At 42.6% G+C, this 144,179-nt stretch overlaps 2 protein-coding genes and 1 pseudogene across 8 annotated transcripts; 2 read left to right on the top strand and 1 right to left on the bottom strand.

Annotated features, from left to right (window-relative positions):
- Positions 1-43,074: 43,074 nt before the first annotated feature.
- Positions 43,075-48,902, bottom strand: DBI (diazepam binding inhibitor, acyl-CoA binding protein). 2 transcript variants are annotated; one of them, XM_035008185.1, is made up of 5 exons: positions 48,730-48,853; positions 47,859-48,164; positions 47,540-47,657; positions 45,005-45,067; positions 43,075-43,370 (listed from the first exon to the last, which is right to left on the bottom strand). In XM_035008185.1, the coding sequence occupies exons 2-5, from the start codon at positions 47,925-47,927 to the stop codon at positions 43,297-43,299; spliced, it is 324 nt and encodes a 107-aa protein (XP_034864076.1). In that variant the 5' UTR covers positions 47,928-48,164; positions 48,730-48,853; the 3' UTR covers positions 43,075-43,296. The 2 variants fall into 2 exon arrangements, with proteins under 2 accessions (XP_034864076.1, XP_034864077.1); XM_035008186.1 differs by lacking the exon at positions 47,859-48,164 and having other exon boundaries at positions 48,730-48,902.
- Positions 48,903-48,912: 10 nt separating this feature from the next.
- Positions 48,913-106,808, top strand: CUNH2orf76 (chromosome unknown C2orf76 homolog). Of its 6 annotated transcripts, none has more exons than XM_035008178.1 (6): positions 48,913-48,995; positions 75,581-75,725; positions 89,816-89,866; positions 93,698-93,735; positions 97,953-98,034; positions 106,592-106,808. In XM_035008178.1, exons 1-6 carry the CDS (start codon positions 48,957-48,959, stop codon positions 106,666-106,668), a joined length of 432 nt encoding a protein of 143 aa, XP_034864069.1. In that variant the 5' UTR covers positions 48,913-48,956; the 3' UTR covers positions 106,669-106,808. The 6 variants fall into 6 exon arrangements, with proteins under 6 accessions (XP_034864069.1, XP_034864070.1, XP_034864071.1 ...); XM_035008180.1 differs by lacking the exon at positions 48,913-48,995 and adding an exon at positions 49,010-49,183; XM_035008183.1 differs by lacking the exon at positions 48,913-48,995 and adding an exon at positions 67,979-68,086.
- On the top strand, positions 63,575-63,699 carry LOC118012809 (annotated as a pseudogene).
- Positions 106,809-144,179: the final 37,371 nt, after the last annotated feature.

Raw genomic sequence — 144,179 nt, 5'->3', positions numbered from 1 at the left:
CCAACATGGGGCTCAATCCCAGGACCTAGAGATCAGGACCTGAGCTGAAGACAGACGCTTAACCATCTGAGCCACCCAGGCGCCCACAACAGGAAACCACCCTTAAAAAGGATTTTACATCACCCTGGAAGAAGCCCTCCACCCTTTCCATGTGACAGAAACCTGATTGGATGACAGGCACAGGGAGGGTTAATCAGACTAAAACAGCCTGCCAACAAGCCCCTAAAAACCCCTAGACTTAGAAACTTGAGTGGCAACCCTCTCGGGTCCCCTCCCTCCTCGGGAGCTTTGCACTATCACTTTGCTATCGCTCGATAAATCTTGTTTTGCTGCCCACCACCACTCTGTCTGGTCTACCTCTTCATTCTTTGAAGTGGCGTGACCAAGAACCACAGGCAGCCACGGAGAAAAAAATCCTGTAACATTTTGACCTTAGAGTTTTGCTTGTGTGTCTGCTTACCACTGCTTACAGAGCAATGTGGGTTCAGAAGGGCAGAGTGGGTGTTGGTTCTTCATTTCGGTAAATGTTGTCAGAGACCACGTGTGTGTACGTATGTACGGTGTGGATCCATCTAGCTACATCTGTTTGCACATCTCTCTTGAGAGACAAGAGTCCTTGCTTATCCATTCCCTTGGCAGAGTCCCATGTCTCAAACACAAGTGAGAACTGGGAAATCAGCCCTCCAAAAGTTCCCCAACAGTCAAACAGAGTCCCTGCTGAATTCATTACTGAATTCACTTCTTACACTGCTTGGTGTCCCTAGGTCCTCAGGTCAATGGGAAAAGTTGCTTAAGAGGACAGGGAGCCCACAAGGGACCTAAAGGCACCACTGCCTGGGCGCTGGGTGGCTCAGTTGGTTAAGCGACTGCCTTCGGCTCAGGTCATGATCCTGGTGTTCTGAGATCGAGGCCCACATTGGGCTTCCCTTGCTCTGCGGGGAGCCTGCTTCTCTCTCTCCCTCTGCCTGCCACTCCCCCTGCTTGTGCTCTCTCTCTGTCAAATAAAGAAATAAAATCTTAAAAAAAAAAAAAAAAAAAGCACTCGTGCCTGACGGGGCCAGCTGCAAATATTTGGAAGACTGATTTATGTGCAGTCAGATAAATAAGGTATTAATGTGTGGTTTGTGTTAGAGACCCAATAATATAGTAATATTTGCTGAGCGCTTTTGTCCCAGGTACTATGCCAAGCATGCTAGAATATGTTGTTTGATTTATTCCTCCTCTCACCCTTTTAAGGCAGGTACTATTATTATATCCATTTGGAGAGAGGAAACAAGCACAGAGAGGTAAAGCAACAGACCCAGGCACACACAGACGGTAATGGCATTTTGGGGGGTTAAATCCAGGCCTCTCTGCAAGGTCAGCACTCTGAACCTCAGCATGATGCTCACAACCCGGACTCACTGCTCACATCCTGGGTGCTCTAAAAAGAGCGCTTATTTAAAGAGTCTCCTAAGCCTACCATGGTATTTTCTAGCGCTTTTCCAGAATGCCTGGCTGCCAAGATGGCGAGCAGAGAACAAGGAAATGTCTCTCTCTGGGCAAAATGTCATTGGAAAGTGGACCAGGCAGGAGGCTTGTGGGTCTGTGGCTTTCGGTCTGCCCGCCCCACAGCCCCCTGGGCAGGGGGGTGCTGGGTTGGGCTGTTCTGCCACTCACCCCAGGTCACCACTGTAGGGGTTCAGAACAAGTCGCCCCAAGATGTACCACTTTGCTTACAAATTATTTCGAGCTGGGGCACCTGGGTGGCTCAGTGGGTTAAGCATCTGCCTTCGGCTCAGGTCATGATCTCAGGGTCATGGGATAGAGCCCTGCATCGGGCTCTCTGCTCAGCAGGGAGCCTGCTTCTCCTCTCACCCTCCCTCTGTGCTCCCTCTCTCTCTCAAAGAAATAAATAAAAATCTTAAAAAAAAAAAAATTATTTTGAGCTGAAAATGATCAAGGCACAAAAGACTTAGGAAGAAATTTGGCCCTCCCCTTCACTGCCTAAAAGTACATAGGTAGAGGACCTGTACCAGGAAGGGGGCTATCACCATAGAGAACCACAGGATGGTGTGAACTGGGGATGGTGGACCGGGAGGAATTCAGCAGTCTGTTTGTTACAGTTCCTCTCTATGTCTCCTTGTTCCTGAGGGGCCCCAGCAAACATTTGTTTACCAAGCCTTTACTCTTTTTCATCTTCCTATGAATTGTCTTCCTTTTCTTTGAAGCCCAGACCCCTACCCACTTCTCCTTAGTTCAGGACGACGTGTATTCCACGTTCTGCCTGACTGTCTTTGGAATCTTGTGTTTATGTGGACTCCCCACATGTCCATAATTATATCTGATTTTCTCTTGTTAATCTGTCAGTTTAATTCTTGGACCACTAGAACCTTGAAGCGTAGATGAAAACGTTTCCTCCCTAATACCACCAACAGAATCGTCCCAGCCAGGCATAGATTGGGCTTCTCAAGTCTTGTCTCTGGGCAGAGGACCCCACAAATCCCAGAAAATCACAACATCCCCCTCTGCTGGCCTCTGCCTGAGATTACAGCCAAAGGATCAATGTTTCATTCCCCCACCAAAGCCTGGCACCCAACTGCCTCCCATACACACACCACCCCCTCCTGGTTACAGTCCTCTGGGGGGAGACTGGCTCTCTCCCACTGTCCATGTCTCTGCATTCTGATAGAGCTACAATCACAGAATCCCGTGCCTCTTGCCAATGGCAGTGGGCCTGTCGCCCGAGGTAGTGACAGCGAGGTGCCTGATGGGTGGGCACATAACCCAAACAGGACAGTCCTGGGGCCTTATAAGACCCCTTCTCCTGGGGGTCTCCCTGGGAGGAGCTGAGACCCTGGGCTCCCTGTGGCCTTGACCCCCCTCCCACATAAGGAAGCCTGCCCACCGCTCTAAGGCCAATGCCCAGAGAAACCCACTGGGGATGGACTAGGAGCCTCATAGGAGTTCCTAGACCCAGACAGGGCTGGATCCTTAATGGAATGCAGGCTTTGCCGTGGGAACTAAAACCAGTGGAGGTAAAGGCCCTGCAGGAGGAAGTTGGGGTTTCCTTGGAGGGTTTCCCATCTTCACACTTCCCTGGGATATGGCTGAACCGACTGGCCACACGTTCCTGGGAGTACCCTCGGTCAGTGAGCACATTACTTGGTAGCATTCACTGATTTTGTGGTTTTCAAACATTTCTTATGTGTGTCCTTTCGCGCACCCCTCAGTGAAGATGCCAAGTTCTCTCATGCTCTCCTGAGCTGGGGAAGATGCTTTCCTTGCTTCCAGTGGTTCTGGTCCTGTGTGTTTAAATTGGGAGGGCCTCAAAGGAAGCCTCAGTTTACGCAGTGATGGGGCTGAGGGCACCTCTCCCCTCCTCATGTCCACCCAGCTGCTGGCTGCGGTGCCACGGGAACCCATGGAGGCAGGGTGTCCCACAAAGGGCAAAGATTTGGCTTTCCTCGCCCTCAGAGCTGGCGTCCCAGCTGCAGCAAGGCCAAGCGAGAGTGCAGATTTTAATTAAGGCCTGCATCATGTCTGCATTCCAGGGATGGTGGCAAAACTCTTCTACAGGAAAAGATTTCTTCCTTTTCTTTCTTTCTTTCTTTCTTTCTTTCTTTCTTTCTTCTTTCTCTTTCTCTTTCTCTCTCTTCCTTCCTTCCTTCCTTCCTCCCTTTCTTTCTTTCTTTCTCCTTAAAAATAAATTATCTTTTGTCCATCGACAGATGAATGGATAAAGAAGATCTGGTATATATATACACAATGGACTATTATGCAGCCATCAAAAGGAATGAGCTCTTGCCATTTGCAACGACGTGGATGGAACTGGAGGGTGTTATGCTGAGCGAAATAAGTCAATCAGAGAAAGACATGTATCATATGACCTCACTGATATGAGGAATTCTTAATCTCAGGAAACAAACTGAGGGTTGCTGGAGTGGGGGGGGTGGGGTGGGAGGGATGGGGTTGCTGGGTGATAGACACTGGGGAGGGTATGTGCTATGGTGAGCGCTGTGAATTGTGTAAGACTGATGAATCACAGACTTGTACCTCTGAAACAAATAATACATTGTATGTTAAAAAAAAGAAGAAGAAGAAGAAGAAGATAGCAGGAGGGGAAGAATGAAGGGGGGAAATTGGAGGGGGAGATGAACCATGAGAGACGATGGACTCTGAAAAACAAACTGAGGGTTCTAGAGGGGAGGGGGGTGGGGGGATGGGTTAGCCTGGTGATGGGTATTAAAGAGGGCACGTTCTGCATGGAGCACTGGGTGTTATGCACAAACAATGAATCATGGAACACCACATCAAAAACTAATAATGTAATGTATGGTGATTAACATAACATAATAAAAAATTATCTTTTACTGCAGAGGTTGAGCCAATAATAAGCCGCTGAATTTCTGCAGAGCCATCTATTTTTAACCTTCTTGTTTTTCTGTCCTACTATTCTCTGAAAGGTTTGGAACAAGGATTGTTGGGGCAAGACACATCAGGGCAGGACCAAAATGGGACCTCCCGTTGGTGGGCCCAACAGCAATTTCTACAGTGGAAAGTAGAAATATGGTGTGTGGTTTTTTTTTTTTCCTTTCTCTTTTTCTTCTTTCTTTCTTTCTTTCTTTCTTTCTTTCTTTCTTTCTTTCTTTCTTTCTTTCTTTCTTTCTTTCTTTCTTTCTTTCTTCTTTCTTTCTTCTTTCTTTCTTTCTTTCTTTTTCTTCTTCTTCTTCTTCAATAATCAGAAAACTAATTTTTTCTCACACATCAAAAACCTGGTGTTGGGGTATCCAAGCTTGATATAGCAGCTCCGTGTTGCCACTGGGGGCCCAAACTCCATCTTCCTGCTTGGTCATCTTTATCAAGTGTGTTTTGGTCTCAAGCTTGTCTCTTTGTGGGCCCATAGTAACTGCTCCACCTTCAATATGGTGTTTCCATTCTAGGCAGAAAGAAGGGTCCAAGCTAAGAGCAAAAGGCACGTGCCAGCCCCCTCTCAAAGGATTTTCCCAGATGCCTCATCTAACAACCTTGGCTTTTCCTTAGCCAGAACTGGCCGTTTCTAGCTGTGAATGAGACTGGAATTTGTAGTTTTTCACTGTCACACCGCTTTCCCATACAAAATTGGTGTTCTATGGTAAGAAGGAAAGGGGGCATGGCTATCAGGTGGGTAAGAGGCAGTGTCTGCCACGGGATCACACTTGGTCCGTGCTGCAATGTTCTGAGATATGCATGGCTCCTGGAGTCTCCACTTAATGGCTCCTCTCAGTATTAGCCTTTATTTCCATACTCTGTCAGGTCCCAAATACAGATAGATTTTACACAGGCGGCTGGATGGCATTACTGATCTGAGTAACTTACGCAAGGGAGACACGGGTACAAGCTGTTCCTCTGGATCTCACACCCATTAGGATGCCTGCTATAAAAAATGCAGAAAGTTGGGGCGCCTGGGTGGCTCAGTTGGTTAAGCGACTGCCTTCGGCTCAGGTCATGATCCTGGAGTCCCGGGATCGAGTCCCATATCGGGCTCCCTGCTCAGCAGGGGGTCTGTTTCTCCCTCTGCCCTCTTCCCTCTCGTGCTCTCTGTCTCTCATTCTCTCTTTCTCAAATAAATAAATAAAATCTTTAAAAAAAAAAGGGGGCGCCTGGGTGGTTCAGTTGGTTAAGCGACTGCCTTCGGCTCAGGTCATGATCCTGGAGTCCCAGGATCGAGTCCCACGTCGGGCTCCCTGCTCAGCAGGGAGTGTCTGCCTCTCTCTCTGACCCTCCCCCCTCTCATGCTCTCTATGTCATTCTCTCTCTCATATAAATAAATAAAATCTTTAAAAAAAAAAATGCAGAAAGTAACAAGTGTTGGTGAGTATGTGGAGAAATTGCAATCCTTGTGCGTCGTTACCGGGAATGTAAAATGGTGCAGCCATTATAGAAATCAGTGTGGTGGCTCTTCAAACACTTAAAAATAGAATTACCATATGATCCAGTGATCCCACTTCTGAGTATGCACCCCAAACAATTGAAAGCAGGGTCTCAAAGAGATGTCTGCACACCCATGTTCACAGGAGCATTGTTCACAATCATGAAAAGATGGAAGCAGCCCAAGTGTCCATCAGTAGACGAATGGCTAAACACAATGTGGTGTAAACATACAATGGAATATTATTCAGCCTTTAAAAGGAAGGACATTCTGACACACACTGCAACATGGATGAAACTCGAGGACATTGGGTGCCTGGGTGGCTCAGTTGGTTGGGCGACTGCCTTCGGCTCAGGTCATGATCCCGGAGTCCTGGGATTGAGTCCCGTGTCGGGCTCCCGGCTCAGCGGGGAGCCTGCTTCTCCCTCTGACCCTCTCCCCTCTCATGCTGTTTCTCTCTCTCTCTCTCCCTCGAATAAACAAATAAATAAATAAAAAAACCTCGAGGACATTATGCTACATGAAATAAGTTCGTCATAGAAAGACAAATACTGCGTGATTCCATTTATATGAGGTATCTAAAATAGTAAAATTCCTAGAATCAAAGAGTGGAATTATGGGGCGCCTGGGTGGCTCAGATGGTTAAGCGTCTGCCTTCGGCTCAGGTCATGGTCCCAGGGTCCCAGGATCGAGCCCCGCATTGGGCTCCCTGCTCCTTGGGAGCCTGCTTCTCCCTCTGCCTCTCTCTCTCTGTGTCTCTCATGAATAAATAAATAAAATCTTAAAAAAAAAAAAAAAGAAAGAGTGGAATTATGGTTGCTAGGGGCTGGGGGGGAAGACGAAATGGTGAGTCAGAGTTTAATGGGTATAGTTTTGCAAGATGAAAAAGTTCCAGAGATGCATGGTGATAATGGTTGCACAGTGCTGGGAAAATACTTACACTGAACTGTATACTTAAACATGGCTAAGATGGTAAATTTCATGTCACGTATATCTTACTACAATTGATCTGATTTGAGGAAATCTCGGTAGTGTTCAGGTGTGCCTCAGACTCTGGTTACTCCTGAACGTTTGTCCCTGGCAATCCAGCCACCACGGGATTGCCCAAACGGGGTGGAACTCCAGGGGAGAAAGATCAGTTCCTTTGCTTACTATGCTCAGACACCTTGTCAGTGCTCTGATTTGGGACAGAAACTAATCACCCACTGTTCCCGGGTAAGGGCTTTCCCGTCAAAACATTGTACCGGGAGTACCCGGGTGGCTCAGTCAGTTAGGCATCTGCCTTCGGCTCAGGTCATGATCCCAGAGTCCTGGGATTGAGCCCCGCATCGGGTTCCCTGCTCCGTGGGGAGCCTGCTTGTCCCTCCTCCCCGCTCCTGCTCTCTCTATCTCTGTCTCTTTCAAAGAAATAAATAAAATCTTAAAAATAAATAAATAAATAAAACACATTGTATCGAATGTTTGTCAAAGCCAGGGTTCTGTTCTGTCAAAGGAACATTTTGGGACCAGTTACTTGGCAGTGTGCTCCATGAGCCCTTCTGGGGTGAATGAATCTGCTTTAGGATTTTTGGAAGAGTCTGTCTGTCTTTCCAGGTGTATTCCACCCCCAGCCACCCACACCATGGCATCTGTACACTGTCCACCAGCGTGCTGTGAAGGCGCACACAAGGGCTGTGTCTTTCCACAATGTCAGCTTTATCCAGTCATAAAGCAAGGTTAGCGTAATTGTAAAGCAGATCCAGGATTCCAAAGTCAATGACATTTCACTACCCATTTAACTTGGCTTCCTACAGGTCACACAAAGCAAGCACAAGACAAAGTCACATGACAAACAAGACACGATAAGGGGTAAGAAGTTAACGATCCAAACGTGCAGTGAGTCCATGAGTGCAGTGCGGGGGAGGTGAGACTTGGATCAGGTGCAGTCTGGCTCAGCTCTCATTGCGGGGTGGAGGAGCTCTGTTCTGCTCAGAGGTCAATGGGGCACAGCCTCCGGGACAGCTGCCTTTCAAATGCATCATAGGGCACAGGTCAGCGTCTGGAGAGTCCGACGGGTGGCTGCCAAAATGCTCCCTTTTTAAAGGAATTCAATCAGTCTTGGGCCTTTGCAGACTTCCCCTGGTTGTGGTGATTACTAGCTCTCGGTTCTTCCAGGCTTTCAAAGCTTTCCTAGTTATCAGTTGAAGGTGCTGCCAACCTGTGCTGATTTTGCTGATAACTGGTCTTAACTACAACGCCCTTGGCTGCTTACATCACTGCTTGACATGACTCACTCTTTGACGTGAGTGATTCCATCTTGCTCTCTACAACCATCTTCAAGGATTCTTCTCTGAGGCTCTGGTGGCTGCAGCACCTGGTTTGAAATAGCTTCCTGAACATTCCTTCAAACCCCAGAAATATGTTAAAAGAACCTCCAACCTAGGAGAAAACTGCAAGAGTTTTGGGAGGTTTTAAGGAGCTGGCAAGATTTGAGTAACTCAAGAATGTCCAATCTTGATCTCTTTTGCAAATCAGAGCCCTCTGAGAATCTCAAGAAATCTGTTGTGACAGATTTAAATATGACATAAAATGTGATTTATATTATGATTTATGATAAGAAATATATATTTGATCTTTGGTCCCATTCTGGCACAGAGCTCCTAACGCTCTTGGAATTTCCTAAGTGATGAGAGTGATAAACGTGTCCTTTGTTAGATTAATAAGTGAATTTTGGATGCACCTAAGGATGGGGGCTGGTTGTCAGGAGAACCAACTGTGTGATTGGAGGGTTGGAACGTTCAGTCCCACCCCCCAGCCCCCGCCTCGGGGTTGAACCAGTTGCCAATGGCCAATGATTTAATCAATCATGCCTATGGAATGAAGCCTCCGTAAAAACCTGAAAGGACCGATCAGAGAGCTACTGTGTTGGTGCACAGAGGGAGGTGCTGGGAGAGGGACGCCACTGGAGAGAGCATGCAGCCCCCTGCCTTTTCCCCAAGTTGCCCTACACATCTCCAAAATCTGGCTGTTTCTGACTTAACATCCTTTCATGATACAGCGGTAATCAAGTAAGTAACTTGTGTCTCTAAGTTCTGTGAGCAGCTCTATCAAATTAATTTAACCCAAGGTGGAGGTTGTGGGAACATCTGATTTATAGCCAGTGGTCAGAAGCCCAGGTGATAATCTGGCTGTGACTGGTATCTGAAGTGGGGGGTGGTGGGGGGCAGTCTTGTGGGACCGAGCCCTTAAGCTGTGGAATCCGATGCTGTCTCTGGGTGGTGTTAGAATTGAATTGAATTGTAGGACTCCCAGTTGGTGTCAGAGAATTACTTTGGATGTGAACCTCCCCCGTCTTTCCACACATTGGAATTGGATGCAGAACCCAAAATACCTGTGTACCCTCTAGTCAGATTAAGACTCAAGTGCACTGGTCGTCCATTTTAACGTGTTCTTCTAGGGGTGTCCTGGGTCCAGTTAAGCCCAGGTTAAGGGCTCGGGCTCCAGCTTCTAAACAAGTGTTGCATGGACAGAAAGTGTCTCCTCTCTATCAGGGAGGTGAAGTTAAGAAAGGCAAGCAGAGGGTCGTCCCTGGGGAAAGGGCGAGCTAGAAATTAGGGAGAGTGGGGAAGGGGATCCTGCAGTGATCGGCTGGGCTGCTGGCCCTCGAAGACCTTAATCTTCAAAGCTAGGGACACTCTACCCTCTTCCTAGGACGAGCCTTGTCTCACCCGTGAGGATCAGGAGCCAGAGCCTGCCATGTTCCTGTGGCCACGTGTCACGGGAACTTGTCCGAGGCCGGCCACCCACCCTTGCTGCTCCTGGAGTGGTGGTGACCTCGCTCTCTTAGTCAAGGGTCACTACGGACCCCTCCCTCTCCAGCCTGCATTCTGCCTTTGAGGGACTGGAATATTGCAGTTGAAAGGTGGCCAGTGATACAAAGAAAACCACAGGTCCAAATGGTGTCACTTAGGCCAAATCACCACATCCAGCTAATACCTAAACTAAAGGCAGCTTTAACCTCTCCCAAAAATGTAAACCTTAAGTTGTGAATCAGGAATTTTCTGATAAACGCCCCAGGAGGTATCTGTCACTTGGGCCTCCCCATCCCCTGAAGGAAGCTGAGGTAATCCGCGTAAAACCCCCTTGTCCTTCCTCCCTAAGATGCGGAGTGCCTGGCATTTTTGCTAACATCAATTTTTATTTTTTTTTTTAAAGATTTTATTTATTTATTTGTCAGAGAGAGCGCGAGTACAAGTGGGGAGTGGCAGGCAGAGGGAGAAGCAGAAGCAGGCTTCCCGCGGAACAGGGAGCCCGATGCGGGGCTCGATCCCAGGACCCTGGGATCATGACCTGAGCCGAAGGCAGATGCTTAACCGACTGAGCCACCCAGACGTCCCACTAACACCCAATTTTAAGCTTGCCTAATTCCTACACTATAAATGCTTTCGGATCATAAGGTTTGTGGCCCATTCAAATCCAGGATTGGTCTGGAGAAGAGGGGGGGGACCATCTCGGGTCCACAAGTGGGATAAAGCAGAAGGCACCGGGGAAGCTGAAAGAGGGGTTAATAAGTGATGAGGAACAGAAGGCAAGCTGAGGACAAAGCAGAAGCTGATACCTCACAACCGTCCCCGCCCCCATGGGATCTGTGTGACATTCCTCAGGCACCCCTGGCTGCCTTAAAGCTAAGGAAAGGAAAAACAAATAGTTAAACTTACGGTGATCACAATCCTGCAAGACGTGAGTCTCCCTCAGTTTACAAATACTTAAGCGATCTATAAGAACAAAACATTTCTTTTTTTAAAAATTTTTTTAATTATGTTATGTTAATCACCATACATTACATCATTAGTTTTTGATGTAGTGTTCCATGATTCCATTGTTTGTGCATAACACCCAGTGCTCCATGCAGAACGTGCCCTTTTTTTTAAAAAAGAATTTATTTATTTATTTATTTGACAGAGAGAGACAGCGAGAGAGGGAACACAAGCAGGGGGAGTGGGAGAGGGAGAAGCAGGCTTCCCGCGGAGCAGGGAGCCCGACGCGGGGCTCGATCCCAGGACCCTGGGATCATGACCTGAGCCGAAGGCAGACGCTTAATGACTGAGCCACCCAGGTGCCCCTAGCACGTGCCCTCTTTAATACCCATCACCAGGCTAACTCATCCCCCACCCCCCCAGAACCCTCAGTTTGTTTTTCAGAGTCCATCGTCTCTCATGGTTCGTCTCCCCCTCCGATTTCCGCCCCTTCATTCTTCCCCTCCTACTATCTTCTTTTTTTTTTTAACAAAGCATTTCTATCAATAACCTAGCTTCCAGAAGGAAATATAGATACAGTTAAATGCCCTTATAACCTGCAGCCCATCGACAAATACTTGAAGCGGGCAGAGTATAATGTTCCTCCAGGAAGTTCCCAACTATCTTCATGTTAATGCCTTGCTAGAAGAAAAAACAACCTTAACTTGACAATGGTAAGGCCTCCGGTCTCCTGTGAATCTTCTTTAACATATGAAAATCCTTTTGAGGCCTCCCTTTTCCTTACCTCCCCCACCGTAGTATATAATCCCCGACCCCCCACAACCCCGGGCAGCAGCTCTTTCTACCCACGGGTCCTGTCCCTGTGCTTTAATAAAACCACCATTTTGCACCAAAGACGTCTCACGAATGCTTTCTTGGTCGTCGGTTCCGGACTCCACCCCACTGAACCTCACCTATATTCCAAAACCCCATCATGAGGATCACAGAGGGTGAAAACCCTCCGACGAACCCCAGGAGAACAGGGCCACGTGCGAGTCCCATGTTTGGTGGAGGCCCACTGGGATTCCTCGCCTGGGCACCCGCGAACAAGCACGGAGTAAGGAATGGCTCTTAACTTGGCCGCTGTCCGCGTCAGCCACAGGCCTCCGCAGGCAGAGCTTCCTGCCCCTCAGGTACGCTGACAGCCTGAGGTCCTGGGGCCTCCACACAGTGAGCGCTCATAGGCGTCACCTTGCGCTTCACTGGGGCCGCCTGTTTCTGTCAGATTCTGCCGGGCCCGAGCTGGCCCAAGCAGTCACAACGCACCCCATGCTCCGGAAGGCCCAGCTTGGTTCAATGCTGTGCCGTCACCACCTCGAAATTCGTAGGAGTGTCTGAACAAGGGGCTCTGCTTTTCCATTTTGCTCTGGGCCCACAGCCTGGGCAGCCGGTCCTGCTCGGATAGGAGGTGCAGATACAAGGGCAGAGCAGGACCAGAGCCAGGACGTGAGAGGGGGGCATCCAAATCTTTCCTACCCCTTCGTTTCGCAGAGGAGAAAATAGAGGCTCCCGGGGAAAGAGACGCGAGGGGGTTTGGTTAGTCGAAAGAGCAAGGTTCTCCATTTCCACACTAGACTCCTCATGGGCAGAAAGAGGCACTGAGGTTGTGAGGAGCAATTGATTATATACCATGGGGCTTGGGGCACTAAGGAAAAAGGGAGGTTTTCAAAAGAACTTTTCATATGCTAGAGAGGACGGTTCATATGCTAAAGAGGACGGAGGCCTTGCCATTGTCAAGTTAAGGTTGTTTTTCCCTCTAGCAAGGCATTAACATGAAGATAGTTGGGAGCTTCCTGGAAGAATGTCACACCTGTTCCAGTCAGGAGTGGGGGGTGGGGAGGTTGTTGGCTGTCTGCTTATGCTTTCTCTTCAGTTCGCCTTCTCCCTCATCCCAGCGACTCTGTGAGGCCTGGAAGGGGCTGATCACACCCTCTAAGCCATTTTATAAGTTAGTTCACCTTGCTCCTTCCTCCTCCTGGGGACAAGCTGCTGCGTGTAGAGCCTGGATGGCTGCTGGACCCAGAGCATTCAGTGGGACTCTTGGACTCTCAGGGTCTGGGCTGGGTGGCCTCCACCAGGGGCTAGCCCTGTGTCTGCACCGTAAGGCCCCCAACACCTCATGTCCAGCAATTGGGACAACTGCACAGAGCGGGCATCATGGAGCAGGGCCCTGGAGGTTCCTCACTGGGCTGGCCTTTACCCTTTGTCACTGGATGTTGAGGACCCTTTCAGGAGGGAGGCTTAAGGGGCAGGGGCCAGGGGATCACTAAGGGAATGGAGGAAGCTTCCATTTACCAGCTTGTACTAAAAGCAGCTGATCCATCTGGGCTCAGTGGGCCGGTACACAGAGGCAATCAGCAAATGCCTGAGGAGTTGAATGAATGAATGAATGAATGGAGAACTGAATAATGCCTGGAAGGAGGAAAAACACATTCCAAATGCCTTCAGGCTGTGCTTCAGTTTGGGGGTTTGGCTCTGTATTTCAAATGCTGAGCAGAAATTCCCTTGAGGCCCTGGCGCGCCTGGGTGGCTCAGTCGTTAAGCATCTGCCTTCAGCTCAGGTCATGATCCCAGGGTCCTGGGATCGAGCCCCACGTCGGGCTCCCTGCTCCGCGGGAAGCCTGCTTCTCCCTCTCCCACTCTCCCTGCTTGTGTTCCCTCTCTCACTGCGTCTCTCTCTGTCAAATAAATAAAGTCTTTAAAAAAAGGAAAAAAAAAAAAAAAAGAAATTCCCTTGAGGCCCTGGATGGAATGGTGTGTAGCTGGAGGGGTTAGGAACCAGCAACCTTTGCCCAGCACTGTGGGTGTTCTCCAGACTCCGGCAAAGTCGGCCACCTGTAGTGCTTAGGAAAGCACCAGCTTATCGCTCCTGCCCCCTTTAACCCTGGCCACCGGGAAGTTCCAGCTCCAAGCTGGTTTCTTCCTTCCTACTAGGTGGTTGCTGCGGGTCAGTCAAAGAGACAGCAGAATATAGAGCAGCAATTCCCAAACTAGTAGAAAATCTGGCTCCATGAGGTAAAGACATAGGTGGATATATGAAGGGGCCACGAGTCTACGAAGCCCACACAGAAAAAATGGGCCATCGAACTAACGTTCATCATTATTTTCTCAGTTTTCCATTAATATTAACTTTTTCTTTTGTTTTTAATTGGTTGCCACGAAAAATAAGCGTATGGGAAAAGCCCTTAACATTGAGAACATTCTACGCATCAGCTTGGGAGAGCCATGTTATGTGGTGGAAAGACGATGGGCCCCTCAGCGGTAGGCTCAGGGTGACCAACAGTCCAGGTTTGTTTGCTCAGGGCTGAGGAGAGTTTGGGCTTTTTTTAGGACAGGGGACTGTCAGTGCTCATACCAGAACAGTTCTGAGCCAAATGGATGAACGGCTTGCCTTGTACACGCTGCTTTTGTCCTCCAAGCCAGGTGTGCCGAATCACTGGGTGTTCAGTGGACGCAGGCAGGTAGGGGATGATGCGCAGCAAGTGCTCCCTGTTAGCGACTGGTGGGCAGCACGTGGGTTTGGCCTTCTGTTGGGTGTAGTCAAGGAATGACTGGGTTACTTACGGAATTCTAGAATTCTGCCTCCTCAAGAAGTCAGGGTGTCAGGAGACGCAGAAGCTCCCTGGCTTCCCCGAGAGCGGCAGGAATTCAGGGAAGACTCAGCTCCTGATGGTGGGAGAGGCCTGGTTCCACAGATGGGGGATTCAAGCCTGAGGGCCGGGCTGCAGATAGGGTCATTGATTCTTTACACGCCTGTGCCCTTAGACTTATATTTTACATGGTAATTTTTGAAAATTCTACACAAAGGCAGAGATAAAACCCCATGTATCCATCACCCCCCTTCAGCAACTATTAACTCATGGCCACTCTTATTTTATCTATATGTTATTACCTACTCACCTTCCCCAGTGATTTTTAAGCACATATGCCATATTTCATATATAAATACTTCTGGGTATTGTTAAATGTAAACATAAGAGTTCTTATATAAAAAAAAGCATAACTCACTATCATTATCACACTCCCCCTAGAATAGTAATTCCTTAGTATCATCCAATGTCCATCAGTATTCACATTTCCTAATTACCTCATCATTTTTTAAAAAGATTTTATTTATTTATTTATTTATTTATTTATTTATTTATTTATTTGACAGAGAGAGAGAGAGCACGCGCGGGGGGAGGGGTAGAGGGAGAGGGAGAAGCAGGATTCCTGCTGAGTAAGGAGCCCGATGCAGGGCTCGATCCCAGGGCCCTGGGATCATGACCTGAGCTGAAGGCTTAACCACTGAGCCACCCAGGTGCCCTTCATCACTTTTTTTTTTAAGAGTTATTTTGTTCACATCAGGATCCAAACATGGTCCATGCATTGCACTTGGTTGATTTGTCTCATAGGAACCCTCCCTCCCTCCCTCCTTATTTTCCCCTACCAGACATTTTTCGGAGAGAGCTGGTTTTTCGCCCAGTAGCATTGGTACGCCTGGATTTTGCCGGTTGCCTCCCTCTGGAGTTGTGTAACGTGTTCCTCTGTCTCCTGCACTTCTTGTGAGCTTATAGTTCCATCTGGAGTCTTGATGAGATCAAGGGGAGATTGCTGGCAAGCAGAACCAGAGGTGGAGCCGTGGTTCCATTTGCATTGTCCTCTGGTGACTGAGAACTCTGGAAACCAGGGACAAGTCGGATTTATCCGTGTGTGGCAGGATCTCCGTACACCTCTGTGTCCAAAGACCAGGTGCCTCAGCAGCTTCCTCTTAGGGGAAAGGCTCTGGGACCAGATACCTGGGTCACAGCTACTCTGCCCCTCACTGTGCACCTGGTACAACTTACTGAACTTTCTGGATCCCAGTTTCTGAACCTGACAGGTGGGGATAATAGTATCTCCTCCATGTGAAAGCTCAGAGTAGCCTTCCCGGGACATAGCAGCTAAATGTTCCCAAAGTTGGTGATCCTTCTTGCGATCAGCTATTCCATCTGCCTGATCATCCAGGTGCACCCCTCAGACGGTGCAGGTGGGAGAGCCAGTGGCCTAGGTTGGGAGGGGTCCCGGGAAGGTGACATCACCCAGACACAGCTTCCCTGGCTCTCTGATGCTTGCGCGAGGGAGGAGTGAGTCACCTCTTGAAGTTAAACATTGCTTTGTTCCTCATTTCTCCTTTTGAAAAGCAAATGTTCCTGGGCAGCATTAAATCCTGTCATTTCTGGAGAAGGGTTGAGAGGAGGGGGAACAGTCCAGAAAATGGAAACGTCGCAGGGAGTGTCTATCAAGGGAGTTCCCCTCCCATCCTTGGGGCTCACAGGCTAGAGGCTCTGGGCGGACTGAGCTCAGACGTGAATGGGGCTGTCCCAGGCTGTCCCAGGACGTCTTGGAGAATGGCCACTGGGGGGAAACAGGCCTTCCACAGTCACTCTCAAGGGCCTGTGTGTGTAGCGTTATGAAAATCTCCAGGGTGGAATGGGACACGAGTATTTAGAAATGACATCGAATTATAACATGTTTCAAAGAGGGAAAAAGCCCTACCGAATTGCAGCGCAGCCTACCAAAGTAAAGAAGTATCCGTGAAGCTCGGGTAAGCTGGTAAGGATGAGAAACACTTCTTGGGGGTGGGGTGGGGGAGACTGGGGGTGGGGGGCCGGGGCGCCACCCGGAACACAGGTTTCAAGGAGGCTGGAAAAATGCGTGCCCGGCTTGGCGAGTGGAGGCGTCGGCGCGCCCTCTAGAGGCCAGGAGCCCAAAGTACAGCGCGAGTCACTGTCAAAGCGCCCGCGGCACCCCCCCCCCCCCCCCCCCCGGCCGGCTCCCCTTGGCCCGCGTCCTCCAGGAGCCACGCAGTCTACGCTGGGCAGGTCCAACAGGGAGGCGAGACTTAACACACAAGAAAGGCGCCGGGGGACGAGGCCTTGGCCCAGGCAAATGTTCAACTTGCCTTAGCTTGCTGTGCCCCCAGCGCACTGAGGGTGGGAACTGAGGCGGTAACTTGCAGGTTAAAGGTACTGGGTCTCCCCTAGTTTACAAGACTTTTGCAAATAGTTTTCAGATTTAAGACTCCCCATCAGGCCTCCTCTCTGAAGGCATCTGCACTCCCACCTTTCCTAAGAGGTCAGAGGTCAGAGGCAGAGGGTGGGCTCTGGCCCCAGGCGGTGTGTGGGGCACCCCTGAGTCCCTTAGTGATGCATGGGTGGCCCCGGGAACTCAGGACCTGCTGATGCCTTCTGCCCCAAGCCCAGCGCTCCTGGGCCCCTATGCTCACTTGCCCTCACGTCCTGCTTACTGGCATTGCCCTCCTTGAGGCCTGGTGGCCTGGATTACGAGTCCTGCCTGTGTCCCTCTTCCTAAGATTCCCTTTGCGCCTTGCTGAGGGAATCAGCACCTGGGTTATCCTCCTGGGACCATGGGCACGTCCAGCCCTCAACACGGGCACACCGGTGTTTTCCTTGGCAGAGGCCTTCAGGGCTTCCCAAGATCTCCCCACCGGGTGCCTGTAAGCGGGAGGAGCCACCTGTCTGATGTGTCACCACCCCCAGACACTGCAGTATTTCGCTCTTAGGGGACTTGATCTCCCTCCTCCATATTCAGCCACAGGAGGGAAAGAGGAAGAGAAGATTCTCAGGACTCACCTCCTGCCCTCCCTCTCTCTCTACCAGCTGTCTTCTGCCTTCCCCCCAGACCTACGTAGAGGCTCCCCCTTGTCCAAGGAAGTGAAAAAAACCCTTACTTAGGTCAGATTTTGCATCCTCTTTATACTGCAGCTTATTTTAATGGTCGACTCTCTGTCCTCCAAGCTTTGCTTTTGATAGGTAAGGGGAAGCTTTTGGAAATCGGAAAACCTTTTCTATCCATAAAGTCAAGTTTTAAGATTGCTATCTTTCTAGGGTAAAAAAGAAATTAATTTGAAAGGTGAGCAATGACACATTCAAAAGACACTTTCTAGGTCTCTAACTTCAAAAGTGAAGATTATGATTTTGCTTAATTTTTAAGGAGCCAGGTTTGGTACTTTAATATAATTCTGCCCTAAAGGGAATCAGGACTCCATTAGAAGGTAACGAATTCCATGTCCAGGGCAGAGAAAAGCAAGAATGGGCTTAAACTATCTTGCTGTTGCCCTCTAACAATGAAAGATTGCTGAGATGTGGGGTGGGCCTGGGGGCAGGTCATGTTAATAGAACAAAGGGTCTGGTTGGCCAGACTGCAACAGTTGGCAACCACTTACCACAGTTTGAGTGTCAAAGTTGAATAACAATTGTAGTTGTAAAGAGCAAGTCTGGTCTAAAAAGACCTGAGACCATAATGGTAGTTCAAAATGCTTATATAAAGTATACAAAGACAGTATTTTATTTTATTTTATTTTATTTATTTATTTATTTTTTATTTTTTTTTATTCATGAGAGACAGAGCGAGAGAGAAATGCAGAGGGAGAAGCAGGCTCCCAAGGAGCAGGGAGCCCGATGCGGGACTCGATCCCAGGACCCTGAGATCATGACCTGAGCCGAAGGCAGACGCTTAACCATCTGAGCCACCCAGGCGCCCCACAAAGACAGTATTTTAAATGCATTTCAATATTAAGAAGAGTGTTATGGGGGTGCCTGGATGGCTCAGTCGGTTGGGCTTCTGCCTTCGGCTCAGGTCATGATCTCAGGGTCCTGGGATGGAGCCCTGCGTGTGTGTGTGGGGGGGTTCCTGCTCAGTGGGGAGCCTGGCTTCTCCCTCTCCTGCTCCCCATGCTTGTGCTCTCTCTCTGTGTCAAATAAAATAAATAAAATCTTAAAAAAAAAGTGTTATGTGTGGCTTTCTTATTTCTTCAGGTTCTGTCTGTTTATAAAACTATGTCCAACATGTTCTTTCTATTTATTTATTTATTTATTTATTTATTTATATTTTTAAAGATTTTATTTATTTATTTGACAGAGAGAGACACAGCGAGAGAGGGAACACAAGCAGGGGGAGTGGGAGAGGGAGAAGCGGGCTTCCCGCGGGGCAGGGAGCCCGATGCGGGGCTCGATCCCAGGACCCTGGGATCATGACCTGAGCTGAAGGCAGACGCTTAACGACTGAGCCACCCAGGCGCCCCTGTCCAACATGTTCTTTATGTTTGTAAGTGGGAATGGTTGAATATGGGATGTGCAAGCAGGCCAGAGGTGACCAGGAAGAGTATCGTTGATAGTCACACAAAATCACAAAGTAGAAAGAAAGTGTGTTGCAAGGTGAAGGATGAGGTAAGTCTCCAAAAGGAGAGAATTAACTGCCTAGATGTTATTCCTTGAGTTCTGGGAGATGAAACCTCTAGTTGTTCTACTTAATTAAAATGAGACCTCAGAAAGCAAGAGTGTTTCCCCCCTCCCTCCTTCCCCTTCTCCTTTCCCTCCTTCTCTGGTTCTTCCCCTTTCTATCCCCTCCCACTCATTTTTCAAGGTCTTTTGCTGTATTCCTAGAAGGTATCAAAATCAGCACCACCATAATTGTACACACATAAAAGAACAAGTGTAAGAGTGATGGTTGTAAGATGAATCCCATGGTGCTGATATTTTAAAACACATTTCAACATAAATGTAGTAGTTTTTTTTTTTTTTTAAGATTTTATTTATTTATTTGAGAGAGAGAGAATGAGAGACAGAGAGCACGAGAGGGAAGAGGGTCAGAGGGAGAAGCAGACCCCCCGCTGAGCAGGGAGCCCGATGTGGGACTCGATCCCAGGACTCCAGGATCATGACCTGAGCCGAAGGCAGTCGCTTAACCAACTGAGCCACCCGGGCGCCCCTGTAAATGTAGTAGTTTTATAGTCATTGGATTTGTGGATATTTTATATCAGTCTAGATCTTTTTTTTTTTTTTTAAGATTTTCTTTTTGAGTAATCTCTACACCCAACATGGGGCTGGAAGTTACAACCCCAAGATCAAGAGTTGCATACTCTACCAGCTGAGCCAGCCAGGTGCCCCTCGATCTACTTTACTTTTTTTTTTTTTTTAAAGACCTTATTTATTTATTTGAGAGAGAGAGTGCATGCCATCGAGTGAGCTGGGGGAGGGGTAAGGGGGAGGGAGAGGAATAAGCAGACAATGCACTGAGCACAGAGCCTGGTGCAGGCCAATCCCATGACCCCAAGATTATGATCTGAGCTGAAACTAAGAGTCAGATGTTCAACTGACTGGGCTACCCAGACACCCCATCCCTAGATCTTTTTCTTAAAGGGCCAGATAGTAAATATTTTTGGCTTTGTGGGATTCATGGTCTGTGTTGTAACTACTCAACTCGGCTGTCATAGAGCAAAAGAAGCCATAGACAACTTCCAAATGAAGGGCATGGCTGTTGCCCATGAGAACCATGTTGTGTGCATATAAAACTTTATTTATAAAAGGAGACAGTGGGCCGTAGTTTGTTGACTCCTGGACTAGAGTATTTTTTATTTATTTTTATTTTTCATTTAAAAAAAAGATTTATTTATTTTAGAGAGAGAGGGACAGGGGAGAGGGAGAGGGAGAGAAATCCTCAAGCAGACTCCCTGCTGAGTGCGGAGCCTGACATGGGACTCCATTCCAGGACCCTGAGATCATGTCCTGAGCTGAAATCAGGAGTCGGACCTTAACCAACTGAGCCACCCAGGCGCCCCTGGACTAGAGTATTTAAAGCTTCAAATAATGTTTGTGATAAGACTATCATTTTAGTGTATTGAATTGAGTTTGTAATCACTGTTCAAATGTTTATGAAAAATTATTCTCCAGGGACGCCTGGGTGGCTCAGTTGGTTAAGCAGCTGCCTTCGGCTCAATTCATGATCCTGGGTCCTGGGATCAAGTCCCATATCTCAGGCATCAGGCTCCCAGCTCAGCAGGGAGCCTGCTTCTCCCTCTGCCTGTTCTATCTGCTCTGTCTGCCACTCACCCTGCTTGGGCTTTCTCTGACAAATAAATAAAATCTTAAAAAAAATATTCTCCAAACGTGGTTTATTAAAATTGTGTTGTTTAATAAAAGCATGAATTCTGGGGCGCCTGGGTGGCTCAGTTAAGCGGCTGCCTTCGGCTCAGGTCATGATCTCAGGGTCCTGGGATCGAGCCCTGCATTAGGCTCCCTGCTCAGTGGAGAGTCTGCTTCTCCCTCTCCCTCTACCTGCCTCTCTGCCTACTTGTGCTCTCTCTCTATCTCTCTGTCAAATAAATAAATAAAATCTTAAAAAAAAAACAACAACACATGAATTCCTATACGAGTGATGGGAAGTGTTCCTCTCTACTCAAAGTCTTTCTGGTACTATAATTTTCCACCCATGTAAATGATGGAATCTAAGTTCCCACATCTTCCCGTTAGTAAAAGAATTCCCATTAAGGTGGGGTGGCAGAGACTGGCCGGCTACTAAGCAAACCCACTTCCTCTTCTCCCTGAGCACACGGCCAGACTCCATTTCCCCACCCCCACAGTTAGGCTACTGTGTGACTGAATTCCAGGGAATGGAATGTCAGTGCAAGTGAGGCACGTCAGTTCCAGAGCTGGCCCGCAAAAGCCTCCATCTTTTTTCCAGTCCACACACTGACTATGGACAACTCTAAAGCTGGGGAAGGGAGGGCAGAGCCAGGACGTGGAGGGCCCCATCCACTGAGTGGGAAATCTGCTTTGGGCTTCCCATGAGTGAGCAATAAAATTCTTTTGTATTGAGCCACCGAGATTTTTGGCTTAGCTGTCACAGCCAATAATGTTGTCTTAATTATGGTAATGGTGGATAGCAGTGGAGATTTATTTATTTTGGAATATCTTTAAAGGGGGAGGGTGGAGGGAGGCAAGAAAAAGGTGGAATTTTTACATTTATCCGTCTATTCGTTCAACAAGTATTTATTGAGGATTTACGTGGCTAAGTTCTGAGGATAAATAGACAGAGAAGACACAGCTCCTGTCTTCGAGGATTTGGCTCAGGTCATGACCCCAGGGTCCTGGGATTGAGCCCCGCATCGGGCTCCTGGCTCATCGAGGAGCCTGCTTCTCCCTCTCCCTCTGCCTCTCTCCCTGCTCATGCTTTCTCTCTCTCTCTCTGTATCTCTGTGTCTCAAATGAATAAATAAAATCTTTAGAACAAACAAACAAACAAACAAACAGAGTGTCCTGTGATAGAAATATATCCAAGTGAGCGGGTGGGATAGAGTAGGGAGTTCCCATTTCGGGGGGAAGGAGGAAACAGCTTTCAAAGGCAAACAGGGCTGCCATAGCTTGTGGCCAGCCGCCTCTATAGTTGGGCAGGGGGAGGTTAGGGAGGGCAGGAGTACCAGGAGGTAGGCTAGGGAAGCAGACATCCCTCAGGTCCCACCAGGCAGGTGGCAAGAGGCAGATGGTGGGGTCCAGGACTGAGCTCTGCATAAAACCTCATGATTCAGCAGAAATCTACTCTCACAGTGCTACCATATGAAGAGGGCGCCCGGTGAGCTGAGCGATGGGCTTGAGTAAGCTTGTTGGGACTCTTACAGGTTGGCACCGTCATAGTTCTTTCCTTGGCCTCCAGAGGGCGCGCCAGTGCTTCCCACAAAGGTTCACTCTTGAAGACAGTAGTCTCCACTTAGACCAGGTTTTCCTGCAGTCAACCGCCCAGCGGAAGCCGATGATCCTCTTTGGGACATATAATCAGAAGGTCAGTAGTAGCCTGATGCTACGTCACTATGGCTGCGTCATTCCCCTCAATTCATCTCATCACGTGGGCGTTTTATCATCTCGAAACATCACAAGAAGGGTGAGTACAGGACGATAAGATATCTTAAGAGAGAGACCACATTCACATAACTTTTATTACAGTATATGGTTCTAACTGTTCTATTTTATTATTAGTTATTGCTGTTAATCTCTTATTGTGCCTAACTGATAAATTACACTTTGTCATGGGTATGAATGTATGTGTAGGAAAAAGCATAGTGTACCTGGGTTTGGTAGTATCTGTGTTTTTCAGACATCCACTGGGCGTCTTGGGATGTATCCCCCATGGATAAGGAGGGACTACTGTATACACAGAATGTGTACTGTGTGTCAGGTACAGCTCCGATCCCACAGTCTAGTAGGCAATGGGGGCGACTGACGCGCACATATCCTTTACATGTCATGCCTGTCATGAGTCCACCAAGAGACATACACGTAGGATATCATAAGAACCCAGAGAAGCGGTTGGCTATGTGTCCATAGTAAGTAAGGACTCCTTGTCCTCACCTTCTCGAATTTGTACACCAAGTCCTTGTTTCCTCCACACAAGAAAACTTGCCTGATTTATTGAGCAGATGCTGGACGCCAAGCACTACCTACATCTAAACACATCCGATTTCCTTGAGTTCTAGTAACAACCCCCTTTCCGGATGAGTAAATGGAATCATGGAGAGGTTAACTAGCAAGTGGCGGAGCCAGGATTGGAATCCAAACCTGCTGGCATTGAAATAAATCTCATGCTTTTAGGCCTTCTGTTCTAGGGCTACCCGGAAGCTACACATTTTGCTCATCAGCCCCCCAGGCCTTCTTTCCTCCAGATCGGGGCCCATTCCACCCCAGAAATCAACGACACCATCTCTCTGCATGTCCTTCTGAGAACTGTAGTTGGCTCTCTCTAGACTGTCTCCACCCCTACCCTGCTTCCTATGCGACAGTGGGTAGATTTGGCCGGCCTTTGCTTGGGACGCTGGGCGGTCAGGTCTCCTGACAGCCCAGCCTTCTCCTACCGCAGGTATATCACGGCCACGGTCACCTGCATAGCTTCAGGCTTGGCTTTGCTCCCGCCTCCAATGCCGTCTTCTGCTTCTCACACAGATTCTACTCAATGTAATGTCTGCCTCAAATTCTGCCTTCTCCAGGGTGATAACTTGCTGGCCCACAAGGACCTCTGCCTATTATCTTCATTTCTGAAACAAATTAAATCAATTTATCAGATGTTTTCCCAAGACATATCTCTCCTATGATAATTTATTTTCGAATAGTTATCATGTATGTGATAGCCTTTCCTACTATAGGAAGACCTGAAGTGTATCCAAATTTTAATAGGCTGGAAGTATAAGATGTAGGGCACCTGGGTGGCTCAGTCGTCAAGCATCTGCCTTTGGCTCAGGTCATGGTCCCAGGGTCCTGGGATTGAGCCCCGAATTGGGCTCCCTGCTTGGTGGGAAGCCTGCTTCTCCCTCTCTCACTCCCCCTGCTCGTGTTCCCTCTCTTGCTGTCTCTCTCTCTGTCAAAAAATAAATAAAATCTTAAAAAAAGAAGTATAAGATGTAATTAAAGTACAACTTTATATTTGCCTCTAATGCATGTTTTTGTTACTTTAAAAATATTAACTTTATTGAGATATATTTTAATACTATAAAATGCACCCATTTTAAGTGCATATTTTGATGAATTTTGACAAATTTACATAACCATGTTAGACCACCATGATCAAGATAGAGGACATTTATATCATCCAAAAGAATTTCTTTTTTTTTTTTTTTTAAAGATTTTATTTATTTGACAGAGAGACACAGCGAGAGAGGGAACACAAGCAGGGGGAGCGGCAGACAGAGGGAGGGGAGAAGCAGGCTTCCCGCTGAGCAGGGAGCCCAATGCGGGTCTCGATCCCAGGACCCTGGGATCATGACCTGAGCCGAAGGCAGATGCTTGACGACTGAGCCACCCAGGTGCCCCCATCCAAAAGAATTTCTATGTGTCCCTTCTCAATCAATGGTTCCCAGCTTCCATCTTGGCCAAAGGCAATCACTGATCTGGTTTCTGAACCTACAGATTAGATTTATCTTTTCTAGAGTTTCATATAAAAGTGAAATATAAAGTATGTACTCTTGTGTCTGACTTCTTTCACTCAGCATAATGTACTGGATATTCATCTGTGGACCAGTATTTCCATATTATTGTTGAATAGTAGTTTCAGTGTATTAATACACCACAATTTGCTTTTCCATGCTCCCATTATGGACAGTGGAGTTCTTTCTTGGTCACTGAGAATAGAACTGCCATGAACATTTGGGTTTTGTGTGGACATATGTTTTCATTCGTTCTTTAATCAATACCAAAGAGAAGAATTGCTCAGTCATCTGGTAAGGTTTTGTTTAACTTTATAAGAAACTCCTAAATTATTACGTGGCCACACCATTTTACAGTCCCATTAGCAATGGATGAGAATTCCAGTTGCTCCATATCTTCAACGCTTAGTACTGTTAATCTTTTATAATCTGAGCCATTTTAGTGGATATGTAATGTTATCTAATTGTGGCTTTAACTAACTCTGATGACCAATGATGTTAAGCATCTTTTCTTGTGCTTATTGACCTTTTGCATACTTTCTTTTGTGAAGTGACTATTCAAATCTTTTGCCAATTTTTAGAAATTGGGTTGTTTGTCTTTTTAGTGTAAGAACTTCTTTTTAGTAAGAACTTTTTATATATTAGAGATACAGTTTCTTTGTCAGGTAAATGTATTTTCAATATCTTTTTCCAAGTTTAGGCTTCCCCTTTTATTTTCTTAACTATGTTTTTTTAAAGGGTAAAGGTTTAATACTGATGAAGTGCAGTTTATCAATTTTTCTCTTTTATGGTTTGTGCTTTTTGTGTCCTACCTAATCTCTGCTTACCTCAGTTTTCAAATATTGTCTTTTTTGTTTTCTTCTAGTAGTTTTGTAGTTCTATCTTTTATATTTGATATGGTCTATGATCCATTTTGAGTTAACTTTTTGTACCTGGTATGAAATAAGGGATGGATTTATTAATTTTTTCCCCTAAGGATATAGAGCTGTTTCAGCTTCATTTGTTAAAACTCTATCTGTGGGGTGCCTGCGTGGCTCAGTCATTAAGCATCTGCCTTCAGCGCAGGTCATGATCCCGGGGGTCTGGGATCGAGCCCTGCATCAGGCTCCCTGCTCCGCAGGAAACCTGCTTCTCCCTCTCCCACTCCCCCTGCTTGTGTTCCTTCTCTCGCTTTGTCTCTCTCTGTCAAATAAATAAATAATTCTTAAAAAAAAATAAAACTCTATGCTTTTCCCCACTGAATTATTTTGGAACCATTGTCAAAGATCAATTGACTAATAAAACTACCGTAATCCAGAGAGTGTGGTATTAGGGAAAGAATAGGCAAGGAGAACAATGGAATAGAATAGAGACCAGAAATAAACCCATATGAAAATGGTCCATTTTTTATCTTTTGATCTTTGACAAAGGAACATCCATTTATGATAAAAGTCTCAACAAAGTGGGTACAGAGGGAATATACCTCAACATAATAAAGCCCACAGCTAACATCATAATTAACAGTGGAAAGCTAAAGGCTTTTCTTATAAGATTAAGAACAAGACAAGGAGGGCACCTGGGTGGCTCAGTTGGTTAAGCGACTGCCTTCGGCTCAGGTCATGATCCTGGAGTCCCTGGATCGAGTCCCACATTGGGCTCCCTGCTCGGCAGGGAGTCTGCTTCTCCCTCTGACCCTCCCGACCCTCCCCCCTCTCATGTGCTCTCTCTGTCTCAAATAAATAAATAAAATCTTTAAAAAAAAAAAAGAACAAGACAAGGATACCCATTCTTACCACCTTTATTATAATGTTGGAATAGTATTGGAAGTCCTTGCCTGAGCAATGAGGCAAGAAAAAGAAATAGAAGGCATCAATATTGGAAAGGAACAACTAAAACTGTCATAATTTGCAGTCAATATGATATTATATGTAGAAAACCTGAAAGACCCCACCAAAATACTGTTAGAACTAATAAACAAATTCTTTAAAGTTGCAGGATACAAAATCAATATACAAAAATCAGTTGCATTTCTATATACTAATAATAAACTATCAGAAAAAGAACTGAGAATACAATCTGATTTACAATTGCATCAAAAATAATAAAATATCTAGGAATAAATTTAATCAAGGAGGTGAAAAGCCTGTACACTAACTAAAATGCATTAATGAAAGAAATTAAATATGACACAAATAAACAGAAGATATTCTGTGCTTGTGAATTGGAAGAATTATAACTGTTAAAATGTCTGTATTACCCAAGAAATCTACAGATTCAATACAATCCCTATCAAAATTATTTTTTTTAAGGTTTTATTTTTAAGTAATCTCTACACCTAATGTGGGGCTTGAACTTAGAACTCTGAGATCAAGAGTTGTATGAGCCAGCTAGGAGCCTTCCTATCAAAATTCTAATGGCATTTTTCACAGAAATGGAATAAATGATCCTAAAATTTTTATGGAACCACAAAGGACCCCAATTAGCCAAAGCAATCTTGGGCAAGAAGAACAAAAGACTTTGATGGATTCCTGTCTCATATTTAGGTCTTTCATCCATTTTGAGTCTATTTTTGCGTATGGTGTAAGAAAATGGTCCGGTATCATTTTTCTGCATGTGGCTGTCCAATTTTCCCAACACCATTTGTTGGAGATTATCTTTTTTCCATTGGATATTCTTTCCTGCTTTGTTGAAGATTAGTTTACCATAGAGTTGAGGGCCCATTTCTGGGTTCTCTATTCTGTTCCATTAATCGATGTGTCTGTTTTTGTGCCAGTACCATGCTGTCTTGATGATGACAGCTTTGTAATAGAGCTTGAAGTCTGGAATTGTGAGGCCACCATTTTGGTTTTCTTTTTCAACATTCCTTTGGCTATTCAGGGTCTTTTCTGGTTCCATACAAATTTTAGGATTATTTGTTCCAGCTCTGTGAAAGAAGTTGATGGTATTTTGATAAGGATTACATTGAATGTGTAGATTGCTCTAGGTAGCATAGACATTTTAATGATATTTGTTCTTCCAATCCATGAGCAAGGAACATTTTTCCATTTCATTGTGTCTTCCTCAAGTTCTTTCTCTTTTTAAAATTTTTTAAAATTTTTTATTTTTTTAAAGATTTTTATTTATTTATTTGACAGAGAGAGAGATAGTGAGAGCAGGAACACAAGCAGGGGGAGTGGGAGAGGGAGAAGCAGGCTTCCCGCCGAGCAGGGAGCCCGATGCGGGGCTCAATCCCAGGACCCTGGGATCATGACCTGAGTTGAAGGCAGTCGCTTAACAACTGAGCCACCCAGGCGCCCCTTCCTCAGTTTCTTTCTTGAGTGTTCTATAGTTTTCTGAGTACAGATCCCTTGCCTCTTTGGTTAGGTTTATACCTAGATATCTTATGGTTTTGGGTGCAGTTGTAAATGGAATTGACTCCTTAATTACTCTTTCTTCTGTCTCATTGTTAGTGTATAAAAACGCAACTGATTTGTGTGCATTGATTTTATATCCTGCCACTTTGCTAAATTCCTGTATGAGTTCTAGCAGTTTTGGTGTGGAGTCTTTTGGGTTTTCCACATAGAGCATCATGTGATCTGCAAAGAGTGAGAGTTTGACTTCTTCTTTGCAAATTTGGATGCCTTTTATTTCTTTTTGTTGTTTGATTGCTGAAGCTAGGACTTCTAATTTTATGTTGAACAACAGTGGTGATAGCGGACATCCCTGCCATGTTCCTGACCTTAGGGGAAAAGCTCTCAGATTTTCCCCACTGAGAATGATAGTTGCTGTGGCCTTTTCATATATAGCTTTTATGATATTGAGGTATATTCCCTCTATCCCTACACTGTGAAGAGTTTTAATTGAGAAAGGATGCTGTACTTTGTCAAGTGCTTTTTCTGCATCTATTGAGAGGATTATATGGTTCCTGTCCTGTCTTTTATTTATTTAATGTATCACATGGATTGATTTGCAGATGTTGAACCACACTTGCAGCCCAGGAATAAATCCCTCTTGGTCATGGTGAATAGTCCTTTTAATGTACTGTTGTATCCTATTGGCTAGTATTTTGGTGAGAATTTTTTTTTTTTAAGATTTTATTTATTTATTTGAGAGAGAGAGAATGAGAGACAGAGAGCATGAGAGGGAGGAGGGTCAGAGGGAGAAGCAGACTCCCTGCCAAACAGGGAGCCCGATGTGGGACTTGATCCTGGGACTCCAGGATCATGACCTGAGCCGAAGGCAGTTGCTTAACCAACTGAGCCACCCAGGCGCCCTTTGGTGAGAATTTTTGCATCCATGTTCATCAGGGATATTGGTCTGTAATTCTCCTTTTTGGTGAGGTCTTTGTCTGGTTTTGGGATCAAGGTAATGCTGGCCTCATAGAATGAGTTTGGAGGTTTTACTTCCATTTCTATTTTTTGAAAGAGCCTCAGAAGAATAGGTATTAATTCTTCTTTAAATGTTTGGTAGAATTCCCCTGGGAAGCCATCCAGCCCTGGCCTCTTGTTTGTTGGGAGATTTTTGATTACTGCGTCAATTTCCTTGCTGGTTATGGGTCTGTTTAGGTTTTCTATTTCTTCTTGTTTCAGTTTTAGTAGTTTATATGTCTCTAGGAATGCATTCATTTCTTCCAGATTGCCTAATTTATTGGCCTATAGTTGCCCATAATGTGTTCTTATAATTGTTTGTATTTCTTCAGTGTTGCTTGTGATCTCTTCTCTTTCATTCATGCTTTTATCTATTTGGGTCCTTTCTCTTTTCTTTTTGATAAGTCTGGCCAGGGGCTTATCAATCTTATTAATTATTTCAAAGAACCAGCTCCTAGTTTCCCTTGATCTATTCTACTGTTCTTTTGGTTTCTATTTCATTGATTCCTGCTCTAATCTTTATTATTTCTGTTCTCCTGCTGGGTTTAGGCTTTATTTGCTGTTCTTTCTCCAGCTCCTTTTGGTGTAAGGTTAGGTCATGTATTTGAGACATTTATTGTTTCTTGAAAAAGGCCTGTATTACTATATACTTCCCTCTTAGGACCGACTTTGCTGCATCCCAAAGGCTTTGAACAGTTGTGTTTTCATTTTCAGTTGTTTCAATAAAGTTTTTAAATTCTTCTTTAATTTCATGGTTGACCCATTCATTCTTTAGTAGGATACTCTTTAGCCTCCATGTATTTGAGTTCTTTCCAAATTTCCTCTTGTGATTGAGTTCCAGTTTGAAAGCACTGTGGTCTGAAAATATGTAGGGAATGATCCCGATCCTTTGGTACCAGTTGAGACCTAATTTGTAACCCAGTATGTGATCTCTTCTGGAGAATGTTCCTTGTGCAGTCGAGAAAAACGTGTATTCTGTTGCTTTAGGATGGAATGCTCTGAATATATCTGTGAAGTCCATCTGGTCCAGTGTGTCGTTCAAAGCCCTTGTTTCCTTGTTGATCTTCTGCTTAGATGATCTGTCCATTGCAGTGAGTGGGGTGTTAAAGTTCCCTACTATTATTCTATTATTATCAATGTATTTCTTTAATTTTCTTATTAATTGGTTTATATAATTGGCGGCTTCCCTGTTAGAGGCATAAATAGTTACAATTGTTAGATCTTCTTGTTGGATAGACCCCTTAATTATAATATAGTGTCCTTCCTTATCTCTTAGTATACTCGTTCATTTAAAATCTCATTTGTCTGATATAAGGATTGCCACCCCAGCTTTCATTTGATGTCCATTAGCATAATAAATGGTTTTCCACCCCCTCACTTTCAATCCGGAGGTATCTTTGGATCTAAAATGAGTCTCGGGCACCTGGGTGGCTCAGATGGTTAAGCGTCTGCCTTCGGCTCAGGTCATGATCCCAGAGTCCTGGGATCAAATCCCACATCGGACTCCCTGCTCCTTGGGAGCCTGCTTCTCCCTCTGCTTCTCTCTCTCTCTCTCTGTCTCTCATGAATAAATAAATAAAATCTTTAAAAAAATAAAATAAAATAAAATGAGTCTCTTGCAGACAGCATATCAATGGGTCTTACTTTTTAATCTAATCTGATAGCCTGTGTCTTTTGATTGGGGCATTTAGCCCATTTACATTCAGAGTAACTATTGAAAGATAAGAATTTAGTGCCATTGTATTACCTGTAAAGTCTCTGTTTCTGTAGATTGTCTTTGTTCCTTTCTGGTCTATGTTACTTTTGGGCTCTCTCTTCACTTAAAGGATCCTTACAGGGCTGGTTTAGTGATCATAAATTCTTTTAGTTTCTGTTTGTCCTGGAAGCTTTTTATCTTTCCTTCTATTTTGAATGACATCCTTGCTGGAAAAAGTATTCTTGGCTGCATATTTTTCTCGTTTAGCACCCTGAATATATCATGCCAGTCCTTTCTGGCCTGCCCAGGTCTCTGTGGATAGATCTTTTGCTAGTCTAATGTTTCTGCCTTTGTAGGTTATGAACCTCTTGTCCCGAGCTGCTTTCAGGATTATCTCTTTGTCTCTGAGATTTGCAAGTTTCACTATCATATGTTGGGATGTTGACCTATATTTATTGATTTTGAGGGGGGTTTTCTGTGCCTCCTGGACTTGGATGCCTGTTTCATTCCCCAGATTAGGGACGTTCTCTGCAATAATTTGCTCCAATATACCTTCTGCTGCCCTCTCTCTTTCCTCTTCTTCTGGGATCCCAATTATTCTAATATTGTTTTGCTTTATGGTGTCACTCAGCTCTTGAATTCTCACCTCATGATCCAGTAGTTGTTTATCTCTCTTTTTCTTGGTTTCTTTATTGTCCATCATATTGTCTTCTGTAACACTTATTCTTTCTTCTGTTTCATTTATCCTAGCAGTTAGAGCCTCCATTTTTTTAGAGCCTCCATTTTTTATTACATCTCATTAATAGCCTTTTTGATTTCAACTTGATTAGATTTTAGTTATTTCATTTCTCCAGAAAGGGATTCTCTAGTATCTTCTATGCTTTTTTCAAGGCCAGATAGTATCTTTATAATCATTATTCTGAACTCTAGTTCTGACATCTTACTTATGTCCATACTGATTAGGTCCTTGCCAGTCAGTACTGCCTCTTGTTCTCTTTTTGAGGTGAGTTTGTCTGTCTTGTCATTCTGTCCAGAGAGGAAGAGATGAATGAGAGAACAAAATAATAAAATGGCAACAACACCCCAGATAAATATACACTAAACAAATTAGAAGAGACCCAAAACCGAAAAAATAATTTAAAAAAAGAGAATATAGGGGTGCCTGGGTGGCTCAGTTGGTTAAGCGTCTGCCTTTGGCTCAGATCATGATCCCAGGGACCTGGGATCGAGCCCCACGTCAGGCACCCTGCTCAGCGGGGAGTCTGCTTAACCCTCTAAACTTCCCATCTGTTTGTGATCTCTCTCTTTCACTCTCTCAAATAAATAAATAAAATCTTTAAAAAAGAGAGAATATAATCAGACAGATAAACAGAATAGAACAATACACTGGATCCTGTGTCTAGTTTGGTCTGTTTGTTACAAAATTAGATCTCAAAATTGTAAAGAAAGAAAAACTTATATATGTACAAAAATAAAATTAAATACAATGAAGGGATAGAATGTAACTGTAAAAATGAAAATTAAAAGACAAAAAAGAAGAGAAAGAAAAGAAGGAATATAAACAGATAGGTGTACAGAACAGAGCAATACACTATATCCTGAGTGTATTTTTGTTGGTTTGTTAGAAGAAACAACATCTCAAAATTATAAAGAAAGAAAAACATATATATACAAAAATAAAATTAAATACATTGAAAGGATAGAATGTAACTGTAAAGGTGAAAATTAAAAAAGACTTTAACAAAACAAAATACAAAAAAGAGAAAAAGAAGAAGAAGAAAGAAAAAAACTGAGAGAATATGATTAGACAGGTGAAAAGAACAGAGCCATACACTAAATTCTGGATGTATTTTGGTCTGTTAGAAGAAACTGTATCCCAGAATTGTAAAGAAAGAAAAACATATATATATATATAAGCAAATACAAGGAAAGGATAGAATGCAATTATAAAAATAAAAATTAAAAAATATTTTTAAAAAGAGTTGATAAATAACAACTGGGTGAAAAAGGAAAGAGAAAAAAAAATTAAAATTGAAAGAATAAAGAATCATGGGGAAAACCCCATGAATTCTATATCTTATATTCCCCTAGTGCTGGAGTTTTGCAATTCTTGTTGATTGGTAAACTTGGTCTTGGCTGGATGTTCTTGCTGATCTTCTGGGGGAGGGGCCTGTTGCATTGATTCCCATGTGTCTTTGCCTGAGGCGGAATTGCACCACCCTCGCTGGGAGGGACTAAGTAATCTGCTCCAGTTTGCTCTCTGTAGCTTTTGTTCCCTGAAGCCTTTACGTGCAGCTTTAGAGGATGAGAATGAAAATGGCAGCCTCCCAATCTCTGGTCCCAGAGCCAAGAGCTCAGGGTCCCACTCCTCAGCACGCCCTCCGGGAAAAGCAGTCAATCACTCCTGTCTCCTTCAGCTGTCTGTGCACCCGGTCTGTGACATAGCGTTTCTATCTCAGGCATGTGACCCTGTTTTGAGTCTGCAAACCCTGTGGACACCTGCAGCGGGCTCCCCCACCACTCCTCCTGGGGGAGGAAGGAGGGTCTTGCCAGTTCTGCAGCTTGCTGGGCCCCTGCTTGGGGAGCAGTCGCCTGACCATGTCAAGGTTCAGGGTTTATGGCAACACTGAGCTGAGAGCCCACTCCTAGGCTCACTGGTTACAGCCGGCTTCCCCGCTCCGATACCTGGGAGCTCTGTCTCACTCAGGCACCCCCAGTCTTTCTGTGACCCCAACGGTCCTGAGACCACACTGTCTCACCTAGGATTCCAATCCGCTTCGCCATCTGAACACCTTTCAGGTGGGGACATCCCTCACCAGAGCCAACTTCTTAAAGTTCTGATTTTGTTCTCCGCTGCTCTATCACTTGCCGGAGCTGGCTGATGGAGGCTCCCTCCCCCCGCAGTTTATCTTCCCATATATCACCTTGGATTCCCTTCTCCACACCTTCTACCTTGCAGAAAGTGGTCGCTTTTCTATTTGTAGAGTTGCAGCTATTCTTTTCTTGGTCTCTGGTTGAGTTCACAGGTGTTCAGAATGATTTGATAGCTATCTAGCTGAATTCCTGGGACCAGATGAAACTAAGGTTTCCTACTCCTCTGCCATCTTGGAATCTCTCTGCCTGATTCATTAGTATTGTATACCTCTTTACTTGAGTTTTCTTTAATTTCACTCACAATGCTTTGATGTTTTCATTGCACAGGTCTTGCAGATATTTTGTTAAATTCATCCCTAATTATTTCATGTTTTTGGATGCTACTGTAAAGTTTTTTAAATTTTGATTTTCAGTTGTTGATTGCTAGTCCATAGAAATAGAACTGATTTTTTAATATTGACCTTGTATCCTATGATATTGTTTCTTTTCTTTTCAATCTAGATGCCTTTTTCTTTGCCACATGTCCTTGCTAGAAGCTCCAGGATGCTGCTGAATAGAAGTGGTAAGAGTGGACATCTTACCACCATAAGGAGAAGTTTCCTTATAGTGTTAGTTTGTTTAGAGTTTGTATCATGGATGGGGAACGACACTTGTTAAATGCTTTTTCTGCATCTACTGAGGTGATCACATTTTGTTTTTTCAGTCTTTCAATATGGTGAATTGCAGTGATTTGTTTCTGAATGTTAGGCCAACTTTGTATTCCTGTAATAAATCTCGCTTTATCCTTTTTACATATTGCTGGATTTGATTTGCTAATATTTTATTAAAGATTTTTGCATCTATGTAACGTTTGTGTCTTTTTTCCCCACTCACTGTAATATTTGTGAGATTCATCTGTACTATTGCATGAGGTTGTAGTTTGTCCATTTATTATCGTATATTATTCCATTGCATGAATATTCCATATTACTTCTTCTGTTCTCCTGTTGATGGACATGTGGGTTATTTTCAGTTTTGGGCTGTTATGAATAGTGCTGTTACGAACATTTTTGTGCAGGTCTTCGTGATGTGTTTCAGTTGGGTGTATACCCAGGAATTGAGTTGCTGGGCCCTATGGTATACATATGTTTAGCTTTACTATCAGACAGTTATCTAAGATATTTGAGCTGAAATATTTGTGCTGATGGAACATCAGCAGCATATGAGAGTTCTGATTGCTGTACATTTTGCCAATACTTGACATTTCTTTTTCTTTTTCATTTTTGCTATTCTGGTGGCTGTGTACTTGTATCATATTGTGGTCTTAAATTTCTCTGATGACTAGCAAGGTTGAGCACCTTTTTGTGTATTTATTGGTCATTTGCATAGCCTCTTTTGAGAAGTTCAAGTCCTTTGCTCTTTTTTCCCATTGGATTATCTGTCTTTTTATTACTGATTTGTGGGAGTTCTTTATATATTCTGGATACGAGTATTTTGTAGGATAGACGTATTGCAAACATTTTTTTCCCACTCTGGGTTACCTTTGGCTTCTCTTAATGGTGTTTTCCACTGTCTTTTTTCTTAAATATTTATTTATTTGAGAGAGAGAGAGTAGGGGCAGGGGCAGAGGGAGAGGGAGAGAGAATCTCAAGCAGATTCTATGCTGAGCGCAGAGCCCAATGCAGTGCTTGATCTCATGACCTTGAGATCACAACCTGAGCCAAAACCAAGAGTCAGACGCTTAACCAACTGCACCACCCAGGTGTCCCTCCACTGTCATTTTAAATTATATTTAATGGAAAACCTTTTTCCATGTTTGTCCCACATGAACGCTGGGCTCCCAGTAGGCCCTATAGTTTGCTAGTTTTTTCCTACATCACAAAGTGTTCTTAGATAAGGTGAAAGAAACCTCCCACAAAGAATACAAATGTGTGAATCCACCTATATGAAGCTGTAGAAAGGCAAAACTAATCTAGGGTAAAAAAAAAAAATGAGAGCAGCATTTGCCTCCAGGAGCATGGTGACAGATATTGACCCGGAAGGGGCATGAAGGAACTTTCTGGATTATAGCAGTGTTCTATATTTTGACAGGGATCTGAGTTGTACAAGTATGTGCATTTGTTAAAACATATCTGGTGGTATGTTTAAGATGCTTGCATTTTATCGTGGTATGTTTAAGATGCTTGCATTTTATCGTGGTTGAATTTGACCCCAAAGAAATAAAACTGTAAACAAATGTTGAACTCAAGTTAATAATATACCCATTTAAGTATTTAGGGGGAAGCATATTAATATCTGCGGCTTACTTTGAAATGCATCAAAAAGAGTTCAGTTTGCAGGATTAAGGGGTGGATGGGCTGCTGTATGAGAAAGTGACTGGCGTAAAATGCTGTGGTAAAAATCTAGGTAGTGGCTACATGGGTATTCACTGTAAAAGTCTTTCAACTTTTCTTTCTTATTTCTTTTTCTTTTTCTTTCTTTCTCTCTCTCTCTCTCTTTCTTTCTTTTCTTTCTTTCTAGTGGGCAGCAAAACAAAGTTTATTGAGCGATAGTACAAAGCTCCTGAAGAGGGAGGGGACCCACGAGGGTTGCCCTCAACTTTTCTGTATGTTGGAAAAGTTTCCCAATAAAATGGAGAGAAATAAATAAGATGAAAGCCCTCAAAATCCTTTAAAGTTGGGTGAGGCTGAAAGGAGGCTAGCTTTTCTTTTCTTTCTTTCTTTTCTTTTTTTTTAAATTTTATTTATTTGTTTGACAGAGAGAGACAGCGAGAGAGGAAACACAAGCAGGGGGAGTGGGAGAGGAAGACACAGGCTTCCCGCTGAGCAGGGAGCCCGATGCGGGGCTCGATCCCAGGACCCTGGGATCATGACCTGAGCGGAAGGCAGACGCTTAACGACTGAGCCACCCAGGTGCTCTGAGGCTAACTTTTCTTGCTCCCTGTCACCAGCTCCTGCAGACCCTCCCTCCATCTGTGTATCGCGCTGTTCTGTCCCGTGGCTATCAGTGCTGGAAAGTGGCTTCCTCCCTTGGAGCGTCCAACACATTTCCCTCTTTCCACGCAGGAGCTCAGGCTCCTTTGTGAGCATTTGGGTCTTGATCATGTGCGCGATTCAGGACGGTGGCTTTGTCACTGCAGTGACACCAAAAAAGGCTTTGCATTTGGTGCCCCCTGCATGGCACCTGGCCTGTGAGGCAGGGTGGGGACGCCTCAGTCCCACTTGGCTTCCTGGGCACCTCAGGGCCTCCCTGGTTAACCCATTAACACACACAACCTTGGCTCATGGGAAACATCTGGCCTTCTGCTCCCTGGCCATTGAATTGAACTTTGGGGAGCAGCGCTGGACCTGAGAAAGAACCTCAAACTGCAAGACACCATGTTTCACCCTCCAAAGTATAAAGACAAAACAATTTTTTTTTAAAGATTTTATTTATTTATTTGAGAGAGAGAGAATGAGAGAGAGCAAGCACATGAGAGGGGATAGGGTCAGAGGGCAAAGCAGACTCCCTGCCGAGCAGGGAGCCCGATGCGGGACTCGATCCAGGGACTCCAGGATCATGACCTGAGCCGAAGGCAGTCGCTTAACCAACTGAGCCACCCAGGCGCCCAAGACAAAACAATTTTTAACGTGATACTACTCAATGCTGGCTCAAGGATGTGATGATGGCAGGGCACATGGGTAAATGACCAGTAAAAGCTTTTTTATGGAAATATTTTACATATGCATAGAAATTCTATATTTTGAATCCGTAAGTTATATCCAAGGATTTATCTCTAAGTGAAAAGTCAAAATGTTTTCAAAGATCTAAATATGAAGATATTTTATAAGTTATCATAATAATAGCAAAAACTGGATATTACTTATCAGGATACTAATTCAATGGCAGTTCAACAATGTGATACAAATATTACCCAGACATTTTTCACGATATACTTTTAGCGGGGAGAAATGAGGTTATAGAACTTTCTACACAATGTGATCCTCATGATATGCTAAAGGACTACGAGAGATTATTTGTTCTCCTTTTTATAGTTTCTGGTATTTTCCAAGTTAGCTATAATACATGCACATTGTTTTTCGAATTAGAAAAGAATTTTCAATGTGGCAGTCTGGAGCTGAGATATGAAGGAGAGGTCTACTGGGGATTCACAGTATGATGCATTTAAAGAGACTGTACCCTAAAAGGTTTGTTTAAAAACTCCTAAAATCAATTTGTCAAATCTTTTGCTTTAATATGAAGATAGTGCAGGACCCCGTTTAAGATCAAACTGATGGAAATGTTAAGTCAGTGGATAGAGGGAAAAAAAGACTATCGCTGAAGAGTGGAACTTTGTCTGCATTGGGCTGGAGCAAATGCATTACAAAATTCCCAAGAGTATAACTGCAAGCAAGGGGTGTGAACTGTCCATCGTGGTAAAGGCTGCTGTTCTTGCTATCTTGCATCATTGACGGCATTGGCTGCCAGTTCCCACCATCCACAGGGGAAGTGAAGGGTCAGTGGAAGGGAAGGAACAGGGAGAAGGGAAATTTCACTTAGGAGGTCCCTAGAGTTAGCACTGTGATGTGAATTTTGCAAGCATTATCAGTCATCTTATCCTGAGAGTAGCCCCGTGAGATGTGCATTAAAACGTTGTCACCAGGAAGTGACGGAAACCTGCATCAGATTAGCTCAAGCTGTCCCCCCAAAAGGGGATGTAATGGTTCAGTTATCTAAAAAGGACAGCTTGAAGGAGGCCTCATGTGATAAGGTCATGAATCTCTGACAGGTTATACCCCAGTCCCCCCCTCAAATGGCTGCAACAGTGTCTTCCATCCCTTTCCAACGATGGGACTTTGACACTCCTCCTATTAAGCAATGGGGCCTGTGTTCTCTGTCCTTGAATTTGGGTGCGTTTATGATGATGGCGGAGGTGCCGCTATGTGGCTTGGGAGGCGAGGTGATACGGATTCTGCCTGGGTCTCTTGGGACACCCGCTCTGGGAACTCGTGCTATTAGGAAGCCTCCCCCACATGGCGAGCCCTGTGTAGGGGTCCTGGCTGACAGCCAGGTTCAGCCACCAGGCACCAGCATGAGTGACGAGACTCTGAGGGGACTCCATCCCCATGATCATCTAGTGGCAACCATGTGAGCTACTCTGAAAAACAGCCTCCAGCGAAAGCCCAGTCGACGCCGGAACCGTGAGAATGGTAATGAAATTATTGTTGTTGTCTTAAGCCACTAAGTTTGGGGGTGACTTGTTATACAGCAACAGATAACTTTTTTCTTCCAGTGTCCAAATAAAATCTATGGTAAGAGCTAATCGGCTGAGTCCTGACCATGCTGGATCATCACTGTGGCCCAAGGAATGGAGTTCTGTGACCTAGGTTGCCATCTGTATACTCGCCCTCTCCCCTTTTAATGACATCCGAGTTCTATTTGGGTTGACAAGGTGCACAGTCTGTCTTATAGCTAAGCATGTGGTTAAATTCTGGCCAATGAGACATAAACAGAGGTGTATGTGGTTCTTCAGGGACAGATCCTGGATTTGTTTCCTATCATCTTACCTAGTCTCCTGTTGCTGTAACAAATTATTACAGATTTAGTAGCTTAAAACAACACAGATTTATTGCCTTCCAGTTCTGGAGGTCAGAAGTCTGACCCAGATCTCACTAGGCTACAGTCAGGGTGCCAGGAGGGCTGCATTCCTTCTGGAGGCTGTAGGGGAGTCTCTCTTTCCTTGTCTTTTTCAGTTTCTGGAGGCCCTGGCTTATGACTTCTTCAAAGCCAGCAATATCACATCACTCTGACATTGACTGTTCTCCTTGCTTCTTCCACATTTAAGGACCCTTGTGATTACAGTGGGCCCAGCTAGAGAATGCAGGATCACCTCTCTATTTTAAGGTCAGCTAAATAACAACCTTACTTCCATCTGCAACCTTAATTGCCCCTTGCTGTGTAACCTAACATATTCACAGGTTCTGGGGCTCAGAACATGGACATCCTTGGGACATCATTTTTCTGCCTACTGGAGATCCTCAGATGGGAGGGGATATCGTTTTGTCCTTTCCTTCTCCTTCCCCCATCTTTGTTTTTTAAAGGCTTGTTTATTTATTTGAGAGAGAGAGAGCATGGGGGGGCGAGGGGCAGAGGGAGGGAGAGAATCTGAAACAGACTCCACGCTGAGCATGGAGCCCAACTCGGGGCTCGATCTCATGGCCCTGAAATCATGACCTGAGCTGAAATCAAGAGTTGGAAGCTCAACCAACTGAGCCACCCAGGTGCCCCATTCCCACTGTCTTGAATGGACTCAGATATGTCCACTTCTGGAATGAGGTTCTGTGGTTGGCAGCCTACCAGAACCACCTCTCAACAGTTGCTCAAATGGGCGAGGGAGGGGATGCTGGATGGACAAAAACGTCAAATGTCCTCTGTGAACATGTGCTACAAAAATGCTGCATAACCAACAAGCCCCAAGACTGAGGACCTTACAACAACATTTCTCATCAGTGTGTAGTAGCTCACAGGTCTTCAGTTGATGGTGGCTCTGCCAGGCTTCCCTGAGACCAACTGGACTTAACTTTAGGCTGTGGGTTAGGTTCAGGTGTGTTCTACCTGTCTCTCACATCTACCTGGGGCCGCTGCTCCTCAGGAATATTCTTCTCATGGCAGATAGCGAAGTATATGAGGGCAAATCAAGCCAAGTAAGCGCATCGACAGCTCTTCCTTGCATCATGTCTGATCAAATTTCACTGGCCAAAGCAAGTCATATGACCATACCCAGTGTCAAGGGCATGGCCCCTGAAGCCACTGGTGCCGTGTTCCCAGAACACCACAGCTTGTGGGGCGCCTGGGGAGTCAGGCGGTTAGGCGTCTGCCTTCGGCTCAGGTCATGATCCCATGGTCCTCGGATCGAGCCCCGCATCGGGCTCCTTGCTTGGCAGGGAACCTGCTTCTCCCTCTGCCTGCCGCTCCCCGTGCTTGTGCTCTCTCTCTCTCTGGCAAATAAATAAAATCTTAAAAAAAAAGAACACCACAGCTTGTTACTTTTGGAGAAACCAGTTCCACTACTTTATAGTGCGTGTGTGTGTTGGGGCGGGGGGGGGGGGGGGGGCGCAGGTGTGTTTCCAAACCTGGCAGTCTCAGAATCACCTGAGATGCTTAAAAAAAAAAAAGAAAAAGAAAAAAGTATGGGCCATTGGGGGTCCCCGCTCCAGCCTGGGAGATGTGACCTGCTTCCCTGAGCTGCCCCTCAGAAAGACCTGCACAGTAGGCGGGGGAGTTCACAGCACCTCCTCCTAGCCCAGCGGGGCAAGGGTCACCCTTGTCATCGGACAGGGGCCCTGCAAAACTGAGTGGCAGCCGGTGGTCACGAGAGAGAATGTGACAGAAGGGGACAAGCAGGCCCTTCCTGGGCAGAGAGCCCTGGGTTTGGATCCATTCACGTCACCTGAGTCTTAACCCCTTCATCTGAATAATGGGTCCAGTCATTCCCATCACAGAGCATTGAGGTGTAGTACCGACTTCAAAGCACCGTGGGATTAAATTCACCAACCGAAGTAATGAACCTGAGCGGGAGGCTCACCCTGCAGGTTCTCAGCAAACGACAGCCGGTAACTGGAGGCCACGCCACTTGTGGGCAGGTGGGCCTTTCCGCTCCCGTGGTGGTTCTCTGCCATCTGCGTCCGGGGGAGAAGAACCATGGCGTAGTCCTAACACAGTCCTAGCCCACGTAACTACAGATGGCCAGGCTGCCCCCTCTTTGTCAGGGCTTCCCTAGGCCGAGGCCCGTTCCCTGATGCTGGCCGGCAGCCGGGCGGCAATACGGTGCCTGAGCACACATCTGCCTTGCTCCGGCTTCCTTTCACGAGCTCGAGTACCGGGCAGGTTCTTCTGCCCACAGCCCTGCCAGTGTCGCCACAGGGGCTGACCATCTGCTTCTGGGCTAGGTCCTTGACTCTGACAGCCATTGCAAGGGATGTTGCCAGGGACAAGAGGTGGTAGAAAATCGGCGGGAGAAAAATTCCTGATGAAGGGTCACACACTGGGCACCCCCGCTAGGCAGGAGTTCCTCACACAATTACATTTCACACTGACCACCAGCCTCCAGGTTAAGTGAGGTAGGCCTGACCCCAGCGCCAGGTCTGTCTGGACAAGAACCATGCCCTGGACTCATTGAAGGTGGTTTTTCCTTTGGCTTACCCCTGAAGCAGCCAAAAACTGATCCAAGGAGAGAATGCAGGTATGGGTATAGTTGAGTCGCTCTGCCCCCACCTCGGGCTCAGGGATGCCTGGGAGTTCCGTGGCCTTGGCAGGCTGGGTGCCGTGGAGCTGGGTGGGGAGAGAGCAGAACAGAGAGAACAGAGGGCCTCCTGACTCATAGGCCCTCAGTCACATTAGCGCCCAGGGAAGGCTAACTCCCGTATAAATGACATGGCTGCTCAAGAAGTCACTTGACTCAGGGCGCACGTCCAGGTTTTGAACGTTGGCCCCACTGGGAGCACTCCCCCGCCCCCCATCTATACCTGAGCTTCTGGGGCTCGTTTTCCATGTGCAGGCTGGGCTAGCACGGGACAATCACCATTCTCAGAACCCACAGATGCCGTCAGGTCCACAATCTGAATGCCTCTGACCACATCTACTTTCCAGCAGCTGCCTAGCCCCTTTGTTGACAAATTCTGTGCTTTTCAGCTTCATTATCAAGACTTCTATCTGGTGCCACTTCTCACTGAAGGTATGCTGTATGCCAGGCCCTTCCTGCTGTTCCGGTTTCTCCCGTTCCAGCACAGGGCACACCTGTGAGGCTACCTGTGTGGTGCAGGCATCTGAGCCAGGGAGATGAGCGTGTGAATGCTGGCTCTTATTTGCCAGCTGAGTGGCCTTGGGCAAGTCACCGCAAATCTGATTCCTCCCTGTACTGCGGGCTGAACGAGGTCTAAGACCAGGGCAGAGGCTTCGGAGGGAACGGACTGAGGCTGTGTGTTGGGGGAGGGCGGGGGGCGCGGGTGTGTTTCCAAACCTGGCAGAGTCTCAGAATCACCTGAGATGCTTAAAAACGTATGGCTTAAAAAAAAAAAGAAAAACAAAAAAGTATGGCTGTCTGGCCTCAAGGAGCTTCTCCCTTGACCCCTTTCAGCCTTAGCATCCTCACCTGCACAATGGGAAAACCACTACCTTCCTCGCAAGACTGTGGGAGTGAGTCGGGTAGAGCATCTGGCAAGGAGGGCCTGTCGGCTGTCTTTTGCTTTCTTACTTTTCGACAACCTATAACCCCCAGGGTCAAGCTCCAGCCTTTCTTCTCTGTAACCTTAACCCTTGGCCTCCTGGGTCCTGATCTCCCTTCTTCCTGCTGAACACCCACTTCCCCACTCAGTTTTGCCTGCCCAGCTGCCCACGGGCCTGGAACTCTGGGAATACCCCGTGGCAGATGCACAGTTCATTCCTGACTGGGGCTTCTAGCCTTGCTCCTTTGCTCTGGAACCATGGACGGGAGGGACTTCAGACAAACCTCAAATACTTGTCAACCCTGCTTTACTTGGAGCTTGAGGCCAGCAATGTCTCCAGCAGAGGGTTGACAGTCCCTGAGGCCTGAGGTCTCAGCCAGCCCACCCGGTCAGTGTGGCTGGAAGGGGGAGGAAGAAGGAGGTAGGAAAGGCTATTTCTGTAACCCTTTCCCTCCCAACCAGAGGTGTGTCACCTGCCTCGCATCCCACCAGAGTAGAGGAGGGTGAGCTCAAACACTTCCAGATGAAATCTTTAGAAAAAGGGTGTGAGGAGGAGCGATCGGAATGGAGTAAACTATTTCAAGAACCCAGATTACTGAAGACTTAAAGTAACAAATGTGCTTTTAATAGATCTACGGATAAAAACTACTCAGTGCAGGTCAGTAACCATGGCAGGCCCTACTCTGTTGGAACCATGCCCTGTGCGGTCTTCAGGACCTAGGCTAACAGGCTATTTGCATTATTTCATGTCATCCACAGTATTAGAAAAGAAAGGCATTAGATCGGTTTAGATGAAATGCAGTGTTGGCAGCCAAATCCAGTCTGTTATATTCCATATTTTTTCTTTAGTTCTTCTACTTTGTTGATGTAAGCTTTCATGGCGTCTTCCTTGGAAGTCCCTGGAAGGAATCAACAGGATTATTTGTCAGAGAGGCAGCACGGTAGAAAAGCAGCAGACTTAAAAGCCCTATACAGTCCCAGTTTCATGTTCGGAGGCTCAGTTTCTCCCCTGTGAAGTGGGGTGTCTCTTACCTGCACCTCACAGACGTCCAGGATTCAACTTGAAATACTTAAGGAGCTGGGCCTGCAGCTGATGCTCCCGAAAGCACTGAACCCCTAATGTGCGTGCACCTGTCCTGAGGCCCGTCATTGGCCTGCTGGCCACATGAGTCTCCCACTGTTGTGAGTGAGTGGTCAACCTGAGCCTCAAGGGCAAGGCTGGATCTCCAGACAGGTCGGAAAGCCTAACATGGGGAGTCGCAGTGACTTTCCTGGCCCTGTTGACTCTGACTCTCATGGTTGGCTCTGACCTATCTGTTGGGCTCTTCTCTGCTGGAGAAAGCTGGCAGTGAGAAAGCAAAGCCAGGCACCCTCTTCTCCCCAGAGAGGAGCTGTGGGAAAAGTTTCGAGAACTGTGAGCAAAGGCAGCTAGCTCGTGGAGGTGAATGAGGCACATCTCTGCCCTCGTGCTGCAGTCCAAAGGACACGGACAGTGAGCTCCGGTTTCCTGGACTCTGCGGTGAGGGAGAGACGCTGGGAATCGGAGCGCCTTCTGAAACACTGCAGAGCGCCTGGACACCGGTATGCGAATGGCCAGTGACGATGGGCAGTCAGACGCGCATTCCTGTTCCAGTTTCTTGCAAATCCTAGGAGTGTATTGATTGTATCCTGGCCCTTTTTGAATCCGAGGGCTTTTCATTTGCAGGAAGACAGAGGGCTTATTCAGAAGCTAGCGAGCGAGAACACAAAAGCTGGTAGGCAGCTTCAGTGCCAACTGGCAGGTCTTGCTGCCGCAGGCGACACGTGATGAAGTCGGAGCTGGGGTACTTCTTGGCTACTGCTGTTTAGCGTGTAGTAGCTCCGTTCATGGGGAGTACTCACTCCCTTCCTTTATGTGCCTTTCTGGCTGGAAGGGAGCTGGGGAGGGCTGCTTGGGCTAGGGGATCACTGCCCGGCCTTGCAAGGAAGAGGAAGGTGCAGGCAGGAAACCACTCCTCCTTTTTTTTTAAGATTTTATTTCTTTATTTGACAGAGAGAGACACAGTGAGACAGGGAACACAAGCAGGGGGAGCGGCAGAGGGAGAAGGAGAAGCGGAGCAGGGAGCCCAATGCAGGACTTGATCCCAGGACCCTGGGATCATGACCTGAGCCAAAGGCAGACGCTTAATGACTGAGCCACCCAGGCGACCCGCAACCACTCCTTCTTGTGAATACATATAAAGCCCAGGCCAACTATTTCACACACCGCCCCCCCCACCCCCCGCCCGCCACAGTCTGTTTTTCAGTAACCGGGTCCCCAGCCCCTCCTCTCCCGACAATACCACTGCTCAGAGACAGTGCTCTTGGAGAAGGCATACATGGTATTAGGAGAAAAAGTAGGTGGTCCAGTTTTTTTCCATTTTGGCCAGGCCAGGCTGGTTTCTGGCATGTGTTCCATCCACTCTGTTTACTCTCCTTACCCCTTACACTCCATAATGAAGAGTATTTCATTACTGGGCTTCACAGACTAGGGAAACTGATTACGAACAATTACCTTTCAGATGATTCCAGGCATCCCACTTGGCCTTGCCTTTGAGATCCAACAGCCCAGGCCGTTCTGAAACAAGGAAAGAAAAAGACATTAGACCTGCTTCAAGTTCTAATGGAGAACATCATCGACTCTCTTGTCCTGAAAGCCATCTTTCATTTCATTGGTTGCTTCCAAGCTCTGTTAGGGAGTTAAATGGGTCCAGCACAGTGGGTTCTGCCTTCAGAAACCCAGATGTACAGAAATCCAAACTTAAGATTTAGAGAAAATAGGAAGAAAACTGTTCTCATTACTAGGCAGACTTTGTCTTAGAAGTTAAATTTTAACTCCAAAATTTCTCCTTTTAAAAACCATACTTAAAAAAATTTTTTTAAACAAGTACTACATCCATTCATATGGCTTAAAATTGAAATGCTGTCACGGAGAATACTATAAAGTTTCCCTCCCACCCCTGCTCTCAGTCACCCAATTTCTCTCTTTCACGTTATTATTGCTATCAGTTTTCTGGGCTCCTCTTTCTGTGAATAGTCTGTTCATATCCTTGCCCCATTTTTCTACCAAGTTGTTAGTCTAATTCTTGTTAATCTGTGGGCGTTTTGTCTCCAAAGGCAAAGCATTCTTAAAGTTACGCCATGATTTTACACCAGACCTGTCATCAGCTGCACTTGGGAAACACACTGGCTACTTCCCTGCTGACCTATTTTACTGCCACCCTGAGAACAAAGGCAAGAGGAGCAATCCCAGTGCCCATGGCCCAGACCACTGTGCCTGAGAAACCGCAAGTCTCCTCAGATGCTTTCAGAGAAGCATTTCCAGGGATGCTGGAGAGGGCGCCTACAGAATCATCATCCAGGAAGAGTGAGCACACTCCAAAAGCCCTTTTTGTGATGATGGACATGTACATTTACACTAACTCAGGGCCACTGGCCACTTGTGGCACTTGATATGTGGCTTGTGCCACTGAGGACTGAGCTCTGGATTTTAACTATTTTCAACTTAAAACTGAATGGGGCTAGTAGTGACAATCTATTGGACAATGGAGCCCTAGAATGAGCTGATGCCTCCCCAATGAGGAAGCGACAGATTTCCAAGCCAGTCTACATACTCATGTAAAAGCAGGGCAGAGGCCAGGGTCTGGGAAAATCCTGTTTGGCAGAAAAGCATCTCAGCTCCTCTGGCCAGCCCCGCTTCATCTCTCCTTTCCCTTCCTGAGAGGATATAAAGTTTATAAACCCAGCGCAGAACTCACCTTTGCCCCAAGATCTTCTCAGCAAAGCCCTTCCTGGGAACTTTGATTTGGCACTGCTCTGGGCACCATTTGCTGCTTCCCAATGGCTGGCAGCCACCCACCTGCTCCACCGCCCACCCCAAGCGCGGTGGGATTGGCCATGCTTTCCCTCCTGAACAGAGGAGGGGGTGACCTTCTTCTATGCTGCCGTGGCCACTGCACTCCGAGTCCCTGCAGAGACTGCATTGTGCTGTTGCCTCAGTACACACCTGAGTTGCAGGGACTTAGGGGCAGAATGAAAACTGTCCAAAGCAGGAAAGACTATTCAGAATATGGTACCTCCTCAAAATCTGTACTAAGATTTTCTTCTTTTTTTTTTTTTTAAAGATTTTATTTATTGACAGAGAGAGACACAGCAAGAGAGGGAACACAAGTAGGGGGAGTGGGAGAGGGAGAAGCAGACTCCCCACCGAGCAGGGAGCCCGATGCGGGACTCGATCCCAGGACGCTGGGATCATGACCTGAGCCGAAGGCAGACGCTTAACGATTGCGCCACCCAGGCGCCCCAAGATTTTTTTCAATAGGGAAGAAACGGTCAGCAGGAACCACTGTCAGCAAAAATGCTTCTGACCGGCCTCAGGAAGCCGGCTTCTCTGCTCCGGCTATCAGGCTTGGCCTGGCTGCCGAGTGCTCTGACTTTGATTCTGCCTGTCTGCGGTGGAAGTAGTAGGATTCAACAAAGCTGCTACTGAGCTCAGAGCTTGGACTAAGTCTCTTCCAGGCTGGGGTCTCTGCTTCCTCCCAAGTAGATGGAAAATGCTGGTGATAACCAGTAAAGTCCTTCCAAAAACTAGGATTTGAATTCTGCTACCCAAGCCACCAAGAACAGTACAGGGTCCATGAGCCTCATTCAGGAGCATGATCTTGGCACGGGGGCGGGGCGAGAACGCCATGAGCCATTACCATGTTCCACCTGAAGAGTAGGGCTTTGGGTGGTTTTGAGTGTGCAGTTCCCATAGATTAAGAGTTCCAGCACCCGTCAAGGCTGCTGAGTCTGCCTTGATGAGTAGGGGGCCTTCCCAAGCTCATCTCAGCATACCTGTGTTTATTTTTTTAATTAAAGATTTTATTTATTTATTTGACAGCTAGAGAAAGCTAGAGAACACAAGCGAGGGTAATGTCAGAGGCAGAGGGAGAAGCAGGCTCACCGATGAGCAGGGAGCCTGACACGGGACTTGATCCCAGGACCCTGGGATCATGACCTGAGCTCAAGGCAGATGCTTAACCAACTGAGCCACCCAGGCACCCCATACCTGTGTTTATGTCACCCACAGTTGCTTGTTTGTAGTGGCTGTAGATGAACAACATCTCATCATCTGCTGGTTTGGTCTTGAGGTGCTTAACATCCTCAGCAGCTTTGTCAAACTCAGCCTAAACATGAGGGAGAGAAAAGGCCTAAATAGAGCTCAGTAATGGGGAGAGACAGGGTGGAAAGGCAGCACTCCTGCGATGCCTGTGAGGAAAAGCAGTGTGTGTTCCCCAACAGGGCAGCCAGAAAGATTCAGCAAAACAAGGAGGGGAAGCACAGGGGTTCACTCGTTCGATGGATAACTATGTACTGGATGCTCTTACCATACCAGGTACCAGGTGCTGGAAACACAATGGTGAAGGAAGCAGGCTAGGAGTGCCTGCAGGAGGCATATACTTCACTGAAAAAGCGTGGTCAACTGCCTGACCACCCCTGGGTCAGGCCGGGGTCTCAGTAAAGCCCTGACTTGCGGATAGGGCTAGCACAGCGTGTTTCAAACAATTGAGAAGGAGTGTTTCAAACAATTGAGAAGGAGACGGGGTTTGAGTACGGAGGTGTCAGCGACCGGAGCCCGTTGGACTCCCGCCCCCTGGGGCTGGGCGTCCAGCGCTGACCTCTATTTCAGTGTTCTGATTGGAGAGAGGTGAGATGAGTCAGAGGTCAGCCCACACAGCTCAGTCTCCGAAAGGCGACTACATTCGAAGGAGGAAAAAGGCTTCTGGGCCACCTCTCCCCAAGCCCTCCCCTTCCCGCACGTTGGACACTAACCTCCAATGTCCCCTGACCTCTAAGTTGTCAGCCGCGGCTTCCTTGCTTCCCCATTCTGCATGGCGTCCCTACTCCTGCCCTGACCTTCCGGATGGGGAACTCGGTCTCTTTGCTCCTTCAATCCACGGAACCCTCTACCTGCCATCTTTCTACCTAGGACCCTCGCCTCAGACCCCTGTTCCTGCTTCATCGCGAAGTCCACCCCATGGGCAACTTTCTAGCGGTTGCGGGTGGGTAGCAGTGTCCAAACCCTGCAAGTTCCGCTCACGAGGCTCCCTGCAAAGAGTCAGAGCTGGGCACGGGTCCAGGAGGCACAGCGGGGCGTGGAAGGGAAAGACCCTGAGGAGTTCTTCCTGGGAGATACACCCCTCCCCCTAGCCTGCAGCCTCGCCGCACCTTCGTTGCCAGGCTAGGCACGCTTTATACCTGAGACATGCTGGCGGGGTTGCGAAGATCCGGAGAACTCGCGGAGACGACGAAGAGCAGGAAACACACGACTCGACTGGCAGCGCCTTTAGATGTGCAGCCGCAGACGACTCCAACCCCGCCAGGCAGGCAAGAGGCAGCCAATCAGAAGCCAGCTCTACGCTGGGGGCGTGTCCAGCCGCCGCAGCGCCGCCAAACCCCGCCCGAACCCACGTGGGTTTGCTCGCATGCGCGCAGTGAGGAGCCGAAGGGGACGCCGGGAACAGGTGGGGCCCGCGGAGGTCGGGCGTGCTTGCTGGAGGGGGCTTGCAGGGCCGAGTCGGGGTCAGGGTTCGGCTGCTGTGGGGAGTGGACCGCGGGGGCGGAGGAGAGGGGGCGGTGGCCGAAGAGCAGAGACTTCTTCATTCAGTCTTGTGTCTGGAGTGAGGAGCCCGGAAGATGCGCCTCTGTACAAGTAATCTCTCAGGCCTGGGGAGGACGAGTGGGCTCCGCCCCTCACGGGGGACTAGGGCAGTTTGTTAGGGGCTGAGGGAGTTGGAAGTTTACAGTTTTACATGGAAGGTAGGGTAGGGGAAGGTAACATTTGAGAAAGCCTTTTAAGGAGAGGAAGGAGCATTCCAGGCAGAAAATAAGTGTAAAGGTGTGAGCAAAGAGTGGAGGGAAAGAGTAGAAAGAGATGAGGCTGGGGAGTTAAAGAGGTGTCAGACTGGCTAGGTGATGCAGAGCTTGGCCTTTATAAGAGCTATAGGAATTTGGACTTTTATTTTGAGATGGGAAGCCAGAGGATTTTAAGCGGAGGAGGATGAGACTGAGGGGAGGCACATCTTCGCGAAGTTGTTGTAGAGGCTGATCCTCTCCATGGGAACAGAAAAGAGCAGCGCAGGTGGCTGACAGAATTTGAAGTTGATGAGAATTTTCTGGTGGTTACAAAGCTGGGTGAAGGGAGGGAATTGATGGAAAATTCACTGGAGATCACTTACAAAGATCATTCCTCTCCAATTCCTAATTTGTGTCAAGAGGACTAGACTAGAAATCCTCACACACACACCCCAGCCCCCCCATTTACAGCCACAGGTGTTTAGAAAGAAAGGCCAGGTGAAAGCTTTCAGATGTAACTTCTAACTAGTGGTAGGCCAGCCTTTATAAAATGTTTGGGAAGAAGTGGAGATGCAGTAGCAGGGAACAAATCTAGAGGCTTAAGTCTATGAATAATTTTGGTAGAGAAAGCAAAGCCAAACAAATTAACAAAAAGATTGTAGTTAAATTTGGGGAGATTACATTTGAATCTTAAGAAATAGAGGGTCCCTGGGCGCCTGGGTGGCTCAGATGGTTGAGCGTCTGCCTTCGGCTCAGGTCATGATCTCAGGGTCCTGGGATCGAGTCCCGCATCGGGCTCCCTGCTCCTTGGTAGCCTGCTTCTCTCTCTCTCTCTGTCTCTCATGAATAAATAAATAAAATCTTAAAAAAAAAAAAAAAGAAATAGAGGGTCCCCCCTACCAAAGTGACAGTTCAGAGCTCTCCCCCCCCCCCCCCCCCGCCCCGGCACACGTGAAGCCTGGATTCATTTTTGTTCCATCATTTAGTGCTTACAGATTCCTTGATGGAAATTCAGATTATTGTCTGTGTGGGTCAGATTTATAGTCAAATGTATCTTAAAGTCATTAGGTTTTAACACTAGGTTATTGTGTTTAGCACAATAGCACAATTAGGTAACTCTGACAATGTAACTTTGTATTCCTCAAAGATTGGTTGATGTGATTGAGTTTTGTCTGGACACTGTGGAAAGCAAGGCTAGTATTTTAACTTGGCAATCACCAGTTTAAGTGAGGTTGATTTGTTGCTTTCTTATTTGGAATATATTCCACTTTCCTAAAAAACAAACAAAGAAACCCAATTTTCCACATGGTAGTTCTGTGCCCAAGTGAGTCCACAAAAGTTGCCTAATGCAAGTGAAGTATATAACTAGTAAGGATTGTGGGACTCAGGGAGCAGGGTGCTAAGGGGTTTTCCTTGCTACAGGGCCCACCCTAGGCCAAGTTTTGAAATAGCTGAAGGCATGCTCTTTGGCCTGTGTCCTTCTTCCTTCCCTCATTCCTCAGGGACCCATTTTGTGTGATTTCCACCTACTGAAATGTTGCCTTAAGTCCTCCATTTACTGTTTCTATTCAGGCAATTGGAATGGCATTTGTATTTTAAAATGAAGAGCTAACAAGCCAGCATCTGAGATTTAATTTTTTGAAGTAAATTTTAGAGTAAATTTGGGGATCAATAAATTGTATGAATTTTTAATTCCAGATTTCGATAGCATTGGAAAGGAAATAGTTCTTCATATCCCCAGAAAATGCAGGTTCCTCAGCTATGTTTATATCCTTGCTAACAACTAGCACACTTCGTAATAATTTTATTTACAATCACTTTTACTTATTCTTCTGTCTGATTTCTCTCCCCTACATAAGCCGGGGAAAATAGGGATCACCTTGTATTGGTCAGTGCTCTATCTCCAAGTGCCAGGAACTTCTTAGGCACTGAGCAAATGGCAGGTGATGAACAGAGTCCTTTGCTCTCTATGAAATGTATTCATTTTGATTAGCCATGAACTTGGAAACTAAGTTTTTGGAACTGAATGTGCAACTATAGGCTATGGTAAAGTAGATGAATTCTGGTGCAAGGACCATGTAATCTCTTTGTATCACTCCTAGCTGGAAAACAGGACACAAAACAAATATTAAGGGAAGATGGGGAACCTGATGAGCCACCTAATCAGTCTAATTGACCCTCCCCATTTAGTAGAGAGGCTCTTGTCATTGCTGCAACCTGCCCTCACATGCTTGGGGGTGCCAATTTTGACTATTCACAGGCTACACTTGCTGGGTCTCAGTGTAAAGCCAGACAGGCAAGATACATTAACAGGTGAAAGCGGTTCTTGCTCAGTGGGTGTGAATAGTAGTTTTCTTTTTTCCCTATTTATTTATTTATTTTTTGATGTAGTGTTCCATGATTCATTATTTGCGTATAACACCCAGTGCTCCATTCAATACGTGCCCTCTTTAATACCCATCACCAGGCTAACCATCCCCCCACCTCCCCCCAGAACCCTCAGTTTGTTTCTCAGAGTCCATAGTCTCTCATGGTTCATCTCCCCCTCTGATTTCTCCCCCCTTCATTTTTCCTTTCCTACTATCTTTTTTTTTTTTTTAACATACAATGTATTTTTTGTTTCAGAGGTACAGGTCTGTGATTCAACTGTCTTACACAATTCACAGCGCTCACCATAGCACATACCCTCCCCAATGTCTATCACCCAGCCTCCTCATCCCTCCCACCCCCAACCACTCCAGCAACCCCCAGTTTGTTTCCTGAGATTAAGAATTCCTCATATCAGTGAGATCATATGATACATGTCTTTCTCTGATTGACTTATTTCACTTAGCATAATACCCTCCAGTTCCATCCACGTCTTTGCAAATGGCAATATTTTGGGGTTTTTTTGATGGCTGCATAATATTCCATTGTGTGTGTATATATATATACACACCACATCTTCTTTATCCATTCATCTGTTGATGGACATCTTGGCTCTTTCCATAGTTTGGCTATTGTGGACATTGCTGCTATAAACATTGGAGTGCATGTACCCCTTCGGATCACTACATTTGTATTTTGGGGGTAAATACCCAGTAATGCAATTGCTGGGTCGTATGGTAGCTCTATTTTCAACTTCTTGAGGAACCTCCATACTGTTTTCCAGAGTTTTTTAATATTAGGTTTCTTTTTTTTTTTAAATATTTTATTTATTTATTTGACAGAGACACAGCAAGAGAGGGAACACAAGTAGGGGGAGTGGGAGAGGGAGAAGCAGGCCTCCCCATGGAGCAGGGAGCCCGATCCCAGGACCCTGGGATCATGAGCCGAGCCGAGCCGAAGGCAGACGCCTAATGACTGAGCCACCCAGGCGTCCTAATACTAGGTTTCTTGATTAAACTAAACGTCTAATTTCTAAAAGCAACCTAATCATTAAAAAAAATGGACTACAGTTGCAGTAAAGCTTTACTAGAAGGCAGGGGCTAGAGTACTCACAAATGATGAATTATATCCCTTTGGTATTTATTTTCACTTCTTGGAATGTGATTCTTGAGGCATGGCTCAAGCAAAGGTGAGAGATTAGTGTGTTTTAAAGGGAAGGAAGCTCTTGGCAAATGCTTCTGGGATAGTAGGTGGGCAGAGTTGGGGGTGTTTGTGAAGGTGGAGGGGGGTAAGAGCTGAGATGAGATAAGAATGTAGTCCCCCCCCCCCCCCCCGCCCTTCTTTTCGATTCCTCTGTCTCTTTAACTTTTCTGATGGCATAACTCCTCTTCTAGAGGCTGGGCAGCTGCAAGTCTTAACCAACCCCTCCCGCCTGCCATCCTCTTGTTCCTTTGGGTATTTATATTCAGAGGAATTGCAGCAAGCTGGATGTGAGAGAAGTGTGTGTGTGACCTGTATGTGTACGATTTGCTCCTTTCCTGAGTCCTGTTTCCAGCTAACATGGCGGGGTGGTGGTTTGGGCTGAGGTGAGACTTGGATACCAGGGCTTGGGAGCAGGGGGTTGTGGGGAAGTGTCCTACACTGGCTGGGAGTAAGGAAGGAGAGAAGACTTTCTTTTTTTTTTTTATTTTTTTTATTTTTTTAAGATTTTATGTATTTGACACAGAGCACAAGCAGAAGGAGCAGCAGGCAGAGGGACAGGGAGAAGCAGGCTTCCTGCTGAGCAAGGAGGCCAATGCTGGGCTCGATCCCAGGACCCTGAGGTCATGACCTGAGCCGAAGATAGATGTTTCCCCGACTGGGCCACCCAGGCGCCCCGAGAGAGGACTTTCTGAAGACTTAACTTAAACATAAGTAAAGATAAACACTGCTGAGACAAAACTCCTGTATCCTGTTTGGAAATACTTACGATTATGGACAGGAGTAATGAAGCACCTTAGGAAGATAGCTTGAGTTCAGTACCGTAGTTCTTATTCAACCTCATTGGAAGTATAAACTCTTCTAAATCTGCTTTCATTTTGCCTGTTTCCCTAGCTCCTAGTTGCACATGACAGACCCTTGGTAAATGCTTTAGAACTAGGTTGTTAGGTGAATTTTCTAGTGAGCTTTTTTATTGCCCATCAACAAGAAAATTAGAAATATTAAAATCTGATGATAGGTGTTTTGGCTGATAATACCTTTAGAGACGATGCCATTTTAAAAAACTTTATTTTTGAGATGATGCACTAAAACAAACAAACAAAAACCCTAATTTTTATTTTGAGGCAATTGTAGGTTCACATGGAGTTGTTAAGTAACACGCAGATCCCTTACACCCTTTACACATTTCTCCCAGTGGTAACATCGTGCAAAACTATAATACATACCACAATCAGTACATTAACAATGAAATATTTAAGATACAGAACATTTCCATTATCAAGAAGCCCTTGTGTTATCCTTTGATAAGGAAATCTATGTGATTTAAAAAGTTAGAGCTTTTGCAACTTTATTACTGGTTACATAAATTTGGCCATTATAATGTGCAAGCAATTGGAAAAAATGTCAAGTAAATGCTTGTTTTTATAGCAGTCCTCATTAAAAATATTCATATGATAATGTCTGTAAACAGCATCACTTTGATTAAGTAGATGTAGTGTTGTGATAAATTGTTTAATGGGGGAAAAGCTTTCCATTATTGAGTCTGATGTTAGCTGTGGGTTTGTTATATATGGTCTTTATTATGTCTACCCTCTTCACTGAGAGTTTTTGCTATAAATAGATGTTGAATTTTGTTAAATGCTTTTTCTACATCCATCAAGATGACCATGATTTTATCCTTCAATTTGTTAATTTGGTGTATCACATCGATTGATTTGTGGATGTTAAACTATACTGGCATGCCTGGAATAAATCCCACTTGATTGTGGTGTACGGTCTTTTAATGTATTGTTGAATTGGGTTTGTTAATATTTTGTTTGGGATTTTTGCATGTGTATTCATCAGGGATGTTGGCCTGTAATTTTCTTTTTTGGTGGTATCTGTCTGGTTTTGGTATCAGGGTGATGCTGGCTTTGTAAAATGATTTTGGAAATATTCCATCCTTTTCAGTTTTTTAGAATAATTTGAGAAGGATGGGTACTAACTCTTCTTTAAATGTTTGGTAGAATTCATCTCTGAAGCCATCTGTCTCTGGACTTCTGTTTTTTGGGAGTTTTAAAATTACTGGTTCAGTTTCATTACTTGTAATCAGTCTATTCATATTTTATATTGCTTCGTGATTCAGTCTTGGAAGGTTGTGTGTTTCTAGGAATTTATCCATTTCTTCTAGGTTTTCCAGTTCGTTGGCATATAATTGTTCAAAGTACTCTCTTTGATCCTTTGTATTTCTTTGGTGTCATTTGTAAGTTCTCTTTCATTTCTGAGTTTATTTGGATCCTCTCTGTTTTTTTTTTGTTGAGTTGGTCTAGCTAAAAGTTTGATCTTGTTTATCTTTTCAAAGAGTCAGATTTTTTTTTTTTTTAAGAATTTATTTATTTATTTGACAGAGAGAGACACAGCCTGAGAGGGAACACAAGCAGGGGGAGTGGGAGAGGGAGAAGCAGGCTTCCCGCGGAGCATGGAGCCCGATGTGGGACTCAATCCCAGGACCCTGGGATCATGACCTGAGCCGAAGGTGGACACTTAACGACTGAGCCACCCAGGCGCCCAAAGAGCCAGATTTTTAGTTTTGTTGATCTTTTCTATTTTTTTTTGTTGCTATTTATTTATTTCTGCTCTGATCCTTATTATGTCCTACTAAATTTGGGCTTTGTTCTTTTTCTCGTTCCTTTAGGTTGAAAGACCGTTTATTTGGGATTTTTCTTGTTTCTTGAGATAGGCCTGCATTGCTATGAAGTTCCCTTTTAGAACTGCCTTTGCTGCATCTCATAGATTTTGGAAGGTTATGTTTCCATTTGCATGTGTTTCAGGTATTTTTTAAAATTTCTTTTTGATTTCTTTGTTTGACCCATTGGTTATTTAGTCTCCATGTGTTTGTGTTTTTTCCAGTTTTCTTTTTGTGATTGATTTCTAGTTTCATACTGTCGTGGTCAGAAAAGATTCTTGATATGATTTTAGTCTTCTTGAATTTATGGAGACTTGTTTTTTGGGCCAACATGTGATCGATCCTAGAGAATGTTTCCTATGCACTTGAAGAGAATGTATATTCTGCCTTTGGATGAAATGTTCTATATGTATCTATTTAGTCCATCTGGCCTAATGTGTTGTTTAAGGCCAGTGTTTCCTTATTGGTTTTTTTCCTCTGGATGATATATTCATTAATGTAAGTGGGGTATTAAAGTCTCCTACTATTCGGTATTATTGTCGATTTCTCCCTTTATGTCTGTTAATATTTGCTTTATATATTTAGCGGCTCCTATATTGATTGGGTGCATAAATACTTATGAGTGTTATATCCTCCTGTTGGATTGACCCCTTCATCATTATGTGTAATATTCCTCTTTGTCTTTTGTTACAGTCTTTGTTTTAAATTCTTTTGTCTGATGTGTATTGCTACTCCAGCTTTCTTTTCATTTCCGTTTGCATGGAATATCTTTTTCTGTTCCTTCACTTTCATTCTGTATGTCTTTATTTTTTTTTTTAAAGATTTTATTTTATTTATTCAACAGAGAGAACGCGAGAGAAGGAACACAAGCAGGGGGAGTGGGAGAGGGAGGAGCAGGCTTCCCGCGGAGCAGGGAGCCCGATGTGGGGCTCCATCCCAGGACCCTGGGATCATGACCTGAGCCTAAGGCAGAGGCTTAACGACTGAGCCACCCAGGCGCCCCTCATTGTGATTTTAATTTGCATTTCCTAATGGCTAATGATGTTGAACATCTTTTCATGTGCTTATTTGCCATCTGTATATCTCTTCTGTGAAATGTCTCTTTGTGTCTTTGTACATATTTTAATTGTATTTTTTCAATGTTGAGTTTTGAGAGTTCTTTATGTATTTTGGGTACTAGACCTTTGTTGGCGAATATTTTCTCACTGTTTTTAGCTTGTCTTTTCATCCTTTCACAGAGTCTTTCATAGAGCATAAGTTTTTAATTTTGACTGAAATCCAGCTTACCCATTTTTTCCTTTTATGGATTGGATTTGGCATCTAATAACTCTTTACCTAGTTCTATATCCTGAAGATTTTCTCCTATTTTTTAAAAAGTTTTATAGTTTTGCATTTAGTAAATGCAAATAATACAAATAACGTAATTTTTGTATATGGTATAAGATTTGGGTTGAGGTTCCTTATTTTTTTCAAGGTTTTAAGTTCCAATAACACACAGTGTGATATTAGTTTCAGATGTAGAATTTAGTGATTCATCACTTACATACAACACCCAGTGCTCATCACAGCAAGTGCACCCCTTAACTCATCCCCACCCCCCACTTGAGGTTCTTTTCTTTTTTTTTTTTCCTCCTGATGTCTAATTGCTTCAGCACCTTGTTGAAAAAATATCTTTCCTCCATTGAACTGCTTTTTACCTTTATCAGTAATCTGTTGGGCATATTTATGTGGTCTTTTTTTGGGTTTTCTCTCTGTTCTGTTGATATATGCATCTATTCCTCCATTAATACCGCACAGACCTGATTACTATAGCTATGTAATAAATCTTGAAATTGGGTAAACAGATTCCTCCAACTTTATTCCTCTTTTTCAAAATTGTTCTAGCTATTCTAGTTCCTTCATTTTTCCATATAAATTTTGTAATGTCTATGTCTACAAAAAAATCTTTTTGTGATTTTGATAGGAATTGCATTAAATTTGTATATCAGTGTGGGGAGAATTGATTTATTTACTCTCAGGTCTTCTAATATATGAACTCCATATGTTTTAACTTTTATTTTGATCTTCTTTAATGTATTTGATCATCAGTTTGTACTTTTTAGCATATAAGTCCTGTACGTGTTTTGTTAGATTTATGCTTGTTTTTGAGTGATTGCAAATGATATAGTATTTTTAATTGTGTGCACGTGTTCATTGCTAGTATATAGAAATACAATTGGTTTTTATATGTTTGTCTTGCATCTGTTACTTTGCTGAACTCACTTATTCTAAAAGCTTTTTTTCTTGTAGATTCCTTTGGATTTTCTCTATAGATAATCATGTCATCTGCAAATAGGTACAGTTTTATTTCTGATTTATGTGTCTTTTATTTCCTTTTTTGGAAATAAATTCCTTTCCTATTTTCCTTTTCCTTTGTCTTATTGCACTGGCTAGAACTTCCAGGATTGTGTGGAATAAGAGTGATGAGAGAGGAAAAGAAGTGATGAGAGTAGATATCTTTGTCTTGTTTCTCATCTTAAGGGAAAGGCATTTAGTCTTTCACCATTAAATATTTTGATAGCTGTGGATTTTTTTTGTAGATGTGCTTTATCAAGTTGAGATAGTCCCCCTCTATTCCTATTTTTCTGGGAGTTCTTATTGTAACTGGATGTAGAAATTTGTCATATGCTTTTTTTTTTTTTACCTTGATTGATGTGATTATGTGATTTTTCTTCTTTGGCCTTCTAATGTGGCAGATTACATTGATTACTTTTCAATTATTGAACTAGCTTTGCTTCCTTGGAAGAAACCCCACTTGGTCATGACTTATAATTCTTTGTATATATTGCTGAATTGTTTGCTAATATTTTAAGGGTATTTATATCTGTATTCATAAGGCATATAGGTCTGTAGTCTAGAAGGGTTCTGTCACCCATAACAAGTCTGGCTGGTGAGTGATCCTGACCCGAATGCCCTGCACTGCAAGGTGGTGGTACTGATCACTGTAGCTAAAACAGGAGACAGATTTCATACCACCTTTTCTTTTCTTTTTTTTTTTTTTTAAAGATTTTATTTATTTATTTGAGAGAGAGAGAGCACATGAGAGGGGGGAGGGTCAGAGGCAGAAGCAGGCTCCCATGCCGAGCAGGGAGCCCGATGCGGGACTCGATCCAGGGACTCCAGGATCATGACCTGAGCCGAAGGTAGTCGCTTAACCAACTGAGCCACCCAGGCGCCCTCATACCACCTTTTCTAATTGGAGGTCTCATTGTAGGGAAAACTACCCATAGGGTACACTTGAAGTAAGGAGCCAGTTAATCTTTCTAGAAGCTCCCCCTGAGTAATTAAGATTAGTTTTGGAGTGATTGCCACTGTTGGTCTGCTTGTTGGTATCCAAGAGCTTGCTCATGATGTTTTTAAAAACATCTGCAAGACTAAGATGCAAATAACAGTGTTTTAGGGAGGGAGGCAAGTTAATACTGACTTCCACAGGGAAAAAAAAAAACAACAACACAGGCCTGGGGGTGCACATGGTGTCCTTGGAAAGAAATTGCTTTACAGTGTATGACTGGGACCCATGTGGCTCAGAGGGCACAAGGCATCAAGGCCTCCAGTATAACCTTTGGCCAGCTGGTAGGCATTAGGGTTCTCACTTGAGTACACATCATTGCATTTGGAACTTATTTTTGGAGGGACTGCCTGAGGGCAGTCAGTCTGGTCTGTCTTGTTTGTCTGTGCCACTAGCTGAGTGACATTTGTTTGTCCCATGGCGTGGCTGTGGGAAGGGGGTGGCGTGCGGCAGTGAAGAAGACACCTGGAAATGTTGACAGGTGTTTTGCATGGGAGGCATAGGAGCTGGGATATGTGTTTCTGATAGACAGTTCTGGTAATGGTGATCCTATTGTGGTCAGAGCCATCTTTCAGGACTTGGCAGATTCAGGTGTCAGTAAATTGGAGGTGCTTAGAATAGTTTGGGGGCAATTCAGCAGGGTGTTTTGCTTCATGAGGACTTTTGTAGGGGCAGGTAGTTTTCAAGACAGATCTCTAATGAGCGAGCGATCCTTCCCACCCACATCTCCTGGGGTATAAGTTGTTCTCTGTGTAGATGCCTTAGATGCTGAGGTTATTTCCTTCCCTCCACCTCTACAAAAATCTGTGTGTCTCATTCTGCTAGCTATAACTTTACCTTTCTTCTAATTAGCTCCTATTCCCTGAAGATATATTTTTTAAAGATTTTATTTTTAAGTAATCTCTACACCCAACATGGGGCTTGAACTCACGACCCCAAGATCAGGAGTCACACATTCCACTGACTGAGCCAGCCAGCACCAATCCCCACTGCCAGCCCCCAAAGGGAATTTTTGTAAAACTCATAGGGGCCCCCCATATAAAACTCATTATGTCCCCCACTTTGGCCTGCAGTGTATTTGAGTGGTCATTATGCTTGTGATCTAGGACCTGGTCAGTTCAACAAGAGAATCCAGAATTCAAATTCCCTAAGCCCCTTTTGGCTTCTTGTCACATGGAGGGTGTAGCAATTGGGCTGGCAGGGGGGTTTCTGTAGAGGAAAGAAAGAAGCATTATACAAAGGAATGGCCAGGGTGGAATCCCAGGATTTCACATTGGTCTGTATAAGCGCCCCTCCCCTGCCTCAATTTTGTGTGTTCGCATCGTTACCCGGGAAATGGCTGCGAGAGGCCAGTCCTTTTCTGGGGGTGGCCACATTCAGTGCATAGACTGCTGCCCCATGTTATGTGCTCCCGGAGGTTGGGCAGGTCGGCTGAGAAATCTTTTCAAGTTGATTTTTCAGGAGGCTTTTTCAATGCGTCATGACGCCAGATGGCTGTGGGTGGTGGAGTGGAAAGTCTATGGAATACCTCGACTTTTAGCCCATTGTTCCTTAGTGTTGATGATAAAAGATGAACCATGGTCAGACTGCAAATAGGATGGAAAACCAAACACACGGCGCAGGTTCATTTCAAGGGTCACGGTGGCGTGACCAGAGTCAGGTGATTTGCAACATTAATACTGAAACCTGGAAAAAACTGCCATCGGGAGTGTGGAGTCTTGAGAGGAGGTCAAAGGTCAAATGTCATCCATCTGCTGGGAGCAGGGGTGAGGGTTGGGCAGCAGTGTGTGCCATGTGGCCTCCCTCACTGCAGGACCAACGCGTCAGCTTCTGGCTGGAGTCACAAGCCTGGCGGTGGCCCTCCTCAGAGGTGGAGTTCTTGTTGTTGTGCCCGTGCGTGAGGATGGACCCAGGTAGCAGTGGTGGCGGTCTGGATGGTGCGGGCTCCAGCAGGAGCTGGAGGCCAGGGGGTCTCATCGGAGAACAGGGCATCTAGATGAGTTGCCCCGGTGGTTCAGTCAGCAGCTGAGAATTGTCACAGTTCACAGTGGATAGTTTTCCAAGAGGCAGATCAAACCACTAGGACTTTGGTGACAGCTCAGATGTCAGTAAAAATATAAGCTCCATCTGTGGGAACATTAGCCAGGGCTATGGGAATGGCCTTGAAGTTCTGCCACTGAGCAGAGTGACCGTGTCCATTTTGGGTTCTTCACAGGGAGGGAGCCTGGGGAGCTTGTGGTGGTGTAGCTCTTCCCGATGGGGGAAGAATCCCCTCTGGCACTACATACAGGGAAGTGTAAGTAAATGTAACGTACCATTCATACATTCACATGTAAAAACAACAGTACTTTGAATTGGCCTGAAGGGCCCCCATCCACTGGGTCGTGTTAGTCTCTTTCCCACCGTGAATCCTGTCCAAACCCCATTGGCTGAATCTGAGTACTTCCTCCCAGCACAGATCCAGGTAGGATGGTACCTGGGTGTTTGTATCCACAGAGCCATGAAAGTTTGAGTCCCGGGCGCCTGGGTGGCTCAGTCGTTTAGCGTCTGCCTTCGGCTCAGGTCATGATGCCAGGGTCCTGGGATCGAGCCCTGCATCGGGCTCCCTGCTCACTGGGGAGCCTGCTTCTCCCTCTCCCACTCCGCCTGCTTGTGTTCCCTCTCTCCTGTCTCTCTCTAAATAAAATCTTTAAAAAAAAAAAAAAGAAAAGAAAAGAAAGTTTGAGTCCCTCCCCTCCCTGAAGTTCCTCGTACTTGGATACATAAAGCCTTCAGTCTCTCTTAGGGACAGGGAGAGCCCAGCCTACCTATAATCCTCCTCCTCCTTAAAACAGATGTCAGGGTAGAGGGTGAGGGGAGGAATTGGGGGTGCACAGCAGGAGAGCAGCTCTATGCCAGTCAGTAAGGCATGCTTTTAGTTCCAAGTGGCCTGGCTCAACTTAATGAACTTTTCAGTCACCCAAAGCTCTAGATCCTCATTGCTGACATCATTTGTTTCGGCTTTGCGGACTCCTTCCCTGTTGCTGCAGCCACATTGCCTCTCATCAGAGGGGTGGGTGATGTGCAGCATTGCTAGGGAGAGTGACTGACCGACCGACTGACTGAGGGACAGCCAGAGCACCACTGGACAGCTCCTTGCAGTCCTCCCCTTTGCTGCTCATCCTCTAGAAGTTAGTTAACCCTTTCTCCTCCACACCCACTGCTTGGACAAGAGCATTTGCTGCCAGATCCCAGGGGATCTTCTTATATCCCCTAAGCCCACGAGACCTTTGCCTGATCCAAAAAGCCCTGTCTGTGGCAGGATCCATTCTTGTCAGCAACAGCTGCCAAGAACTGTGAAGAAGCTGAGATTTTGTCCTACTTGAAAGCCAACAGTCAGCCTGTGACAGTTTGCCAGACACTGGCAAAAGACACGGCACTCTGGGGTCAGAGACAGAGGACTCTATATAGCACAGGCAGAAGCATGAATTGCATGTTTGTGTCAGTGCTTCTTGCCCCACAGATCCCCTGGGGGGAGTGGGAATGGCCCAGAAGGATGCTGTCCACGCAGTGGGTTTGAGTCAGGCTGGAGAGCCCTGAGTTCAGGTAATCTTAATCTTTTATAAAGTGCTGCGAACAAACCTGCCCAACCTCAGCCCAGAGGGAGACACTACTTTTTTTTTTTTTTTTTAAAGATTTTATTTGTTTATTTGACAGAGAGACACAGTGAGAGAGGGAACACAAGCAGGGGAAGTGAGAGAGGGAGAAGCAGGCTTCCCGCGGAGCAGGGAGCCCGATGCGGGGCCCAATCCCAGGACCCCAGGATCATGACCTGAGCCAAAGGCAGACACTTAACGACTGAGCCACCCAGGTGCCCCGGAGACACTACTTTTATTATACTGGACAGCAAGCAAACCTGTCTTCTCTGGAGAGAGAGGACATTTCTAGGCTGTTTGCTAGACACACACCTGGGCATAGAGTGTTCAGAACTGGAGCAGCCAGTTCCTAATAAGAGATGCAAACGTGTGAGAGATCTGTGGAGACTTGCCTCCCAACACACGGTACAAGGATTAACGTTCTCACTGATGATTGTGAATCAAGAAAAATAGAACTTGTATTCCATATGTTGTGTTTCAGAAGGAAAGTGTGTGAAGTATTCTTTCCAAAGAGTTAAGTATCTAACCGCTTTGGAAAACTCAACTGTCCAGGATAGTCAGTTCTCTGAGTATCTTGCCTTGCTTTGAGCAGAGAACACAAATTGTGATTTTGTGTATTTGCCCTAATTTGAGAGTCACAAAGGCAGGTCTGTGGAATTATAGGTGTTAATTTTTCAGGGGGTAATATACTCAGAGTGAACAGCATTCAACAGTTTGTTGACTAGAATTGCTTATGACCCTTCCGCAGGAAAGGGTAGCTGCTAATGGCATTATGCAGTGAAGTACTTACAACACTGAGAAGCGTTTGCTAGCCATCAGATTTAGCTAATATTCTAATATTTATTTTGTACACACTGTGCTATGTGAACACCTAAGGAGGAAGACTATTTTTCTTGACCTACCTAAAAAAAAAAAAAAAAAAAGTTGAGGTTAAAGACTTTAAAATCATAAGTTAATACATTGAAAATGACTTTCTCAAATGTTTATTTAATCCTCACGTGGTCTTAGTCTATAAATTTATACTTAATTTCATATTTTAAAAATTATGCTTTTAACTTTGCACAGTGGCAGTATCGTAGCCAATGAGGTTTATCCGAGGCGCGATTATTGCTAATTAAAAATGCTTTTGAAAAAATTTAAAGCCAGTTCCTGTTCATTTTTCCCCATTTGTATTATAATGACCAGCTTTTACTATTTCATTGTCACCGAGATCTATTTTTATTTTTTTAATTTTTTTTTAAGATTTTATTTATTTGAGACAGAGCACGAAACGGGGGTAGGGTCAGAGTGAGAAGCAGACTCCCCACTGAGCAGGTAGCCTGATGTGGGACTCTATACTGGGACTCTGGGATCATGCCCTGAGCAGTTGCTTAACCGAATGAGCCACCCAGGAGATCTATTTTTGGAATAAAGTTTTGTTCTCCCTCTAAGAGTTAAAAAACATAAAAAATGCTTTTGAAACAGGCCAGAAGAGATTAAATTAACATTTCACTTTTATTTTTTTATTTTTATTTTTTTAAAGATTTTATTTATTTATTAGAGAGAGAGACAGCGAGAGCAGGAACACAAGCAGGGAGAGTGGGAGAGGGAGAAACAGGCTTCCCGCTGAGCAGGGAGCCCAATGTGGGACTCGATCCCAGGACCCTGGGATCATGACCTGAGCTGAAGGCAGACGCTTAACGACTGAGCCACCCAGGCGCCCAACATTTCACTTTTAGTCATAATCTTCAGTGTGATGTGATTTAATTTACGAACTTCATAAATGATTCTTATGAACTTTAGAAATATAAAGTTATTGGCCAAGGTTGAGTTCTCTTTAAAAGGCGAACATTTATCATTCACCTATTTAGCAGGTGCTCACTATTTTTAAGAGTAATAAAAATAATGTTTTTTTTCCCTCTCCTCCCCAGGTCTTAAACAACTTTTTTTTTTTTTTTTTTGGTGAAATGACCTATTTAGATGATAATTTAGCAATACATATGATTATTTTACTCCACAATCAGTAAGGTGCGATTTTAGAATCATTTGCATTTCAGTGATTGTCATCTTAGCAGAATTCCTTCTTTATCCTACTTTTATACCTGATCATCTGTGCCACTTTAGTTTCCTCACATAAAGGAACAATAAACTGTCTTTCTTATCCTCTTTTTATTAATTTGTTTCAAAAAGCAGGTGAATTAACTTTTTGCCCTGTAATATTAGTTCCTAACTCTAGAGGAAAACTAGGCATTTAGTGCAATATACATATATATTCTTTGGTTAGAACAGTAATTTTTTGGGGCGCCTGGGTGGCTCAGTTGGTTAAGCGACTGCCTTCGGCTCAGGTCATGATCCTGGAGTCCCCGGATCGAGTCCCGCATCAGACTCCCTGCTCAGCAGGGAGTCTGCTTCTCCCTCTGATCCTCCCCCCTCTCATGCTCTCTCTATCTCATTCTCACTCTCAAATAAATAAATAAAATCTTAAAAAAAAACAAAACAGTAATTTTTTGAAAGTTGTACCTTTTCTTTGTGGGCAACACAAGCTTTTTTTTTAAAGTTTTACTTTTAAGTAATATCTACATCCAACATGGAACTTGAACTTAACAACCCAGAGATCAAGAGTCGCAGGCTCTACTGACTGAGCCAGCCAGGGCCCCATATGGGTAAGACGAACTTTGAAGCAAACTTGTTATATGGCAATTTTGGCTTTATAATATTTACATTTAGGAAGTAGATAAAAGTTTACAAAGATTTTTAGTTTTTACAAAATGATTCACCCTAGGGGTCTGTTAAAATTCAAGTCCTATCCAACACTTCTCAGAAACCTGCGGGTTGCAGGAAGGAAGGTCACCCAGTACCCTCTTCTGTCTGGTGGTTATAGAATCCTCCTCCATCTTAACTGCTCGAATGTTGAGTGTTTTCGTACTGTCACAGCTTCTAATACTTAACTCATTTTGGATTCCATTCTCTTACAAAAAGGTCAAGAGCATGCTTTCTTCAAATGCTTCAAAGGCGCATGTCCTTTTTTTTGGGTAATAAAGTCAGTCTTCCTTATTTGCATATTCTCTGTGAATTTGCCTACTCACTAACATTTATTTGTAACCCTGTATGCAAGACTCAGAGTACTTTTTTGGTTGAAATGTGCAGAACACTGAAAAATTTGAGTTAACCAATATTCACATTCCCAGCTGAGGTCAAACCAGGGGACCTTCTTGTTTCAGCTCTCATATTGTAAACAAGTGTCTGGTTTGCGCTCTGTTTAGTGCCATGCTTTTCACATTTTTGTGCTTTTTGTTGGCGATCTCACTATTTAAAATGGTCCCCACCTGGAGTGCTGAAGTGCCCAGGAAGGCTGTGATGTGCCTGAAGGAGAAAAATACATGCCTTAGATAAACTTTTTTCCAGACCTGAGTTATATAGTGCTGTTGGCTGTGTGTTGAATGTTAGTAAGAAATCAGCAATATAAAATAAGGCATCTTTATTTATTTATTTATTTTTTAAAGATTTTATTTATTTATTTGAGAGAGAGAGAATGAGAGAGAGCACATGAGAAGGGGGAGGGTCAGAGGGAGAAGCAGGCTCCCTGCTGAGCAGGGAGCCCAATGCGGGACTTGATCCCGGGACTCCAGGATTATGACCTGAGCCGAAGGCAGTCGCTTAACCAACTGAGCCACCCAGGCGCCCTAAAATAAGGCATCTTTAAACATAAACACACATAAAACAAGGTTACATATTGGTTAGTTGATGAAAATGTTGGGACCAGATGCACCAGTGACTCGTGAGAACCTAACCCTGTATTTCCCTAGGAGCAGCGGTTCAGTGTTCACTAATTCAGTGTTTGCGACCACTTGATAGACCTTATCCACTACGAATAACCAGCATTGGCTGCAGTTAGTTGTTTCATTTATCTCATTTGGGCTGGTAGAGATCCGCCTAACATCAACAACTAAGTGTTCTGTGAGTATGCATATTTTGTACTTGTCGTCATGGTAGGCTCTGAGCCTTTACATACTGTGCTCAGTTTTTTCACCTCAGGAGCCCGTGCCAACTGGTTGACAGTCCCTCCGCTCAGAATTTTGCAATGAGGAGAGGGGCCAGCTTGGAATGAGAATAGCTGGGTGTTTAGGGAAGCTAGCATGCAGCTTGGCTTGGCTTTCCCTGACCCTTCCATGCTGAATTTCCATCTTCGCCGTTCATGCTGCTGGAGCCTGGGCCATAAAAAAACAGCTCCAACTTGTCCTGTAAGGACCAGGGAATTCTAGTCCAGGAGGGGAGGCTGCTGGGCTGCATCCATTCTTGGCTCTAATGAGACCCCCGTTACCTGTCAGGGACGTGGGAGCTCTCTGTGAGGAGGTTCCTACACAGATTTTATGTTTCTTTTGTTTTTTCCTTGTTTTCAAGAGTTGAGTTTGCTTTGGATATGGTGGCTTCTTCATTATCCCAAACCAGCTGGGTAAGTATCAGCCAGAACAGGTTTTTTTTAGGCAGGGAGGTTTAAAGACCTTCCTAACCCCTAGGCACTGTCACTTTTTCTGTCTCTCTTTTTTTTTTACACCCCTCACCCCTCAGTACTGTTTCTTTTCAGATCCCCACACTACATCATTTAAAATGTACACATATCCTATATTAAACCTAACATTATTATGAATAGAGTTGAGTTGCTGTTGAAATGTTATATGGTGGGCGCCTGGGTGGCTCAGTTGTTAAGCGTCTGCCTTCAGCTCAGGTCATGATCCCAGGGTCCTGGGATCGAGTCCCACATCGGGCTCCCTGCTTGGCGGGAAGCCTGCTTCTCCCTCTCCCACTCCCCCTGCTTGTGTTCCTGCTCTCGCTGTCTCTCTCTGTGTCAAATAAATAAATAAAATCTTAAAAAAAAAAAAAAAAAGAAATGTTATATGGTGCAGGTATTTGATTAAATGTTACTTCTGATTTTTAAAAGTTTTCATATTCTAGAGCAATAGGGCTTTTCTTTAAGGTCTCAAATATTTTCTTCCTTTTTTTTAAAGATTTTATTTATTTTTGCGACAGAGGGAGAGAGTGTACATGCGCACACAAGTGAGGGGGGTGGGGGGTGGGGCGGGGTGAGGGGGCAGAGGGAGAAGCAGACTCCCCGCGGAACGGGGAACCCGGTGTGGGACTCGATCCCAGGACTCTGGGATCATGACCTGAGCCGAAGGCAGACGCTTAACCTGAGCCACCCAGGCTCCCTAAGGTCTCAAATATTTTTATGGGAAGTGGAAAAGCTCATAGACCCCAAGGTACTATGACTGCAGTGCAGGAAAGGATTCAGGTTTTCCTTAGCCCCTTAGCTGCACTCGGTTCTGCTGACGTTGTTGGGGTTCTGGTGTGCCTCAGGCCACACATGTTGCTGTATCCAAAATAAGCCGTATAGCATTCTTTCCCTCAAGGGGCTGATAAGCCAGACCCCTTCAACAGCTGTCTTCCCTGTGACATGACCAGGTGCTGTGGCCAGCCAGAGGGTCTGGTAGCTGAGCCCAGGGCAGAGGAGTTGCTGATGGCAAGGGTGTCCTGGAGCAGGTGGTCCCGACTGAGTTTTGAAGGCTGCCTGCGTGGTGAGGCAAAGAGGTGCGGGACAGAGGGAGTGTGGGGACAGCCGGGGGCGGAAGGTATGGCCGATGCTTGGAAACTGGTATGTGTGGGAGACTGTGGGCTGTCTTGGCTGCTGGAGTGCTATATGGAAGGTGGATCGTGGTGGTGATGGGTAGCATCAGAGTGGAGGGAGGGGCTGGGTACCGAGTGCCTCTGTGCCATCTCAGACAAGATTAGACTTGTCCTGGGTGTGTGACCTACTTCTGGAACCTCTGACTGTTGCATGCATTTGAGATTTATTGGTATCCCTTAACTGCATGTCCGTTGCATAACTAAGTTCCTCACCCTCTCTATCCTTGACAGTATTGATACATTAATTCTGTTTTGTTTACTCTTGTCCTGTTACCTCTTAAAAGGAAATGGCTTTGTTTTAAAAATAACTTTTTGTCCATGCAAAACACACCAGAGAAGCACAAATGTTAAGTATACAGTGAAACAGCTTAACTTAAAAACACATTATCGTTATTAAAACATCAAGCAATATTAAAAATATATAAAACAGAGAAGTCTCTTATATTTCTACCGTTCAGAGATAGCCACTGTCAACATTTTGGTAAATGGCACTCTGGATGTCTCCGTGTGCTTATGGAGATACTACATGCCTTTGGTTTTCTAGTTTGTTTTTTAGTTCACTGGTCTGTCATAGCCATCTTCCAAAATGGTATCCATGGATCCCCTGTAGTGGCTGCAGGGGATTTTATCTTATGGTAACTGTGTGACAGAGTTTACCTAAGCAGTTCTTCGTTGATGGGCATCTAGATGGATTCTAATTTTTTGTTAACTCCTAGAAACACTTCAATGAAAAACAAGTTCCTTGAATGTAGATCTTTGTGTATTTTTCTTAAAATGTTTCTATTGTGAGAAATTTTAAACATATAAAAAATAGAATAGTATGATGAGGTCCCATATATACCCAGCTTGAGCAGTTAACAATGTTCTGCCATTTTTTCTTTTAATCTATGCTCTCATACTGGTTTTTCCTCTGCCAGGGTGTTTGAAAGCAGATTATTTATACCATTTCATCTATATATACCTTACTCTTATAAGAACTCAAAAATATAATAATATCAAATAAAGAGAATTAATATTCTTAATATCGTCATATTCTATTTTTTATATGTTTAAAATTTCTCACATTAAAAACATTTATGCAAATCAGAATCCATTTAAAATGTTGCATTGGTTGATCTCTTTAAGTCTCTTATAATTTATAATCTTCATCCCCTTCTTTATTTCTTGTGTTATTTATTGAAGAAACCAAGTCAGGGATGCCTGGTGGCTCAGTCAGTTAAGCGTCTGCCTTCAGCTCAGGTCATGATCCCAGGGTCCTGCGATCGAGCCCTGCATCGAGCCCCGCATCAGGCTCCCTGCTCGGCGGGGAGTCAGCTTCTCTCTCTGCCTGCTGCTCCCCCTGCTCGTGCTCGTGCTCTCTCTCTGTCTCTCTCTGACAAATAAAATAAAATAAAGCAAAAAAGAAACCAAGTCGTTTATTGAGCAGAATTTCTAGTCTGAACTTGGATGCTGACCTCTTTTTTTTAAAGATTTTATTTATTTATTTGACAGAGCACAAATAGGCAGAGCGGGAGGCAGAGGGAGAGGGAGAAGCAGACTCCCCACTGAGCAGGGAGCCTGACACAGGGCTCGATCTCAGGACTCTGAGATCCTGACCTGAGCCGAAGGCAGCTGCTTAACTGACTGAGCCACCCCTAAAGATAGCCAATTACCTTTACCCATGTTTCTACTAAGGTATTGGTCTTTTCTTATATATTTCTGTTGTTATACCTATCAGCCTTTTTCTGGATGGTTGCTGATTTTTATTCACTTAGGAAGGCCTTTCTTACCGTAAGATTATAAAAATATGTGCCCATTTTTCTGGTGCCTCTCTATGATTTTACAGTTACGTGTGAATATTTGTTCCATGTGTGATTTATTTTTGTATAAGGGATACAGTAAGGATCTAGCATTACTTTTCTCTGAATGTCTGACCAGTTTTTCCCAGTGCCATTTATTAAATAATCTTTTCCCCACTAATGTCAAACACCACTTTTTTTTTTTTAGATCTTATTTATTTTTTTGAGAGAGAGACAAAGATAGAGCAGAAGTGGGGAGGAGAGGGAGAAGCAGGCTCCCCGCAGAACAAGGAGCCTGATGTGGGACTTGATCCCAGGACCCCGGGATCATGACCTGAGCCAAAGGCAGACGCTTAACCGACTGAGCCTCCCAGGTGCCTTCAAACACCACTTTTATACTCAGTTCTCTAATCTTGAGTCTATTTCTGAGTTTTCTGTTGTGTTCCACTGATTTGCCAGTTTTTCCTGTTTCATTATCCAACTTGAATTGCTACAGCTTAATTGTCCTTTAAAATTTTTATTACTGACTTTGGTGAATATATGAATCATACCAGCTTATTCATGTATACTATTATATGTCTAACTATTGCTTAATAATGTGTTGTAATAATTGGTGCTGCCTTTTTTTGTGTGTGTGTGACTTTGCTGACTAAGCTCACAAATTTATTCTTCCAGATAGATTTTAGAAATATTTGTGACAGGTCTCCCAAGGTACCCTTTTATATTTTGATTGAGATTTTATTCAGTTTCTAGATGAATTTAGGGGAGAATTGATTTCTTTACAACTTTGAGCCTTCATAGTTAACAACATGGTCATTTCATTTATTCAAATCTTTTGTCTGTCCTTGAATATTTTTTATTAATTTATTCCAAAGTTTTTATTGGTTTTGGCTTCTCTGTCGCTTCAGTAGGATGCTTTTAAATTTGACCAGATTTTGGGTGCCTGGGTGGCTCAGTCGTTAAGCATCTGCCTTCGGCTCAGGTCGTGATCCCAGGGTCCTGGGATCGAGTCCCACATCGGGCTCCCTGCTCGGCAGGAAGCCTGCTTCTCGCTCTCCCACTCCCCCTGCTTGTGTTCCTGCTCTCGCTCTCTCTCTCTCTGTCAAATAAATAAATAAAATCTTAAAAAAAAAAAAAATTTGACCAGATTTTTTTTTAAGTAGCTGAACCTCTGGGAAAATATCATATTTTATAATCTGTAATATTAGCTTTCTAAACTGTCTCTTCAGTATGCCTGCCTCCCTAAACTAACAAGCTGTAGTTCTTTTTTTTTCTTTTTTTAAGATTTTATTTATTTGAGAGAGAGAGAGTGCAAGAGAGTGAGTGGGAGTAGGGGCTAGTAGGGGGTGGGGAGAAGGGCAAAGGGAGAAGCCGCCCTCCCCATGCCCCCCATATGGGGCTGGATCCCAGGACGCTGGGATCATGATCTGAGCCAAAAGCAGACCTTTAACAGACTGAGCCACCCAGGCACCCCTACAAGCTGCAATTCCTGCCGTCCTTAGGACAAATCAGGTAATGGTTGCCTCCTGACAATAGCTATTTTTTTTTTTTTTGACATGGAATGTTAGAAATTTCTTTATTCTTATTTTTATTAAGCACTAGCTTAATACTGCAGAAAATTTCAAATCACCTATTCTTCCCTCCCCCACCCAAATTCTTGATAAAGAGCTCTTCAAGTGAAGACATGCTCTCTTCTGTCTTCTGTATAAAACTTTATCAAATAAAGGCAAATAATTGTGTACATCTTGCTGTAAAATGCTGCCCACGGCTGTGCAAAGTGTCTGCCCAGGCTCCTTTCACTGTCCGGGTCCTGAAAGACTCTTGTTCATGAACTGTCTCTTCACAAAGCAAGTCCACCACATGCTAGGTTTATCATTCTGAGGGTCAAAAACTTTCTCACAAAGTCTCAGTCCAGTCTCTTGTCTCAGTTGCTGTTAAGTAGGCCCTCATCACCTCATCTTCCTGTTTGTTTGCAGGTTTGGCATAAATTGCATTAAGTGGAAAACCAGGCTCTCCAGGAATGGGAAAATTAGTGATTCCCAGCATATACATTTCTTTTTCACCTTGGCTTTTGGAATTGCACTTTTGGAGTTTCTTTTTTTTTTTCTTTTTTTTTATTCTTATGTTAATCCCCATACATTACATCATTAGTTTTAGATAAAGTGTTCTATGATTCATTGTTTGTGCATAACACCCAGTGCTCCATGCAGAATGTGCCCTCCTCAATACCCACCACCAGGCTAACCCATCCTCCCACCCCCCTCCCCTCTAGAACCCTGTTTGTTTTTCAGAGTCCATCGTCTCTCATGGTTCGTCTACCCCTCCGATTTCCCCCGCTTCATTCTTCCCCTCCCGCTACCTTCTTCTTCTTCTTTTTTTTTTCCTTAACATATATTGCATTATTTGTTTCAGAGGTACAGATCTGAGATTCAACAGTCTTGCACAATTCACAGCGCTTACCAGAGCACATACCCTCCCCAGTGTCTATCACCCAGTCAGCCCATCCCTCCCACCCCACCCCCCACTCCAGCAACCCTCAGTTTGTTTCCTGCAATTAAGAATTCCTCATATCAGTGAGATCATATGATACAACTTTTGGAGTTTCTTTAGACACTCAGAAATGTAGAGAGTTATATATATCAAGGTTCTATCAGCTTCGTTCTTTTTTTTTTTTTTTTTAAGATTTTATTTATTTGGGGCGCCTGGGTGGCTCAGTTGGTTAAGCGGCTGCCTTCGGCTCAGGTCATGATCCTGGAGTCCCGGGATCGAGTCCCACGTCGGGCTCCCTGCTCAGCAGGGAGTCTGCTTCTCCCTCTGACCCTCCTCCCTCTCATGCTCTGTCTCTCATTGTCTGTCTCTCAAATAAATAAAATCTTTTTTTTTTTAAAGATTTTATTTATTTATTTGAGAGAGAGAGCTTCATTCTTAATCTCATAGTTTTTGAAGAAGACATTGGCCTTAAAGTAATAGATGGCTTTATCCGCAATATCTGTATCTTTTGTCTCTCTAGGGGCAGGTCCTTTGAACTGACTTCTGATAGGCAACAGTGCCATGTTTCCAATGAGTTTGGTGTCAGGGTCCATGAGAGAAGAGTGGTAAGCTGGCATCTTGGTGGCGCCCATGTTTCAAGCTAGACGAGGAGGTTGGGGCAGTAGCTATTATTCTTTAGTGACTGAGTACAAATTATAACAAATTTCTGATGAAGACGACAATGCACTGCTGACCAAAATTAGGTATGAACACAAATGCAAAATTTCAACTATTTAAGTATGACATTTGGGCAGCTTTTTATTAAGTGGAAGGAACAAACCTCTAATTATAAAAGTTTCACAAGCCATGCATGTGCCAGTCTGACCAGCCTCGTTAGACCATTTATATGGTTTATTTATTGCACCTGGGAATCTAGGATCTTCTCCTGCCTCCATGAGCTGTCCTTATGCCCAAACCTATTTTATCCCAAGTTGACTTGCTAAAAGCGGCTACTATTCATTAAGATTCTATTATGTGAAATACAACTGTGTGTTACAGCAAAGAGGTGGAGTTGATTTTTAGTTAGATCTGGCCATGTCTAAACTCTCTGGGGACTTGGACTACATGATAGGGCTTCCTAGCATGTGTGCCTGGTTGTGTGTGTGTGTGTTTTGGAGGGCTTCTTTGTTGTGGGAGCTCCATGACCGGAGGAAGAAGTGGTCATGATTTCAGCAAACCTGTAACACTGTTCTAAAATCTTTTACAGAAATCTTTTACAGTATCCCTTTTTCAAGAAGTATACTTTATCAAGTACTTCAGTATATCTTACATTGTAATTTTGTAGATGTCTGCTGAAGTGCTATTACTTGATAGATTCTAAGATCAGAATTTTGGGGGAGCATGGTAATCCAGATTCAAGAAGAAATAATGTCATCGCTAATATTGGAAGTATCCATTCCAGTTGTTAGAGGTCATTAAATACTAAGCAAGATTATAAGGTGAGCCCTTACCTTATTTTAGAGGGGAAAAAAAATGATTAAGTTCATTAAGAACCATTCATTTAAATATAAACAATGTAAATTATAAATTTTTGTATTAAAACAGCTTGAGCCTTTGCTTTTTTTTTTTTTTTAGATTTTATTTTTTTGACAGAGAGAGATATAGCGAGAGCAGGAACACAAGCAGGGGGAGCGGGACAGGGAGAAGCAGGCTTCCCGCAGAGCAGGGAGCCCGATGTGGGACTCGATCCCAGGAACCTGGGATCATGACCTGAGCCGAAGGCAGACGCTTAACAACTGAGCCACCCAGGCGCCCGAGCCTTTGCTTTTCACACATAATGTGCTATATATTCTCTCAACCTTGTAAAATATTTGTTTAAGCATTCTATGATACAGAGATTTTCTAGGCCAAATTAGTGTGGCTTGTTTGGGTATATTATGAAATAGTCCAGACACACTAAAAGGCATAAAGAGTAATACATTATCCATGTACCTAACATCCTGCTTAAGATATGAAATTCTACCAGTATAATGGCCCATGTACTTCTCTCTAATTGCATAATCCTTCCTTTGCCTCAGAAATAACAATTATCTCCTTTTATTTATTTTTTAAAATTTTGTAATTATCTCCTTTTAAACATAATAAAAGCTATGTTTTTGAACTTTAGTGTAAGTGGTGGGGTACTATGACTCTTCTGCAACTTGCTTTTTTTTTTTCATTTGCCATAATATTTTTGAGATTCATTTATGTTGATGCATAGGTCCGTTCATTTTTGCTGCTTGTACTCTTCCACTGTATGCCATAATTTCCTTATCTCTTCTGTTGACAGACAAGTTGTTTCTAGTCTTTGCAATTAATTAACAGTGTTCTTCGTATGCATGTATTTCACAGATTCCCTAGGGTACCTTTGAATGAAATTGCTGGATCAAAAGATACCTGTTGGGGATGCCCACCTTCCCTGATTAAATTCTCATTGCTTTACACACTGTTCCTTGCCAACACTAGGTATTATCAGATTTTTTTTTAGTTTGTTAGTTTGGTGAGTGATAGGTCTCATCTTAAATTTCTCTGATTACTAGTGAGGTTGGACATCCTTTCTAATGTGTCATATTACAGGTATTGTTTCCTAGTATAATTGTATATTATGGCTGAAAATTATATGTAAAGTTGAAAGTACCATGAAGTAGTTACTACTAGATAGAAATATACCATAATTGTATCTTTAGAACATGGGCAACTTTGCAGATTTTTTGGGAGGAAATCATTTGGCATGATTTTCCAATAGCATATTAGAGCATGGACTTGGGAATTAACTGATGCTTGAAACCTGGCTGCATTGTTTTTTGTTTGTTTGTTTTTTGTTTTTAAGAGGGGAAGGGAGGGGCAGAGGAGGAGGGAGAGAGATTTATCATTTTGTGCCAATCAGGACATTAGTGACTATGACAAAGCTGTCTAGGGGTCACAGTGGATAGGTGGGAGTAACCTTGGGACTCTTGTGGGTGCCTGGGCTCTGGCCTAGGTTTGGGGACTGTCAGTAACCATACGATGTGGGAGAGATGGCTGGGTGCCCTGGAGCTCATGGTGGAAATGCAGACTTGTAGATTATTATGAATTTATGTTATTTAGACTGTTCTCATGTCCCTTACCACAGGAATTTCTCCACATGGCTTCCAAAGAAGTGACCGTTACAGTTCGCCTCATTCGTTCATTTGAGCATCGCAATTTCCAGCCTATAGTATATCATGGAGTTAATTTGGACCAAACTACAAAGGAATTTATAGTATTTCTAAAGCAAGGTATGAGATGTCTTAGTCATTTTGCTTTATTAGTATTTTGAAAAAATAGTTGACTATTACATGGATGGTAATCTTTTAAAAATACTTTGAAAGATATTAATCTAGGTTCTCAGGTACTAGGTCACCTCCTGTTCTGTTCCTTGGCATCAGCCTGAAGTACCTTCCCGAGGCTCACTTAGCACTGTGTGTGCCCACCTCAGGAATTATTACCCTCATGTTTGGCTTCTATCTTTTTTCCCTCCTTTTTAAATTTTTAATTTTTTATTGTTATTTTTTAATTTTTTGAAAGATTTATTTGAGAGAGTGAGAGCATGAGCTGGGGGGAAGGGGCAGAGGAGAAGCAGGTTCCCCACTGAGCAGGGAACCCAACATGGGACTCGATCCCAGGACTCTGGGATCATGACCTGAGCCTAAGGCAGATGTTTAACCATCTGAGCCACCCAGGCACCCACTTTTTTTTTAATTAAAAAAAAATTAAGATCTAGGTTTTCTTATAATAGGTTTTTGTATTTGGAGGTTGATTAACAAGGGAATGCAATGTAGCTAATTGTGTTACCTGGCTGAGCACACAGAGGGCCTCACGGGTAGCAAGCTAGGAAGGTGGCAGGCCTCTGTACGGCCAGAAAATCATGAGAGCTGTTGGTCACTGAGATCACAGAAATGACAGCCAGACCAACTGGTGCTATTTTATCATTTTGAGCTTAAAATTTAATAGGTATGAAGTGAGCAAAGACTTTCTTTTTCCCCAAAGATTTTATTTATTTATTTGTCAGAGAGCGAGAGAGAGCGAGCGCACAAGCAGGGGGAGCAGCAGACTGAGGGAAAAGCAGGCTCCCAATGTGGGACTTGATCCCAGGACCCCGGGATCATTACCTGAGCCAAAGGCAGACACTTAACTGACTGAACCACCCAAGTGTCCCAAGTGAAGGCTTTTGATAGGACCTCGATGGGTTTATAACCCCCGTTTTTTTTTTTTTTTCTTTCCCCCAAAGATTATTTATTTATTTGTCTTACAGAGAGAGAGGGAACACAAACAGGGGAGTGGGAGAAGCAGGCTCCCTGCGGAGCAGGGGGAGCCTGATGTGGGTCTCGGTCCCAGGACCCTGGGATCATGACCTGAGCCGAAGGCAGCCGCTTAACCAACTGAGCCACCCAGGCGCCCTCTAACCCCTGTTTTTAATTATTGAAGTGTTCCAATCATCAACATTTGATAAAACATCTAGAATGAGCTTTGGTTATTTTAATTGAAATGTAATTTACATATGGTGTACAGATTATAGTTTCATGAGTTTTGACAAATATATTGCTTTATAGCCATCTTAATTTTTTTTTTTTTTTTACTTTGACATAATTTTAGACATAGAAAAGTTGCAAAAATAGGACAAAGAATTCCAACTTTGGGTAGTTTTACTGCTCAGTATTACCTGAGTAGGGAGTAGGCAAGGTAGGCGACCTATACAGAAGACAGACCACTCAGTCTCCCTTGTAGTGACTGTTAAAAGATTTCATAAGGAGAACATCATTACTCCTTAAAGTAACTGTAGGCTGACATATGGAGCATATGTTGTTATTGCTGTGTTCTTAATTGTTAGGGGGAAATTGAGAGTTGGTACTAAGATATTGCCAATTACAGAGTGTCTTGCTTTTGAAAAGATAACACCAGAAGCATATTTGGATTTTGAAATAAAAACAAATCCCTATATTTCTTATTTTGAAATCTTTATGCGTATTATGGATTACAGTGTTTCTTAGTATTGTCATAGTAAGTGCTACGATGTTCTTGGTACAGTGCAGGATAAGTTCTTCTCAAAGTCCTTGAGAATGAGGTATAATCTTCAGGTTGCTGCAGTGGTAGGGGAAAATGTGCTGTTCCTATATCCTGCCCCAGTCCCAGAATCAGCCATTTCTCAAAGGAGCCCCGGTTCCTGAGAGCCAGATCTGGGTGCTAGCTGTGCTCACTACTCCTAGGGTATTGTTCTTTAAAGCTCTCTCAGCTGAAAGAGCAAACAAATAGATCACCCTGTGTACATACACCTATCTATGAGTATTTTCATGTCACCATCTGTATCTGTATGTTAAACTTGAGTCCTTCCTGATGTTTTCCAATCCATTCCAACACGTATCCTTCTGGCTTCCTCCCCTTGTGTATTTATATTCCTACTCTAAGTGAGAAGTCCGGCTCCCATCATCTGCCATCCATTTACTTCATTTTTTAATTCCAGTATACAGGGTCATTAATCTGTACCCTCTGGGAAGCAACTTGATATTAACTAGAAGTCAGCGCTTTGGCGCAGTTCCTTTTGCCTTAGATTAAAAAAATGTCTTCATTGCCACAGTTACTGATGTCAGCAGCTTTTCCTCCACTGCCCTCAGGAAGGTTGTTTCATACATTTGCAATATGTCTAGATTCTCTTGTCACCGTTTGCATTCTTGTCCTCCTGAATGGTGATGTTTTTTCTTTTCTTTTTTTTTTTACTTTGCATACATTGAAGTTCACTCTTTGTGCTGTAAAGTTCTGCGGGTTTCAACAAATGAGTAATGTGTCACATTACACATACAGAATAGTTTCACTGCCATAAAAATCCTCCATACTTCACCTCTTCATCCTCCCTCGCAAGCCCCAGGCAACCGCTCATCTCTTTACTGTCTGTAATTTTGCTTTTTCCAGGATATCATGTGCTTGGATTTGCACAATATGTAGCCTTTGCAGACTGGTTTCTTTCCCTTAGAAACCTGTATTTAGGGTTCCACTGTATCTTTTCTTCTTCTTCTTTTTTTAAAAGAATTTATTTATTAGAGATAGCAAGAGCAGGAACACAAGCAGGGGGAGTGGGAGAGGGAGAAGCAGGCTTCCCGCCAAGCAGGAAGCCCGATGTGGGGCTCGATCCCAGAACTCTGGGATCATGACCTGAGCTGAAGGCAGATGCTTAACGACTGAGCCACCCAGGTGCCCCTCCACTGTATCTTTTCATGGCACATCCTGTCTTCTTAATTTCCTTTAATCTGGAACAGCCCCCCAACTTTTGTCTGTCATTGTATTGATTTTTTTTTTTTTTTTTAAATCCAGGTCCATGTTCTTACAGACTGTCCTAAAATCTGGATTTATTTGATTGTTTTCTTGTGATTAGATTCAGGCTAAACATTTTTGGCCAGATTATTCTGTAGGTTGCAGGTCAACGAGCTATGACAAGCTAAGACTGACCTGCGACCTGTTTCTATAAATGAAGTTTCTTGGACCACAGCTACAGTTGTGACCCAGACTGTATGTCACACAAAACCTAAAATGTTGATTAGCACGCCTTTACATAAATAGTTTGCTGAAATCGATGGAGGTGATTCCTTACTGTTGCATCACATCAGGAAGTGCCTGATGTTGCTTTGCCCTGTTATTTGTCATACAAATTTCCGTCATTTGGTTAAGGCACTGTCTACCGGATTTCTCTGTTGTAAAAGTATCTTTCTGATTAATAAGTAGTGTATGGAGTGATAAACATTGAGACCATTCACATATCAGGTTTCCAGGAGTTTTAGTATCTCTTGATGATCCTTACTTGAATCATTGATGTTTACAAAACTCAGGATTTTTCTTCCTCTGTGAGTCCTTCTACGTTTATTGTTTCGCCTTCTGCTGTAAAGAAGCAGTCCTCCGATGCCCCTCTTTTTTAGAAAGCAACACAGGGTAATTTTGCAGCAGCTAAGTCACAGCGCATTATCGCCTTATCACAAAGGGACTCTTCCTTCAATGTTGTGTTGAGGCAATGTTCTCTTGTTTGTACTATAAAATATACTGTAGATTCTTTAGTTTAAATATTTAACTCTATAAACTTAAGACACAAACTAACACTCTAGTCTCTGTGTCTGTGACCAATGGAATGAGAGTATAACAATAAAGGGGATATGTTACGTGAGGGGCAGTCAGTGGTTATCTCTAGGAAGGGGGGTATAAGGGGACTAGGGAAAGACAGAAGGTTTCCACTGTATCATGTTGTTTTATTTAATAAAAAATAGTAAAGTGTCTGAAGCAGTCATGACAATATAGTAAATGTGGTTGGTGGGTTAAATGAATTTTGTTCTAATCACCACACTTTTTTTTAAAATTTAGTTTTTAGAGAGAGCGAGAGAGCGAGCAAGCGGGGGGCTGGGGGCCGAAGGAGAGGGAGAGAATCTTAAGCAGGCTCTTCCTGTGCCCAGTGTGGAGCCTGACACGGGGCTCGATCCCATGACCCTAAAATCACAACCTGAGCCTAAACCAAGAGTTGGAAGTTTAACTGACTGAGCCACCCAGGTGCCCCTATTCTCCACACTTTTTATGTTTAGATTATTTCATAATTAAAGTGAAAAGCATCTTGATAGATCTTAACCTTGGAATCTTACTATAATATCAGACAAGACCCCTTATTAGGTTATAATGTTGGCACATTGTTCTGATTAATGGTGGGTATTTGGTATTCTTGCTCATACAGATTAGTCATTAAATTAATCAATTTCTTTTTTTTTCCTGTAGGTGTTCGTGCTTTCCTAAAAGTCTTTAAATGTAGAGCTAGCATCTAAAAATAAGTTACAAATTGTATCCCTTCTATTTTTAGAGGCTTTACTATGAGGTAAAGAATTATTTTATTGCCCATCAATATTTTAATAATGTTCAAAACTTTATTGATCTTTACATTGAAATGTGATTTAACATTTCAGACTTTTAAAGATTTTTATTTATTTATTCATGAGAGACATAGAGAGAAAGAGAGAGAGAGGCAGAGGCAGAGGGAGAAACAGGCTCCCCACTGAGCAGGGAGCCCGACGCAGGACTCAATCCCAGGACCCTGGGATCATGACTTGAGCCGAAGGCAAACGCTTAACCATCTGAGCCACCCAGGCGCCCAACATTTCAGACTTTTTTTGTGGCATCCTAACTGCCAGCAGTATATTTATTAAATTGCCTTATTTTACTAATTAATTTTTCTATGGATGCCTTTTATGGTGACCTAAATGAACGAGTAAAGTTAGTGGTTACCTTTTTGTGAACTTTGCAGTAATGAAATATTAAACTGATTTTTTTGCAGAATTCATCTTGTAATCTGAAAGTCTTCTGTAAAAGTTCATTAGGTCTCAAAGTTAAGTTCAAAGGTGGGGAAAGATAAAATTAAAGGAAAACTCTGTGCAAAGTGGGAAATACTTTCCAGAATGTAATAGATATGCCACAGATTTTCCTTTCAGCCCAGGTGAACAACAGGGACTGAACTTACTCTTCCATCTGAAACAACTGAAAAAACTATGCAAGATTTATGAAACAGTGGTTTTCAGATATTGTACATGAGGGAGCACAAGACAGTGGTCCCTGGGATAGGAGAAACAAACAAGGTGGAGAGAGTCTTTAGGCCACAGAGCAGGGCAAGGGGAATGCAGATAGAACTTGGTTAGTTCCATGAGTTCAGGAGTCAAAGCTGGCAGTCTGGAGTGGAACCTGGAGAGTTCATAGAACAGAGAACTGGCATGGAGAGGGTTGTACAGAGAGAACACTCCGAACATTTGCAGTGTCTTTGAAGATTTGCAGATGTGTATCTTCAGTTGAATACAGTCAGCACAAGTGTGTGAGGAAACTACCAGAGGCCAGGTAAAGAACAACCTGATGTAAGCAGAAGGCAAAATGCTCAGAGCTCATATAGGCCTGGGAATAGTTTTTTTTTTTTTCTTTCCATACCAGCCAGAGTGGAAGACCTTGTAATTTACAGGTTACCAGGCAGAGTATCTAGAAGGGTATTGCTGAATTGTAAGGCAGAATGAACCCTAGAGTGAATTCTACACTGCTGTCACCTAACAAAGCTCAAAAGCAAGACTCAAAAGGATCTAACAGTTTCCAAGTAATTTAACCAAAGCTCAGAATGTTTATAGAAATACACAAATATCCAGCACTCAAACAAGATAAGATTCACAATGACCTGTATCAAATCAGAACTTCCAGGCATGCAAAGAAGCAAGAAAATATGAACCATAATTAAGAGAGAAATCAATCAATTGAAGCCAGCCCAGAAATGTTGCAGATGACAAAATTAGTAGACAAGGACAATTGAAAGTTATTATAAACTATATTGCAAATGTTCAAGAAGGTAGAGGGACAATTGAACCATGTTAGAGATGGAGGATAGGAAAAAAAAAACCCAAATGGAACTAGAGATGAAAAATATGAATTTGAGATGGATATGCACTGAGTAGGATTAACGTGTAGATCAGATGGGGCAGAGGAAAAGATCGGTAAACTTGAAAACAAAGCAACAAAAGCCATCTAAGAGCATAGACAAAAGACTGAAAGAAAAATAAATAGAGCAGTAGAGAGGGGTGGGGCAACTTCCACTAGCCAAATATACATGTAATTGGAGGCCAGGAGGATGGGAGCTGGAACAGGGGGACAGAAGACATATTTGAAGAAATGATGGTTGAAAATTTTACAAATGTGATGAAAACTATAAACCCACATATTGGAGCAGTTCAACAAATCCCCAAGAAACATGAGGAAAGCTACACCAAGGCATATTTAATCAAATTGCTTATAGCTGGTGATAAAGAGAAAATCTTAAAAGCAGCTGGGGAAGAAAAACCACACACACATACATTACATAAGGAGGAACAAGTATGAAGGACATCAGACTTCTCATCAGAATCAATCTATGTCAGAAGATAGTGGAGCGACATCTTTAAAATACTGAAAGAAAATCAGTCTAGGATTCTATTCCCATCTTTCAGAAATGGAGGCATAATAAAGACTTTAGACATACAAAAGCTGAGAGAGTCCATCACCAGGAGACCTGAACTATAGGAAATGCTAAAGGACCTTCTTCCAACAGAAGGGAAGTGATACCAGATAGAAATTTGGAGGCACACAAAGAAATGAAGAGTACAGGAAATGGTAAACATGGGTAAATATGAATGCCTTTTTTTTTAATTTTATAATTTTTCTTCAAATTTCATTACGTAAAGAAAAACAGTAACAATGTGTTGTGGGGTTTATGGAAAACACATGCACTAGCACAAAGGCTGGGAGGGGAGAAATGGAAGCATAAGATTCTTTCACTATAAAGTGTTACAGTATCGCTTGGAGGTAGAATGATAAGATAAAGATGTTTACTACAGACTTTAAAGCAACCTCATGTGCACGCACACACACCTCACCTAAGAGTTACAGGTAATATGCCAACAAATGTGTTAAAATGGAATCATAAAAAAGTGTCAAATAGGTCAATCCAAAAGAAGGTAGAAGAGGAAATAACACATGGACCGAACAAAACAAAACCCAAATAGCAAAGTGGTAGGTTTAAATCCAATCATATTAATAATCACATTAAATGTAAATGGTCTGAACACCCTAATTAAACGACAGACATATAACAGGAAGTCCTAAATTATATGTTGCCTATAAGAAATGCACTTTAAATATAAAGATAAAAAGCAGTTAAAGGTAAAAGGATGAAAAAATTATACCATGCTAATACCAATCAAAAGAAAGCTGGAGGGGCTATAGTAATATCAGATAAAGTAGATTTCAGAGTAAAGTAGATTACTAGGGATAAAGACTATCATTTTATAATGGTAAGGCATCAATTAAGATGGCATAATGATTCTAAATGCTTATGCACCTGACACAACAGAACTTCAAAAATATGAGGTCAAAACTAACAGAACTGCAAAGAAAAATAGATGACTCTTCAATCCCTGGGAGATTACAACATTGCTCCCTCAATAATTGATGAAACAAATAGGTAGAAAGTCAGTAAGTATACAAAAAACTTGAACAACACTATTAGGCTAACTTGACCAAAGTGACATTTACAGAACACTCCACCAAACAACATAATACACATTCCTCTCAAGTGCACACAGACCATTTACCAAGAGACTATATTCCAATCCATAAAACAAGTCATGACAAATGGAAAAGGATTAAATTCCTATAATGTATGTTTTCTGACTACAGTGGAGTTAGATTAGAAATCAATGACAGAAGAATCTCTGGAAAATTCTGAAATATTTGGAAACCAAATAGCATACTTCTAAATAACTGGTTTGTAAACGCAGAGATCAAAAGACGGAGTATTATGAACTGAATAAAAATGAATACACAGCTTTTCAAAATTTGTGGAAAGTAGGTAAAACAGTACTTACAGGAATATTTATAGGACTAGAAATGTCTAAAAAAGAGAAGAGGTCTCAAATTACTGGTTTCAGCTTCTGTGTTAAGAAAGTAGAAAAAGAAAAGTAAAATCCAAAGTAAGCAGAATAAAAGAAATCATAAAGATTATAGTAGAAAATGGAAAACCACAGAGAAAATCAATAATCAGCCATACCTGATTCTTTGAAATCCATGAAATTGATAAAGCTGTAGCTGGACTGATTGGAAAAAACAAAAGAGAGAAGACACAAATTATTGGTATCAACAGTGAGAGTTGTTACATTACTACAGAATCTCTACAAATACTAAAAGAATAATAAGGGAATACATTAAACAACTTTATGCCATAAATATGTTATCCCAGGACAGTGGGCAAGTTCCTTGAAACACCCAAACTACCGAAGCCCACTAACAAACAGACAACCTGAATAATTCTGTATTTTAAAATGAACAGTAATTAAAATACATTTCTGCCATATATTTAAGGAAGAAATAAATTAAAATATTAAAATAATTAAAATATGGTGAATTCTGCCATATATTTAAGGAAGAAATAATCCCAATTCTATAGAAAGTCTTCCATAAAACTCAAGAGGAGGAAGTATTTATCAGAAAATATTTTCTGAGGCCATCCTTACCCTGATATCAAAATCAGAGAATGTAATTAGAAGAAAAAAACAGCTACCAACCAACATCTTTCACACAAAGAGATATAGTAGTTAAAGAAGAATATATTATGACCATATGGAGTTTACCTTAGGAATGCAAGGATGGTTTACTATAAAAAATCAGTGGGGGCGCCTGGGTGGCTCAGCTGGTTAAGCATCTGCCTTTGGCTCAGGCCATGATCCCAGGATCCTAGGATCGAGCCCCATGTCTGGCTCTCTGGTCAGCAGGGAGCCTCCTTCTCCCTCTGATGCTCCTCCTGCTTGTGCTCTCTCTCTGTCAAATAAAATCTTGAAAAAAAATCAATGTAAAAACAACAAAAAGCAATCCAATGTAATTCATTATATGAATAGATGAAGGAAGGAAAACCAGATGAATCTCTCAGTAGATAAAGACAAAATCCAGCATCCATTCCTGTTAGAAACTCTCAGCAAAGTAGGAATAGAAGGGAACTTATTCTACCTGGTTAAGGGTATATGAAAAATGGACCTCCAACATCATACTTAATGGTGGAAGACTGGGTGCTTTCCTCCTAAGATTAGGAACCAGGCAGAGGTGTCTGCTCATAATCACTTCTATTCAACACTGAGCTGGAAGTTCTAGCCAATTTATTGAGGGAAGAAAAAGAAATAAAAGGCATCCCTATTAGAAAGGAAAAAGTAAAATTGCCATTATTCATTGGTGACATGATTACCTACATAATCTATTATGATTTTATTATGATTATTATAAAATCCTGCAGAATCTATATAAACTATAATCGAGGCTTAAGGAAGTTGTAGGATATAAGACTAATACACAAAAATCAATTGTATTACTACTAATATACGGCTTGAAAATTACAAAAAACCTTTTATAATAGCATTACAAAGTATGAAATGGAATACATTTGCTAGAGTGTAAGACTTTTGCACTGAAGACTCTTAAAACATCACTGAGAGGGGCACCTGGGTGGCTCAGTTGGTTGAGCGACTGCCTTCAGCTCAGGTCATGATCCTGGAGTCCCGGGATCGAGTCCCACATCGGGCTCCCTGCTCAGCAGGGAGTCTGCTTCTCCCTCTGACCCTCCCCCCTCTCATGTGCTCTCTCTCATTCTCTCTCTCAAATAAATAAATAAAATCTTAAAAAAAAAAAAATCACTGAGAAAACTTTTAAAAGACCAAAATAAATGGAGATACCTTGTGTCTGTGGGTCAGAAAAAATATGGTGAAGAGGTCATGTCTCCTCAAAATGATGTATAGCTTCCAATCAAAATCTCAGCACACTTCCTCCCTTCATAAATATATACATAATTATATACTCTACAGTTTAGAAATAACTTATTCTATTTTATTCTAAAATTTATAAGGAAAGTTAAAAAGACCTATGATGTGGGAAACAAAGACAGAAGAAAAATTATAAAATATCCTTACTACCTACAGCCCATTGACAAGTCTTTGAAACAGGCAGAATGACATTCCTCTAGGGACTCAACTGCCTCAATGTTAATACTTTGCTAAGGGCAAAAGACAATCCTAGGACAAACCCCCAACCCTGGATCCTGTAAGTCTACTTTAACATATAAAAATTCCTTCAGAAATTTCCTTTATCTCTAAACTCCCCAAGATACGTATTATTTATCTCTAAACCCCCCAAGATACGTGTTGGCATTCACCTCCCCCCATCCCAAACATATGGCCCACCGAGATACATCTCAAGGGTCTCATGACTTAGGTTGTATTAGACAGTAATAAATGACCTTTTCCCAACAATAGTTAACCCCCTCAAGGTCCTGGAAACCTCACTTCTAAATTCCTTAGAGACTTAAACTATAACTCCCTCCCAACTTGAAAGTACATAATGGGCCACTCCTCATGACCCCGGTGCAGCTCTTCCTGCCCATGGGTCCTATCCCCGTGCTTTCATAAAATCACCCTTTTGCACCAAAGACGTCTCAAGAATTCTTTCTTGGCCATCGGCTTCGAACCCTAATGTTCTATCCTACATCAACCTGTAGTTAACTCACAAAAAGAAGAAAAAAAGTTGTAGGAATTACACTGATTACATGACTTAGTACTATAAAGCTACATCAACCAAGACATTGTGTGTGGTATTGATATATAGATGACATATCAATGAAAACCAGTGCAGAAACAGACCTACACTTACATGTATGTTCAGTTGATTTTTGACCAAGGTGTTTTTGGGGGAAGAGGTGATCTTTCCAAAAAAAGGTACTGGAACAGTTGGATATCCATATGCAAATAAATGAACCTCAGCTCTTACCTCGTACCCTATGCAAAAATAACTCAAAATTTGTCAAGATGTAAATATAAATATAAAAGCAGAAACTATAAAACTTCTAAAAGAAAACACAGAAGAAAATGTTAAAGACTTTGATTTTGGTAAAAATGTCTTAAATACAGCACAATGAACACAAACTGTAAAAGATTAGTCAGGCTTCATCAAAATGAAAAAGTTTGCTTTTCAAAATACAGTGCTAAGAAAATGAAAAGACAAGCCATGGACTTGGAGAAAATATTTGTAGAACATCCAACCAAAGACTTGTGCCTAGAAAACAACAACAAAAAATCTCTTCTAACTACATAGGTAGGACCTAACCCTATTAAAAAGTGCTAAAAGATCTGAACAAACACTTGAGCAAAGATACGTCATACTCACCATTGTTAGTCTAGTGAAGTGCAAGTTAAAGTCACGGTGAGAGGCACCTGGGTGGCTCAGTCATTACGTGTCTGCCTAGAAAAACACATTTCCTAATTCAGAGGTGTGGGTTTTTAAGAACGTTTTCTTTATAGATAATACATGTATGTAGTTTTAAGGTCAGAACGTAAAAGGAAATCAGTAAAAACTCTCCTTTCCACTTCTGTTCTCTGACCAGTACTCCGTGCTCTCCCCTACCCCGTGAACGTTTAAGCAAATACAAACATATATGCTTCCTTTTCCCCCATTTTCCTCAAAAGGTGGCTTACTTTAAAAATAATGGTCTGCTTTATGCTTTCCTTTACCTTTAACATACCTTGAAGATACTACTAGAGCACTTCCTGTGCCTCTTTATTTTCTTTTTTTTTTTTAACAGTTGAAAAATATGTTTCATTTTTTGGGCATATTATTTATTTAGTAAGTCCCCCCACTGGAGGACATTTGGATTTTTCTGAGCATTTGCTACTGTAAGCAATGCTACAGTTAGTACCCTTGTATGTATATAACACACACATGTGAGAATGTATCTCTGTGATCAATTCTTGGAGTGGAATTCCTAGGTCAAAGGGTATATGCATATGCATATGTAATTTTCATACGTATCAAATTGCCCTCTGACGTACATACCTCAGGTCATGGTCCCAGGGTCCTGGGATTGAGCCCTATATTGGGCTCCCTGCTTGGCAGGAAGCCTGCTTCTCCCTCTCCCACTCCCCCTGCTTATGTTCCCTCTCTCAATGTCTCTCTCTCTAATAAATAAATAAAATCTTTAAAAAAAATTATTTTAAAAAATAAAGTCATGGTGAGAACACAACACTCCCACTGAAATGGCTAGAATTAAAAAGGTTTATTGGGCGCCTGGGTGGCTCAGTTGGTTAAGCGACTGCCTTCGGCTCAGGTCATGATCCTGGAGTCCCGGGATCGAGTCCCGCATCGGGCTCCCTGCTCGGCAGGGAGTCTGCTTCTCCCTCTGACCCTCCTCCCCTCATGCTCTCTGTCTCTCATTCTCTCTGTCTCAAATAAATAAATAAAATCTTAAAAAAAAAAAAAGGTTTATTAATTAAAACCCCAGTTTTGGCTAGGATGTGGAAGAACTGGAACTCTGATAGGCCACTGGTAGGAATGTAAAGAGGAACCACTTTAGAAGATGAGTTGGCAGTTTCTTAAAAGGGTACCAACCCCTACCGTACAATCCAGCCATTCCACTTCTGGGTGAAATGCAAGTGCATGTCCGCATATGACTACCCGCAGCCTTATTTGTTGTAGCACAAAATGAGAAGCCACCTCTTTTGCCTCTTTCGTAAGGAAGGTGTTTAGTTTTGTCTCTTCCTCCTCAGGCCTTTTTATGTGTTTGTGCACCAAAGTTCTTATCTCACCAAATGGGTTGAATGGCTGGTGTCTTTCTGCCATTGCAGAAGAGAACCCCTTCCCCTTGCTGCAGAATGGGAAGATTGGATTCTAGCCCTAACTCTGACACCCTGGGCCAACCAGGACCTTGGAGTTCTTAACTGCCAAATGAAAGGCTTAAGTTATATTTATTCATTCACGAATATTTTTAAGCACCTGACATGTGCCCAGCACTCTTTTGGGTACTGGTAACACAATGAAAATTGGCTAAAGTCCCTGCCCTCATGGAACCAGTTATCTATTAACCTATGATGTGGCGGACACGGTCTTCGGTTTCAGGAGCTATGGCCTACTGTCTTAATCTCAAGGAGTTTATGAATTAGTAGGGAAGGGAGACCAACAAAACAGAACTACTGTTGTAAGGAATGTCATGAAGGAAACCGTTTGAGGGGAGACCCACCCTTAGCAGGGCCTGCAGGGGAGGCCTCTCGGTGGAGTGGCACTTGAGCTGACATCCAGAGGAAGAAAGACAAAGTGCTCTCATTTGCCTTCCCTGTCTCTTCTCTCAGAAGTCCAGACTGAACGGAAGACTGTGATTTGATTTCTTAGAATGTAGGCACCTCTAACTGTGAGCAGTTTCACGGGGCCCTCTGTTCCTTACCTCACACCTTCACAGTGTTTCAGTGTCTTGTTCAGGAACTATAAGTGCTAATAAATTAAACAGATCTAACATTTGAAATTCTGTTTTAAAAAGAATATTTAATTTGTTTTTGTTTTCTTTGCTGAGTTAGAGTTACATTGTAGGTTATCTGAATTTTGGTAAGAGTAATAACACTCATCTAGATCATTGGTTTCCACTACAGGCCTGAATGAGTTCTCAGGTTCATATGCTAAATGAATGTCACCTAATAGAAAATAATATCTCACACAGGCATGCTATATATTTCGAATGTACATAGATGCTGTTGTACTTAATAAAATGACAATTCATTTAATAACGTTACTGAATTCTTAGTTCAGCTAGTAACAGCTCAACATTTCCTCAGTGGTTCCATTGTTTTAGATGACCTCTGAATTTTGATGGCGTGTTAGCTTCATTTTGTGTTCTACCAATTTTTCAAAGTAGCTTAGTCTGGAGATCTAGGAGAACGTAGCAAAAGACTGTGCATATACTACAAGTGTCTACTTGAATATAATAAAAATAATCTTTCTCTTATAGATATTCCTTTAAGGACCAACCTGCCACCACCATTCAGAAATTATAAATATGGTAACTAATTTTACTTATTCTTTAAAAACGTATATTAATACAATTTTACGTTAGTTTTATGTTGATAGCAATTTAAATTTGGTTTTCAAAAATGAGTTTACTATCTGTAAACAAAAACCAAAATGGAAGTTTATTTAGAAATATAGGAATCCTGGTGTATCGGTGAAGTAAATTGTAATAGTGTATGAAAGTGGCCTATTTGTGAGGAACAAATAACATGTTTGGCAAACGATGTCTAAAATGAATTTCTTTGTCAGTTAACCAGGAAAGAAAAATGATTTCAGACTAGGAATTAAAAGAAGAGATTAAACATTTTAAATGCCAATAACTTAAGCATAGTATATAGGAATTTTGCATGTTACAGGGGTCGATTAAACAATGCAGTAATGAGGCAGGAAGTTGGGTTCCATTATTTGGTATAAAGGTGGTACAGTTATTAACCTTCAGCATAGTGACACTCACCAAACTTTGAGTTTGAGACCTCACTTGAAAATTATGACGCATCTAATAAATATTTCTGTTAATTGGTACAGACATTTTTTGAAGTATAAATTTTTTATTACCTCAGATCATTTTTTGGAGTGGCTTTTAATTCTGTTCCCATTTGGTAGAGCAACTTATGACCTAAAATACTTTGAAATCACAATCTTCACCGTGTGTATGCATTTTAATATCCAGAGACTAATTGTGAGGTCATAAGGGGTAGTCAAGCAGAAGTTGAAGGCACTGAGTGGAAAGTACTTTGATTTATTGGGCTTAAAGAATTTACATACTAAATATTGAATAAGAGAAGGGAATAAAAAGCACAGTTAAGTAAATATGAAACTTCTCAATTCTGGCTTTCGTGGCTTTCAGAGTATAATGACTTGCAATATAACCTTAAACTTGAATCAACCTACAGATGCCATTTCCTTTTTGCATGGTGTGTGTGTGTGTGTGTGCACGCATGTGCATGCATATGCATACATATTCCAACTTGTGTTCCATATAAGTCATTTTGAAAGATAAGTTTTAGATACTGAATGCATTAGAATATCTGACTGTTAATCATCACGGGGGTAGATAACGTACCTCTTATATTGTCCCACCTTATTAACACTGTTTTGACCTAGGATTTGTATACTATTCAGGTGAATTGGCAGAAGAAGTGAACACATTTATCTGTGAGATGAGAAATTAGAGAAACACTAGGGTTTTGATAGACTTTCAGTGACCCAGTCTGGGTTTGGCTCTGTAACAATCTGCTGCTTTGTGTTTAAAAAGGAAGGCCAAACGTTACTTTCTCACCTGTCCTTGTCCTCCAGTATTGCTACCTGCTCTGTGGGAATAGAACACATTGGGTGTTGGGGAGTGGAAAGGGTCCAGAGTCAGATTTCAGCTTTGCTGGTTGCTGTCTCCATGCCCTTGGGCAAAGGGCTGGCTCACCGGCCAGACCACGGAGAGTCTGAGATTTCTTAGGGCCCCTCCTCCTATTTAATTGACATCTACATCTATGACTGATTTATCCCGACCAGACTGGGTTCTAAAGCACATTGGATGTGGTCTTATTTTTAAATCCTGATCACCTAGACGCTGTGCCTGTGTACAGTAACTATTGGTGGCTATGCAGTGTGGAGCTGCTGATACTGTTTATTTCATAAGGCCGTGTGTGATTAAACCCACTTGTGTGAACACATCAAATGCACCACAGATATATTCTTTTTATTTTTTATTTTTTTTTCAAGGTTTTATTTATTCATTTGAAAGAGACAGAGAGAGCACAAGCAGGGGGAGTGGCAGGCAGAGGGAGAAGCAGGCTCCCCGCTGAGCCACATACCTGACGGTGGGGCCTAGGACCTGGAGATCATGACCTGAGCCGAAAGCAGATGCTTAACCGACTGAGCAACCTAGGTGCCCTGATTCTTTTTATTTTTATGAGGTGACTTTCCTCAAGGAATTTGCGCTTCAGGTACAATACCCACAGATGCTGTTTCTGTTAATAATGAAGATTTTTTTTTTTTTAAAGAAGTAAAAACAAGTGAAAGAGATTATTCAACAAGGGAAAGGACATTATTAGTACAATATCTTTTGCTAGCTGGTTGTTTCCCTGACCCTCTTACCAAGTCTTACTAGTTTCTGTTGGAGGGAAAAATCTGAAAATTTCTGTTCAAATCATTTCTTATTCTGCTAAAAAAATGTGGCCTTCTTATTGTGGGTTTGCAGGACCCATTAGAGCAAGGATATTTCTAATAAAGGCTCATTAGCAAAATATGTAGAACATGACTAATATTTGGTAAGATCAAACCACAATTTGGCTTGTTGGTTGTAACAGACTTTAAGTAGGATCCTTTTAGTTAAAAAACTTACTGGCTTTTCTTTTTTTTAAAAAATATTTTATTTATTTATTTGACAGAGAGAGACACAGCGAGAGAGGGAACACAAGCAGGGGGAGTGGGAAAGGGAGAAGCAGGCTTCCTGCGGAGCAGGGAGCCCGATGCAGGGCTCGATCCCAGGACCCTGGGATCATGACCTGAGCCAAAGGCAGACAGTTAACGACTGAGCCACCCAGGCGCCCCCTTACTGGCTTTTCTAACTTGTCTCTAATAATAAACCGTTATCTAGCTATAATGAGAAAAAGATAATAGGTAACTCAGAATAACAGATAATCCAAAAGCCAATTTGTTTATTTTCTTGTGTACATTCTGAGCTTATTTTTTCAATTGTGGTGTATTTACATTCCTAATATGCATTTTTTCACCTAGATTAGATTTATTTTTAGTTCTTAACAGTACATAGTTGCAGTCCTAGGATTAGGCTGACCTTGTGTTAAAAATTGCAATAGATAACTGAAAGTTGACTCTTTAAAATAATGGGTAATTCAGTGCTAGTTCTTAACTGGGTAGCTACCCTTTTCTTTCGTATTATTAGAACAGAGTTAAATCAAGGCCTGTTTTTTAAGTAGATCCTTTCATTTCATTTTACTGTTGGAATTCTTTATTGAATCGAATGGAATTGATAGAAATGAATTTTAGTTTAAGGTTAAGAGTTTGTCCAGATATAATAATACATGTAATCATAATACATTAATTGGATGGTTAAACAAAACTGAGTGAAGAATTGGAAACTTTCTGACTTGAAACCCGTTAAATGCTGAGCCCCTGCTATAATTAAGAGCTCACTGATACAGAGTCGGACTTCACCGAATGTAGAGAAATGACTTACTGGAAAAGCACAGCATAGCCTGACATCAAGATAAACAGATTAAGGAGTGAAGGAGGATTGAGTAAAGCAGATTAGATGGTGTGAGCCTGTGCAATGTTTGAAAACCGGGAGGCAAATACTGATATTCTTTGGGCATTAGCAGCCCTGCTCACATTACCAGTGAGCCTGAGCTCAGAGAGTGGTACAAGTTGTCAGGATAATCATTTGACTCCTGTCACTATATGTATTCTGAAATATTACTAGGTTTTTTTGAACTGCTTATGTTAATGTGTGACATTTTTTACAGTATTTGCTAATTATAGCCTTTTGCAACTCCAAAAAACAGGATCGAGTAATATCCACCTGTCTTCTATTCTAAGGGAAAGTGTGCCAAGTTCATTGCAGGTTATGGCACCCAGTTGTGTGTGTCAAAGACGAAGGCTTTCAAATATCTTTAAACAGCAGTGACCTTTAAGGTGATGATATATAAAAGTAATTTTTTTTTTTTTTACTGTATACTAGATTTTTAAGTGAATGGATCATAAGGCAAGGACTTAAGTTTCTCAATTTCATAGCTGCACCCTCCCATTTCAGATTATTCAAATGAAGTTTTAAAATAATCTTTTACGAAGACTTCTTTTTTTCTTTCAGATAAACTAAAGATTGTTCATCAAGCACATAAAGCAAAGGTACGTTTCATATGTACAGTAGTATCTGACACATGGCAAGTGATCGCTGTTGGCTGTCTCAGTGAATAAATGAATGAACACACGTACTTCTGAAGTATTTCCCATTATAATAGCATTTTTTATTTTGTAAGTACCCTTTCTACAGCCATTAAGGAAAAAAAAAACCCCACTAAGCCCCTGTTAGTAGTAGATCCTTTAAAAAAGTGTTAATTTTTTAAAAAGCGTGCATGTTCTATATCAAGCAAATATTTAACGTAAAAATTAAATTTGCAAAAAAATGTTTTTTGAAGTTACTAATTCATAGGCAACAGCCATACCCTCATGCCATTTTCTTTGTAATCTCTGGTATACAGTTATTTGAAAGCTGATTGAGTTTATGGTGGGTATCTAGGATTAGAGAAGACAATGAAATTAGGTGAATTAAAAAATAAATGCTTGGGGCGCCTGGGTGGCTCAGTTGGTTAAGCATCTGCCTTTGGCTCAGGTCATGATCTCAGAGTCCTGGGATCGAGCCCTGCATTAGGCTTCCTGCTCAGTGGGGAGTCTTCGAAATGCTAGTGAGGGTCATTCAGTTGTCCACACTCATTGAACTGAACTCCCCTTAAGATCTGTGCGTTTTATTTATATGAAATTCTACCTGAATTTCACAAAACAATAGACATGCCAAAAGGGATCCAACATAAGACTTAAATGGAAATGCTTAGGATATTTGGATGGGAAGATGCAACAGTATGAAGATGTCCGTTTTTTCTTAGTTTACGAATTTAATGCCACCCCATCTATATATGAATGAAAGAAGCTGATTATAAAATTAATATGCAAAAAATAAATAAGAATAGTTAGGAAAAGGAAGAGAAAGGGGAATGACTAGCCCTGACATGTGTTACCCATATTATTAAACTCTAATAATTAAAACAGTGTGGTGCTGCCATATGAACTCTTAGGTCAATGGCACAGAATTAAAAGTCCAAAAATTGACCCAAATATATATCAGAATTTAGTGTATAGTAAATATGATATTTTAAAGCTATGGAGAAAACATGAGGATTCAGTAAGTGTTACTGGGACAATTGGGAGATATCCAGAAAACAGTGAGTTGAATCCATATCTTTTTTTTAATGCCAAAATAAATACCTACTGGATTAATGACTTAAATGTGAAAATAAAGCTCACAGGTGAGGACAGAGGTGAAACCAACTGAACATGAGTAGATCATTTGTTCAAGCTGGGTGATGGGTGTGTGGAGGGTTCATTGTGCTGTTCTATATGTTTGAAATTCTTCATAATTAAAAACTTAAAAAAAAATGAAATTGACAAAAACATTTGAAGAGAACAGGGAATTTTAAAATTAATCTTAGAATGAAGGTCTTTCTAAGTATGGTAGAAAACCCAGAAACCATAAAAAATTGATAATTTTACTTTATTCAAACATTCAGCACCTTTTTCTAGGGAAAAAAACACTAAAAAATTGAGAAACAAGTGAAAACGGGGAAATTTTTCTAACTTATATTACAGAAAAGGCCTGATTTCCTTAGTATATGATGCTGTTTTATAATTCCATTTAAAAAATTATCCTTCAAGTCCATTAAAAAACAGTATTTATGACTTGACTCAAAATAAATGCAAATTCAGACTACACTTACTCTCCATCTGTTAGGTTGGCAAGGATCAGATGGTTTTGATAGTACACCGTGTCAGTGATGCTCTGGGGACTAGTACTCTCAGCGATTGGTAGCGTTCCTGTAAAGTGGTACGGCTACTCTGGAGCGTCATTTAGCAATATCTGCCAAAATAAAATTGCACGTACTCTCTGACCTAACAATTCTACTTCTAGGAACTTACCTTACACATAAAACTCATACAAAGGCAAAATGATACACGTTATGAGGGTATTTGTTGCAGGGTTGTTTATGGTAGCAAGAGATGGAAACAACCTGAATGTCCATCCATGGGGACGGAGTGTGTTGTGTGTGTGTGTGTGTGTGTGTGTATCCCTTCAGTGGAATAGCCCACGGCCTTGATAAATTGAGGCAGCTCGTATTACTGGTTTTGAATGATTTTAAGCTATATTTTAAGAGGAAAAAGTCATGTGTTAGAATATACCATACAATATGCTGTTATGTGTTTGGAAAAGTTTACCTGCACATTTCTGCCTGCATGAACGTGTACAGAGACAGCCTCTAGAAGGATACGCCAGAATTAGTGTAAGTTCTTTGGAAGGAAACTAGACCACCTGGTAGATAAGGGTTGGGAGGAGACTTACTTTTCTCTCCTTCCCTATGTGCTTGGAGAATTTTGTATCATGAGTATGTGCTACCTATTCTTTTTTTTTTTTTTTTTTTTTAAGATTTTATTTATTTATTTGACAGAGAGACAGCGAGAGAGGGAACACAAGTAGGGGGAGTGGGAAAGGGAGAAGCAGGCTTCCTGCTGAGCAGGGAGCCTGATGAGGGGCTTGATCCAAGGACCCTGGGATCATGACCTGAGCCGAAGGCAGACGCTTAATGACTGAGCCACCCAGGCGCCCCTTTGTGCTACCTATTCTAAAGTGATTTTTAAAAGATTTTATTTATTAATTTGACAGAGCGCAAGAGAGCACAAGCAGGGGGAACGGCAGGCAGCGGAAGAGGGAGAAGCAGGCTCCCTGCTCAAGCAGGCTCCCTGCCGAGCAGGGAGCCCCACTCAGGGCTCAGTCCCAGGACCCTGGGATCATGACCTGAGCCGAAGGCAGATGTTCAACTGACTGAGCCACCCAGGCGCCCCTAAAATGACTTTTTTTAAATAACATTCCCCCCCCGCCTTTAATCTGTGTACTCTGGAGGTCAAGCCCTGCGCTCTCTAGTGGGTGAAGTTGTGGACTGTGGAGCATGGCTTCTGGGCCTTCTGTTTTAGCTGCTGGAGTGGCCTTTCTGTTCCCTCTTAGCTACATTCTAGAAATAGACTATGTTGCTAAGCAGCACCTGGTTGACAGGTGGTACTGTGTGTCCAACTAGTGGTCACCTCTGTATGCTTTTTAGGGGCAGATATCAACTCAAAATCTTCTCCTATATTATAATGTTTAACTGGATTTGTAAATTTCAGTGGAGGGCCAACTCATCCACTCCCACCCCAAACTTCATAGAGAAAGGTTACAGTCAGTATGACACGGGGTCAAGTTAATATGACGTGGGATCAAGTGTTTGCTATTAGGGCAAGGTTTTTAGATACGTGGACTTTCGGCCATACAGGTAAACTTGCTTCTCTCCGAAGTCAGGCTGGTCAGAGCTTAGGGGCCTCAGTTCCGTATACTCTGGGGTCTCTTTCTTTTTCTTACTCTCTCTCTTTTTAAAGATTTTCCTTATTTATTTGAGATGGAGCGTGAGTGGGGGTGGGGGTGGGGGGAAGAGGCAGAGGGAGAAGCAGACTCCCCGCTGAGCAAGGAGCCCAACGTGGGGCTGGATCCCAGGACCCCGGGATCATGACCTGAGCTGAAGGCATCCGCTTAACCGACTGAGCCACCCAGGCGCCCCCCTCTGGGTCTGTTTCTTAACCTCTCTGGCTCCTGGAATATTGTGAGGATGAGATGACAATGACGATGGTGAGGACAACAGCCACAGAATGGTGACAGCTAGCATGGAGAGGCCTTGCTCTGTGACTGACACTCCCTTACGGTTTTCTGTGCTTCTTTCACCATGGGGCGAAAGAAGATTCATCCCCCCCCACCTTTTTTTTTTTTTTTAGAGTGAGAGATTGAGGGAGCAGGGTGTGGGGAGGGAGAGAGAGAATCTTAAACAGGCTCCACACCCAGCACAGAGCCTGACATGGGGCTCCATCTCACGACCCTGAGATCATGACCTGAGCCGAAATCAAGAGTTGGATGCTAAACCAACTGAGCTACCCAGGGCCCCCTCCCTGTTTTTTTATAGAGGAGGAAACTGAGTCTTGGAGAGGCTGTGTAGTTTGTGGAGAACACAGAGTGGGGCATCAGTGGAACCCAAATTTTCATCCAGACCTGGCCCCAGAGCTCCATGCTAAGGCGCTGTCTCCCCAGCACTTACGGAGTGTGTGCACACGGTAGGTGCTCACATCCATTTGCTTCTGCCCTGATGATGACGGGAACAGCATGTGACTTGGTTATTGCTGTGACCCAGAGTAACAATTCTGTGTCTTTGAGAAGCCTTCACCAAATATGAAGCACATACGAGTACCCATAAGATGGAGGTTTTCTTTCTTCCTAGACGAACGAGCTTGTGTTGAGTCTGGAAGACGACGACACACTCATTCTGGAAGAAGACAGCACGCTGCGTGCCGGTGGAATCGGTGAGAAAGAGTGCCCCATGGTGCTGGACGGGCGCTCACTTCCCCAGCCTCTCTGCCAACGCCCGGCTGATTATGTTTGGATAACTCACCGCAAAGTAAATGCTACCCTGGGTGCTCTTTACACTCCCTGATAATTATTCAAAGGAGGAGGATGAGAATGATGTACGTTCAGAGCGTTTGACTGAGGGCAGGCGATATCTGCTCTCCAAATGTGCAGAATGCAAATAGTTCTTTTCTGCAGGTATGCTCAGAATTCTCCTGAGGGTTGTTTTAAGTGATTGACAGGTTATTACTCACTTAATAACCTACTTACTCTTATCAGCATCATTTGAACCAATGGTTTGAAAGAAATGAACCTGGTAGAACTAATGTGGAATAATGAAGTGAGATGTTTGTATAGCGTGCAGTGCGGTTTCTAATAGTCCTCCGGATTACTCAGGGCCCGCCGAGTTGTGGAATTTCAAATAGGAGCCTTGCGTGTGCACTCGAAAGGGGGCCCAAATTCGCTTTTCAGCCTAGAATGTGCATATAGTGCTATTTTAAAGAAATGCCATGTGACGTGTTTTGTGACCATTAGATGTCACTCTAATTCTGTGTATGTACACCTGAAGGTTATCTGGCAATGGGAGTGAAGATTTTCAGAGAGGTGTGAGCTGTTGAAGGTGCTATGCCTCTGACGCACCTTTGTGGTCCGTGACTCTAAGGAAACAGTCCAAATCACACTTTATAACTATCCAGACACACAGCTTACGGGGCCCTCTAAGTGAGGTCCATGTTAGGAAGCCTTACTTTTTTTTTTTTTTTTTTTTGACAGGTGTTCTATTGAGTTATTTTAAGGACATATGTCAGGAATTCAGTTTTGAGTGACACGTGTGGCTAAAGTGAGTTCCTGACTGGTCTTCTCATTTAAATAGGATTCTAAATAACATGTTACAAAATCTTAGACTTACTTTCCTTGTTTGTCTACACTATTGGCTACACTTAATGTCTTTCCATATTATCAATATGTAAGGTTGCTATTGTTCGAAAACAGTTTTTATTTTGGCATTTATTTCCTCAAATGCTGGTATATTATTATAGCAAGTGGCACCTGTGTTATTGAGGCACGGGGCACCTAGAAGCTAGCCCTGCTTGTTGTTAAAACATAAAGCTATAATTCTTACAACGGACTGGTTTGGTATGATGTAGGGATTGAAACCTCTATGGAAAAGATCAGAAACAAACTAAAAAAAAGTCAGATCTCACAATATGGTAAAGTTTTGACCTCTCAAATAAGTGTGGTAAGAATGAATTAGCCAGAAAATGATGTTGGGCCCATTGCCAAAGTATTTGGGAAAATAAAATTTAAATCCTATCCCAACCTTTATTCCAAAATAAATTGTAGATTGATTATATGTCATAATGTAAAAAAATTTTTTTATTATTTTTTAAAAATTAAAAAAAAAGATTTTATTTATTTATTTGAGAGAGAGAGAGAGAGCACGAGCAGGGCAGAGGGAGAGGGAGAAGCAGACTCGCCGCTGAGCAGGGGGCCCAACATGGGGCTCAATCCCAGGACCTTGAGATCATGACCTGGGCCGAAGGCAGACGCTTAACCGACTGAGCTACCCAGGCGCCCCTAAAAAATTGTTTTTAAATAAAATGTAGCTTAGTAGTTTCATAATCTTGGGGAGAAAAGCTTTTCAAGCATGACCTTGAAGGCAGAGCCATAGAGCAGGGAGAAATGATAGATTCGTCCATGTAAAAACTAAAAAATGTAAACAGAGTTAAAGGAGAAGCACTAAACTATGAAAAAAATACTTCATATATGACAAAAGGTATTAGCCTGAATTTATATATAGATATATATTTTTTTTAAATCAAGAAAGACAGTTTGTTTTTTACAGATTTTATTTATTCATTTGACAGAGACAGTGAGAGAGAGAACACAAGCTGGGCGAGTGGGAGAGGGAGAAGCAGGCTTCCCGCTGAGCAGGGAACCCGATGCGGGGCTCGATCCCAGGACTCTGGGATCATGACCTGAGCCGAAGGCAGATGCTTAATCAACTGAGCCACCCAGGTGCCTCTAGCCTGAATTTATAAAAACCTCTTATAATTAGGTTGGAAAAATATAAGAAATCCTACTGATAGAAGAAATAGCTAACATATGAAAAATAGTTCAGCCTTAACGAGTCCAGAGAGAAATATACATGAAGATAGATGCTATTTTATGTAGTATACTACATGGTTTTTAAGTGGTTAAGAATTAGAGACTGGAGCCAGAGTGCATGGGTTTACAACCCGATTCTGCCACTTACTGGCTGGGTGACCTTGGACAAGCAGTAATTTCAAAACTAACAGACATCAAGAAAAGTGGTAGTATCCAAGAGAGTGTTGCGAAGTGGATACTCTCTGGTACTACTGTTGGGAATGTATATTACCTCTAACTTCCTGTAGGTCAATTTGGCCAGTAAGACTTTACCACTCTTTAACTTCCTGTAGCATCTGTTACCAGGCCAACAGGAGTATCCTTCCTTAAGCTCCGTGACTCCCCCGAGGTTGAGATGTGCCTTCAACAGGGTGGCAGGGTTCTCTCACCTTCCCTGTTTGTGAATCACTGATATAGAGCTTTCTTTATTGCATGGAAGTAGAATATATTGTGTGATGCCATTATTGTTTATAAATGTATATATTTACACGTCTGTATGTGTATGTGAAGAAAAAATCATGTAACAAAATTGTAGAAATGGTTCTCTGGCTGGTGGCACTGCAAGCATTTGATTTTTTTTTTTTCTTCTCGATATTATCTAATTGTTCTCATAATTTAAAATTTTTCTACAGTTCCCATGTAAATTAAGGAACCAATTTTAAAGAATAGACTCCTAAAGTTGGAGAAAATTGGTTTGAATGAGGGCTCTGCATTTTACTTATTTTGTGACCATTCATAAGCCATTTAGTGTTTTTGAACTTCTGTTTTGATTCATGTAAAACAAAACAGAAACCACTGAACCTGTTTCAGAGCGTTGTCCTAAGAGTTGAATGAGAAAAGCCTATGAAAACATCTGGAATGATGCATGTAAAGACCCTCAGAAACACATATTTGGAAGCCATTTTAGAGAAGGCAATTGGCAAATGTTTTGAATTTATTAAAATTACTGAGTTGTTGGCTTAACTGTCATTTTCAGACTCATGTAATGAACCAGCTATAAAGGTAAGAATTAGATCCATCTTTCTGTCATTCTTGTTGTAAGGCCATGGGTCTTTGATGAGCATCAGATTCTTGTCACGAGTTCCCCACTAGTTTCAGGGTGGTCTTGGAACCTCACGCTGCCCCCCAGCCCTGGCAAGCCCACAGCCCTGGTCTGGGGTGACTCCTGGCCCGGCTGGAGTGGCTTCCTGTCCGTGTCACCTGGAGCCGCCATGCTGTGCCCTGGAGAAGCTTCACATCCACATGGGAAGGAGGTGGTGGTCCCTGGAAGCCACAAAAAGTTCTGAGTGGGAGGAGAGTTGTAAAAATGACACTTGAAGTGTGTGATTTTTCTAGGGAATTTCCCCTCCCTCGGTGCCATGTCTGGTTAGGTTTTTAAGTGGTTGAAGAGAAGAATTCCGAGTCCTCACTCTCCCTTTTCCCCACTTGATCTTGCTTAGAGCTGTCACTCTGCCATCACAGTTGCCATGGGAATAAGGCCAATGTAACAAATTTATCATTAGACTTTTCTGCAGAATTCATGAAAGGAAGACAAGGACTGTGAGCAGGGGGATCTTAGGGGAAAAAACTTGTTTGAAGATCTCTTTTTTCACGGAGAAATTCTCTGGTTCCTGCCCCAGCCTTTTAACTGTATTGCGGATCCCAATTGTATATTCTGTGCCTGACGTCAGGGCACATTTTCGCTTGTGGACTCAGAGCTAAAAGACCTCAGTAAAAAGATGTGCTTTTTTTTTTTTTTTTTTTTGGAAGGAAGAAGAAAGCTTTACTTAGAATTGTTATTTGTAAATGTAAAGATTTTTACCTTGTCATTAATGATTGTAGTTTTATGGACTCATTCCCCTAAGTGGTAAATTTGCACATCAGTATTTTTGGGGTGGTGTTTTATCTCTTTCCTTTGGCTACATTCTACTACTATTATCTTTTGAATTCTCTTTCCTTAGGAAAGAAATGGTGGCAGGGTAACTCTTTTCAAGCCTCTTGTGTTTTACTGGAAATATTTTAAAACAAGATACAGCAGGCCAAACCCTAAGTGCTTATCTGAGGGAAGAGTTTGCTTCAAACCGGATCCTGTACTCATTCCAAAGCTCCCCTGTGGTCGGTTTTCATTTTATGTGTCAACTTATGTTGTCTGCCCACAACCAGAACCCTGACTTTGTGCCCAGCACCTTTTGATTATCTCAGATGTACAGCTGATATTGCAGGATTCTTTGGCTCTCACTTCTTTATCAGGATCGTGTTTGATTTGTGTTTCCTGAACATTCCAGGTGCCTTTCCCATCCTCTTTTGAGTAATAATATCTTAGGGCATACATGCTTTCCTCCCTTAACAGCGTCTTACAGGGGCTGTTCTTTACCTTAAACATCAAAACAGTGGTAGTCTGGTATTCAAGAAGGTAGGTGGTGGGCTTGGGGAATTTGGGATTCCAGAACAAGGGGCCTGGATTGTTCTTCCCTTTTTACCCTCCCTTCACCACTGTGGGAATCCACAGGCCTGTGTCCAGTCTCTAAAAGGTCAGATTTATTTTACTATTTGCTCTCTTCAAACTGAACCTTGAAATCCTCTCTGCCCACTGATCTAAAAAACAGATGCTTGAAGCAAATGTGAAATAAAGCACTGTGTTTGGGAACTCTTGGCTGGATCACTTTGGTGCAAACTTAGAAATATAACTCAGCTGTAAAAAAAAAAAAATATATATATATATATATATATAAATATATAACTCAGCTGTGAGCATACTTTTGAATGATTTGTAGTTTCAGATTTTATGAGCCTTGGAAGGATAGGATATACTCCTGGATTAGGAGAGAAGGTAAAACTTTGTCCTTTTGGTCTCAAATTGCTGCAGAAACCAGACCTCACTCCTGTATTTTTTTTTTTTGGCCAATAACCTGTACTTATTATCACATTACAGCTTGCCTGATCATTAATTATCTGTACTACAGAGTCCGTGTGCAGGTCTCTGTCTCTCTTCTCAGACAGCAGTTGCTGTGCCTTATACTACTTTGGTGCCGACTAGTACAGGCTAGGGAGTTCAAAACTGTGCAATAAATCCTCATTGATAGGTGAGTTTTTGGAATAAATTAGTTAGGAGCTTAAGTATATTGCCTTGAATTTTTCTTGAGCTTTTACATACAAAATTGGTTTTTCTTACATTCTTTTATTTAAAGTCATTATTATATTCCTGTTAAAGGTGTGTATATACATGGAGCTGACCTGTTTGGACACATTATAAAATTATTAATTTCAGGGGCCCCTGCGTGCCTCAGTCGGTTAAGCATCCGCCTTGGGCTCAGGTCAGGATGCCAGGGTCCTGGGATTGAGCCCCCCCCCACCCCCGCCCCATGTCGTATCGGGTTCCCTGCTCAGCAGGGAGTCTGCTTCTCCCTCTCCCTCTGCCCCCGACTCATGCTCTCTCTCTCTCTCTCAAATAAAAAATAAAATCTTAAAAAAATTATTAATTTCATTTTCAAAGTTTGAATGTCCTGGCTTGTGTTCACTGCATTAAACTTGAAAGTCACATTAAAATGGTGCACAGTATTTGGAGGGTTCTTACTTGATTTCATTTGATAGTAAGACAAAGGGATGAACTGGCAATGTATTTATTGGATTTTAGATTTTACATTCATTTCAGATTCACACGCCAAGGCACTCTGCACCTGAGTGCACTGCGCCTGCTGCACATTTAATTTAAAATCAGGTGCCCTAGGGGACTGGCACATAGTAGACTTCCTTGGGGTTCTTTGGAGCCATTTTAGGTAGAACTGGGGAAGCAAGAATTTAAGGGATAATGGTCGAAAGGGTGATGATGCAGAGGTCTTGAAAATCTTCTGTAATTTGTTTTCACTCTAATTGATAAGTAAATTTGTGGCGTAAATACAGGACATCATTCTCAAACATTTTCAAGAGAATTTTACAGATTTTAAAAAGCATTCTATTTGGTTTGTTTGAGGACCACATTACTCAAGTTTAAAATACATTTTATGGGGTGCCTGGGTGGCTCAGACAGTAAAATGTCTGTCTTCGGCTCAGGTCATGATCCCAGGGTCCTGGGATCGAGCTCCACATCGGGCTCCCTGCTCGGCGGGGAGCCTGCTTCTCCCTCTGCCTCTGCCTGGGCTTCCCCTGCTTGTATACTCTCTCTGTCAAAAATAAATAAAATCTTTTAAAAAAAATTAAAAAAATACATTTTATGTCTGACTTTTGAATGTTTAGAGTAACCCACTTTGAACTTGTGTGTTGTTTTCCAGTTTTTGAAGGGTGTAAATTTTATCAGCCTTCATGAAGTATTGGGAGTTGAACCCATTTGTCAGTCTTGTTTTGTTGTTGTTGTTGTTTTGAAAAAAAGTATTCATCTGAAAATCTTTATCTTAGGGGATCTCATGTTGAGCGTATATTGTGAGAGATGGCATATAAATACTTCAGATAAGTAATGAATTGATCTGTAAGTTAATTAGACCCAAGAAAACCTATGTGGCAAAACAAAAATGCTTTGTCAGTTCTTCTTTACTTCAGCTTATCCTGAACCTATTATTACCATACTGAGGAACTCTACGATGTATTTGTTTCTCAAAAGGGGTACAGATAAATGTCAACGGCAGTAAGTGAAAATTGTAATTACAGTTAGTGTGTATTGAGCAAAGTGCTGCGTGGGCAAAGCGCTATGTAAAGTTCTGTATGTAAATAGCACATTGTAGGTAAAACCTTGCATTGTGATTCTGAAGAACATTCTGCATTTGGAGGATGATTAGAATTACTTGCAAATGATATAGGTCTACCTTTGGGCTTGCTTCCCTTCAAAAAAGGAAACCCCGGGAGCTTTTTATATAAAGGAATAGATCTCAAAATTATCTTCTCTCTGAATATTGAGTTTTCTGAACCCGCCCCCCCCTCAACATTTTACTGATTCCACGTGTGGAGCCTCTTAGCCATTCTTTTAAATGCTATTTTCATGCAAAATTCAGCTGTACAAACTTCTTGTTTGCCCAGGGTTCATTTGTTTCCAGCATCTTCTCACTGATTCTCAGTTTGTCGCAGCCCTGTCTCCTCCTCACCCCCAGGCTCATTGTGCCGAGAGTTTGCAATCTGATTTTCATCAAGATTAATCTTCATTTAATCTTGAAGATGCACTGGGACTGGAATGAGGATCTGAAACTATGGGTGACTTTATTTTCTTCTTTCAGCATTTCTGTATTTTCTGTAATGAGCACGGGTAACTCATGATTGAGAAACAATAAATTTGATATTCTTAAAACCAGCAAAAACTTTTTTTTTTTTTAACTGAAATGTCATGCTAAGCTCCTTAATTTCATTCTTTTGTGATAAATTCTGTGATGAGATGAGTTTGGTAAACTAAGAGACCAGTGGGAATCCTTGGCATCTTTCCCTGTTATCCTGTTTATTTGGCTTGAAGAGTTTTTACTTGTCTGTTTTTAGAGGATATGTTAATTGAGTGATCGGTATTCATTACAAATAATCTCGTCTGTTTTCTTGTCGAGAGTCTTGCAGGCCCTTTTGCTCTTTCTGTAAAAGCTAAGCAGACTGTATTAACTTCTGGTTTAATTTAAAAAAAACAAATGCGGAATTTGTTGGCGCACACCTTAAAGAATTGCATGTTTAATAATTGGAAGGCTCTCCATCAGATTTGTCTCCAGTCTGAATTAATAATGTTGCTGACTTACTGTTTTAGAAGACGGAGTCCTTGACCTGCTAGGTTGAAAGAATTGTGACTGCTCTGCTCCTTTGTGGGTCCTTTAGCTGTGCCATATCCCCTGTGAATAATTAGAGGTGTTTGAAGGTATTGCGGGAGAAGCCAATTTGTGTCTTTCACTTTGCATATTGTTGAAGCCTCATGAATTAGTCATAAGCAGGCAAAAAATTAACTTCTTCAGACACATATTTTGATGGGTCATGAGGGAGAATGTAAAGTGATCTGTAAAGTATTCTGATCCTCTAAGTATTAAATTATTATACCTACAGGCTAATTTTAGAGAGAAAAAAAAGCGTTTTCCCCTCCTCCTTCAGTAACTGAGCAGCACATTTGGAAAAAAATAAACGTTTATTTTCTAGGATTGTTAAGAGGACTATAACATGAGTAATTTTATGGTTTCCTGGAAACCAGTCTTGTACTCATCCTTGTTTTTAATTTTTTTTTGGTTATTTTTCTTTTTACTTTTAAATTACTTAAATTCTAAATTCTTATAGTGACAGCTGATACTTATTGATTTGGTGAAATGTGAAACCAAACAAGTAGCTCGTCTTTCTCACTTTAGGCATCTGAAACACTGAATCAGAGTAATATGGATTTCAATGCTTGCTTAAAATCTAGTTTTACATTAAAATTTTTTTCCATTGTCTTTTTTTTTTTTCCAGCTCATGAAACTGAAATTGCATTTTTCTGTGAAGAAGATTATAAGAACTACAAAGCTAATCCCATTTCATCCTGGTGAAAACCTCTTGGGGGCTCCCTTTTTGCATACCTGTATTAAGCTCTTTATTCCACTAGTGAGTTTTGGAAATTGACAAATAAACTTAAAAATTAATCTCAGGCTCTGCTATTTGAGCTGAAGTCTGTGGTGTTTTCTCTCTCTGCCGGTCTGCCCTTTTTCTTTCTTTCTTGTTATAAAATAATATATTTATGAGAAAAACATTTTTTTTAAGTGAAAGAAAGAGTTATTCAAAAATTATCATGGAGGGGTGCTTGGGTGGCCCAGTTGGTTAAGCGTCTGCCTTCGGCTCAGATCATGATCCTGGGGTCCTGGGATCCAGCCCCAAGTCTGGCTCCTTGCTCAGCGGGGAGCCTGCTTCTCCCTCTCCCTCTGCCCCCCCCACCCCCTGTTCATGCTCTCTCTCTCAAATAAAATCTTAAAAAAAAAATCATCATGGAATATTGGTTCTTTAGTCATAACTTATTTTTCTGAAATTAGGGGTTATTTGGGTGGCTTGCATGTTGGGTTCTTTAAAAAGATTGTTAAGACTAAGGTCATTCTGTTCATTTTATATTTTTTTCAGTTTCTATTAGAGCCACTATGCATTGTTACTGTCTGTAGTTAGCAAAGATTATGAGTCTCTGATGACCACCAGTGCCATCTTTTTGCTCACGATGATACACTGCCATGCATGAATTGAATTGTGTATATTTTAGGGAGGTTTTCTGATGTAAGAGAGTTTCTTCTTTTAATATTTCAGCCCACACAAATAACATGGCTGAATTCCCCCCCCCCCTTTTTTTTTCCTTACTTCAGGAACAGACTATAATAGAAACAAACTCATTTCTTTGGAGAGAGAAGGTAGCAGGATGTTTGCACTTCTGGAAGAAAATTGTTCATTGAGAACAAGTCTAAGACATGGAAGATACATTCTTTCAAAATAATATAATACTCTCGATTCCTGATAATGGCTACTCTCAGTGCCTGAAGACTAGTGATTTCAAAGGGGCCTCTCAGCCAGGATGTATATCTAATCAGGACTCCTACGAGGTTAGTTGGCTCTAGAATTTTTCTAAGAACCCTTAAAATAGCTAGTAAGGCAAATTGGTTTCGTTGTGGTAGGAGGCTAACTTAAAAAAAAAAAATCAGCTTTGAAGTCTGGTTAACATAATCAGAATATGCTTTTTTGCTTTGTTGAAAGATGTGGTAGAGCCTTATTTAAAACAGAAAATTTATTAATTTCATTCATTAAAAAAGGACCAATGACCCAGGCTTCTGGGGAGTTAACAAAGAATTAAATAAGACACAGTTTTTGCCTTGGTGAGTGGGGAAAGATATTTAAGCAAGTAATCTTAATATAATGGCAGTGAGAACTGCTATGGGAGCATTGATGATGGGGTAGTTAATTCTATGTGGGATTAATTTTTATTTTAAAAGAAGTATCAGTTGAGCTTGTTCTTAAAAGGTTGAATAGGAATTTTTGCTTAGTAGAAAATAAGGGAGAGGCTTTTAGGAAAAGGGACCGGCATATGCAAAGGCAAAGCACGGTGAGAGAGCTTGTGATTTTCTGTAGAAAGTACAGATTTCAATGTACTGGTGTGGAAAGCCCTTAGACCAGAGTGGAGGAAGAGAAGGTCAGGAGGGAGGTTGAGGTGGGCCTTATCCCTCATGCTAAGGAGTTGGATGTTTATCTAGTAGGTAGTGGGGAGCCAGTGAAAAGATTTAAACAGATAACATCACATGGCTAGATTTGTATTTTAGAAAGGGAGCTTTGGCAGCTGTGTCCTGATGGCAGAAAGATAGTTGTCATGGACCAGATGAAGACTGGAGAGCCTGACCTAGGGCACAGCACAGGAGAAGGAGAGGGGAGGAGACCTTCGTGAGATAGTGTTAACATTTGCTCATGCATTACACAGCAAACATCGTGCTAGGTACTTTACATATATTATCATTTAATTTTGACCACAGCTTTTCAGTCTTGGTAATATCCTATCTATTTACAGATCAAAAAATTGGGGCCCAGAGAGGTAAAGTAGTTCATCAAAGCAGGGCAATCATGTGCAGTGGGATTGGAGCTGGGTGTGTCTTGAAGTCCTGACCTTGCGCATTCTGCCCTGTGGCCTCCCATTAGAGGCATGGGGTAGAGTGACTGGTGGGATCCTGGGACTTGGTGAATGCTGTGTGCAGAGGGTTTAGCAGAAGGAGGAGTGGGGGCTTCGGTGGATTCTGGCTCCAGTGAGTGGCCTGATGGTGACGACATTAACCCAAATAGGGAATTTAGTGAGTAGAACAGGTTAAAGCACACACTATTTGCTCATTTTGCACACATTTAGTTTACACACGTTTTTCTTTTCTAAGAAAAATTAAGTCTATCTTTACCTGTATATTTTCTTTTTTAACAAAAATGCAAAAATATGCATATATGACCCTTTGGTGTGTATTTTGGTGTGTATTTTCCTTGTTAGACAGTTACATGTAGTTATAAACACAGGTGTGAAAACTATATTATGACTAAAAAGGGCTATCACCAGGAGTGGAAGATTGGTTCAAAACTATAGAAAACCGATCAAAGTAATTCACAAATCCTACAGATTAAAGGAGAAAGAAATTATGCTTATCTCAGTAGATACCAGAAAAGCATTTGATGATCTGCAACCCCAGGCACGAATAAAAACTAAGACTAGAAGAGGATTTCCTTCACTTGAGGAAAGTTACCCACAAAAACTGCTTAATGGAGAAGTGTTTTAAGCAGGTCTATTAGAGAAGATACAGGACCAAGATGACCACTGTTGCCAGGACTATCCAGGATTGTTCCGCAGGCCTTATTATAGCCAATACAGTAAAAAAAAAAAGTCATAAGAAGCACCGATACTGGAAAGGAGGCGGTAAACCATTCATTTGCAGACAATAGGATTGCAAGAGGATCAACTGACATGTTATGAGAAGTAATGAGAGACTTCCAGAGTGCTTGATAACAAACCTACAGTGACATGTGCACAAAAGCTACAGAAATATTACTAGAGGATATAAGACACCTGAACAAAGAGACCTCACGTGTTTATAGATGGAAGCTTTGGTATACTAAAGACATAGATTTATACTGAATCTATAATTTAGTGTGACCTCCGTCAAATCCCAAAGGATTTATACTGGAATTTGACAAACTGATTGAAAGATTCATTTGGAAAAGTAAATGTACAAAAGGAGGCACGATCACTTGGAAAAGCAAGAAGGAAGGGGGATTGCCTACCAGATGTAAAAATGTATCTTTGTGTAGGAATTAAAACAGCTGTGGAGTGATACAGAAATAGACCAAAAGAAAAAAAAAAAAGGAATAGAATAGCAAACTAAGCTGAATAATGTATTTGGAAACTTATTATATAATAAAGGTATTTGTAAGAAAAAGGTATTTAACACCTGACTAGGCATTAAAAAAATGATTAAGGGTCCTTTTTCCTACCATTCACTAAAATTTCAGATGGATTAAATAACTTGACATGAAAAATGAGATGATGAGCTTATTAGAAAAAAAAGTGGATTATATTTATGACCATGGGATAAAGAAGTTCTCCCTAAAACACAAAATTCAAATACTCTAATTTGCTAAATTTGATGTATCTATGAAAAACTAGCTCCCCCTCAAAAAAATCAAAGGTTGAAGGACAAAGATGGGGAGAAACTACTTGCACTTATAAAGGAGACAAAGGATAAGTTTCCAGATTTTGTGAATGACTTTTATAATAAGTCTATGAGAAAAGGACAAACATGCAGCAGAAAAACACATTTTATAGAGAAGTAGTTCATAAAAAAAAATCTATATGGCTTATAAACGTGAAAAGATGCACATCCTGTTATTCAGGGAAATTCAAAATAATAGGATACATTTTCATTTGTCAAGTTGGCAAAGAGTAAAAAGGGCTTGGTAATAAGTATTGGCAGTGATGTGTGCCCACTCTGCCAGTGGGAATATAAATTCGTGTACAGTCACTTAGGCAAACAATTTGGTTTGCTAGCTATTAAAATAACAAATGTGCAGATTCCATTGATCCAGAGGTTCCACTTCTTAGACTCTGACCCAAAGAACCCTCTCACACATGCAGAAGGGGCATTTTATAAGGGAATCCACCACAGTGTTATTTGCAATAGAAAAACATTGTAAACATCCTAATTGAAGTCAGTAGCAGAATAGCCAAACTACGGTGTATCTATGTTCTCAACTACTTAATCTGAAACAATGAAGGGCGTATATCTTATTTGTGGACATGTGACCATCTTTGGGACATCCTGATGGATGGAATTGCAGAGACTCAAACTGTGATGTCATTTGTTTAAAAGCACAAAATATCTATAGGGGCGCCTGGGTGGCTCATGGGTTAAGCGTCTGACTCTTGCTCTCAGTTAAGGTTTTGAGCTCAGGGTCATGAGTTCAAGCACCACATTGGGCTCCATGCCGGGCATGGAGTCTATTTAAAAAAAATCTATAATGTATATATATGTGTACATGTATGTGAATATACACATCTATTCATATGCACAAAAGCATATACACCAAATTGATCACATTGATTATCTCTGGGGAGGGGACTAGTACTGGGAGGTGGCGTGGGAAAAGCCTCTGTAATGTTTATAAGGAGAATGTATTTGTGTTAAGAATTAGTAAAAACTAATACCTGTGTAGAAGTTAAAAGAAGCAAGAAAAAAAAAACCCATTAGGCAATGGCCATTACCATTTTGGCATATTCTATCTAGGTTATTTCTTCTATATACGTTTTTCAGTGTTTCTGATCTTTCTGGTGTGTTTTAAGTTACACAGGTAACCTCGGATTTCTAAAAACAACCAACTCTAAGGTAAAGTGAAAATCCCCTTCTTCAAAGGTCACTTCTTTGCATAGCCTGATATTCCATACCTTTTTCTGCACATATGTCATTATTTAAAAACATGCATTCTAAAGCGCTATCCTTTGATATTTAAAACAGTTATTCCCTTAAATACAGTTGAGGTGTCTCTTTTTCCTTTTGAATCCTCACTATGTGCCGGACACTGCATGTTACCTATTATCTCATTTAAGTTGTCCCATTGGAAAGAACTGGGGGCAGCCCCATCTGTAAAATGGAAAAGACAATCCCCACCTCCCAGAGTTTTGGGGATGAAGCGAGATTGCCTATGGGCACTTAGTAGACAGGGCCTAGCACAAAGTTACATGCTCAGTAAGTGTCTTATGATGCTTATTATGAGCAGTGCAGCAGAATCAACTTTATTTTGGAGCCAAGAACCTTGATGTTGTTGGACATTACGGCACTTGCCCAAGACCTGAAATTTGGTTAAGTCCGAGAGCAGCTTTCTTCTGACTTCAAATCCCACATTCTGCCATTCTTTGAAAACAAGGGGTGTCGGGCCCTTGGAGAAACATGGTAGGAAGGGGGTCAATCACAGGCCAAGAGACCGTGCCCCACTGTTTGTGGTTGGCACTCCTTCTATATGATTTTTTGCCCTTTTCAGTTGAAGAGAACTTACTTCCTCTTCTTGTGCCACAAGAGCTTACAGGCCCTAGTCCCACTAACTAGCCAAGCCTAGTTATGAGTTCAAGGAGCTTTTTCCATAGCAAAGGTGTTTTATTTGCCTTGTCTTTCTGCCTGTTCCAGACGCAAGCAGGAGAGGGGATGATGTTCCTGCCTACCTGGGACACTCTGAGAGGTGGCCTTGCCTGGGCCCCTTTGGAAAACTGTCGCTGCATGTGGAGGCAAGGAGGGCGCGTCTAAGGTGGTGGAACCACCTCCCTAGTGGGAAGAGAAGAAGTCCAAGTATGACGGTGTCCGAGGACCCGAGTCTTGTCATCTTTTCTTCATTATGTGCGTGTGTGTTGGGGGCAGGGCTCCGATTATCGGTTGCTGGCAGTTGCCCCTCGTTTTACTCAAAACTCTTCTGATTCATCAGATTAGCAAAGGTAATTGAAGTAAGAATAGTTCCTTAATTGATTTGAGGTCAGTATTTTGAACTCCACTATGAAGACAGTGGGATTTGGGTTCTGCAGGCCTGGGCAGCTCCCATCTCTAACGTTGGACCCACAGTGTAGAACTTGTTGCCAGTCTCCACCTTTCACTCGGCCCGGCCAGCACTTAAGTTCGGGAAGGAGGCTGGTGGTAGAGGAGAGCGCAGCTTTTGCCATTTCTTTCCATCAAAGGAGATCTATTTATTCAATGAATCAGACCTGAGACTATTCCCCACCCCCACCCCCACCCCCATCCCCAAAGGTGCATTTTGGGTTATAATACTAACGTTGACTTTAGATAATGGCCTTTGGAGATTCGTTTTTCGATCATTAGTCAGTGAGAGGATTACATCATGTGTAACGATTTAAAGGAAACATACAGGATGTGTGTCATGCGGCTCTCTCTGCCGTGTGGTTTTTAGAGAGCAGTGACCCCGCTCTGCTGGGTGCTTTTGGCACTTACAGAAGTATTCAGTAAGTAATGTCATTCATTGGGTACTGAGATTTACGATGGAGCACATCCATTTCAGGTCCCAGATAATGTCATACGACTCCTGAAATAAATGAAGGCAGGCTGTTTTGGGAATGCTGCCTTAGAGACTCAAGCTTTTGGTTTTAGCCTCATTCCTGTTAAGTCCAATACACAGGGAAAGATGTCCCTGCCAGTGACACTGTTCTTGGGGTCAGAGCCGTGACCAGGGTACTCTGAAGTTTCCATTTCTTCAACAGGACTAAGGCAAATGGGAAGGATGAGGATCATGAGGGCTTTTCCCCCCTCCATTTCTCACCTGGTGGGAAATGAGAGCCAGAAAGATCAAGAGCTGTCTCTTGTCCTTTCGGTGTTAAATTCTCTTTAGCAAAAAACAAAAAACTCATTTAATTTCCTAATCACTGCCCTGCCTCCTCTCTGTACCCCTCAGCTTTGCTCCTTATGCCATCAAATTATGCACTGCTACCTCCCTACCCCCTTTGCAGACACCTGCAGGCCCCCAGGCCACTCCCCCTCATTCCTTCACCATGTTAGCTCTTGGCTCACTGTCACCTCTCCAGTACTGCTCCTGTTGTAGTTCAGTATAGACAAGCCTTCCAGTACCATGGGGCTCTCAGGCCACTGACCAGCTCGACTGCGGTGTTGTGATCATGGACTCGGTCTCAGCCACCTGCTCCCGCAGTCACACCCTAGCCATAGTCACCACCAGCAACCACACCCCAGCTTGTAACATGATCTTCATACCATGCCTCCTGCCCTTCACTCTCTCTCTCTCTCTCTCTCTCTCTCTTTCAGTCTGGTGCCCCCTCCAGCAGTTCTTCAGCCTCACCAGACCTGGAGTTTACAGCCCCTACCACCTTTTCACGGCCCCTCCTCTAACCTGAGATTCTCTGGTCCTCCTCCTCATCCCCTCACTGCCCCCAAGCCCTGGGGTTTCATCCCACTCTGTGCCAGGAAGAACTGAACATGGCGGGGTAAAAGGATGCAGACTGACAAAGCTCTGGTTCATGACTGCCAGGCTCGAGGAAGTTCCTGACCTTGCCCTGCAACTCTGCACTTCAAGGTCCCTTAGTCCCCCAGGTTCTCTTTGGCCGTGGACCCTGACACCTCCTCTCTTCCTCATTCTGGGCTGCCGCCCTTGTTTCCTATTTCACTGAGAAAACAGAGGCCATTGGCAGATGGCCTGCTCTGGCTGCACTCCCGTGTCCCCCTGCTTGTGACAGTGGTGAGCCAGCAGTGCACCTTTCCAAGTCTGTCCTCCGTCTGGGCATGGCACCCAGAGCATCACTGCAGGGCTGTCCTCCCCATCTCTTCTGGGTCATTCCCAGAGGCATGTGAACGTGCTGTGGTGTCTTCCATCTTGACTCCCACACCAGTTGCCCCCTCTTCCCTTTACAGCAAACCCTTAACAGAGTTATCCACACCCTCCTTTTCCCACTTTCTTCTCATTTTCTCTTCAACTCTCCGGTTGGGCTGCTGTTCCCATCAGTTGACTAACAGCTCTGGTCCGGGTCACCAGTGGTTCCCCTGCTGCCAAGGGAATATGATTCTCCGTCTTCAAATTAACCTGTCAGAAACATTTGACATGAACCAATGGACACCTTCCTTCTTGCAAACACTTTTTCTTTTCTTTCTTTTTTTTTTTTTTTTAAGATTACTTTATTTGAGAGAGACAGAGAGTGAGCGCATGAACATGAGCGGGAGAGGCAGAGGGAGAAGGAGAGAGAATCCCAAGCAGACTCAGTGCTGAGCGCAGAGCCCGACATGGGGCTTGATCTCATGACCCTGTGGGCAAACACTTTCTTTATGTGGCTTCCTCATGTTCCACTGGCCACTCATCCTCATTTCCTCTGCGGGTCCTTTGTCATCTCCTCCAGCATTGGAATCCCCAGGGCTTGTCCTCGGGCTTCTTTGTTTGCATAGAACCCCCTTGATGAGCTCATGCATCTCACAGCTTTAAATAACAATGACATGCCGTGGACTCCTCATTTTATCCCACAGCCCAGATCTCCCTGCTGAACCTAGCACTCGTACATTGAACTGGCCACTCTCCATCTCCATTAAGGTGGCTAATCAACTAATAGATATCTCAGACTTTAAGATGTCAGAAAACACGCTTCAGATCTGTCGTCCCTAACCTGGTCACTCAGTCTTCCCCACCAAAGGAAAGAACTCTCATCCGTTTGTGTAGGCCAGAAACTTTGGAGTCCTTTCTCTTTCACGTCTTAGACCCCATAGCCAGTCCATGAGCCAGCCCTGTCTGTTCCACCTTTGAAGTATATCCAGCATTCAGCCTCAACTCACTTTCTTTACTGCTACCACCTGGTTCGAGGCACCACTGTCCCCCACTGGGATTACTGCAATAGCCTAACAGGGCTTCCTGCTCCTACTCCTGCCCTGCCACCGTTTTCTACCCAGGAGTCAGAGTGATTGTTCTAGAACATAAATTGTCATGCTTTACTCAGGAAAAAAGCCAGTCTCTTGCTGAGGCTTGCAAGGTCGTATGTGATCAGCCTCTACGACCTCTGTGACTTCATCCAGCATCTCTCCTCTCTCCATATAGCCACCTTGGCCTTATTTCCCTTTCTGGTGTATGCCAAACACATTCACACCCCAGGGCCTTTGCACTTGGTCTTCCCTCTGCCTGCAATGCCTTTTCTCCTAGTTATTTTTGTGAGTTTCCCTATTTCTGTCAGGCGTCTGCATAAATGCCATTAGGAAGACTTCCCTAGTCACACTATATAAAATAGCAAATGCCTGCCTTCTGCAGCACTCCCTGCCCCTCTAACTCTAAAAAAATTATTTTTCTGGTCTCCTGCTATTAGAATGCCTCCAGCGTATAGAACAGTCTCTGGCACTTAATAGGCCAGCATAAATCCTTCTTGAATGAATGAATGACTTTGAGACTGTATTTGAATCTTAAGGCGAAACCTTACAGATTCTCGAAGCTCATTTCACAGCAAAGTATACCCGTTGTAGATTGGATGAACTCTAGAAGCTTCTGCACTTGAAGAATGGTCATCCAGATTTATGCACGGATGTAGACTGGGCTCTGGAGTAATTGGTCAGCAGTCCTGAGTGCATACGTGTTTCAAATGGAGTTCAGGAAATGAGATTAAAGATCTCATCCATAGTTTGTTTTTATTGGTCTGAAGCTGGTTGCTGCCGCACCTGCAAATTCGTGGAGCGGACAGCTCTTTTGTGTGGTGCGATTGCTGTGTATGCCTGGAGGCGATCCTGTGCCTCATGTGAGGGCTTTTTACCAGGTGGAAAAGCGCCGTGGTGGTTATTCACAATAGGCAAGATAAGTGTCCTAGGTTGTCATTTGTTTCTGTTTGAACTGTTCCCAGAAAGCCAAGCAGAAAATTGAACAGTGGATTCTACAACTGTACAAATTGCAGCAGGATTTTTTTTCCCCTCACCTGCCTTAAAGCAAAGTTCCTTGTTTTAAAAGTGACCTAGAAGGGAACTTGTGGTGATATTTAAAATGACACAAATTGAAAAAGGCAAATGGTGCACTTTTGCATGTATTGGAATTCTCTTTCCCTCGGTGTTTGGTTTCGGCAAGCGTGAGGAGGAGGAAAGGGGATGGGTTTTGAATTCAGACAGTCCTGGGTTGGAAGAACGCACACACTGTCGCTAGTTTGCAGGTGTGACCTTGGGCCAGCCACCCGGTCTCTCCGCGTCTCTGTTTCTTTCCCCGTTAAATGGGGGATAATGGCACCAACTGCACGGAAGTGCGCTGAGGTTTTGGTCAGATGACCAGGCTCGGTGCCTGGCACACACGTACTCTGTTTTGGGGAGAACTGTCATGTTGCTTTTGCACAAAGCAGATGACTCCTGTTGCACAGAGGGAAGGTTTAGGCACAGAATGAGACACAGGGAAAGCACATCAAACACTGGGGAGCAAAGCCAGGCCTTTTCCTACAAGTCGGGTGTTTCCCACTGCTTGTCAGCTCTTTCCCATCCATCTGCACCTGTCAGCTCTCACAACACTGCCCAGCACTGCTCCTGCGACCCAGGGAAGGACTCTCATTTTCCAAGAAATCTTCCCTCCCCATTCCCTTGCCTTGGGTGCCCTTAGCGCGTTACCTGTCAAATGTTTCCTGTACACGTCCTCTTTCTCCCGGTTAGAATTTTTCCCAATTAGGGCCGAGTTCATTAACAAAAGCAGAATAATTCAAATTTCCTTTTCGTAAGAGTAAGGCCATCCCTATTTTCTGGGCATAACTTGCGTAACAGGAGTGGGATAAGGGTGGTAGAATGATTGGATATAGAGATGGATCAGAGGTTGTTCAAACACGTACAGTCTTTGGGAAGAACGATCTTGCAAAGGCAGGCTTTGCAGTATAGATATCCTCACATCTGCCCGGGCATCTTCAGTGGTGCTCATGCCTGGCCATTACTCTTTAGAGCTTGTAGCTCTTCCTCCAATATAACACCTTTCCTGCTGTTTTAGCCAGCATTCATTACACAGACTCGACATCCAGGTGGCAGGTCAGGTAGAGGGAAATCTGCTTTGGACTCAGGCCCATCTGCCTGCTGTCTGCCACCAGGTGTCAGCAGAGCCTGCCTAGACCTCAAAGTCTCAAGGGCAAGAGGGCTGGGCATTTGTCAGTGACTGTGCTTAGTGGGTATGTTTGTCCACCTGTCAAATCAGCCTTTAGCCGACTCCTTTAGCTGAAAGTCAAAGCCTTCAGCCTGTAAATGGTATGGAGTTTTGTACTTTTGTTTAAAAGTGATCATATGGCTGCTACTGCCTAAAATTCAGATTTATTTCAAAAGTCAGTGCCTAATTATTTCAAAGCCAATACCTACCTTTAATCAGACCTCAATAATCTTACTTATTCCTAAAAAGAATACCATGATGCATTTATGCTTTGCAAAATGCCCCTGCTTATTTGTCGAGCATTATTTTTTAAAGTTAAAGATTGAAAAGTGACAAGCAAGTGTTAATAGGTCCTTTCTTAAAGCTTCCAAGGATACTGCATTATGTGCAACTTCCTTTGTTTAGCTGAGCTTAGATGCGTAAACAAATCCCTTTCCAAACCAGTGATATTAGACAAGACACTCCGCTCGGTGGAAGGGCCTGGAAGCGATCCTTCTGCATGGGAAAAGGTGAGTTGACGGCAGAGCCCAGAGCTTTGGAAGCAGAGTGACTCCCACCTCAGGGACATGGTAGCATGAGGTGCTGTCTCTTCCCTTCTGAAAGCTGGAAGTGCTCACATGCAACATCCCATTAACTCTTCGATAGTTTACAAAAAGCCTTGTGTTTATTTCTAGGTTATTTAATAAGTTAAGAAATACAGCTTTCAGGTCATAAATAGAATAAAAAATAAAAACCAAACCAACCTACCAGAGTGCAGAATTGCCTCTGCGGGCTTTCTTCATGATTCAGCTCAAGTCTGGCCGACGGAAGCAAATTCTAGGGCAGAGGGCTGGATTAGCCCAGGAGCAGGGCCTGAGATGGCAGGATCTCTGTATAGCTGGTGACTCTGTTGGGGTTGAATTTCGGTCCCCAGTCCTGTCAGTGTCACTGAGCTCTTTAAGATGCTGGGGAGAGACTTGGTCACACTTGGGATGAAACACAGGAGCTGGAAAGGAGAGAGGACCATCCTAGGAAGGCCTGTATCAGGTGGGAGGTCCCCAACTCCTCCCCAGTTCTCCCTTTTGCAAACTGTTACAGGCCTGGGCAGAATGGGGCTTTCCTGACCTCGAGAGCATTCTGTGTATGGTCTTAGGTCTCCTATATGTGATGGAAACATGTTGAGACCTGTGTGCAGAGGTTCTGCTGACTGGCCTTCCTCAGATCTCCAGACCAAGGGGACAGAGTAATTTATTGAGATGGGAATTTGTATGCAATTCTCTGTATTCTTTTCTCCTCTCATTCCAAGGTAGTCAGGGCTCTTTGGTGTTTTAACCCAGGGGTGCTTGAAGACTGAAAGCAGAAGCAGCTTGAAGACAGATTCTTTCAGTCTTTCCTGGAGCCTTACGCTGGTCAGGCAGGTTTTGCTATGAGGCTTGAGGTGGAGGGGAAGGAGGAGCGGACTGGAGGGCTGGAATGATTCCACAAGGCAGGTTCTACCCCTGGCAGGGGTCTGTGTTCTGGGGAGGAAATAGGTACCTAGAGGGGGCAAGCCCTCCCACTCTACCCAAGACTCTGGACCTCCACTCCTCACAGGAGCCAACAGGTTGCTCAGCTTCACAGGATCACATGGATAGAGACAGCAGGAACCTCTGGGAAAGCCAGTGTGTACCGAAGACTGAAAGAGTCTCCTCGGAATACTTTGCCCCAGGACTTTTACATAGCCTAGAGGTAGAGGATAAGGAAGCTCAATAATGTGAGTGAGTGAGATTGAATTTCAAGCCAGATGGGGACCTGGAATCCGACTTAAGAAAAGAAAGAGGATGTATATGTGAAACTAATAGTACACTGTATGTTAACTAATGGAAATTTAAATAAAAACTAAAAAAAAAAAATAGGAAATTTCTTTCACAAATATTTATAATCACAAATTCATATACAACATACGGGAGTTGGCCCAACTTAATATTTAAGGAAGGACAATGTAGCCTCTTGGTTTCTATTGCCAACCAAAAGGATAATTTGATAAAAATGGAGAACAGAATGAAATTCTACTTCCAAATTATCAAAAGAACCTTCTCTTCTTTTTTGAGAATTAAAAAATGTGTAACTTTTTACCAATTTAAAAAAAACATCAATCATACTAAAAGACTTCTACCACAGTTTCCTGACCTAACTCCTCCCTCTTTGGTGAAGGGTGTGTTTTAAATTTGGTGTGGATACTTTTAATTTAGAAACTCATGTCTTTCAGTTTGGGGAAGTTTTCTTGTGTAGGTTCTCTGTTGATTTCTTTCTTCTCTGTTTCCTTTGTTCTCTCTGGCATTTCTATTAGCCAAATATTGGACTCCTGGAATTGTTCCTCTGGGCCTTTAACTTTTGGTTTTTGGTTTCCCTTCTTGGCAAGTGTACTAAGTTTTATCTTCCTATTTTTTTCTATTTTAAAATATTTCTGCTATCATTTTCAGTTTTTTTTCTAATTCTCTATTTCTTTTCTATAGTGTCTTTTCCTTCTTTTATGGGTGTAATATCTTCTCTTTTCTCTCTAAAGATATTATTAATTGACATTTTATCTAAATGTTTTAGTCTGCTGCCCATATTGTCTCTGTTTCCTCTGGGTTTCTTTTCCCAGTGGTTTGCTTTGGGTTCTTTCTTACATGGTAGAGGCATTCCCTAAATGTCTGTCCACTTATATTTAAGCTTGAGGTGCTAAAAAGCTCCAAAGTAGTACTCTACATCTGGGTAGAACCTGTTTCTCCATGGCGTTCCAGGCCCCAGAGCCCAGAGAATAAACCTCCAGAGTGGCCTGGGGCTCCCAGGATTTGGAAGGGTGAGTGAGCCAGCTTCTTAGGGATGTCACTTTCTGTGACCACTCCAGTTGGAGCTTCCTCCAACTCAACTCTACCTTGGCAATTCCTACTTCTCTGTCCACTTTCCATCTCCAAAATGGGATGAACTCTGTTGTCCTTTTATCTTCTGGTCTCTCTGTCTTCAAGGGCTTATTATACCTATGTTATCCCTTTACTCCATTTTAGTAGGATTTCCAGAGGTGCTATAGTGAATATGGTCATTCTATCATGTTTAACTAGAAATCTCACTCCGTCCTTCCTTCCTTTAAAAAAATTGGAGTATTGGGGCGCCTGGGTGGCTCAGTCGTTAAGCGTCTGCCTTCGGCTCAGGTCATGATCCAGGGTCCTGGGATCGAGCCCCGCATCGGGCTCCCTGCTCCATGGGAAGCCTGCTTCTCCCTCTCCCACTCCCCCTGCTTGTGTTCCCGGTCTCGCTATCTCTCTGTCAAATAAATAAATAAAATCTTTAAAAAAAAAAAAAAAAATTGGAGTATAATTTACATGCATTAATATGCAAAGATCTTAAGTGTATAGTTTAAGAGTTGTGACAAATGTGTAACCTACAGCCCAATCTGTGTCTTTACAGAGCATGTCCATGACCTCAGACATTTCCTTCTCCCCTTCCCAGTCTCCTCCCTGCCTCTCTGCCACCAGCAGCCACTATTCTGATTTCTGTCACCATAGATTAGCTTTGGGGCCTCATTTTTGGATGTTTGAGGGAAATATGTACAGTCTAAATTACTCTCCCAACTTAACTCACTGAAGAATAGCTCTATTACAAGAAATTGGAATTGAAGAGAGAACAATGCCATTTTATTTTTTTAAAAAGCACAAAATTTGGCCAACTCTAACCTCGTTTTTCAGGAGTGAAGAGAGATTTATTCTCTCCTAGATAGGCTTTTGGGGAAATCTGTTTTCTCCATAACCAACAGAACTTCATATCTCATATTTAGTTAAAAACTCAGTAATCAAGGGGCGCCTGGGTGGCTCAGTCGTTAAGTGTCTGCCTTCAGCTCAGGTCATGATCCCAGGGTCCTGGGATCGAGCCCCACATCGGGCTCCCTGCTCAGTGGGAAGCCTGCTTCTCTCTCTCCCACTTGTCCTGCTTGTGTTCTCTCTCTGGCTGTCTCTCTCTGTCAAATAAATAAATAAAATCTTTAAAAACAAAAAACAACAACAAAAAAACCTTGGTAATCAAAAAAGATCCTTAATGTCTTTGAACCCACATCATGCCCCCTTTACAGATCTTCAAGGTCATACTCTTCTTTCTTCTTCTGAACAAAAAATGAGATTTCCCTGTTTTCAAATGTGTATCTGACCTCTATCAAAAAACATTTGACTAGCCATCCTTCTAGTACCTTCTGAAGTGTGTGCACTCATGGGCACAGGGCCCTCATGGCAGGGGTGGCAGTGAGGGGTGGGTCTTGGGGGGCTGCCATGTGCACAGAGGGAGCCTGTAGTATTGCTGGGTTAAGAACTGGGTGTGCTGGGCGCCTGGGTGGCTCGGTTGAGCGACTGCCTTCGGCTCAGGTCATGATCCTGGAGTCCCAGGATCAAGTCCCACATCGGGCTCCCTGCTCAGCGGGGGGTCTGCTTCTCCCTCTGACCCTCTCCCCTCTCGTGCTCTCTGTCTCTCATTCTCTCTCTCAAATAAATAAATAAAATCTTTAAAAAAAAAAAAAAAGAACTGGGTGTGCTAGTTGCTTGGCTTCCGGTTGGTGGTTGCTCCCTTCATGTAGACCTCCTGTGACTGACAGGAGCCATATTTAAAAAGACCATGTCTGAGTATCTTTCCTACAAACAAGTTCAGCAACCTCTGCAGGACAAGCCAAGCCATGGGAAGGGAGACCTCATTCAGTAGTGCAGTAACAGCTAGTATTTAGTGAGTGTGTAGTCTGTGTGGGGCCTCACCACTTTATGTGTTTTCTCACTCATTTACTCTGCTAGTAAATGATGGAGGGGGCATTTAGAGCCTGCTCACAACCAACTATACACTATCTTTGTAAGGAAGGCAGGAGGGACTCTAGGGGTAAAAGGGGGAGGCTCCTTATACTCACTGGATGTGCTAGAAAAAAATTCCTAACTGTATCTACCATGAGTGATACCTTCTTTGCTTCTCAGTACTTTCTCATGACTCCTCAGGATGAGTCAGCTCAGAATTCCTAGAATTAACACTGCACAGGAACACCCTTCCTTCTCTTTCCACTGCTCCTGCCCTAGTTTGGGCCCTCATCATTTCTCATCTTGACCATCGAGACACTCTCCTGTCTGGTGTCCTTACCTACAGACTCTCATCCATCGGGTCCGTCTGTCATGCTTGCTGCCAGAGTGCTCCTTTAAAAATGCAAGTCTGACTGTGGCCCTCCCTTGTTTACAACCACCTGGTCGTCCCCATTTCTTTCAGGATAAAGTGCAGACTCTAGTATGGCGTTGGGGACTTCCTGGCTTAATCTCAAGACACATCTCCAGCCTTTTGCTGGTGATTTGGCAACCCCCTCCTCTCTCCCATAACCGTCTTCTGTCCCTACCATGTGTTCTTTCTGGACACACCAGGCTTCTGTCTACTTCAGGTTTCTCACACTGTTCTCTCCACCAGACTATCATTCATCTTGGGAGACAGTCAAGGACCACCAGTCTCTAAGATCTTTTCTTACCCACCTCTCCCACTACTTCACAGCTAGTAGACTCGATTATGCTCTTCTTTGGGTCCTCACCATGTCCTGGCCAGTTTTTTATAGCCATTAGAATACACTGTTGCCTTGCTTTCTTATATGTTGATCTTCCCCACAAGATGGGGCTCTCTCCAAGTTTGGGGATCAAGTCTTATTCACAGTTGTAGCTCCACTGCTTGGCACATATCAGGACTTAATAAATGTACAGGTTTATTTATTTACATATAAATGAATGGGTTCACTTTCCCTATTGCATCTGTATTCTTCTGAAAGCTACTGGGCTTTCTGGAACTTACATTAAGGAATTCACATACTAGCAATAACAGCCAGATAACTCAGCCTATGTCCAAATTGCCTAATGAGATTATCTGTGTCTCACAGCTAGGACCACAATTTCTCCTTCTTTTATATTCTCTCCGTGTCCTGACACAGTGTTGGATATGCACTATCTGTTTAAAATGTATTTGTTGATTTGAGTTGGCTAGGTTGGGGGATATAAAAGACAGGTAAAATGTGGTCCCTACCATTGAGGACCTGACACATAAAAAGGGAGACAGGACAGGTCCTGTGGGGGGGGGGAAGCCTCATTAAAACCAATTACTGAGACTTTCTTCCAAAGTCCCCAAAGATGCCTGCACATATCCCCAGAGAAGCCCTTCTGAATTACATGACCCTGATGAAGGTCTTCCTTCACCATATGATTTGTTGCAGGAAAAATAAGGAAGGAATTTCGAAGCGGTTAAGGTCACTTTGTACTAAGACGGTGGCACTCGATCATGTTAAATAAAATGTCAGTTGATAGTTACTGTGTCATTCTTTTCACATGATTTTATGCACAGTGGATAATTTTATTATATATCGGTGTCTATATATGAATTGGATTTGACTAAATTATTGATTTTTAAGAATTTAGTAAGAATATGCAAACAAATGTGTGTCCCTTATTTAAGGAACCTGAGAAGGAAATGACAAGATACTGATGTGTTGTGAGGACTGTGGTGGGCTTTTTGTGTATGAATGCCTTTATCTAATCTTATGCACAACCCTGGGACATGGATATTGCGTCCCTTCCTTAGAGATGAGAAGACCGAAGCTCAGACACACTAATTTGCCTCAGATCTCTACAGCGAATATCACAGAGCATAGGCTCGAAATTTTAGAGGTTTTCACATTATGCTACCTACAGATACTCAAATCTAAATTCATTCACATGAAATTTTGGGTTAAATCCTTCACAGATTGTCAGCCATAAGATTCTATTGGCGAATACCTATGGTGTATGTGTGTATATACATATATGTATATTATTTTTATATAATATATATCTTTTTAAGATCTATTTATTGAGAGAGAGAGAAAGTACGCATGTGTGCACACACGCATGAGCGACGGGGAGGGCAGAGGAAGAGGGACGCTGAATCCTCAAGCAAACTGCCTGCTGAGCACGGAGGCTGACTCGACTTGGGGTTTGATCTTACGACCCTGAGATCATGACCTGAGCCGAAATCAAGAGTCCAACGCTTAACTGAGCCACCCAAGCGTACCTGTATATTTATTTCTTATATGTGTGCATGTATTTAAGTTTTTAAACATGAGAAATATCTTAGCTGTTAGATTGCCAAAAAAAAAAAAAAAGATGCATAGTATACGAAATGAACACAAGCTTATATACCTCAGTACTTCTGTGTAGTAACAGCATGAGGAAACCTAGAATAGTATTTTCAGTGTGGAGGTAATTTGACAATATACCTAAATCAGTATCACACAAACCCAGTGACTCATTGAAATCTCTTTGGGAATTCTATGGGCACAGTGAGACAGTGGTTAAGATCACAGCTTCCGGGGTCTGTAGGACTCTGGGCAGTTTACTTTGAGCTCCATTTTACTCATCTGTAAAGTTAGGCCAGCAGTGCCTACTGCAAGGGCTGTCATCAGGATTCAATATCAGGATGTCTGTCAGGTGCTTAGCAGGTGCCTGTTCACAGCATGGCTCAGTGATGGGTAGGTAGCTCTTGTCATTGGCTGGATATGCACACTTCTTAGCTACCACCTGAAATCATCCCTAGTACAGCCCTAGGAGTGGGCTATACATACTCTGGAAAGTTCTGGAAAGGCCAATAAGATATTAGCGAGATGCACTCTCCTGGTCATGATGATTGAGAGGGCATGCGGAGGCTGATGTTGGGTGCTGGTTAATCATGGGAAGCTTCTAGGAATGCCAGTGTTTGGAGGGAGAAAAGCATGTGGCACAAAAGAGGAGTCAGCACAATGTCTGAAACCGTTTTCATATCATGGTGAGCAGGGTGAACAAAGCTGGATTCTACCAGGTAGCCAACTTTGAATGTCTCAGCCGTGCTCTTGAATGTCTGTGGGTATTTCATTGTGCAGTCGCATGGAGCTCGTATTCTGGACTTTCTGGGAAGCCTCAGTTTCCAAGATTCAGTCCCATTGTCAAAGCCCAATTTCTGATTTTTGGATTTGGCATCTAAAACCTAGAAATGGGAAAACCCTCCAATCTCAGTCTTTAAACACTAAAATAGAAATGAGGCATGGGGGTGCCTGAGTGGTTCATTTGTTTAAGCGTCTGCCTTCGGCTCAGGTCTTGATCCTGGGGCCCTGGGATCAAGCCCTGTGTGCGCTCCCTGCTCAGTGGGGGGTCTGCTCCTCCCTCTCTCTCTGCTTCTCCCCTTACTGCCCCCCCCCCCACGGCTTGTGCTCTCTTTCTCTCTCAAATAAATAAAATCTTAAAAAACAGGGCATGGAGAAGAGACAGGGGAGCAAGAGGAAGAGGAGGGAGGCATGTAGGGGCAGAGAGAGGAGAAAGAACCAAAGCAAACCCGGGGCTTACACCCAGGCAGGGGGGCTGGGCAAGCACATTACATAGAGCAGAGCACGGGAGGGCTGGGAGGATGCTGGGCGTGAAACCCCTGTGCATGCCGGACCCCCACAAGCCCATGCTGCCCCTTGGTGCCACCATGGGCACCCCACCTGAAGCCTGGAGAGAGATGGTTGCCAGCATCTTTCAGGGACCCTGGGCCTCCTGCCAAGGGTCCTGTGGACAAATTTCCCGGGTTGGGAGAGGGGCCGTAACTTCTCGATCCACTGTGAGCGGCCCAGTGAATTATCCTGACACTCAGCTAAAGTGGCCAGGCTCCGCAGTGTCTCCACAGAGAGGGAACCTCAAAAGTGGGCACTCTTTCAGAGGGACTTAAGATAATTCTCCCAAGGGCAAGAATGTGGTTTCCTACCTTAGCCTTGAGGTTTTAAAAGACTCAGATGAGAGTGTTTTGTGATTCTGGGCTTAACGCTTTCACCCTATTTACCATTCCATCACACCCCTCAGGGCTATGAAATTTGGATTATTTTTTAATCTTCCCTTCCCATTTCCATTGTTCTGGTGTTGAACTGATTATGCAGAACCCTGTATTGATGGCTCTGTGGCACCTTCCCTCCAGGGATGGAGCTCTGCTTTCTAAACATCCCCCTCATCCTCTTATGGGGGTTGGTGGCTGCCCCAGGGTGCTCACCCCGTCCATCAGGGCCCACAGAGACTGAGCTTGACAGGTGCTGGGGACATGCGCCACACAGAACAGGAGGTCCCGAGGTGCTAGGACCCCACACCTGCTGCCCTCCCCTTGAGCCACCCTCTCAGGTGACACTGGTGGTTAAAAGAAAGTATACATGGCAACTGAACCAGCCCTGCCCACGGAAGAGAACAGGAGGCAGGCTGGCTGGGAGCTGTCACCTGTAATCACCTACTGGGAAGTGTGGAGTCACCCCCAGCTGAAGGACAGCCGGAGGATAGGTGAGTGACAGTCCCACGCGCAGCGCCGGGTACAGCAACACTTCAAAGTGAAAACAGATTCTCTGCATCGGAGCCAGCCTGGTAGTGTAAGGTATTTTGCCTCAACTTGGGGATGTTTGTGATCAATGGATCGACACGGGGGTGCCTGCTTTCATTTTCATTTATATGTGTTACTCGGGACACCTCTCCCTTTCCCAACTTTTTACCTCTGGCCCTTCCAGAACTTTCCAGCGTGTATATTCACTCAGGCCTCCTCCTAGTGCACCAGGGGATGATTTCAGGGGGGTAGCACAGCGAGAAAGTTAGTCTTGTTTTGCTTCTCCAGGTCTTCTGGTTGGGTGGAGGAGGCGGCCTCGGGTTACCCTTGGCAAGTCTTGATTTCCTTCACCTCTTGCCTTCCTCTCTGCTTTACATTTTTTAAGATGAGACCAGACCTACTCTGCTAAAGTATCTTAGCAGGCAACTATTTAGCTAGAATTTAACAGCACCATTTTGTTTTTATCTTTAATGTTTTATTTAAGAAGCAAGTGATCCTGGTTTCCCACTGATGTTAGAGGTCTCCTTTAGCCAACTTATATAGCACTTACGCTGTGGAAGGCTCGTTTTAAATGTTTAGAAAGAGCGCTGATTCTCATAACCTAATTATAAACCTCTGCAATAAGAACTATAATTGCCCTCATCTTATAGATGGGGAAACTGAGGCACGAGGGGGTTAAATCAGGTTCAGAAGTGGGGGAGGCAGCGTAGTAACCCTCCCAGTTTGGCTCTAGACTCTTGTGTTCTTAACCTCTGTGCTATGCTGCTTCTCCACAGGAGCATGTTAAAAATTAATGTATTCAAGGAAAAAAGTGAGTCGACTTGAAGGAAACGTTGCTATAAAGACAATAAGGCTCCTGCACTCTCTGGGATGGCAGAAATGGTGAAGGGAACTAAAATGAGGGCAAATTGCTGGCTACCCTGGCTGACAGAATCAGGAAGTGCCTAGCCAATTAAGCACCTGACCTCAGACACAGCACACTCCACCCAAAGGATCCCTGGAGCTTCTGATACAACTTCTTGCAGGCTGGTTCTGTAATGGAGTCATCTTGCAGGACCGGCTGTATGGGTAATAGTATGTGCATGCGTACACGATGCGTGTGTATACACTCGCGCGGAAGTCCACACACTGGTGCTCTTGGGTGCCAGGAATCGAGCCAACCAGCGCTCTCCTTACATGCATTCTCCTCTACCATCCATGTAGTATCCCCTTTAATTGTGGCAACAGCCTGGGAGGTGGCTTTCATCCCCACTGCTGGATGCAGGAGCTAAGCCCAGGAGAAGCTGCTGACCTTGTCCACTCTGTGCTGGGAGGTCAGCCCAGGCGGCTCCTGAACCCAGGCCAGTTCTCTTCCAGCACATGACACTGCCCGTTACTTGTGATTAAGGGGTGAGCCCACTTTCCCTGTGTTCTCTTTTGAAAAAAGAAAGTGTGGGGTTCAAATACGACTCCAGACAACAATTCTGAGACTCTGAGATTTAAATAATAAATAGTTTAAATCTTAGGGATTGATTTGGGTTCACCAGCTCTCTATTCTACCAAGTAAGGACATTTAAAACTAAACAGTACTTTCCTAAAGTGTAACAAAGCCTGGCCACCATCCATCGTCACTGTTAATAGGTAACTGAAAGGAGATCCTAACTCAGCAACCGGGGGAGGACATAAACTCGGAATAACCTGGGTGCGTGCCTGTATGTGTGTGTATGCATGCATATATATATATATATGCATGCATATATATATATATATATATATATATATATATGATATTATTTATTTATTTGACAGAGAGAGCGAGAGAGAGAGAGCAGGAACACAAGCAGGGGGAGTGGGAGAGGGAGAAGCAGGCTTCCCACTGAGCAGGGAGCCCAACGTGGGGCTCGATCCCAGGACCCTGGGATCACGACCCGAGCTGAAGGCAGACGCCTAACGACTGAGCCACCCAGGTGCCCCTATATATTTTGTTTTATTAATTAAAATTTCTTCATGGAACCGAATCAGCAGTGTTGGGGGACCTCGGTCTTGGGAGTGCTGGTCTGCCTTTCTGCTGTTTCCTGTTGACTATTTAATTGCCTTAATTTAAAAATCACCTCCCTCAAGGGATACTGAGAGGGGATCTCCCACCCATCCTGACACTGATCGTGCTTACTGTGGATGCTCCTGGCTCTTACCTTCTGCAGATGTTGAAAAGTCGCTTCACACTCAGCACCATCTCCAGTCCTCGGAGCTTGTGTGCTCCCAGAGGGTAGCAGTGGGGTCTGTTCTGTTCACTGCTCTGCTCTAGAGCCTCACCCAGTGCCTGGCATACAATGGGCACACAGCAACTATCTGTTGAGCCACTGAGTAAAGGAGCAGATGGCCGGTAAAAGGGAGAATTCCATTTTCATTTCTTTCCCTCTTTGTCTGCAGATCTGATAAGCTCTTCATGAAGAACATATTGGTAAATTATGACAGGGTAATGGGAAGTACACTGCCAACCAACCCACCACACCACCTAAGAAGAAAGTTCATGAGCACCTTCCTTATCTCATCCTTGTTGCTTCCCTCGAAGTGAAAACCATCCTGAATTTTGGGTTTCTCATTCCCTTCCCTTTAGCACATAGTTTTAAAAATCCCATATGTATATTCCATCCTAAATTTTGTATTTACCACCCTTGCCTCCCTAAAATAGTTTTTAACATCACATATGTATGTAGACTCTCAACAATGTATTATATAGCTTTTGCTTGGTTTCTGAAGTTTATAAAGATGGTATCCTACAGCTTTTTCTTGATTTTTTTTTTTATGCTATTGGCTATTTTCAGTCTATATTTTGTTTAATTGGAGCAATGGGTGGTTTATTTTCATTGCTGGGTAATTGGTCATCGCCTGAATAGTACAATTTATTCATGTGTTCTCCTTTCAGTGGAATTTGGGCTGTTTCCATTTTGGAGCAATTATGAATAATACTTCTGTGAGCATTCTTTTTTAAAAGAAGTTTAGTTGTTAACATGGCATTATATGCTCACATATATACATGTATATAGAGCATAAAACAAAATGAAAGTTAATTAGTTAACAAGGGAATGCATTTAAAGACCCGCAAGGCAAGGAGACTGACTCTGACCCCATCAGCCCGACATGCTCCCTTTTCCGAACACAGTGCTCTCCCTCCCCCAGCCTGGTTTTTATGCTGATCACCTCTGGTCTTGCTGTTTTGTCACCAGTCCTAAACACTACAGTTCAGCTTTGCCTATGTTTTTTTAAGTGTCTTTTAAATCTCCCTTAACCTGTAGGCTCACATTCCATCTCCTCTCTTTTCTCTTGCCATTTTGAAGTATGAGGCTGCAGGGGCGCCTGTGTGGCTCAGTTGGTTAAGCATCTGCCTTCGGCTCAGGTCATGATCTCCGGGTCCTGGGATGGAGCCCCACGTGAGCTTCCTGCTTAGTGGGGAGTCTGCTTCTCCCTCTGACCCAACCCCCTCTTGTGCTCTCTCTCTCAAATAAATAAATAGATCTTTGAAGTATTAGGTTACAGTTTGCATCTGTGCGTTTCTCCAGCATGCTTCCATTATCTACAGGGATGTCTTTCTGCTCCTTACTTTTTCCTTAAATAACAGTATGGGATTTGGCTTTAATTTTTTTACTGTGGCTTACATTTACATAATATTAGAATTCCTGAACTTTAAGAAAGGAGGTATAGGAGTTGTTCTAATTTCACAACTTTACAGCACATTCTTCTGTCATTTTTGTTAAGTACCGAAGAACTATGGCATCTCCCTCCCTGCTTTTATCTGGGTCCTTTTATTTCATTTATTTTTTCTTTTCTCTGTGTTCCTGACCTGCTCCCTTTGGATTTTGTTCTTGGCAGTTACTCCTCAGCTGGGGTTTGTCCTGGTTGTGAGCCTGGCCTGGTCAGTTCTGAGTGTTTCTTGGGCCCAGTCTTCCCCGGTCCCTTCAGACTTTGCCCCTTGGACTTACCTGCTGTCAGAGTCAGTGGATCGCTGCCCGGGTCAGGTGCCCTTCTCTAGTTGGCCCACTGGCTTTCCCGTGGTTGCCTGTTGGTTATTTTGAAGTTCTTAGGTCTGTGGCCTGCTCTGTCACTTCCTCTGACTCAGCTGCTGTGCCACGAAGGTCTTGTAGGTGTGTCTCCACCCGTTCAGTTTTAGGGTTCGCAGGATCTGTGGGATAGTCTGTCGTAGGTACTGCCTGTGGGATTTTAGTTTTGCAATCCTGGCTGCTCTATCTTTGTGGGGGATCTGGAGAGATTACACACCTACAACACCAAGCATGTTGCCTTCCCAGAGTGCCCAGGAATACTTGTATAGACATTTACTATTGTACACCTACAGGAATGTTTCTAAGTTTCCTTGCGGGGGGGTGGGGTGGTGGGAAATGACACATTCATAGGGCAAATATTTGGCATTACAAGATAGCGCTAAATTGTTTTCTAATGTTGTTCCATCTTGGGGCCTCTGGGTGGCTCAGTTGGTTAAGCGTCTGCCTTCAGCTCAGGTCATAATCTGCAGGGAGCCTGCTTCTCCCTCTCCCTCTCCCCCTGCTTGTGTGCTCTCTCTTGCTATCTCTGTCACCATCTGTCTCTCTCTCTCAAATAAATAAATGAAATCTTTAAAAATAAGTAAAGTTGTTGCATCAGTTTATGCTGTTACCGGTAGAATATGAAAGCCCTCATGGATCCACAGGTGTGCCGATACTTGTCAGATTTCTTAATTTTCCACATCTGCTTGGTGGAAATAGTTTGCTGTTTGTGGTCTTCATTTGCATTTTCCTTCATTTTCATTTTCTCTTCGTATGCTTACTTTCCCCCCATATATCCTATTCCATGAATTGCCTGTTCATGTCTTTTCTCCAGTTTTCTTTAGGGTTGTCTTTTTTAAAAAAATTTGATTTTAGTTCTTGCAAATTATTTTTCTCTCTCTCTTTTTTAAGGAGACTTTAATTAATTAATTTACATTAAGTTTTAATTTTAATTCCAGTATAGTTACTATTTCATATTATTTAAGGTGTCTTTTGATAAACAAAGAGTTTTTAATATTTTTACTGAGGTGAAATTCATATAACATCAAGTTTACCATTTTAACATGTACCATTCAGTGACTTTAAAAGTTTTAATATAGTTGAGTATATTTTTTTCTATTATGCTTAGTGCCTTTTGTGTCTTGTTAAGGACTCTTTCTCTGCCCCTTTGTCATAAAGATGTTCTCTACTTTCTCCTGTAAGTGCTAATGTTTTACCTTTGAAACTTGAGTCTTTATCTGGAATTGTTTTTAATAAATGTTGTGAGGTGGGATTTGATTTTTTCCCACATATGTAATTGATTGACCAAGAACCATTTATTGATTATTACCTCCTTTTCCCCAGTAACCTGCAGTGCCATATCTGTAAAGTCATATTTCTAAGAAGCCATCTATGTAAGATGTAACATAATTTTGGTACAACAATAAAAGAAAAATTATTGTCAATTAAAAAATGACATAATGCTTTCTTATGACTTAACATTTCTTATTTCTCTGAAATGTCTTTTCATCATAAATCACTCTTCTGGATACACATCAGGAGAATATATGTGAATTAAATTGGTTAAGGTATTCTCAGAGTTTCTTCACATTTACTTCTGAATCACTTTCTTTCTTTTAATTGGGATATAATTCACATACCATAAAACTTACCTATGAAGAATATAATCTGGTGGCTTTTAGCATATAATCAGGTGTCTTTTTACTGTTGGATTGTAAGAGTTCTTTATATATTCTGGATACAAGTTCCTCATTAGATAAAGGATTTCAAGTATTTTTCTCCCATTCTGTGGGGTGTCTTTTCACTTCTTGGTGGTGTTCTTTAAAGCACAAAAGATTTTAGTTTTGATGAAGTCCATGTCATCTATTTCATCTTTTGTTTCCTGTGCTTTACATGCCATGTCTAAGAAACCACTGCCTAATCTATAGTCACGAAGATTCACATCTATGTTTTGTTGTACAAGTTTTATAGTTTTAGCTCTTACATTTAAGTTGCATATCCATCTGAGTTAATTTTTTTTAAAAGATTTTATTTATTTATTTGAGAGAGAGAGAATGAGAGAGAGCACATGAGAGGGGGGAGGGTCAGAGGGAGAAGCAGACTCCCTGCCAAGCAGGGAGCCTGATGCGGGACTCGATCCCGGGACTCCAGGATCATGACCTGAGCCAAAGGCAGTCGCTTAACCAACTGAGCCACCCAGGCGCCCCATGAGTTAATTTTTATATATGGTGTGAGGTAGAGGTCCAGCTTTTTCTTTTGTATGAGACTACCAGTTGTGTCAGCACCATTTGTTGAAAAGACCATTTTTTCGCCATTCAGTCAGCACCCTTGTTGACAATCAATTGACCATAGTTGTATGGGTTTATTTCTAGACTCTAAACTCTATTTCACTGATATATATGGCTATCCTTATGCCAGTCTTTTTTATTTATAGCTTTGTGTAAGTTTTGAAATTGAGAAGTGGGAGTCTTCCAACTTTGTTCTTTTCCAAAATTGTTTTGGCTATTCTCTGTCCTTTGCATTTCTATATGAATATTAGGATCTGCTTATCAATTTCTGCAAAGAAAGGCCAGATGGAATTTTGATAGAGATTACACTGAACCTGTAGATCAATTTGGGGAATGTTGTCATCTTAACAATATTAAATCTTCCAATTGGTGAAGATGGAGTGTCTTTCTGGTTAAGTCTTCTTTGATTTCTTCAATGGATGTTATATAGTTTTCAGTGTATTTACATCTTCTTGTTAAATTCATTCCTTTTGTTTTACTTATTTTTAATTTTTTTTATTTGAGTAGAATTGATGCACAATGTTACATTAGTTTCAGGCATGCAACATAGTGATTCAGCCTCTCTATACATTATCCTGTGCTCACCACAAGTGTAGCTACCATCTGTCACCATACAATGCTATTATATCATTGACTATATTCCCTATGCTGTACCTTTTATTCCCATGACTTCTTCATTCCATAATTGGTAGCCTGAATCTCCCACTCTCCTTCATCCATTTTGCCCACCCCCCTACCACCTTTTAGCATCAGCTTGTTTGCTGTATTTATAGGTCGGATTCTGCTTTTTGTTTGTTTATTTACTTGCTTTTTTAGATTCTACATATCAATGAAATCATATGGTATTTGTCTTTCTTAGCTTGACGTATCTCACTTAGCATAATACCCTTTAGGTCCATCCCTATTGTTGCAAATGATAAGATCTCATCATTTTTTATGAGTGTGTAATATTCCCGCGTGTGTGTGTGTGTGTGTGTGTAGGTAGAGGTCCAGCTTTTTCTTTTGTATGAGACTACCAGTTGTGTCAGCACCATTTGTTGAAAAGACCATCTTCCTTATCCAGTTTTCTGTTGATGGACACTTAAGTTGCTTCCATATCTTGGCTATTGTAAATAATGCTGCAGTAAGCATAGGGGTGCAGTTATCTTTTCAAGTTAATGTTTTCATTTTCTTTGGGTAATAACCCAGTAGTATATTTAATAGATCAAATGGTATTTCTATTTTTAATTTTTTAAGGAACCGCCATACTGTTTTCCACAGTGGCTGCACTGATTGACATCCACCCTAAAGTGTATGAGGGTTCCTTTTTCTCCACATCCTCTCTAATATTTGTTATCTCTTGTCTTTTTAATTTTAGCCATTCTGATAGGTGTAAGATGATATATCTTTGTGGTTTTGATTTGCATTTCCCTGACAATTAGTGATGTTGAGCATCTTTTCATGCCTCTGTTGGCTATCTGTATGTCTTCTTGGGAAAATATCTGTTCAGGTCTTCTGACCTTGTCTTTAATTGGATTTTTTTTTTTTTTTTTTTTGGTGTTGAGTTATATCAGTTCTTTATATATTTTGTATATTAACCCCCTATCAAATATATAATTTACAAATATCTTTCCCATTAGTAGATTGCCTTTTTGTTTTGTTGATTTCCTTCACTTTGCAAAAGCTTTTTATTTTGGTGTAGTCCCAATAGTTTATTTTTACTTTTGTTTCCCATGTGCAGACATATCCAGAAAAATGTTGCTATGGCCCATGTCAGAGAAATTACTGCCTCTGTTCTCTTCTAGAATTTTTATGTTTTGGGTCTCACATTTAGGTCTTTAATCCATTTTGGGTTTATTTTTGTGTATGGTGTTAGAAAGTAGTCCAGTTTCATTCTTTTACATGTAACTATCCAGTTTTCCTAGCACCATTTATTGAGGAGAGTATCTTTTCCCCATTGTAAATTCTTGCCTTCTTTCTCATACATTAATTGATCACATAAGTGTGGGTTTATTTCTGGGCTTTCCTGTTCTGTTCCATTGATGTATGTATCTGTTTTTTGGGGGGTTTTATTATTGTTCTTGTTTTGTTTGTTTGTTTTTGTGCCAGGATTATCCTGTTTTGATTACTGCAGCTTTGTTTTTGTTTGTTTTGTTTTGTTTTGTTTTAAAGATTTTTATTTAATTATTTGACAGAGAGGACACAGCGAGAGAGGGAACACAAGCAGGGGGAGTGGGAGAGGGAGAAGCAGGCTTCCCGCCGAGCAGGGAGCCCGATGCGGGGCTGGATCCCAGGACCCTGGGATCATGACCTGAGCTGAAGGCAGACGTTTAATGACAGCCACCCAGGCGCCCCTGCAGCTTTGTAATATATCTTGAAATCTGGAATTGTGATAACTCCATCTTTGTTTTTCTTTCTCAAGATTGCATTGGTTATTCAGGGTCTTTTGTGGTTCCATACAAATTTTAGTATTACTTGTTCTAGTTGTGTTAAAAATTCTGTTGATATTTTGATAAGGATTGCATAGAATCTGTAGATTGCTTTGGGTAGAATGGTCACTTTAACAGTATTAATTCTTTTAATTCACGAGCATAGAATATCCTTCCATTTGTGTTGTCTTCAATTTTTTTCATCAATGTTTTATAATTTTTAGAGTGCAACTCTTTCACCTGCTTGGTTAAGTTTATTGCTAGGTATTTTATTATTTTTGTTGCAATTGTAAATGGGTTTGTTTTCTTAATTTCCCTTTCTGCTACTTCATTATTAGTATGTAAAAATACTATTGATTTCAGGGTATTTTGTTTTTGTTTTTGTTTTTTTTTTTAAAGATTTTATGTATTTATTTTACAGAGAGAGCAAGAGAGCAGAAGCAGGGAGAGCAGTAGAGGGAGAGGGAGAAGCAGGCTCTTCGCCGAGCAGGGAGCCCTATGTGGGACTCGATCCCACGACCCTGGGATCATGACCTGAGCCAAAGGCAGATGCTTAACATCTGAGCCACCCAGATGCCCCAATTTCAGGGTATTTTGTATCCTGCAACTTTACTGCATTCATTTTTTACTTCTAGTAGTTTTTTGGTGGAGTCTTCAGGGTTTTCTATTTAAAGTATCATGCCATCTCCAAACAGTGACAGTTTCATTTCTTCTTTACCAATTTGGATGCCTTGAATTCCTTTTTTCTTGTCTGATTGCCATAGCTAGGACTTCCAGTACTAATTGAATAAAAATGGGAAGAGTGAACATCCTTGTCTTGTTCCTGACCTTAGAGGAAAAGCTCATTTTTTTTTTTTTACCATTTTTACCCTCATATTTTTTGAATATGATGTTAGCTGTGAGTGTTTCATAGATGGCCTTTATTATGTTGATGTATGTTCCCTCTAAACCTGCTTTGTTGAGAGTTTTTATCATGAATGGATGTTGAATTTTGTCAAGTGCTTTTTCTGCATCTATTGAGATGATCATATGATTTTTTTTATCCTTCATTTTGTGGATGTGATATATCACATTGATTGATTGCAAATATTGAACCATCTTTGCAATCTCGGAATAAATCCCACTTAATTGTGGTGAATGATCCTTTTAATGTATTGTTGAATGCAGTTTGCTGATACTTTGTTGAGGACTTTTGTGACGCTATGTTCATGAGGGATATTGACCTGTAGTTTTCTTTTTTTGTGGTGTTTTTGGTTTTGGTATCAGGGTAATGCTGGTCTTGTAGAATGTATTTCAGAGCTTTCCTTCCTCTTTATTGGAGTAGTTTGAGGACACTAGGTATTAACTCTTCTTTAAATGTTTGGTAGAATTCACTTGTGAGTCCATCTAGTCCTGGACTTTATTTTTTGGTACTTTTTTAAATTTCATTACTAGTAATTGGTCTGTTCAGATTTTCTATTTCTTCCTGATTCAGTTTTGAAAGATTGCACATTTCTAGAAATTTATCCATTGCTTCTAGGTTGTCCAAATTGTTCGCAGATAATTTTTTTGTAGTATTTTCTTATACTCCTTTGTATTTCTGTGGTGTCAATTGCTACTTTTCCTCTTTCATTTCTGATTTTATTTATTTGAGTCCTTTCTCTTTCTTTCTGGATGAGTCTGCTAAGGATTTATCAATTGCATTTATCTTTTCAAAGAACCAAATCCCAGTTTCGTTGATTTTTTTCTTTTTTCTCTTTCTTTTTTTAGTCTCTATGTCATTTATTTCTGTTCTGATCTTTGTTCTCTACCATTAAGAGTCTCTTATGGTTTGCTCCCCCCACCAACTTTTCCCCCTCTTTGCATATATTCATCTGATTTGCTTCCTAAATTCTACATATGAGTGAAATCATGTGGTATTTTTCTTTCTCTGATTGACTTATTTTGCTTAGTATACCCTCTAGTTCCATCCATGTTGTTGCAAATAGGAAGATTTCATTTTTTGATGGCTGCATAATATTCCATTGTATATATACCACATCTTCTTTTTTTTTTTTTTTTTAAAGATTTTATTTATTTGTTTGAGAGAGAGAGACACAGCGAGAGAGGGAACACAAGCAGGGGGAGTGGGAGAGGCAGAAGCAGGCTTCCCGCCGAGCAGGGAGCCTGATGCGAGGCTCGATCCCAGGACCCTGGGATCATGACCTGAGCCGAAGGCAGACGCTTAACGACTGAGCCACCCAGGCGCCCCTATACCACATCTTCTTTATCCATTCATCTGTCAATGGACATCTAGGTTCTTTCCATAGTTTGGCTATTGTGGACATTGCTGCTATAAACATTGGGGTGCATGTGCCCAGAAGCTTTTTATCTTGATGAAGTCCCAATAGTTCATTTTTGCTTTTGTTTCCCTTGCCTCTGGCAACATGTCTTGTAAGAAGTTGCTACAGCCAAGGTCAAAGAGGTTGCTGCCTGTATTCTCCTCTAGGATTTTCACAGGTTCCTGTCTCACATTTAGACCTTTCATCCATGTTGAATTCATTTTTGTGTATGGTGTAAGAAAGTGCTCCAGTTTCATTCTTCTGCATGTTGTTGTCCAGTTTTCCCAGCATCATTGTTGAAGAGACTGTCTTTTTTCCATTAGATATTCTTTCCTGCTTTGTCAGGATTAGTTGACCATATAGTTGTGGGTCTATTTCTGGGTTTTCTATTCTGTTCCATTGATCTTTCTGTTTTTGCACCAGTACCATACTGTCTTGATGACTACAGCTTTGTACAATAGCTTGAAGTCCAGAATTGTGATGCCTCCAGCTTTTCTTTTCTTTTTCAGGATTGCTTTGGCTATTCAGGGTCTTTTGTGGTTCCATACAAATTTTAGGGTTGTTTGTTCTCTGTGAAAAATGCTGGTGGTATTTTGATAGGATTGCTTTAAATGTGTAGATTGCTTTGGATAGTATAGACATTTTTACCATGTTTGTTCTTCCAATCCATGTCTTCTCTGATCTTTATTATTTCTTTCCTTCTTCTCACCTTGGACTCTTTGTTCTTCTTTTTCTAGTTCCTTTAAGTGTAATGTTTGTTTATTTGAGATTTTTCTTGTTTCTTGAGTTAAATTTACTCTTTTTTTAAAAGATTTATTTATTATTTTAGAGAGAGCGATCACGAGTGGGAGGGGCAGAGGGAGAGGGAGAGAGAATCTCAAGCAGACTTCGTGCTAAGGGTGGGGCTTGATCTCATGACCCTGAGGTCACGACCTGAGCCGAAACCAAGAGTTGGATGCCTAACCAACTGTACCATCCAGGCGCCCTGAGTTAAATTTATTCTTATGTATTTTAGTATTTTTGATGGTATTATTAATGAAATTATTTTTGTTTTTAAAGATTTTATTTATTTATTTGAGAGAGAGTGAGAGAGAGCACAGTGGTGGGAGGGGAGAGGGAGAGGGAGAGGGAGAGGGAGAAACAGACTCCCTGCTGAGCAAGGAGCCTGATTTGGGGCTCGATCCCAGGACCCTGGGATCATGACCTCAGCCTAAGGCAGACACTTTACTGACTGAGCCACCCAGGCACCCCATGGAATTGTTTTCTTAATTTCATTTTTGTGTTGTTCATTGCTTGGATATAGAAGTACAGCTCATTGTTACATATTGATCTTGTATCCTAAAACCTTGCTGAATTCACTTATTAGCTCTAATCTTTTAGTAGATTCCTTAAGTTTTTTTTTAAACATTTTATTTATTTATTTGACAGAGAGACACAGCGAGAGAGGGAAGAGTGGGAGAAGGAGAAGCAGGCTTCCCATGGAGCAGGGAGCCTGATGCCGGGCTTGATCCAGGACCCTGGCATCATGACCTGAGATGAAGGCAGATGCTTAATGACTGAGCCACTCAGGCGCCCCCCTTAAGATTTTCTATATACAAGATCATGTCATCTGTAAACAGAGATAATTTACTTCTTCCTTTCCAATCTAGCTGCCTTTTATTTCTTTTCTTACCCAATTGCCTGGGATAGGACTCCAGTACAGTTTGGTGAGAATGATCACCCTTGTCTTCCTCTTGATCTTAGGAGAAAGGCACCCAGCTTTCACCATTAATTATGTTGTTAGCTAGAGGTATTTCATATAAACCCTTTATCAGGTTGAAGAAATTTCCTTCCATACTTATTTTATCATGTATTTTTATCATGAAATGTGTTGGGTTTTTTCACATGCTTTTTTTTTCACATCTAATGAGATAGTTAGGTGATTTTTGTCCTTTATTCTGTTAATACGGCCTTTTACATTGATTTTCCACTTGGCTATGATTGTAACATTTTTTAATATGTTACTGGGTTCAATTTTCTAGTATTTTATTAAGGACTTTTTTTGTGTTTCTATATCTATAAGGGATATTGATTTGTAGTTTTCTTGTGATGGCTTTGTCTGGTTTCATTATGAGGGTGATAATGGCTGCATAGAAGGAGTTGGGAAGTGTATTTGTTTGCTAGGGCTGCTGAAACAAAGTACTACAACCTCACTGGCCTAAACAATAAAAATTTACTGCCTCATAGTTTTGACTTATATTGTCTCATAGTTCTCATAGGTCTAGAAGTCTAAAATCAAGGTGGCAGCAGGTTGGTTCCTTCTGAGGCTGCCAGGGAAGGATCTGTTCCAAGCCTGTCTTCTTGGCTTGTAGATGACCATCTTCTCCCTGTGAGTCTTCACATCATTTTCCTTCTATATGTACATCTGTCCAAATTTCCCCTTTTTATAAGGATATGAGTCAGATTAGGGCCCACCTTAATGACCTCATTTTAACTTACTTCCTCTGTAAAGGCCCCATCTCTACATAAGGTCACATTCTGCAGTACTGGGGATTAGAACTTCAATATATGAATTTGGGCAGGGCAGGGGGCTTTGTGTGGAGGAGACCCAGTTCAACGAGACATAGGAAATGTCTCGTATTTTCTGTCTTGAAAGTGTTTGTGAAGGACTATCATTGATTGTTTTTTTTTTCTTAATTAGGCAGAATTTACCAATGAAGCCTCCTTGTCTAGGGTTTTTCTTTGTAGGAAGTTTTTTCGTCACTAATTCAATCTTTTTTGCTTGTTATGGGTCTGTTCAGATTTTCTTCTTGACTTGGTGTCAGTAGTTTGTGATTTTCTAGGAATTTGCCCTAGAAATATATCTAATTTGTTGGCAGACAATTGCTCATAATATTCTCTTATAACCCATTTTATTTCTGGAAGGTCAGTAGTAATGTGCCCACTTTCTTTTCTTTTCTTTTTTAAGATTATATTTATTTATTTTACAGAGAGATAGAGAGAGCCAGAGAGCACAAGCCGAGGGGGAATGGGAGAGGGAGAGGGAGAAGCAGGCTCCCTGCAGATGCTTAATCATCTGAGCCACCCAGGCACCCCAAAAGTGCCCACTTTCATTTCTGATTTTATTCATTCAAAGGTTTCTTTCTGTGTTTCTTGATCAGTCAAGGTTTGTCAATTTTGTTGATATTTTCAAAGAACCAACTTTTTGTTTTGTGAATTCTCTGTATTGTTTTTCTCTTCTCTGTTTTCATTATTTCCACTCTAGTCTTCATTATTTCCTTCTGCTTTTTATGGGTTTCATTTGCTTTTGCTTTTTTAGTTTTTTCAGGTTATTGATTTGAGAAGTTTCTTCTTTTTAAATGTAAGTATTTACAGCTATAATTTTTCTCTAAGCACTGCTCTAGCTGTATCATACAAGCTTTGGTATATCATGTTTTTGTTTTCATTCATCTCAAAATACTTTCTGATTTCCCTTGTTATTTCTTCTTTGACCAACTGGTGTGTTGTTTAGTTTCCACATATTTGTGAATTCCCCAAATGTATTTCTGCTATTGTTTTACAACTTTATTCCACTGTGGTTGGAAAACGTACTTGGTATGATTTCAGTCTTGTAAAATGTATTGGGACTGGTTTTATAGCCTACTGTATGGTCTGTCCTGGAGAATGTTCCATGTGTACTTGAGAATGTATATTCTGCAGTTGTTGGATGGAGTGTTCTATAGATGTGTGTTTAGTTGTTTTATAATGTTCAAATCTTTGATTTATTGATCTTTTGTCGAGCTTTTCTACCTGTCATTGAAAATGGGCTAAATATTATTGTTGAGTGGTCTATTTCTCTCTTCAATTCCAACAGTTTTTACTTCATGTATTTTTGTTGTTAGGTGCATGTATGTTTATAACTGTTATATATTCTTGATAGGTTGACACTTCTATTATAAAATGTTATCTCCAGTAACAAATATTGCCTTAAAGTCTGTTAGTCTTTTATCATATAGTATTTTATCATATAGTTCTCTTTTGTTACTGTTTGCACAGTATATCTTTTCCCATCCTTTTACTTTCAACCTATTTGTGACTGAATCTACAGAGCGTCTGCAGTGAACACATAGTTGGGTCTCTAAAAAAAGAAAAGAAAATCCATTCTGCCAATCTCTGCCTTTTAATTGGAGTGTTAAATCTTTTTACATTTAATGTAATTACTAATAAGGTAGGATTTATGACTGCCATTTTGCTATTTGTTTCCTTTATCTTTTTCTTTTCTTTCCTTTTGAAGAGAGGAAGTGGGGAGGTACAGAGGGAGAGAGAATCTTAAGCAGGCTCCATGCCCAGTGCAGAGCCAGACATGGGGCTTGATCTCACAACCCTGAGATCATGACCTGTGCTGAAATCAAGAGTCAGACGCTTAACCAACTGAGCCACCTAGGCACCCCATGTCTTCTTTTTCATTCCTCAATTTCTCCATTATTTCTTTTGTGTTAAATAGACATTTTCTAGTGTGCCATTTCAATTCCCTTGTCATTTCTTTTACTATATATTTTAATTCATTTTCTTATTGTTGTGTTGGGACTTATAATTGATATATTAACTTACAACAATTTAGTTTGGGTTAATACCAACTTAATTTCAGTAGTAGCTTAATTTCAGTAACTTTGCTCCTATTTACTCTATTTCATCCTCCCTCCTTTGTGCTGTTATTGTACAAATTACATCATTATATACTGTGCCCATCCACACAGATATGTAATTATTGCTTTGTGTTGTCTTTTAGATCGTAACTGAACTAACGTGAGTTCACTCCTTGGTGAGTCACAGATAGAAACTACACCAGGTGAGTTGTTGTACAAAGGAAACTTTATTCGCAGCAAATAAGGAGATGATGGGGAATAATTTCCAAAGCCATGAGTCCCTGAGCAAGGGTGAATGGATTCCTTTTATTTAGGATTAGGATGAATATTTAGATAGGGGAGCTTGTCCTCATATGTATAGGCAGGCATAAGTCATGCATGCACCTTATAGGCCTATGCATACATTGTATATTATGTAATGAGGCTTGTGTTCCTCGTTGGGTGGAGATTTTAGTATTATAATGAGGTAAAGATGACTGTGGTCACTCCATGGGTCACTCCCTGGCCCAACTGCACTGGCATGAGTTGGGGGTTAAGCTCAAACTGGTCTGGGTGGTCTGGGCCACTAGAGCTCTTCCTCTGAGCAGTCATTATTGCTTGAGGGATAGTTTTGGTTTCCAGCACTGGGATGTTATGCATTTAGGGTCTTTTGCATGAGTTAAGAGATCAGCTGGGAAGAAGAGATTGAGGAAAAACATGGGACAGAGGTCAGTGGGTACAAGCAGGTGAGCAGTAGAAGTCAGGTCTTGGGGTCTAGCTGGTGACAAGATGGGAGAAAGAGTTATAAATAAAAAATACATTTATATATTTTTATATTTACCTCTGTAGTTACCTTTACCAAGTTCTTTATTTCTTCATGGGGATTTGAGTTACTGTCTAGTGTCCTATTAATTCAGCCTGGAGAACTCCCTTTCGTATATCTTGTAAGAGCAGGTCTGCTAGTGATGAATTATCTCTAATTATATTATATATAATTAATATATGTAATTATATATAAACTAATCATATTAGTTTTTGTTTACCTATGAATATCTTCATTTCTCTTTCATATTTGAACATATTTATAATGGGTATTTGGAAGGCTTTTTCTATGAAATCTGATATCTTGTTATTTCCACAGGCAGTTTTTGTTGCCATATTTTTTTTCACAGTATATGGGTTATATTTTTCTGTTTCTTGCATGCCTCATATATTTTTGTTGGAAAGTAGACATTTTAGATAATATATTGTAGCAACTCTGGGTACTACCCTCCCTCCCCACCAGGGTTTGTTATTTTTATTTGCTTGTTTGTTTTTTAGTGACTGGATTATTTTAATGGCATCTGTTTCCTCCCTCCTATGCAGTGTTAGGTTTCTGATGTTGCTCCTCAGGGAGATCCAACTTGGAAATACCCATAGTTCCCTTGGGATGACAGTGGTATTGGTAGAATTCTCTTTCTTTCCCTGACCACATCTAGCTGTTAAACTCCACTAATTGCTAGCTGATTCCAG

Source organism: Mirounga leonina, unplaced genomic scaffold, assembly GCF_011800145.1.
Source record: "Mirounga leonina isolate KUSES-001 unplaced genomic scaffold, KU_Mleo_1.0 Mir_151, whole genome shotgun sequence".
NCBI classification, from domain to species: domain Eukaryota; kingdom Metazoa; phylum Chordata; class Mammalia; order Carnivora; family Phocidae; genus Mirounga; species Mirounga leonina.
This window is presented reverse-complemented; position numbering and strand designations above follow the sequence as displayed.

Coding starts and splice junctions, on each gene's coding strand:
- CUNH2orf76 (XM_035008178.1), top strand. CDS start 48,957: ATGCGCGCAGTGAGGAGCCGAAGGGGACGCCGGGAACAG. Junction 48,996..75,580: donor GAAGGGGACGCCGGGAACAG/GTGGGGCCCGCG, acceptor CCCTTACCACAG/GAATTTCTCCACATGGCTTC. Junction 89,867..93,697: donor ATTCAGAAATTATAAATATG/GTAACTAATTTT, acceptor TTTTTCTTTCAG/ATAAACTAAAGATTGTTCAT.
- DBI (XM_035008185.1), bottom strand. CDS start 47,927: ATGCCTCCTGCAGGCACTCCTAGCCTGCTTCCTTCACCATTGTGTTTC. Junction 45,068..47,539: donor TGTGGGTGACATAAACACAG/GTATGGGGTGCC, acceptor TCCTTGTTTCAG/AACGGCCTGGGCTGTTGGAT. Junction 43,371..45,004: donor TGCCTGGAATCATCTGAAAG/GTAATTGTTCGT, acceptor GATTCCTTCCAG/GGACTTCCAAGGAAGACGCC.